Genomic DNA, 135,530 nt, shown 5'->3' on the forward strand with positions numbered 1-135,530 from the left:
TTTGGGTTCTCAGCCTTCTCCAGAAGGAGCTGCTGAGGTTAGCACCATAAACATAATTTTAAACCCCAACAAGATAATTCTCCGGAGTCCTCTCCCTCACTCCCAGCACACCTACTGGCATTGGCGCTGCTATCTGATGGTCCCAGCAGCAGGCTGGGCTGCTTCTGGGGTGTGGGGGTCTCTTCTGCAGTGGAAGTCTCGAGCCTCTCAGGCCAACCAAGCCCTGCTGGGGTCCCAGAGCCTCTTGCTGCGGAGACTCTGGAAGACCCCCCAAAGCCCATCTGACTTCAGAAGTCACAGGCAAGAGGAGTTCAGGCCCCCAGATTTTCAAAAGCAGGTAGTCAGATCCACATAGAGCTGAGCACCTCCTGTTTTTTTGGCTCCTTCTGCCTCCTTTCTGCATCCTTCTTCTAACGGTGAGTGGAAGTGTGAGGTTGGGGTGGCTCCCAGCTCCAAGGTGGGAGGATACCCAGCATTAACAATTCTCCCATAGTCTTTCCTAGAGGAGAGGACCCCAAGTGTCTCCCAAAATTCCTGAGGAGAAAGAGCTGAGGAAGAGGAGCAGAGCAGGGGCAGGGCTGGGAAAGACAGTGGCAGGGAAACCTGTCCTTATCCCCACTTCGCCTCTACTGTAAATAAACCCCGAGCCAAAGGGCTCATCCGTCTCCTTAAACAGCCAGTAAACTTTATATGACACAATATCTAATAGTAATTTATTGGGGAGATATTGTAAATTCCAACGGTTTTAGTTAATAAAGGAGCTAATTACAGAGGGATAGGCTGTGCTTGGCCAGCTGTTGGCGAGAAGATAATACATCTGGGGGGGTGTGCGTGGTGCAGAAGTGCGTAAGTGTGGGTATTTTTGGTGTGGCTTTTTCCCTCTTGCCCCGGGTCGGGCGATTGCCTCACTCTCTGCGTTAGGTTTTATATGATATTTTAAAAAACTAGAATCCAGCGAATAAATCTGCCCCCGCGTTTTGTTCCCCCCCCAACCCCGAGTGGGGAAGGGGGAAGTTGGAGTTGGTGCGGGGTGGGGGGGATTCGCTGTCCCCACCCATCCCCCTGGCGGCGGCGCCCACGTGAGCTGGGTGGCCAATGGGTGGCCGGTGCAGGTTTAACTATGTTTAATGTCAGATAGCAATAAAGTAGAAGCTGCCGGTCGGGCCCCGAGGAAATGGGCGAGCATAATCTCCTGAATCCCGGGTTTGTGGGGCCGCTGGTGAACATCCACACGGGAGACACGTTCTACTTCCCCAACTTCCGCGCGTCGGGGCGCAGCTGCCAGAGACCTGCCTTCCGCTATCCCTACCCGCGCCGACGACAAACGTGTGCATCGCTGCCTGGCCGTCAGGCGGAGCCATTTGCAATGGCTGCACCCGCAGCTACCTCGGCAGCCCGGTGTCGCTCAACCCGCCCTTCGGCCGCACGTGCGAGCTGGCGGAGTGGAGGACAGGCAATGGTTACTACCGCGAGCCGTGCGCCGAGGCGGCAGGGGGCCTGAGCGTGAGGGACGCGGCGCGCGACCCGGGGGCCGGGGTCGGGCCGAGGGCAAGCGCTGCTGCCTGGAGCATCGGGGCCGCCCGCGCTCGGTTTCAAGCGACTTACCGCGGCAAGGCGGCGGCGGGGAGGCGACGGAGGCGCGGGACCCCGACGACCCCGCCCTCGTGCCAGTACGGAATCCGACTCCAGTTCGTCCACTGCTCAACGAGGGCAACAAGGGGCGCCGGCGCGAGAGCGACCCGGTCAGCTTGGTATCGCCTTTAAACCCGGCAGGCGGGCTCTCGGCCAGCGGTAAGGACCCGGCCACTCTCGAGGGCATACTCAGGACCGGACCGCTCACCGGGGCGGGCAGTGTAGGACTGAGCTAGGGCCGCCCGGGGTGACAGAATGTGTGGCAAGGAAGCGCTTCTTTAAAAAAGAAGTATGGGGGGTGGGGGGCGCCTATAAACATGTAAATATCCCCATAAAAGAACTGCAGAGAGTCCCTTTTTCGCCGACCTGCGGCTGGAGGGGGCAGGGAGCTCTGGAGAAGGGGATCCTGACAGACACTTCCCCAGGCCTCGGGTGGGGGGTGGGGACCGAGAGCTTGGTCCCTGCTCTCTAGGGCTTCTCCCTGCACCTTCGCACAGTCTCCGTTTCCTACATTTTTCCTCTTAAGAAATGCCAGTGGACCCGATTTACTCTGGCCACTTGCTCCTGTGTCCATCCTGGAGGATGTGAGAGGAAGGGGCCAGGATATCCGGGAGAAGCAGCGGTTTGGGGAGATGTGAGGGGATCGGAACACAGAAGGGTCAGAGATACTACAGGGGAGGTAGGGTTGTGGAGGCAAGGAGGAGCGAAAGGGGGAAAAGAACGATGAAGGCGGGGGAGTGGATGGGGATGAGGATCTGTGTGGAAGAGAGGAGAAGAGACAGGAGAGCAAGGGCCTGGGATTGGGCGGCAGGCCAAGGTGAAAAGGGCTGGGGAAGGACCGAGGGCATTGGGCTTGTCACCTCTTGGTCCTCTGGCCAACGCTGCCTGTTCGTCTCCACCCAGGCGCGCCCTGGTACCCGATCCACAGCCGCTCCCGGAAGAAGCGCAAGCCCTATTCGAAGTTGCAGCTGGCGGAGCTGGAGGGGGAGTTTCTGGTGAACGAGTTCATCACACGGCAGCGCCGGAGGGAACTCTCAGACCGCTTGAATCTTAGTGACCAGCAGGTCAAGATCTGGTTTCAGAACCGGAGAATGAAAAAGAAAAGACTTCTGTTGAGGGAGCAAGCTCTCTCCTTCTTTTAGGGGGCAAGACACGGGCACCGGCCCCGGACTGAGCCTGTCTTTGGCAGAGAGCAAGAGGGGGCGCTGCCTGGGACACAGTCCCCGCTTAGAACGCCGGGCATCCCTGGAGGCACTCCCTGGACATCCTCTTGTCTGTTCTGTTTGTGGTTCCCTCCCACTCACCCCCCCCCAGGCCCTGCCAGGTCCCAGAGAGAGGGGAAGAACCCAGCCAGGGAGAGGAGAGCTGCAGGTAGGGGTAGGGACGGGGAGGGCTGAGGTGCTGGGGAGGGGCTGGTTTGCAGGGGGACTGGGGCCTTTGGCCTCGGGCTGAGGATCTGGAGGAAAGGTAACCCAGCCCCCCCCCCAACACTTTCCTTCCGTGGTCTTAAGTCAGCCTGCAGTAGGCAAAAGTGGGGACAGTGGAACCAAGGCTCCCAAAACTCCCAGTAGTTGGGGTTAGGAGACGGGGACGAGGAAGCAAGAGTGGAGGATCCGCGGAGAGATCGCAAGGGGTTAGGGTAGCTCTGGGAGGGCAGGGGGAAGGAAGTGCGGTTTGGGAGAACAGAGTGATCAGGAATGCTCAAGTCCACAGGGGTCTGGTCCTCCAGGCCTGGACACCAAACAGGGGGAGGTAGAACAGGGGGAGGTACAGGCGTTTGGCAGACCCGGCCGCGGACAGGGCGATCCTCAGCCTATGTCCCCTCTAGGGCAGGCTGCCCGAGAAGTCTCCTGGTCCCCTCTCCTGCCGGCGTTGCCCGCCCATTCGCCCACAGGTGTGCTGCCACCCACTCTTCCTGCCGCCTAGGCGGCTGCGGACCGGAAGCCGCAAGCGCGGGATCAGAGCTGAGCGGATGCAGCCTCGGGTTTAGTAGCCAGCCCAGGGACCCCCACCTGGCCCTCCAGGAAGCCCAAGAGGCTGTGACAGAGGCTGCGAAGCCCAGCATTGATTGGCCGGGAGAGTTTCTGGCAGCCGAGGCTACCGCCACTGATTCTCCCTTCCCCGCTGGCGTTCACGGTCACGGCCGGCCAGAGGCTGGACCGGCATAATTTACGAGGCAGGAGGAGAATCTGCCCCTAAAGGGGCTACCGGCCGCGGAGGCCCCTGCTCAGCCCGGGTTTCCGAGGCTGGTGACAATGAAGGAGGGGGGCGCTGCTGCCCCCCACACAACTCCTTTCTCTCTTTTACCCAGCCCCACTCCACCCGCCCCCCAACGTCGCCCTTTGTCTCAGGATCTGCTGCCTCCGCCTCCCCCTGGCCGGCGAGCTGCAGAGCCACCAAGTACAAGGACCAGAGCAGAAGGAGGGGCACATCCCCAGAAGTGGTTGGGAGCCAGAGTGGCTTCTTGAGCCCAGGGCCTTTTATTCATAGTCACCTCAGGCCCCAGCCCCAGCCCAATAGATCAAGGCTGGCTTAGGAGAGAGAGGCAGTGAAGAAGCCCCAGGGCACCTTCCTGCCCTCCCTTTTTATCCCTCTTGGTGAGAGTCCCTGGACCTCCCTGTCTGCTGACCCACCCTTGCCAGGAGTAAGAAGGTGAGAAGAGGGGACTGATGGGAGTTAAGCCCAGCATGCACAGTGTGAACTGGCCTGCTAGCTTGGAATTCTCCCTGCCTCTGAAGTCTCCCCTAACCCACCCTCGAATGGCAATCTACAGAGCCGCCCACTCTCCCACCAGCACACAGCTTCAGGTCCCTGTACGGGATTGAGCAGAGGCACGGGCAAACGCAGCCACAGCTGAGCCCAGCATCCCCACTGAGCCTAGGCCACTTTCCCGACTGAACTTGTAAGCAGGCAGGCTCAGGTCCCCAAATACAGCCCTGCAGAGTGGCCGTACAATCACTTGCCCTCATCCCTCACCGGGCACCTGGCGCACTTCCCCACTGACACAAACTTGTTTCACCTATGGACAAGTTCGCAGAAATCAGCACCCTTCCAGCTGTCTGCACAATCCCTGATGGGCTGGCCCTGGGTATGAGGCATTCTCCCCTTTGCCTGGTCACCCATGTCCCCCTTTATGCAGCCCCTCCTGTGACCTTTGGGCTCTGGGGTACTGGATTCAAGCTTCACCACTCCAGCCTGACTCCCACAGCCTAGTAGAGAAAGGAGACCAGAACATTCCAAAAGGGGTGGGGGTACAAAGATATGCAATATTCTCTTCCTGTCGCTTTAAACTTGACTTCTGTGAGCTTTTCTGTCAATCTGTGTCCTGTTCTCTGTGTCCCTTGCTAGTACCTCGTGTAGTCTCTGTGGGTAGATGCCCTTCCCAAGTTTCTGTAAGTGTGCCCTCCTAGTCAAACGTCTGTCTTTAGCACGTTTTCCCTTTATATAGTCCTTGTACAGAGTTGCTTCATCATATTAATATTAATAATAATAATTAAAACATGACTGAATGATGATGTGATTTTTTTTTTGAGAAAGAATTTTAAAACTGAGTCCCCACACATGGTCCCCTCTGCCCAGAAAGAATGGGATCCCCATTCCTAGCAGCTCCCCCACTTGATTGTCTCCAGCTCAGGTGAATAATAAAAATAATAAATGTATAATGATAAAAGCAGAATCTGGTGCAGGGACAACAAAAATATACTAGCAACCAAGATCTGTTGATGAGCTGCTGTCTCTAGTCCCAAGCAATTACTAGCAGAGAGAAAATTGGGGAATAGAAGATTGGGGGGGTGTAGAGGGATATCTGAGGAGTCATGGGGCCATAAAAATAATGTAGACAGCCCAGAGGAGGCCGAAACCACCTTCAGGGCCAGGAAGAGGAAGTCTAAGCTGCAGGATCTCCAAGAAGTGAAACCAGGGTAGGGGCTCAAATAGGTTGAAGCAGGGATGGCAAGAGTGCCCTGGGATATGGGGCAGGGGCTGGTGGAACCACACGTCAACCCCAGGGTCTAACCCCATGGCTTCACTCTGAGAGCACATTTCGAGCACTGCAGAATGAGCTTGTAAGGAACTAAAGACCCCTTGGAGCTGAAATAGGCTTCATCTCTCTCAGTCAGCAACCCCCTCTGGGCCTTGCCAGAGAGAGGCCCAGGTGGAAGCCAGTGTCTGGGTTCTGGCTGGCGAGCCCATGAGCCCTCTGCACCTCCATTTCACCCCTTCCTTCTGGGTGGGACATCCTCCCTCTGTCTCCACCCTTGTGCCTCTGGTCCCTGAGTTTTCTGTTCTCACAGCCTGGCTCCACTCATGGAGTCTCCTCCAGATTCTCCCTCCACCCTCTTGGGCCTGCTTTGGAATAGCAGGGGCCCTCACCGAGCCCAACGTCCAAGCCACACCTCCTGCCTTGAAATCTTTCTTTCTCTCTCTCTCCTTTTCTTTCCTTACTCCTGCAACTAGAAAAACTAACCAATTTAAATTGAATCCCATTCTCATTTTGCTCCTAACACACAGCTTGTCTTTTGCAGCTGAGGGGTTTGGGCAGGAAGGAAGATCCCAAGCTTTGGGGGTCTCTCATCCAAAGGCCCCCACAGAGTAGAGGCAAAGCTGGGGACAGGTTAGCTTCTGGCAGCCATGACCTGGGAGAGGGGCTGGGTGGTGACTGTGCCTGGGTCTGAATTAAGGTGGCAGGGGGGCAGGAGTTGAATTTCAGTGAACCCAGGCCAGAGACTACCCTCTTCTTAGGACACATCTATACAGGAAGAATTAACAGTGAAGGCGTTTCTGGCTAAAAAGAAAGGAGGGGATTTAAGGAGGTCAGGAATAACTGGCCTTTAATTTACTCCCTTGATTTATTCCCAGAGACACTGCAGACCTGAGAAAGGAGACACCTTGTTGGGTGGTGTCTACACAGGTCCCAAAACTCAATAACTGGGGAGACTGTCAGAGAAGGAAAGACACTATAACCTCCTCCTAATGGTTGAAAAACTTATTCTTTGGGTCTCTGGGTCAAAGAGAATGTCATGCTCGGAGCCTCAACCCAAATCCTCAGGCCCAGGCTGAACTCTGCATCCGGGCAAGGATTGCGTCTATTTTGCAGCTATTTGGTTTAAACCCTCAAACTACAATTTACTCCATGGACTTTAAGACAGAGAAACCCGTGTCTCTAACTGGGTCTGGAGGAGCAAGAAGTGGAGAGAGTTATCTGGATAATTCAGGTAGAAAATATTTCTGCTGTTGTGTATTTGTAAGCGTATACCATCGCTGGCCCCGGTATCCACCCAGTTCTACTTCACTCTGACCTGCATAGACACAGCTAGGGTAGTTAAAGCCTCTACCGAGCGGGCTGGAGAGGGGCCGGCAGCGCGGGGCGTGCGGATGCTAATGCAGCCGGAAACCCGGCGCGCGATCGATGGCTCAGACCCAGAGCGGAGCAGGGACCGCCAGCCCCATCTACGGACAAAGCAAACCCCCGGGACCCTGGGTTCCGGACAGGCCGGAGCCCCTGCCCATCCTCCCCGCCATTACCAGGAAAGTAGGAGCGGTTTTTAGGCCCCGGAGCCCCCAACCCTCTCTGCGCGGCGGGCCCATGGAGGCGCCGCAGAGTCCGGTGTCATTCCGCGCGCGGTGGGCTGCAGGCGCCGGCTCCCGCAGCCGCGTGGCCGCCGAGCCTTAGGCCCCCGTGGCCGCCTTCCGGCATCTGCCTCCGTCGAGACAGAGCTGCGGGTTTTCCGTGGACAAGCGTGCGACCGGCGCCCGCCGCCCCGAACGCCCCGCACCGCCGCGGCCCGTGCTCGTGGTCGCCGCTCCAGGGCAGGCCCCGAGACAAAGGCGCGGCGGCCGCTGGTGGATGACGCGGGCGCCTGGAGCCCTCCGTGGCCTGGCCCGGTCGAGAGGGCTCTGGGAGGTCGGTGCGCGTCCTCGGCCGGCCCGGCCCCGGCTCCGGCCCCCGCCCCGGCTCCGGCTCGCCGCAGGGCCCCCGGGAGGGGAGACCCGGCGCGCCTCTCAGCCCCTGCTGCCCCGCTCGGCTCCCCCGCCCAACAGCCGCCTGCAGCTCCGGCCGCCGCCCGAGGGCCGCCGGCCCCCGCGAAGGACGGGATGACCCCTGCTGGCCGGAGCAGTGGAGGCTGCCGAGCCCCGCCCCGCCCCGCCGCTCAGCCGTGTGCCCCCCGGGCCTGGGCGCGCCCCGCGAGTTTGTGGGAGACCTGGAAGAACAGCCCGAGTGTGAGGCGCTGCCGGGCTGCGGGAACCAGGCCTCTGCGCTAAGTGCCCTCCCTCTGCTGGGCACGCGGCGTCCCCACAGCGGCCGGCCGCCCTCCCGCGGGGCTTCTCGCTGCCCGCGGCCGAGGCTCCTAAAGCCTGTGCCGCCTGAAGGCGCCTGGCACCAGAGAGGAGCGACTGGGCTCAGATGAGACCAAACACGGCCGGACCTTCAGCCGGTGTGACCACCCGGCTGCCGGTGGGCGATCCCCTCCTCTCTGCGCCAGAGCCACTTCCTGGAGACTAGGAGGCAAGCCTTCCGTTTGTCAGTTTCCAGGTCCCAGAGTGGAGAACTTCCTTCAGGACAGGTCTGCGCGGACGGAACTCGCCGGCAGCTCCTGCTAGGAAAGTTCCCCGTGAAAGATGCATGGTCCGTATGCGGGGCCGGGGAAAGGTGTTTCAGAAAATGCACACTTGGCGGTACTGCCAACAGAACCGATGTACTGAAACAGTCTGCAGTGCACAGATATCTATATTACATGGACATACCGGGCATGGAAAATATATTTCTCTAGGAAACATACATACCGAGGCACTTTTATTTGTTTGAGAAAGCAGCCTTCGGCGGAAAGGTTACACATAGCATGGGTAAACACCACAGGTAAAGATTCATTTACATAAACGGTACACTTGCATATCTATCCTACACAGGGAATACACAGTCCTCATCTGTGTGTGTACATATATATATATATATATATATATATATATATATATTCCATAGGGTGTATAAAATCATGCACGGAAAATGCATCCAGATATTAATGTGTCCACATAAAAAGTACATGGAAAATACATCATATTATTCTGTATACACAAACTGAATATCTACCCAATGTATGAAAGTATGTTCTGTGAATTAGTTTGTTTACGTGGTATGTGCCTACCAAATACATTTTAGTATATTCTTGGAGCTCACATATTATTGTATTTGTAATACGCATTTATTTGGCAGGAGGAAGCCCAGACATTGGCAACGACAATCTCCATCAACTGAGTCTCTTTTCTGTCCTGTTTTTCTATTATTTCCGTCTCTTCAAACCCCCTTCCATGTCTATATGGATTATTTATATAAGTGGTCGCCTATCTCGATTTCCCTAGTACATCTCTTGCTGGAGTCAGGGTCTATATTTAGAATCCCAAGTGCTGTTTGCATCAGGGTCTGACTGCATAATCACAGCCTGTATGGAATGAGCACTATATAATTAGGTTACCCCTGTGTCTCAGGACTTGTTCTACTAGACCTAAGATAAATATGTTAGAGAGTTACCCTGGGCTGCCAGTCAAGAAACGGGGGGAGGGAAGAGGGAAGTGCAGTGACCTGGCAAGTTGTGTAACAGGCAGTTGGGGTAAAGGCAAGTTCCAGGGTTCCTGAAAGCCGAAGTTTGTTTACATTTTTTAAAATTTATTTTTAAAATCTCCAATAGAGAAAGAGGGCATGAAGTAAAGGCTGGACCTGGTCTCCTAAGTCCCTCTCAACCCCCAGAGCAGCCCCACTCCCTCTCAGCCAACCAGGGAGAGGATTCTGGCCCACCCTCAGCAGCCCTTAGCATCCTTAATGCTGGCCAGGTCTACACAGGCAGCGGGGAAAGTTTACCCCCGTAACCCACGTTTTTCTCAACAAGATCCACTCCTAACACTTTCACAGAGGCCGTAATAGCTTAAAGCATCTTCTGACACTGAGCTGACTCTGTTTCGGCCCGGGAAAAATGAGTCCCACTTGGGTCTTTCTTTAGTAGCTAAAAATCCGAGACCACCTGACACATGCTTATGGAAAAAATTCTTTGAAAGACAATGCACTCACACCCCGCAGGGATATTGCTTATGGGTTCCGTGTAGACACTGCCATATTTTACTGTCCAAAGGAATCAATTAATTAGTGCCTCGCCAGTCCTCGCGCCGGCCGCTGCTTGGCTGAGCGTGAGCGCAGAGATAGATGTGCGTGGCCCGCTCGCTGGTCTTGTTAACAAGCCTCGTCATAAAGATGGAGATGATAAGGAGACCAAGGAAGCCCTGGCGGCCGCGAGGGGGGGCTTCGAGGGCCAGCCCGCCGCGTGTGGGGCAGCGGCGCCCCGAGGAGCCAGAGCCCCAGCCGGCCGCCGCAACCGCTCCCCGCTCGCTCGCGGGTATCAGCCTTCTCCCCTCCTGGGCCGTTCACGCTGGGGCTCCGATAATCCCCTCTCCTCTCCGCTCCTCGGAATTTTCCTTTTTCTTCATCCAGCCCCACATTAAGAAAAAAAAATTTTTTTAATAAAAATATGTAAACCTCTGTCTGTGAGTGCCCGTCTTGCTCTCCGCCACGTTTGTTCCCAGACCTGCTGCCTCCTCCTTTCCCTGCATGACTCCGCTTCGTTCCTTTTCATCTCTGTCTGGAGCTCTCTTCCTTCTCTGGCTTCCTGGTTGCTTTTCCTACCAGGTTGGTGCTGGCTCAGGCCCCAGTGAGCTTGTAAAAAAATAATAATAATACAAATAACCCCTGGTTATCTTACAGCAGAGTTAACACCCCCTGATAAGCCAGAACCCATGGAAAAAAAAAAACAAAAACCAACCTTGGATGTAATTGCTGGTTTGGGTTGCAACACTTAATTCTGTTTATTCTCACCAATGTGCATACTTAACGAAGAGATATTGATATTAAAGGGCAGGGGGGAATTAATTTTACTTTTATAGTCATCTATTAAGAGCATGAGATGATCTGAGTCTCCTTTAAAGGGACCAAAAAAGGGGGGAGGGAGAGGGAAAGCAAGGGAGGGGAAAGGGAGAAATATGACTGAAGGCGAACAAAGATCTTTGCCTGAAGAAACAATGTAACACTAGACAGAACTATAAAGTCTGGGAATGTAACAACGCAGGACCCTCTCAACTTCCCCCATTTGGAATCCTGTCCCCTGCACTTCCTGCTGAAATCCCAATCCTGACTACACAGCAGTATTCAAGGAAGAATTCGTGCAATTATCCGGATAATTGTAGGGGGAGAAAGAGAGAGAGAGAGAGAAAGCATTTCCCTTTTATTGTCTGATCTTCTCTTGTCAGTACAGAGGAGGAGGGGGCGCTATATGGGATATGGAGGAAAAAGAGGTGGTAGGGTCTCCCAATATCACACTATGACCTACAAGATGGCTTCTCCTGAGCCAAGAAAGTCCCAGGCAGGATCTCATAGATTCTTAAGAAATTTTGAAGGCCTCAGCGATCCAGTTTCATTTTCCAAAATATTTGTTTGGTTTTACTTTGTCTGTATAGACCTGCCTCATCTAGTATTGTAATTATCACAAGTAAGCGAATAATAGATAATTATAGGGGTGTCGATAATTTTATTTATTTTATAGCCGCACAAGATATGATTAGAGTTAATGTCGGAGGCTCTGTTGGATCCTGGAAGGCAGCAAGAAGCAAGGTAGAGAGAGAGGCCTGATTGTCTTTCTTTCCTATTTTTATGTGTGTGTGAATCTCCAGAAATCCCCCAATTCTCTAAATTCCCTCCCCAGATGTCTTAAGGGAAATCTCTACAATTTTAGGCATTGGGAGCTCAGAGAAGAGCAAACAACAGTTTGGTGCTTAAATCACCCCCTTAGGCTCAGGGCCAGTAGTCTCTGCTCTCCCATGTTCCCCCACAATGAAGGACTTCCCCCTCACTTCAAGATTACTACTGTCACAGAGACTTGGCAATTTAAGCCAGTAAGAGGAAGACAGGGTCTTACCAAAACCAAGTTCATTGTCATCCCCAAGTGGGCACTGGGTCCAGAGTGAAGTCCCCTTTGATCCCAATTTGGCCTTCTTTCCTGGACCTCTTCCCCAGGGACACCTGGATGGGGGCAGAAGTCAGGCTAGGGCTGTGGAGGTTGGTTGGGATGGGGATGAGGAAAAAACTGAAAATATGGTTTCTTGTTTCTGGGATTCAGAAGACCAGAAGCCAGAAGCCTGGGGGGGTGGAGGGAGGGAGGCAAAGAGAGAGAGAGGGAGAGATTGATTGATTGATTGATTGATTGTGGTAAAGAGCCAGGCAAGAGAGAGTCAAGGGAAACCATGAAACAGGAAGACAAGAATGAAAGGAATGAGTGAAAGAAATGGGGCAGGAGGAGAAACCGCAGGGAATAAAGGGAGGAAATCAAAAGGAAAAGGTAGAAGAGGAAATAAAAAGACAGAAGGAAAAAGGAGGGACATTTAAAAAGGAAAGAAAGATTTGAAAGCAAAAGAGGGGCAGGAGGGAGCCAGAGGCCAGGGTCTGCCGGCCTCCCACTCTGCCGGGCAGCCTGCAGCAGTCTGGGTGGGCGGGGGGCGCCGTGACAAAGTGAAGGTCAAGTTAGCATCGTACCTTATAAGGAAGGCGGCGGTCCTCTATTTCAGCCTTTCTTTGTGCCGGGACAAGGCCGTAGCGTTTCTAGTCTTGTAAACACTGCACTCTTTGGGGTCTTAGAAAAAAATAAAGACCCCCTTCCTTCCTTGATTGGGGGTGAGCTCCGCCGGCTGGGGGAAACAGCATACAGAGAAGTCAACTAATGAAGACTCCAGGAAACTTTTCTCTCCTTTTCTCTCTCTCTCTGGCTCCACTCCCGCCAGCTGGGGCTCCCTCCCTCCCTCCCCTTCTCCCTCCTTCCCTCCCTCCCTCTCTCTCTCCCCCCTCTTCCCAACCCAACGCCTCTTTTGCTCTCTGTATCTCGGTCTTCAGCGTCTCTTGCCAGTCTGTAACTCTGGGCTCCGTCTCTCCACACCCCCCTCCCCTACTGCAGACTTCTAAATCCGTTCCGTTCCACCAGGAAAAGGAGCAGGACGTAAGAATTGGAAAGAAAATTAGCCATCACAAAGAAAAGCTCATTTACAGCCTAAATGTCTATTAAGATTTCCTTCTGAAAACAAGGCGGTCCAGTCGGTAAGGAGGAGGAGAAGTGAGGTGGCGCCAGTGGGGAGGGCTGATGAGGTAGGAGGCTTGGATTTATTTATTTCTCAGATCCAGAGGCTGAGAGAAAGGGGGAGACGCAGGAAAGCAAGAGAGGAGCGTTCTAACCCGGCAACTAGCAAAGGAGACTGCAGCAGGCGGGACTGGGAGCAAAGCGCGGGGCCGAGGACCCGGACCTGCGGCCGCGATCCTGGAGCACGGAGCGGGCTCAGCCTAGGCCTGGGGTGCGGAGAAAGGAGCAGATCCAAAATCTTCTGGCCTGAGAAGTGGGGGAGAGGCAAGGACGGAGGGAGGCAGGGAGAGACAGAGGAAGGCGGCGCCGCAGCCCGCCAGCCGGAGGGAAAGTGAGTTCCGAGTTCTGGACCCTCGGGGGCAGTGAGGACAGGGCTGGCTGCGGGTTGGGGGCCTCGGGCGGCTCAGCTGAAGGCCAAGGCACCAGAGGAAGGAAGCTGAAGTCGAATCCTTGATCCTTTCCCTGCAGGGTAGCACTGGGGGAGAGAGGGAGGGAGAGAAAGAGAGAGAGAGAGAATATAGCCTAGGGGTGTCTGTGAAGGGCTCCCCTCGTTTTTCCTGGCCCTGATGGCCTGTTTTCTCCTGCTCCTCTCCACATAGCCCCCTTTCGGCCCAATCGTTGCTGTTTAAATGGGAACTCTAATGGCGAGGGAAGGGAGGAATGCTCAGAAAGCAATTCTGGGGACTTCTGGTTCAATCTGATACTCCACAAAGCCCCAGTTTTGTCACCTCTGTCCTTCTCAGCTGGAAACCAGCCTCTCGGATCAGTGCGCTCCCAGTTTCCCTCCTGGCTGAGGTGCCTTAGGGCTACTAGGGACCTGAAGTGGGTCCTGACCCCCAGGTAGGAGCCCCTCCCAGCACAAGGGGTGGTCAGTGGCACACCCAGGCCTCAGGGCCGAGAGCCCCCCCACCCCGCATCCTGATAATGAAAAACAAAGGGGGAGGACTTGATTATTTCTGATGGTGTTAAAGGATCCAGGCTTAGAAAAACAGCATCTGACCCTGAGATCTAAGGTGATAGGCGTCTCTCCCACAGACATTTAATCTGGGCAAATGTCCTACTGCCTGTGTTCCAGGGGCTGAGGAGGTGGCCAGGGTGAGGACCTTGGCTGCCAGAAAGCCCCAGGGAGGGAGCGGCAGGCCGGCTTTGGTATTATGGAGAGTTGTGCGGAGAGTATTTTAAAAAGGTCAGAATGAAGTGGGGAGGCCCTTTCTGATGTCCCCCTCAGCTCTGGGAAGGGGAGCCCCCGGAAGTGAGGGAGTTTATGAGCTGGGACATTTCCCCCTAATGTGGGAAAGACAGAGATAGCCAGACCTCATCCTGCAAAAATGTGTTTCGTGCCTGTGACAGAAAATTGGTAGCTGTTTGGGAGATTTCCGGACCTTTAGGGGGTAGAGCAGGGCCAGACATTCTGGGGGAAGGCAGAGGCTGAGGTGTGATTTAGGGTAAGTGGAGGAAGCTGAGGGAGCAAGACTAGAAACGTATCACCCAAATCCATTTCCTCAGAGAAGCCAGACACACACACACACACACACACACACACACACACACACACACACAATGGGCTCCAATATTGAAAAACACCAGATGATCTCCTTCGAAGGGACATAAACAGGCCAAGCGGATGCAGGTTAATAAAACCTGCAAAAACCCAGACAGGAACACTTAAAATGCCCAGAAACAAAGCACACCGTGACAAATTCTTACCCAACACACAAGTCCATGCACCAGAATGTTCCCAGGCACAGAGAGACCCTCCCCGGCCTGGGCCTCCCCACTTGGATGCTCAGGTGTACCCGCCCAGCTCCAGGAGCACACAAATGCCTGCACTTCCCTAAACCTACCCACAGAAACCCCGGGGGGCAAGGGCAAGCGCTCAGCGGCCCCCACACACCCCAGAGCCAGACCCGTGTCTCCTGAGCCTCAATAATGCACGATCCATACCCGGAGATGAAAGTCTAGACAATAGATGGCTGTTTATGACAACGGGGCTCTCCAAGTTTGGAGCCAGGCGATAAATCTCTGGTGAATCTTCCTGTAACTCAACTTCTGGCTGTAGTGACGAGAGAACCACGGAGACCACAGAGAGAAAAGCAGCAAAATGGGAGAGACTTTTAAATCGTGAGCAGAAGGCGACTTCCCCGCTGGGGCAGGAGAGTGCAGGCGGCCACACTCGCCCCACATGGCGCGTCCACACTGTGGAAGCTTTCGGATCAAGCTTCAGCACACAGGCGAGTCAGGTTTCCCGGCCCCCCTGGAAATCGGGGCGAAGCGTAGAGGCAGATGGTGGGGCCTGGAGACTGGAACAGACCCACAAACCATTCTTGCTGCAGGCAAAGGGTCTTTTTTTCCTGGGTGACCAGAATCTTCCTGCTATGTGTCACCTGAATTTTTTCACCCCCGTCCCCCTCTTCTCCCTAGTGTTCTCTCTCTCTCTCTCTCTCTCTCTCTCTCTCTCTCTCCCCCTTCTCCTTTTCCTTTTTGGATTGATGGGCTGTTCCCTTTTGCATTTTCGAACCAGGCGTCTGATTACAAGTAAAGAGCCGCTGAAGTTCATCTCATAAAAATGCCGCGAGCTCCTTTGATCTGCGCGGACTGGGTCCGAGCCTAAGTAGGCGCTAAAGCCAGGGAATGGCGGCTCGGGCCAACTGGCCTCCACACGGCGGCGGGGAGACCAGAGATCCGGTGGCCCAACAGGGCGATCACGCCCAGAAAAGACGTTTCTGTGCGGCTGCAACTGGGTCTGGACACCAAAGTCCAATAGCAGCGGCTCCAATTCAGACTGCTTTAAGACATTTCCTTCATTTTAGAGCATTTGGTGAGGGGCCCAGTGAAACTGGCTCATAAAATGGGACTTTTATGGGGAGAAATGGGGTCGTGTTGCTAGCCTCCTGGGACAATCCCTCAGTGGAGGAAGGTGGGTGGGGCTGCGGGGGCGGAGAAGCTGCCCTTCTCCCTCCCCCTGTCACTTCCAGGGGCCGAGGAACCTCGGAGCAGCGTCCACCCGCTTGGGTGACCTGACTTGGGTCCTTGGGCTTGGGGTGACGGCCAGAGCTGAGGAGAGGCGGAGGCCGAGAACCAGCAGTCTGACCCTCCGACCCAGTTCTTTGGCTGGGGGTGGGATGTGTCCCGGGTGCGGGGTAAACCGCTGGCCTGAACGTCCCCAAGCACACTAGAGGGATTATTAAATGCCTCGGATTGCTCTAAGACGTGCAAGAAGGCACCAGCAATTTCTAGTGAGGGCTCATCCTTGCGGGCCAAGCCTTTGAGCGCCGAGGTTGTCCACACGCCCACTGCTCATCTTACTGACTCCACACGGGACTGAACTTAGAGTCCAAGCCCACCGGAGCTCTAAGAGTTCTTCTTTCTCCTGTCTGGCTTTCCCTCCCGGTGCACGGTCTGTGGGATGGGCCCCTTTCCCCGGTTACCCCAATCTGCTCTCTAGAATCGGGAGGTGGACAAGCTGCAAGGCCGGCCAGCGCTGCGTGTGGGGGCTCCCATGCGGGGATTCAGAATTCAGGAGATACTGCCCCCTTCTGAAGCCACCTCTGGTGTCCACGTGTGGCAGGGAGCGTCGCTCGAGTCTGTTTTGGTCCTGGACAGAGTACCACATCAGCGGCCGGGACCGCGGCTGCCTGGTAGCGGCCAGGCTGGCGGGTGGGCGGGAGGTGCTGACCGAGGCCACCAAGAACCAGTGAGCTAGGCTGGATGGCCCTGCCCTGGGGAGTTTCAGGTGAAAGATGGGACTCCAGGATTGTGGAAGGGCCACAGGCACTCATGAGATGGGGGAGGGGAAGCCACCTCCTGCCAGGGAGCGGGGCTTGCCAGGGCTCTTAGGAACCGATTTGGGACCACAGCTGAGTCTCATGTTGGGGGGATGCACTGATGCCCTGGGGCGGAGCCAGGGGCAAGGGCCACAATCTATGCTTTGGAGTGGTCCTGGACCGGGTTGGGCAGGGAAGTGGCCAGCCCACTCTGTGGGTATTTTTGCCCATCAATGCCTTGCTGACCTCAGTGTCCAGAGCCTTCTTTCCCTGACCCCAGCAGCAACCACCGGTTGCTGGGATTTTTAAAAAGTTGTTGAAAAATTAAAAGTCAGACCAAAACTAGGAAAAAAAAAAAAAGAACTTCATGCCTTTCTTTTAGGGGGAAGAATATTAATTCTCAGAAGCCTCTGTTAGGAGACCCTAGAGTTTCCTGGACATCAACTTCTTTGACATTGTTTCTTGCCTTCTTTTTTGTTTCAAGGAAATAAAGCCGCCAGTGGCTCCTTGCAGCCGCCTGGCTCACTTTTATGGTGGCCCTGGAATAAACTTTGGTGGTCAAATTCAAGTGCTCAGGCCCACAGCTGGCTCCTCACAGGAAGCATACCCCTCCCCACTGTCGGCTCAGCAGTACAGAATTTGCCTTGGGGGCTTAGGCCCCACAATGCCCTGGAGACCAGGATGGAGAAGGAAGCAGGGCCCTGGGGCAACTGGGAAAAGCCAAAGCCAAGACTCTGAGCCCTTATCCCCACCTCTGCAAGGGATCCCGGTACCTCTCACTCCCCTCTTGCTGGTTCCTATCACTGTTCGGGGAACATTTTGCCTCCAATAAACTTGAGTTTAACGAGGTCAGCACGAACCCCATAAAAGCTATAGTCCATAGTTCCCCATCATTATAATTAAAAACGCTAGCCCCAGGTCACCCTATAAAAAGAGGTAGAGGAAGGAGGAAAAGCAACAGAGTTTTCTTCTTGCAGTTTTCTTCTTCTCATTGATGGCAAAGCCCCACACTTTAGCAAAGCCCCAATCTAGTTCTCTTGCCGTCATTTAAGATCTGGCCAAGACTAAAGAAGGGCTCCGGGAGTATGGCCCAGCAAAGAGTGGGTAGAGGGGTGCTGAAGGTCTATCCTTGAGTATTCCAGAGCCACCCCCAGAATGGGGCTCATGGCCAATGTGGCTTCACTCCAGGTGAGCATCAAAAGACTGAGCAGATCTGGGGAGGCAGGAGGATTGAGAAGGAACGGATTTGGGGAGTTGTAGTTGGGGACGGGATACGATTTTTTGTGTCTTCTCCGTCTGGTTTTGGGGCCTCAGTACCTCCCAAGCTCAGCAAGAAAAAATCAAATCCAAGTAATATTTTTAAAGTAGAAATCAATTTTAGCCAAGAGTTAGGGATAAAAAGAGGGTTTGGGACATTTCTGGCTTTTCCTGAGTCCTTGTGGGCTTCAGTCCCCCCCTCCTACCTGAACAAATCATGCTCTAGCAGCCCCTCCTCGGTCCAAGGTTGCTTTCTGCTTACGACTGCTCCGGCCCCTTGGATCCATTCCAGAACCTCTCAATAAAGTGATTCTCAGCTGCCTAGATGTGTCCCACGGTGCCCAGAGGGAAGGGAGGCAAAGGAGGACAGAACCACTGAGTCCACCTCTTGGGCCACAGCTATGTAGGCAGCTAGTGGACATGGAAGAGGCCAGAGAAGGGCTGAGAAATGGGAAAGAGGCAACAAAGCCTGCCTACAGCCAGCCCCCTGGGAGCAGGGCTGGGGGGCCTCCATTAGGGAGTGGTCCTTGGCCCTGCCCTGCCCACCCAGGTTCCTCAGCTCCCTTCCACTCCCCCCCAGTCTGTCCAGCAGACACACCTGGCCCCACTGCCCGCCTCCCAGCCCCAAATCATTCAAGGATAGGAGCCCCCAACCCAGCTCCTCCCATATTCTCCCTGGACCCTGACTCCGGGCTTCTTTTCAGCCCCCAAGCTGAGGCTGAGCTCCCAACCCAAAGGACCCCCAGACAGAGAAAATAAATGGCTCTCATTCCGATCTTTATCTTTGGGGTTTGAGATTTCAAAATCCACAGTGGATGTAGCTTTCTGCACATTGATTGACAATAAAGGCAGGCATGAAATATTCACCCAGGGCCACTCTCTCATACTAAATATTTAACACAACATTAGAGAAGGTTTTTCCCAGACTTCGCCAGGCACCGGCTGGGCGGCTGGCGCACTGCTTACCACTCGTTTATGACTAATCTGAGTCCCTAGCCGCAGGCAGCACAGCAAGCCAGACAAAGTTGGGACACTGGCTTGCTGCTGGGCTGCCTCACCTTTGGAAAACTTCACATACTCTTCTGAGGAGTCTCTCCAAAGGGGAAAGAGAGTCTTGACATACAGCCCTGGCCAAGAAAAGAATGGACTTCTTCAAACTCTTGTAACCAGGCTCTGGCCCTCTGCGGGTTGGTGGGGTAAGAGTCCCTGAGAGTTGGGGGGAAGGATTCACATCTCTCGCGGAACCAGGCGGTGGGGAAAGAGGTCTTCATCCCCACCTCAGTCTTGGGCTCATCACGGGGAGGAGGGAAGACCCCCATACGTTGGAGCCCTCCTCCTTTCCCCAGTCGTGGTGGGGGGGAAGAGCAACAGCTAGAAAAATATACAATTACCCCCTCCCAGCCACCACCCCCCGCCCATCCCACCACCCACCCCACACTCCAACCCTCTCTCTCCTCCTTTGCTCGCTCTGTGGAATGGAGAGGAGGGGAGTGACGAGAGAAAAACGAATACAAATCTGCAATTGATTTTCATAATGTTTCTGCGGTGTTTGCAAACCAATCGCCTGAACGTCCCCATCTTACCTAAGAGAGAACCCCTCCTACGTCTGCGAAGTGCTCCGAACTGATATATGACAATATCTACTTTGGATCACGTGCTCGGGGAGAGAGACTAAGACGGATAACGCGTCATCTCGCCTTCCCAAATTTTCCCCCCTCGCTAGATCGGGTCCAAAACCTCCATCTGGAGCCGGCAGGAGAAGAGAACGATGTTTAACTCGGTCAACCTGGGCAACTTCTGCTCGCCGTCGCGCAAGGAGAGGGGCGCTGATTTCGGCGAGCGAGGGAGCTGCGCCTCCAACCTCTATCTGCCCAGTTGCACTTACTACGTGCCCGAGTTCTCCACGGTCTCCTCCTTCCTGCCCCAGGCCCCCTCTCGTCAGATCTCCTACCCCTACTCAGCCCAAGTGCCCCCGGTCCGGGAGGTCTCGTACGGCCTGGAGCCATCCGGCAAGTGGCACCACCGGAACAGCTACTCCTCCTGCTATGCGGCGGCCGACGAGCTCATGCACCGGGAGTGCCTGCCTCCGTCCACGGTCACCGAGATCCTCATGAAAAACGAAGGCTCCTACGGCGGCCACCACCACCCCAGCGCCCCGCACGCAGCCCCCGCCGGCTTCTACTCTTCGGTCAACAAGAACAGCGTCCTGCCTCAAGCCTTCGACCGTTTCTTCGACAACGCCTACTGCGGTGGCAGCGACGCGCCTGCCGAGCCCCCCTGCCCGGGCAAGGGCGAGGCCAAGGGGGAGCCTGAGGCGACCCCGGCCTCGGGACTGGCGTCCCGGGCTGAGGCGGGGGCCGAGGCCGAGGCCGAGGAGGAAAACACGAATCCCAGCTCGTCCGGTTCAGCCCACTCCGCGGCCAAGGAGCCGGCCAAGGGAGCCGCCCCCAGTAGGTAGCAGCGGCCGGGACGCAGGCGGGCAGCGAGGGAGGGAGCGCGAGAGGGAGGGCGAGAGCAGGGGGGAGGAGAGGGGAGCGGGGACGGCCTCGTGTTTTGGGTCAGTCCGATTTTATGTGGAGTTTTATAAGCATTCAAAGGATTTTATTATAACCTACAAAGCCCTCTCTCCCAACGACTCGACTTTTTACGATGGAGAAGGGGTGGGGAGGGAGGGAAAAGGGCTCTTTGGAAAAGCCGGGAGAACCCCCCTCCCCGTTATCTCCCTCGGTCTGTGAAATTTTTAAAAGCGCCGCCATCGCGAGCGATATTAACTTTGATCGTGAACTTAGAAGAGCATTTAAGGAAGGATGGGGAGCCGGGCTGCCGGGGGGTGGGACGGAGGGGAGGGGTGGAGGGGGAGAAAGGGGAGGGCGAGGGAAAGACAGGGAGAAACTCAGACAGGGGGAGTGGTGGGGGAGAGGCAACGGAGCAGAACCTGAGACCGGAGAGGCCAGCCAGGACTGCTCTGCTGCTTTTCAAAACTATTTTTGAAATGTTCAAACTGTGTGTTCACGGGTCCTTGATCAGAACCCCAGCGAGCCGGGGTCACGGCGACAGGGGGCGGGGAGAGGCGGCTCAGGGTTCTTCGCGGCTCCAGGCCGGGTCTGGGGTCTCCCTGCGGTCCGCGGCCTCGGCGCCGGCCTAGCCCCGCAGCGTGGAAGGCGCGGCCCGCCCGGCGTCCCGGGGCGCCAGGGCCCACGGAAGCGGCTCGGTGTCTCTGGGGCCTGCTCGCTCGCCTCCTCCCGGTCTCCCACGGCTCTCGCCGCTCTCGCTTCTTGGCGCCTGTTCCCCGCGGTCCCCCAGATGTCCGGGGAGGGGCGGGTGGGTGCTCACAGCCCCTGGGAGGGCCGCGCAGGAAGGGACCGAGGCCGAGGCCGCGGCCGAGCCGGCGGGTCCCCGGGACGCACTTGGCCCGGCCGGCTTCCCTCTCCCCCGGACCCCTCCAGCCCAGCCGGGGCTCTCGCCCGAGGGGAGGGGCGCCGACCCCGCGGCGGCCGGGGATCGGAAGAGCCGGACCTGGCAGGGGGTCCCGGGCTGGCCCCGGCACTGCGGCCCGAGCGCGGAAGGCGCGCCGGCCTGGCGGGAGGGCTGCCTGGCGGAGGGGCTGGGAGAAGGGCCGCGGAGCGCTCCGCGGGCTGGGGTCGCCCGGGTCTCACGTGTCTCTCTCCCCTCTCCTCGCACTTGCCCCCTCCCCTCCCCTCCCCTCCAGACGCCCCCCGCACCCGCAAGAAGCGCTGCCCTTATTCGAAATTCCAGATCCGGGAACTGGAGCGAGAGTTTTTCTTCAACGTGTATATCAACAAAGAGAAGCGGCTGCAGCTGTCCCGGATGCTGAACCTGACGGACCGACAAGTGAAAATCTGGTTTCAGAACAGAAGGATGAAAGAAAAAAAACTAAGCAGAGACCGGCTGCAGTATTTCTCGGGAAATCCTCTGCTGTAACCGCAGACCGGGCCCTTTTCGGGGAGGGGGGGAAAGGGGGAAATTATTTTATTTTATTTTTATCTTTTATTTGCTAACTCGCCTTCCTTCCGCGGGTGGAAAACTGGACCGTGGCCAGGGCTGGCCCCCACTGCCGTCGCCCGCGCTTCTTTCTGGAACCTCCTTCACCTTCCGTCTAACTCGCTGTGGGACAGGGACCGGGCCTGGAAAGAGGGTGAAGGGACGTGTCTAACCCACAGCGAGTGGACATCGTTGGCGCAGAGGCCAAGACTCTATTTAAAAGAAAACACACCTCGCGACAATGTCTTGCTGCTCGGATTGGGTGGGGGAGGGGCGAGAGTAGTGGGCGCCTGAGCCAACAACCCTTGAACTAAAAGCCTTCCCTTGCCCAAGTGATAAGATCTGCTAAGACACTGCGTCTGCGAGGGGAGACTTCTTGGGCTCCCCACCCCTACCCCACCTCGCCCCACTGCTAGGGGGCAGCTAAATGTGATCCAGCCTTGCTGTGAAATTTCTGTACCTTCGACCTGGTGTTAGGTGTGCAAAGTCCGTGTCCTACCTCCGTCTGCGCCCAGGCCCCGGCCTGAGCCTAGTTGTTCTCCCTGTGAACGTGTAGAGCCCTCCTTTGAAATTTCTTAACTGGTGCATTGAGGTTTCCTAACCTATTTCCAAGCCGTGCCCCACTCCATGGATTTATAGCTATAGTCTATACAGTTGTTACCTCCCTTTTTTTTTTTTAAGGAAAAAAAAAAAAAGATTAGGGTGGAGGAGGCAGGCGGGAGGTGGAATTGGGCGCCTCCCCCATGCTGGGGCCTGAATTTTTGTAAATAAATTTCACAAGCATTTCTTTCTACCCAGAGGGGATGGGGTGGGGGGGAGGACTCGCCTGGAATGAGATTCAAATCACCCATCTCTCTCCATGAGCGTGAGTGCGCGTGTACGGGGGCAATCCCCCATCCTGCTCCCAGCCCAGAGGGATTGCTGTGAATTTTTTTTTGTGGCAAATAAAGATATTTCATTCTGTTCAATATTATGATTTTATTTGACCCTTTTATTAGCCCCTCTCCTCTTAAAATCCTCAGTGCTCCCAAGGCGGAGGAGGGGGATGGTGGGTAGAGCCCAGCTGGCAAGGACAGGCATGTGAAGGTGAGGTAGGCCCGAGCTGGTGGGCCTGCACCCTCTCTCCGCTCGCAGGCCAAGAGCGTGGCGGTAGCTGTCTCCTGCTCTCCAGCTGAGGACATTCCACGGCTCCTCTTAAAGCTCTCCTTTCTCACGTGCGGCTCGAGCTGCGTTCAAACGCCCAGCAACGCTTTCCATTTAAGTATACGTTTGTTGTGGAGTTAATTGTAACCATCATCGAATTTAAATTTATAGGAATTTTCTTGGCTCCACCGCCCTCCCGCCAGATGTCTCCGTCTGCCGCAGTTAAATGTGCAGGGTTGAGGGTAGGGCTTTCTTTCTTTCTTTTTTTTTTTTCTCTATGAGAAGACTGTATTGGAATTTTTATATACAGTTTCGAAGGAGGGAGGGGAGAGGAGGAGAAACCAGCCCCCTCCCTTTCCTCACCGAGGCTGGCCCCTGAGGGTGGGAAGGTGGGGCTGGGCCCCTTCCCCCTCAAGCACAAATGGCCAGGCTCCTCCAGACGCAAAAAGACGCTAGACTGGGGCCACCCTGATGTTTGTACCTTGGGTCTCCCAGAGTAGAAAGCCCCAGAGATTTGTTTTGGAAGGGGTTGGCATGTGGTGGGGCACTGCGTAAGGGGGCGACCCATGGGGACATCTGTCGTTGCTGCATGTTTTTTTTCTGTGAGAAGATAACCATAGTCCTTTCAAGCGTGTTCAGCAGGGCACTCCAAATTCGTTATTTACGGGCAAAGATCTGGAACCAGTTTCTCTCATCTTTTCCCTCTCCTTGGAACCGTTGTTATATAATTCAAAGAAAATGCTTTTGTCAATACGATTCTGTGGAATGACGGACGAAAGCACCCCGGTAGTGGACAATCACATCTCGGCTCCGTCGTTGTTAGTGGTGACAGGGGTCCGTACCGCTTAGCTAGCTGAATCTGTAATTTGTGAATGTGAGTCTTGAGACCCAGTCTGAAAGCTAAGGTGTACATACGGCCCCACGATTCCCTTATGTGCCCACACACCAGTGTTTTCAGTTGGTGCCCGTGTGCACATGAGAAGGAATCTTACATGTATGCTTTCTGTCTGTGCTATGGAGTAAACCTGACCCGTGCACATCTAGGGCTTGTGTCCTCTGTGGTGTGTAAGCACTGGCCGTGTTTATGAGTGTCAGCAAGAATGCAGCTGAGGGTGCCGTGTGTGCGCGCGCGCACACGCACAAGACCTCTCTCCTATGATATGTATCCCCTAGTCATATCAAAGAATATCGGCATGCTGGCCATGTTTCCTATAAAATAAGGTGGGGATAACTCTGGTGAGCAAACCTGTTTGTAGAGCAAAATGTTAATCTCCAAGTGGATTCCGATTTTGCAGAAAAATATCTAAACCCTACAGCTACCACTTGCCCTGCGATATGCAGCCCAGAAAAGATCTCCGGCCCCAGAAGGGATTTCGGAAGGCCGGGGGTCATAGTGAAAGAAAAACATAGGCTTCTGTGACCCAGGCCCAGGAACCTGCCCGTCCTCGGCCACCCTCTAAAAAGAGAAAAAAGGGGTCTCTGTCCCCCAAACAAACCCATCTTCTGGCCCCTGGGATGTCCAACCCCCCTTGCCGGTCAGGGGCACTCTGGGCTCAGCTCCCTGGGTAATCCCCTCCAGCCGAGGAGCTGCCCGGGAACAAAAGATCTTCGTCTAGACGCCGCCATAAAGCGCCCCCCGTGCCTCTAAACCCAGTTTCATTTCGGCCTTAACGACCCAGTCTGGCCTGTGTTAGAAAATGCTTCCGCTCTAAATAGTAAACAAACCCACAGTGGAAGGTCTTGCTCCCCCAACACACCCCAGACCCCACGCCATTACCCTCTTGCCCCGCATTTCCCCCCTCTTCTCCTCCAGCTTTTCTCAGCTTCCAGCTCCCCAACCCCCTCCTCCCCCCACCCCAGTAAATAAACCCGAGGCCGAGTTCAAAGTTTCTCGGAGCTAAGGAGGAATGTTGGTTGTAAAAATCCAAGTTTATAGTGCACGTGGGAGTTTACAAGGGTATTAAGTGGTGTGGGCTGAGAGAGAGCACTATGGGCCCCTCCTCCTCCCACTATGGGCTTTAGGGGTACAGGGAGAACCTTGGGGACTTGAAAGGAGAAATGGCTTGGAGCCAGTCTTGTGTTTGGGGTTTCTTTGTCCCTCAGACCCCTGGGTTGCCGAGGAATGGGGATGCAAGGGTCCCTTAGAAGACAGCTCAGGCAGGCGCCTCTGAGAGCAAGGCCACAGGTTTTAGACTTCCCAGGTGGAGAGGATGGGCAGCTCAGATTTGGGCAAGCAAGAAAGTTACAGACCAGGTGTCTGAAAGATGCACAGACATGTGGATCCTAGAGCCCGTCCTCAACCAGGGGGAGAAAAACTACCTGGGGCTAATTTCTCGAGTGGGCTGAAGGCAGAGGGGGATTTTCTCACCAGAGCAAAGAAGAACTTTGAACTTCAAGAAGTCAAGGGCGCCACCCCTTCCCTTTCCCCGCCCCCTCTCAGGAATCCGTAGGGCAATTCTGTCTGGGCCAATATTCCCTCAAGGGGGCAGTCCCTGGGGTTTCCTGGTGCCCCAGGGCTGGATAATACTGTTTGCTGAACCCTCCCTGATCAGAGCCCGCCAGAACCCCGTGCACGCGACTACACTCTTTATTATTCATATAAACCTTCGGAAAAGGCAACGCCCGGGAAGTTTTTATAACTTTGTTTGGCATAAAAGTTTTACAAGATTCCTCCTCCCTTTTTAAAAAACTTTAAGTTTTGGTCTTGCCCTGGAATGAAACCTCCAGATCTTTAGGAGGGTGTGGGGAGAGAGGTTCTGGGGCCCCGGTGGGGGAGATGGTGGCGTCTGAAGCTGCCTCTCTCTGCCTAAGGCAAAACAAGGCTGAAGATCATAGTCAATCTTTTCCTGAGGCCCACCTTGGACTGAGCTTTGGGGGCTGCCAGCTCACAGAAGTTACAGGCCTGCAAGAGAGTCCTGGCCGCTGGGCTCTTGAGACAGACCCTTGCAGACTCCCAAAGTTGGGCAATGTCAGCAGGACCAGACCTTCCCCATCACTCCCTCTTGTTCTCCTGCAGGCATCATTCTCTCTCTCTCTCTCTCTCTCTCTCTCTCTCTCTCTCTCTCTCTCCCCACACACACACACACAGCCCCAAACACTCCCTCAGCCCACTACACAAAGTAGAGACCCATCCCCTTGACTCAGACCGCTCATTTGGGAGAGTCTACACACACAGCCTTGCGTCCCCGTTTCTTGCCAAGTCCACGCTGGGTTTGAAGAAAGACAGAATTCAAAACGCCAAGAAATTCCTGCCCAGACGTTCCAGAGGTTGCAAGACCTAAGGAGGAGGGCCGGCAGGCTGCAGTCCGGAAGCTCAGAGAACAAAGGTGCCCATGTGGGGACATGGCTCTGGGTTGCTAAGCCCACGGCTGACCCCCTAGGATCTTGACCCCCATCTGGGACTGACAGAGCCCCACTCCTTCCTTTCCCCTGACTCCAGCCTTGGGGACGCCATTGCGGCTCAAACTGAGGCTATTTTAATGTTCAGCTCTGGAGGTCAGGACAAAGATGGAGCGACTTCTCCAAAGACAGGCCTGCTGGACGAGGCTTCTTGGGGGCAATGGAACCGAAGGTACCTGAGCCCTGGGACCGGGCGCTTCAGGGAGCCATCGGAGCCAGTAGGAAGGCGCCCCCGCGCCAGCTTTTCCTTCCCTCTAATGGCGACTGCTGAGGCCTGGCCGCCAGCCGCGGGCAACCATACACTTCGCCTTGTGAGGAGCCGAGTTATTAAGGCTGAAGGCCGGAGAAGGTCAACTCCAAGCCCGAGCAGTGAGGCCGGGGAGACAGGCCCCCGGGCCTGGGGCTTTGCCCTCCCCGAGCTCTGCACCACAGAGAAAAACAAGAAAGGCTGGGGGGGACCGAAAGTCAAGAGGGAAGGAAAGCATTGAGGAGGAAAGAAAGGAGCCAAGGATAAATTGTGTCCTAAAGAAAAAAGGAAGAAGGGAATGAAGAAAACGACTTAAGAAAGAGAGAAGAGCAGGAAGAAATGAAGGGGGAAATGAACTGCAGGAAAAAAGAGAAGGAAAGAAAAAGAGAAAGAAGCAAATAAAGAGAAGGATGAAGAAAAAGAAAGGAAGGAAGGCAGGAAGGAAGAAAGGAAGAAAGAGAGAAAGAGGGAAAAAAAGATGCAAAATGATTCTTCGAAAAGGAATGTAGCCGGTAAGGGAGGAGCGGGGGTTTTTCTCCGGAGCAAGCCGGCCCAACCACAGCCCTGACTCCCTACTGGAAATCCAGTCTACTGGGGCAGCTCGGGAGCAAATCACTAAAGTGGGGGGTCAGGCTTCCCCCCACCAAGACATCTTCCCATCTGTTTCCTTCTCTTAAAGCTTCTTTCCGAAGTGTTTGCTGTCTGGTTTCGATTCAGGAGGCAAAGTTAGGTAACTGGCTGCCTTCGGCAGGGCAAGAATGCAGCTGTGCTGGCTCAGGTTTATCAGACTTCAGGACGCGGGATCGTGGGGAGCACGTCTCTTAGGTAAAGGTGAATATTTGTGTCTGTGAGCACAATGAAGGGCAAGTTAGACAAGTGCATAACCGGTAAAGTCCACGGCATCTGGGTGCCAAGGCGTCCAGCGTCCAGATGTGAGAGGGACTCTGATGGCCGGGCTGCCAGGGTGGCTGCGAGATCCAGAGGAGACCAGAGGCCCTTCCAAGGGTCCTGGGTCTCCCATGTCTCTCTTGGACCTGTTTGAAAACCTCTCTCTTGGGCTTCTGAGCATTCTGCTGTTTGCCTGGTATTTCCCTGCTCCCAACTCAGTCTGGGCAGAGCCCGGTGTTAGCGAAGGAGAAAAGCAAAAATTTCCTTCAAGTTTTGGGATGAGAATGATTTATCTGGGCCTCCAAACAAGAGGAAAAAAGCCTGCAACTTTCCCCACTGGTGTGATTTTGTTTTCCATTTCACTTGGAGAGATTTCAATACATCAACTTTACTATTATTTTATTTTATTATTTTACCCCAAAGGGAGAGACGCTCTTCCTTTTTTTCACTCCACCTTTGGAATGTCCCAGATGATTTCTTTAACCTGTTGGGGAAACTTTCCTCATTTTCCTTGGAAAAATCGGGGTGTTTCTGGGGGCACGTTGAGGGCTGGAGCCAGGGAAGCAGCCGCAGTTCCTTTCTGTTCATTGAGTATACATTTTCCTTCTTCTGTTTTCACATGGGGACCCCTAGTACCCCAGCCCTCGGCCTGCCCTCTGGAACCACCGATCTTCCTGGAATAGTCAGGGAGCGAGCAAGGGGCACCCTCCTCCGCTCCCTGACTCACAGTCCAACAGGCAGCAGGAGGCCCAGTCCACCGTCCCTGCTGCCCTTTCAGGTTCTGGGTACCAGGAGGAAGCACGCAGAGTGCCAGGGCTCTTGGGGTGGGTGAGATTGGCCAAGATGTAGGCAGCCTGAGCCCCGCTCTGGCCTGCAGCCCCTGGATTTTCACCGCCCCAAGTTGAGGCAAGAAGGGGGAGCCCCGGAGTCAGGCATAGGCGCAGGTCTCTCAGCCTCCCAGAAAGTTGGGGAAATGGTTTAACAGGCTGAGTAGAGCCGCATAGACTTCTCTTGACCCCAATCCAGTTCCCGAGGGGCACAGGCCTGAGGGTCTGGGCTCTGTGGCGTAGGACCACTGGGTGTCTGGCAGCGGCAGCAGGCGGGATGGCTGTGGCAGCCCAAATGCCTTTGAACGCCAGGCCCGGACAATAGGACGGAAACGGCCTTTGCTCGTGGCCTCGGGAAAGACCGAGCCCAAGGGGGCAGGGCTGGGACCCACAGCCGACTGTAGTTTCCTGGACCCGCTCAAATGCTCCCCTCGCCCCGTCCTCACCCTCATGTCTTCCTCTCTTTCACCTCCACTGGGGCAGAATCCCAAAGTCTGCAAAAACCCAACAAGTTATTCAAATCTGCGTCCGCTCGGGGTCTTGTTTAACAGCTCCGGGTTTGCGTTTATCCTGCGTAATTAGAGGCAAACATTTGTCCCACCGGGGGTCCCACTTAGGCTGATGAATTTGATTTCTTTTTTCATTAATGGGCCGTGTTTATCATACTTCTAATTATTTCAACTTTAAACACTATTCGTTCTTGTGAGAAGGTGAGAGCCGTGGCTCCTACTCCCAGGGGGATTATTTCCATTAATAGTGGCAAGGATTCTGAAGCGGCTCCCACCCCTCTCAGGGCTGCAGTAAGGTGTGAGTTTGGGCTGGGGGTCGGGCTGGTAGGGAGAGACAGGTCCTGAGGCCGAGCGACTCTGCTCTTCTCCTGCTGGCTCCCCAGCTTAAGTCTTGGGGCTCGCTGTTTTTTGAGAGGTAATCTGGAGTTCGTCTTCTTCACCCTCCACCACCTTTCTCGCCCCCTCGGAGGCTGGGCTCAGATCCTTCCCCTTCGAGGTTCTTGGCAACCTTCCACCACCCCAGCCAGATCCCAGCCTGGCCCGGCAGAGGCTCCAGGAGCCCTGTCCCAGCTCCCAGCTGCTAACACCGAGAGAAAAGTCAGGAGAAGCTAGGGTTGGCCAAGCGGTACCTGAGTGTGGAGGAGAGGGGCCAGCAGACCCCTAAACTGGGGGCAAGGGCAGGGGACTGGGACGCCAAACTCCGCGGACAGGCACACCAGGCGGGAAAGTAAAGGAGACGTGAAAGAGGGGGAGGCAACCCCCCAAAGCCATATAATTCTCAATTGCTTTGGTCTTTAATTTCATCGCCCCATAAATGAGGAAATATCAGTTCCCATACTAAATTTTTATCCCCGGCTGATAAATATGACGGGGAATTTTCGTTGGGTCCTCGTAAAAGCGAACAGTTTCGATCAAACTGGTGGGGAAAGACTTATGCAGATAATACAAACAGAGTGGCCATAAAGTCTCCGCCGTTTCCCGCGGGGTGGGAGGTGGGACAAATGGCTCCCTGGATTGACTGCTGCCCGGGCTGTCCCAAGTCTCGTCTGGGGCCTAAACAGCCTAACCTTGCCCCGGCCAACCCCAGTGCCGAGCCCGCGGCGACCCCTGCAAATGAAAACACAAAACCATTTCTAATCTCCCCTGGCTGGCCCTGCAAGCAAGTCACACATTACACATTTCCTGCCAGTGTTCCCAGGGTCCACGGGCCCTGTGCCGCCTCTCTGGCCCCCGGATGAAGGAGTTCAGTGGATTTCTTTCCGAAGTCCTTTTCTAGCAGCCGCGGGTTTGGGCCTCTCTAGAAGCGATCCAACCTCCGCACTCCTCCACGCCAGGGTGCCGGAGCACCGGTCCTTTCCCGGCCAGGCTCGAGCCCTTTGGAAAATCGAAACCCGAGGCTTCGTCCAGAGGAAAATGCGGGGCGACCGGAAAGACAAGTTATTTTCCGGATTCCGTTTCCTGAGGAAGGGGTGGAGAGTTTAGTTCGCTTTGGGAGAAAGGCGATGGAGAAACGGAAAGAACTATTTAAAACATACCTTGTCCCTCATTTCTCGTTTTCCTTTATTAAAAAAATAAAAACCACGCAACACACCAATTCCTCTTCTCCATTCAAAAATGCCCCCAGCTCATTCGCTCTGTAAAGGACACTTCTCTGGGTCAGATTTTGTCGCATCTGGTGTCCTAGTTTCCCGTGTGATACGTGACTCCCACAACGCAGCAGAGGCCCTGCAGGTTCCCTCTTCCTCTCTGGGAATATTCCCTGTTTTAGTGGGGGCAAGGTCAATTGGAAATTGAGGGCTGCCAAGGCCTGGAGCAAAGCAGCCGAACCGACTCCAAGGCCAAAGCCTTCCAAGCCCCTGAGAGGGTGACCCAGGAGCCGCCCACTCTGCCAGGCCTGGACTGCATTCCCGGTCGGGGAGCCGGCGCCTCTGGTCTCAGGCTTCCTCCTCCCCCGACTCCTAGATCCACTGGAAGCCTCCTTTACCCTCTGGAGCAGCCCTGAAGTGATGGTGCCCCCCTCCCTGGTCCACTCCAGACCCTGGAGATTCCCCCGTCAACCCCCACAAGGAACTTGTAACTCAACCAGCTTCCATGAAGGGAGGTCCCCGAACTGAGCTCCCAGGCCAAGCCCGGCAAACCGGGACGCAGGAGAGCAGAAAGTTTAGTTCTGTTTGGGATTCCTTAACTTTTTTCTCCCTTTCTCTGCCCTCTGGAGTCCTCCCCCCAAACCTCATCCCACACCCATCCCAAGGGAAGCAGCGGGGGCGAGGGCCAAGGAGAGGAAAAGAAGAGGTTAAAGAGAAGGCAAGAAGTACCTGAATCGTGTCTTGACCTTTTAATTTGAATTTGACTGTTTTGAGCCCCAGTTGCCTGGCTCTCTCCCTCTCTCCTGCATGTCCCCCCTCTCCGCCCCACTTTCGCCAAGAGTTACAGGCTGGTTCCTGGGTAAACAAACCCCATTCTCCGTAGAACCACCCCCCCACCCTCCTCCACCCCTCTCCTGCCCCTGCCGCCCCGGGGGCGCTTCCTTTGTTCGCGGGGAAGGGCTCCGGCGCCCCTACCCCGAGGCGGCTGCTAGGTGGCGCTGTTACTCCACGCTGCGCGCTCCGCCTGCCGACAACTTGACCCCGCTGACGTCACGGCCGTCTGAATCATCAAGGCCATTTTCAAATCCCATTGGTCTAGCCGTCACATGGTGAGGACCGAATGCGCGGATAATTATGGAGCTGATATTTCCCCCCCTCCCCTTCTTTTCCCTCCCGCCCCTCCAACCGCCCCCCCTCCCGGATGGGGAAAAAAAAAGATGTCAGCTCCTCCGCTGTAGTATTGCTCCTTAAAAACCCCTCTCTCTGAAAATGACATGCCCTCGCAATGTAACTCCGAACTCGTACGCTGAGCCCTTGGCTGCGCCGGGCGGAGGAGAGCGCTATAGCCGGAGCGCAGGCATGTATATGCAATCTGGGAGTGACTTCAACTGCGGGGTGATGAGGGGCTGCGGGCTCGCGCCGTCGCTCTCCAAGAGGGACGAGGGCAGCAGTCCCAACCTCGCCCTCAACACCTACCCGTCCTACCTCTCGCAGCTGGACTCCTGGGGCGACCCCAAAGCCACCTACCGCCTGGAACAACCTGTTGGCAGGCCGCTGTCCTCCTGCTCCTACCCACCTAGTGTCAAGGAGGAGAATGTCTGCTGCATGTACAGCGCAGAGAAGCGGGCGAAAAGTGGCCCCGAGGCAGCTCTCTACTCCCACCCCCTGCAGGAGTCCTGCCTCGGGGAGCACGAGGTGCCCGTGCCCAGCTACTACCGCGCCAGCCCGAGCTACTCCGCGCTGGACAAGCCGCCCCACTGTGCCGGGGCCAACGACTTCGAAGCCCCTTTTGAGCAGCGGGCCAGTCTCAACCCGCGCGCCGAACATCTGGAGTCGCCCCAGCTCGGGGGCAAAGTGAGTTTCCCTGAGACCCCCAAGTCCGACAGCCAGACCCCTAGTCCCAATGAGATCAAGACCGAGCAGAGCCTGGCGGGCCCAAAAGGCAGCCCCTTGGAGAGCGAAAAGGAGCGGGCCAAAACCGCGGACTCCAGCCCAGACACCTCGGATAACGAAGCGAAAGGTAAGGCTGCCTGGGCCGCGGCGGCCCGGCTGGGACGCTCGGGCACTTGGTCTTCGTGGCCGGGGCGGGGGCAGGGGGAGGGTCGGGCCGAGGAGGCCTGGACAGTCCCGGGAATGCGATCCCGGCTTGCGATTCGTGTCTGCTGAGCGCCAGGCTGGTGGCGCGTCATTTGGCTAAGGAAGGTAAGCGGCAGAGTGGAGGGGCCGGGCCGGCAGCGGCCGTGGGCGCCGAGACCCCGGAGTGGTGCGCACCGCGGGCAGCCTGCGGGCGCCTTGTGCTGCCCAGGGCTGATGACGGCTCCCGGGCGCTTGCTGGCTTTGGTTTGCCTGCTCTACGGTGGTGACTTGGGGGGGGGGGGGTTGACGTCCCTCGTTCAGGTCAGAAGCTTGCAAAAAGCTTAAAATGGCGATCTTGGGCCAGGGACTAGGGAAGGCTTGGGAGAAGGGGGATTTCGCTTTACTGCGTTTTCCCAGTTGAAAATTGTTTCCTTCGAAGCGCGGTTTGTTGTTTGTGGGTCTGATTTGCCTGTGTGGTATGGGCTCCTGCGGTTTGGGCTCGGCCGGGGGCCTTGGGCAGCGGGGGCTGGGGCGGAAAGAGGTGGAGGTGAAGGGCTGACCGCCACGTCCCTTCCACCCCCAGGCGCCTGGCTTGGGGATGGCGTTGGAACAGGGCGTTTGGGATGGTGTAAGTTTCTTGTCTCCCCTGTTAAATTTCTTTGTCTTTTTCTTTTCCTGGTTAAATTTAAAAAAAAAAATTTCATTCTTTTCCAAAAGCAGCTTACAAATGAGTGGTTGGAAAATTTCTGTGTGCGTGGCAAGCGGTTTTCTCCTGAAAGGGAGTGTTGCTTTAGTTGGATTTCATTGTGATTTTGGTTGGAGAGAGAAAGCCTAGCCGGAGTTCAAGCTCAGGGTTCAAGATTCATTTCTGCTGCAGGAACTGGGGGCCTCCAGGACCTTTCTCTGACACCTGGAGAAAGAATGTGGAGGAAACGGGAGCAGTGGAGGGAGACTGAGGGGACCGACTTTCCCTGAAAAGTTGGAGCAAAAAGCATCCAGAAAGGCCCAACTGGGAGGAGAGGAATAAACCTGTTTCCCATGGCACTGACTACTGGAGGCTGTATATAAGTGGGGCTCATTGATGCAGAGGCAAACGAGACCCTGAGAGCGGAGCAGACTGGGGGCGGCCTGGATCCCGCGGTGCTTTGTATATGGATGCGGCGCACACGCACGCCTGGCAGCGACCTGTGTCACACTCACACACACACGCCTCTCGCATGCTTTGCGCACACTCACGCATGCCCGCTCACACATGCACGCACACACACACACAGGCACTGTTCTGGCGGGCAAGGGCAGAGCCTTGCCCTCTTGGGTCTCCTCTGCAAAGGTGGCCTTGGCAAATCAGCCCATAGACACGCCAGCCAGAAGGTGAGCAGGGGTGTGATCATGAGGCTGAGGGAGACAGCGAGGTGCCCACACCCAGGAAGGCTTCGCTGTGGCACATGTGCAGCAGGAAAGCTTCATTTTGTGCCCTCCCCCCAGACCCTGAGCTTTGTTGGGAAAGAATTGTAGGGTAGGAAAAGCTGCGTCCTAGCCCCACCAAAAGCAAAGTCAAGGTTAACAAGTCCACCTCCTAACTCAAACTACCCCATTCTGGCAGGCTCCCCTTTCTCTCCTGCCCTCCCCACAACAACCTAAGCCCTTTCACCCCAACTAATCCCTCTCAGTCTGCACTTCGCCTGTGCCCTTCTTGCCTCCACTCCCCCCCATATGGTGTCTCCACCAGGCCAGACGCAAGGGGCTTTTGGCCAGACTTCCCCATTTGTAATTTCTCCCTTCCCCCCAAACCCAACAACCCCAATAAGAAAACAAGTAGGTCAGAGGTAGATGTGGAGAACCTTCGAACAATTTAGCAAGAGGCTGCAGGTGCAGAGGTGGGAGCAGAAGTAAGGACATTCAGGTGTCTTAAACTACAGCCTCAAGTTTGCTCCCCTCCCCCGTTCCCCTAGGACCCCTGCCTCACTCCCCATCAAGATAAGATCCAGGAATCTGGCAGTTCCATTTGGCAAAGGGGGGAGATAGAGCACAAAGCCATCAGCAGTCACCTTTGCTGGGTGCCCTTCTTGGGTCTCTGGCTCTGGGTTTTTTCCTAGAAAGGATGGCCAAGGGTTCCTCTGCTGCTTGAGGAGCAGGGCTGGTCCATTTCAGCAAGAATGTGTACCAGGGAGAGAAGCTGACAATGAGATAATGGGAGATACACACTCTAGCTATAGCATGTCCTATAGATAGACACGTGTGCACACGTGTGTGCATTTGTGTAGGAGTGTGTCTCTCTACAGGAACACACATGTATTCCATACAGGCATTCATATCTCCAGAGACTAGATGGAGATTGCCAGGAGGCTGCATTTCCTCAGGGTATCTCTCTCCCTTGACCTTAGGTCCTATGGCCGGGGCAGTTGTCTGAGGACCCCTCAGCATGCCCCAGAGCTGTTGTCCCTGACCTCTGCCGCCTGCACAAGCAACCCTGCTCCAGCTACTCACACCTGGGGGAAATGGCCAGGAGAGGAAGAGCTGGCAACAGGAGATTGAAAGGGGCAGAGTTGCTCTGTGGCCCTTCAGGTGGGAACAAGGGCTGGGGGTCTGGAACAGGGACAACCGCAATGGCCTCTGGCCACAGGGACTAAGGCGACACCCCTCCGTCTCGCCACTGAGTTGAAAGGCGTCAAAGCTCTCTGGGAATGGCTCTAGGCAGCAGAGTAGACTCTGCAGCCCCGTCTGGGGCCTGGGAAGCGCTTTTCCTTCTGGTTGGATTTTTCCAGAACTGGAATGGAGCAGAGAGGAGGGAGGGCCTGGTGAGGTTGAGAGTGCCCGCCAGGGTCAGTAAGCTGAGGGAGAGTGGGAGTACTCAGAATCTACTAGGTCAGGGTGGGTTTGGGTCATTTAATTAATAAATGCTTTGGAGGCAAGAGCTTTCTGTCTTTCCCCATGGAAGTCTAGACCCCACAGAAATTCTAAGAGCCCTGAGCCCAAGAGGACCCCACCAGCCAGGCCTGTGGGGTGAGAGCAGCTCCCCTGTGCTCCCTCAGCCGCCCCCACAGCAGGCTGGCAAAGGCTGCAGTGTGCTGCGAGGGTTTGCCTCTTCCAGGGATACTTATGTAAATAATGTTATTTTTAACAGAGGAGATAAAGGCAGAAAACACCACAGGAAATTGGCTGACAGCAAAGAGCGGAAGGAAGAAGAGGTGCCCCTATACTAAACACCAGACGCTGGAATTGGAGAAAGAATTTCTGTTCAATATGTATTTGACGCGAGAGCGCCGCCTGGAGATTAGCAAGACCATTAACCTTACAGACAGACAAGTCAAAATCTGGTTTCAAAACCGCAGAATGAAACTCAAGAAAATGAACCGAGAGAATCGGATCCGGGAACTGACCTCCAGTTTTAATTTCACCTGAGCGCGCGGCCTCCCCTCCCCCCCCTGCCCACTCCTTCCTTTCCCCGCCCCTCCTCCCTTTGTGCCTGGTGGTATATTTTTTTTCCTCCCTGAGTATAAATGCAACGCGCCCGCAAAAAAGGCAAAGACCTCAGACTCTCCTTCCAAGGGACCTATGGTTTGTGCCGCGAAGATGCATCCGCCTAAAGCATGAGAAACGGGGTGCGGGGTGTGGGGTGGGGTGTGCCCGCATAGATGAGGGTGGGAGTGTGGCTGGTGTGTGTGTCAGCCCCTCACTCACCCACGCACTCACACACACCACCCTGTCCTCCATGCAAAGTTAAGGTCGAATCCACCCGATCATAGGGGGAAAAGAGGGAAAAAATCAACCAGAGAAGGTCTGTAATCTCGCAGAGCACAGTCAGAATCGCTCCTTCCTTGCTGCATTTCCTCCTTAGGATAATAGACGTTTTGGAAAGTTCGGCTAGTGTTTGTGTGTTTGTCGTAGCGCCCAGCGCCTCCACCAAACCCTCTCCGTGTCTTTACCTCCCAGTCGCTCTGAGAATCTGCTTGAAGTCTCGTATTTGTACTGCTTTCTGCTTTTCTCCCATCCTCCCAGCAGCCCCCACATTCCCCCGCCACTGACACCTCAGAAATTCCATCCAGAGGAATACAAAAAAAATTTAAAAATGAAAAATAGAACATAGTGAAGCCAAGACAGACTCCCCCCCCAAATACCGCCCCTGTCCCTGTCTGGGAGTTGTGTTATTTAAAGATATTCTGTATGTTGTATCTTTTGCATGTAGCTTCCTTAATGGAGAAGAAAATCCTAATAAATTTCCAGAATCGTAATCCTCAAACGGGTGGTTTTTTGTTTTTAAGTGTTTTTAGCAACACCCCCACCCCAAAAGAGGCTGAGTGTGTGCATGTGTGTGTTTTGTGTTTGACTCATCTCCTAGAGCCTTTCTAGAATGTCTCTTGGCGGGTTTAATGTAAGTGAGAGACCATAACGTTGATTTAAATATTATCCAGGTGACCACAATAAGTCAAGGTCATAAAACAGTAATGTCAGGACGGTCTTGGTGCGCGAGAGAGGTGGATTTTATGATCTGCAAATATAATGTGGTGCTGCAGTAAAAGATGCATTTAAAGGTGACTGGAGGAGGGAAAGAGGCAGAGAGCAAACTGCAATCTTGAGGAGCAGACGGATCTGATTGCCTGGGGTGCTGGGCCAGGCGCACCCCACCGCTGCTGGGGGAACCCCAAGAGCCCCCCACCTATCCAAAGAGAGGAATAAACTTAACCGCCGGAGGGGGACGAGGAGCTCAGCCACCCCACCCCCCCCCCCGCGACAGCAGCAGCAGAAGAAGCACGGGCAGAGGCAGCAGGAGGAGGAGGCGGCGACAAGGTAAGAGAAGCGGTTTCTTGTTCTTCTCTTGGCGGTGGAGTGGGGACTAGCGGCGTCCCCAGGTGCCCGGCGTGCGGCAGGCACAACAGAGAGGAAGGTGTTTCGGGCATCCGAGCTTGCTGAGAGCCCAGGCTTGCCTTGTGGCCGCTCGCAGCGGAGGGGCAGTGGCCGGGAGCTCCCTCTCCTCCCCTAACCGACCCGCTGCCATGGGGTTCGGCGGTTAAAGGGGTAAATTGGTGGTTTTTGGCTTCTTTCTCTACGCGGGCACTTAGGGTCGCCTCGAGGTCGACACATGGATCTAGATGTCGCTCAGTCTGGTCGTCTGCTGGGGGATGAAGAGGGAGGGTGGACTAGAGAGGGCTGGAGCTGGAAGCTTAGGTTTCCTGCTTTCTGCTGGTTTGGATACGAGCCTTATTCAGGCTCTCGGTCCCCCACGCTCCCTGGCCGTGGGGCTTTGCCAAGCGAGTGGCCTGATTGGAAGAGGCTCTGGAGCACAGGCGCCTTGGTTCGGCCACCCATAGAGGCGGGGAAGCAAAGCAGAGCTGAGAGAGGGAGAGGATCAGAGGGAATCCAGGAGGAGAGCACAGAAGAGCCAGATGGACAAGACAGGGGACCCAGCTCAAGAGTGGAAGGACACTCCAGCTTCCCCCAGGGCCAGGGCTAGAGGCAAGGGAATAGCTCCACTGCGGGGCTGGGGGCGGGGCGGGGGTTTGGCGGCTGGAGGTCCCGTTTCACTAGAGTTTCCCTGAGCAATTGGCTTAGACCAGAGGCTGTTGAGGCAGTCAGACCCCTACCCACCCAGCCACCCAAAGTCTACTCTCTAGTCCTTAGGGAGGTTGTGGGGGCGGAAAGGGGGACGGGGCTGAATTTCTTCCTTCCCCAACCCCCTTCCCTTCTCCTCCCGATAGATGCAAGCCGAATCTCCCGCCCTGCTCGCTCAGCTGATCTGTGGCTTAGGTAGTTTCATGTTGTTGGGATTGAGTTTTGAACTCGGCAACAAGAAACTGCCTGAGTTACATCAGTCGGTTTTCGTCGAGGGCCCCAACCCGCCTGCCCCGCTCCCTCCCTCCCCAGTGGGACTGCCCCACAGCCCCCTCCCAGACAGGGCAAAATGGGTACAGACCGAGGAGGGCAAGCTGGGACTGGGGCTGTAGGACAAGCCTGGGGAGCCCCCCTTTATACTTTCCACTCCTCAGCCTGTCCCAATCCCTGTGACCGAGGCAGAGGAGTCTTTCCTGCAGCTATTGTTTCCTGGGCCCAGCTGATGGAGACAGACAAAGAAAGTCTATCCAATTCCAAGGAAATTGAGGAATTTGAGGAAGAGATGGCCTGGTGGGCCAGCTCAGTTGGGCAGCAGGGTGGGGCAGGATCAGAAGGAGAGAGAAGGGAGTCTCTGGAAGGGCTAGCTTCTCTCACCTGCCAACCTCCAAGGACAAAAATCTGCCTCCAGTCCGCTGGGGCTGGAGCTTCCCCTTAGACAAGTGGGGTGCCTGGGGGGGTCCCCAAGAGTTGGGGAACTCTGAGCGCCAGCTCAGCCACCTCCCCTTCCCTTTCTATAGCTCCATCCCCATGAGAAGGGCATATTTAGGGTGTTAGTAGGTTAGAGGAAAGCCATCAAGTCCAAGTAGAACCCCCCCACACACACGCACATACCCTACTGGGAAACATCAGGGCAGGAACCTGGCTCTAGTCTCTGTCTAGCTGTCTGTGGCCCATAGGCCTTGGTCTGTTGTGTCTGAGGCTGTCAGGCAGCTGCTTGTCTTTGCGCTGTGTGGAAATGTCTGGGTGAACAGAGGCTTCCAGCGCCCACCATTACCATATTGTTGGGAAGGTTGTTGGCTGATGCCAGGGGGAGGAGGGGAGAATAATGGAGTAAAGGAGAATCTGAGCAATGTGAAACTTTGCAAAGCTTCTTCCCCTCCTGTCCCCACCTGGTTCCTCAATTCTGGCCCTGGTTGCTAGAGAGAAGGCTCTCAAAAGAGGCTTTTCTGCCTGCAGAGAAAAATGGGAGGGGGGTCAGGGAGAATGCGGGAGATACATCCCTGTTCTCAGAGGGACTGGGAAAGAGAGAGCCAGAAGGAGAAGGACAGACTCCTGGTTCTCTTCCTTTGAAATTGTGATTATTAAAGCATTATCAACTTTGAGACAGGGGAACAAAATTATGTCCCTGTAACAAAATATATACACGGAGTTCTATATTCTCACAGTGGTCTGCTGGGGGGATTTATCTAACCTTGTATATGCGTGTGGGTCTCTGTTTCTATATCTCTGTCTCCTCCAGACTCTCTCAAATCCCCAGCATATTTTTTTGTGCATACTTCATGTATTTTGCTCTCTCTCTCCTACAAAGAGATTTCTTTTGACCCCAAGGAGGCTAGAGAAGAAAATGGGAAGAGAGCCTTTCTTCTCCCTAGCTGAGTTTGTTAGTCTGTCTTTCTGTCTATCCCCCTGCCTTTTGTGGGGGGAAATAATCTCTTCCCTTGAAGGAAAGCGCTCAGATCTCTCTATGGCTCCCGGGGAAATAGGAAGGTTTTCAGAGAGGAAGGCCAGCTGGTGCGAGGCAGGCAGGGGCTCCCCTGGTTTGGGAGCCCCTAGCAGTCTCTGAGTTTTCAAGCTGTCAGAATCACAGGGCCAGTTGGACTGAAGGGAGTCCCAGGCAGGGGCGGGGTGCTCAGGAGTGCTTGGCTTGGAGAGAGTGTCCCTGATGGGCCGAAATTCACCAATGAACGACTTTTGCGCTTTGGGTCTCTCTCTGCCCCCCGTTTCCGTTTCAGAGTCGGTGGGCTTATGGGGGGGGGTGGCCACAGAGCCGTGAGTCTGGGGTGTCCCCCTTCCCAGATCCTGGGGACTGGGGTGAGTTCTCATCGGGCCAAGGTGAGGGCCAGTCTGATGGCCAGAGTCCATCCCCGGGGCCCTGGGACCGTAGATTATGGCTAAGGCAATGGTGATTATTTATTCGCTTCGCTGGAAGGGAGTCTTCAGAAGAAACAGCGTGAAGAGGAGGGAAAAAATTATCTCTCTCGTCTGCGGATATTAAGATGGATTTTTATTTCTTAAAGGACCCTCCCCGCCGAGAGCGCATAAGCGTAAACTTAATATATGCTCCGCAGCCCAACTCCAGAAATCGCAATAAAAGTTAAAACCTCCCCTACTGGTTTTTTTTAATTATGATATGGGAAAGAGGAGCAGGATTTATAGAGCTGAACTCCCGGCGTGTGAGTGTTTAAGATTTGCGGGAGACGGAGGAAAAGGCAAGAGCTCGCCAAGGAGAGCCTTGGTCTCTGAGATATCTCGCGGGCTGCGGGGGCTCCGGCTTAGCCCGGCTGATCCTCTGTGGCCTCCCTGGGACCTCGGCTCCCCGGCTCCCCGGCACCCTCCGCCCGGGCCCACGGCCTTGCCTCGGCTCCGAGATGCAGCCTTTCTTGGGAACAGGTGAAGGGCAGCAGCGGCTGGGGACTGGGGGCTGCGGGTGGGCACTGGGCTTTGTGTGGGTCCCGTGCAGGGGGAGGAGGTTTGCGGTCCGGGGCAGGGTCGCGGCCCGAGTGTGGCCCGGCGGGCGCCTTGGCTAGGAGGGGTGTCCGGCCCGGCGCGAGAGCTCGGACAAGGTGGATTGTGTGTGGACTTTGGCCGCAGACGGAGCAGAGCGGGCTCCGGGGCGGAGGCCAGCCGCGAGGCGGGCAACCGGATGTTGAGTCTGTAGGAAGGACCTTGAGGTCTGTTTGGTGTCTGGGCTGCCGGGGGGCGGCGGCCCAGAGTGTGGAGCGCGCAGCGCGCGGGGCGCGGCGGTCAGCGCGGGCGAGGCAGCAGGCCCCGCACACCCCTGCAGCTGCAGGGCCGCGTCCGGGGCGTCTGCGCGGAGGCCGGCCAGTGGTCAGAGCGTGGAAAATAAACGCGGTTAAGGGTCTTTCTTTCCCACATAAGAGGTCCTTCTCTCTCTCTCTCTCTTTCGGAGATACCTGGATTTGGTCCAGAACAGGTTGCCCGCGGGAGGGCCCGGCGAGCGGCAGCGCGCGAGGGAGGGAGAGAGGGAGGGAGGGCGAGCATGAGGGAGGGAGGGAAGGAGGGCGGGCAGCGGCGGCTGCGGTGGCCGGGGCTTCCCTCCCCCCGCGGGAGGCGGCTGCCCTGCATCTGTGGCCGTGGGGAGCCGAGGAGCAGGTAACGAAGGCGCTTCCGAGGCGGGATTGGACCGAGCCAGAGGGACCGAGTGTTCCGGGTCTCTGCCCAGCGCCCTGGAGGGGAAAGAAGGTAGGGAGCTCGGCGCCCGCCCGGCCTGGCAGGAAGGCCTCGGGAATGTTGAACCTGTATTTGATTTTAGGCTCACACTCATGTTGTGAGTCTGTCTGCCTCCGGAGGTGCGGTTTGCCTGCCTGTCTGTCTGTCTGTCTGTCTGAGACGTCCCGAACCCTAGGCTCTCCTTCCAAAGGCTGAAACAATCGGGAAATTTCGTCGGAATGTGCACTTTCATTCATTGGATTCTCTGCAACTCAGCGGGGCCGGCTGCTGAGCCCCCAAGTTGGAAGGGAGCTTCCCTCCAGCTTTCTGGCTGCTGGATCCTCCCGTTCCCTCCGCCGTGGGCTGAGTTTCCGGCTCCAGGTTCGCGGGTTGCCCTGAGGTTTGAGGCCAGACAGCTCCTAGTCTGGCAGGGAGGGCGGGGGAGAGACTAGCGGCTCTGGCCCCTTAATTGTACTTCGGACCCGTATTGTCTCTCCTTTCGCCACCTCGCCTTCCTCAGTCTGGGCTCCAAAGTCACTGCAAATTTCCTTGCGACACACACATCACACAAAGATCAGGTAACAGGGCGGCCAGAGCCGGGGGGCTTCAGGCAGAGAGCACCCCCGGTTCGGGGGCCGCTCCTCCCCCAGCCACTCCCCAGCCTGGGAAACCAGACCGGGTTGGGGGAGCCGGAAATAGCCCCGTTTGCTGCGGGGCGGCAGGGCTGGGGGCCGGCGGGAAGGCAGGCCGTGGCGTTGAGAGGGCCACGTTCACAGGCCCTAGGGGTTTCACTCCTGCTGGGCGCAGGGGCCTGACTCCTGGCGCGTAGGGATCCCGGATACCCACCTGGGGTGGGGGCAGGACGCGGGCTCCTCGCGGCGGGCCGGGAGAATTCAGTGTCTGCTTCCAGCGCAGGCCTTAGCTAGGACGAGTTGTGTGTGGGTGTGCTTTTCCCAACAAAGAGGGATCAGGAGCGAGAAGGGGGGAAAGTAGAGGGGAACCGAGGAGGGGGCGGGGAGGGGGAGAGGGCAGCCGAGAGGTGAAATGAGCCCATTTCAGGGGGAGAAGGAAAATGAAAGCAAATGGAGCACGGCCTCCTCCGCGCGGGCGGGTGCTGGCGAGCCGGGGAGCGGGCTCCCTGCCTGCGGGGCTGGGGACCGGGAAAAGCCTGCTTTAAATTTAATCCGAACTTGACGGTGTGGATTGAACCGGAGGGAATTTAAATCACTAAGAGGGAGGCGCAGGGCAAGGGGAGGAGATGACTCTAACCTGTCTGTCTTTCTGTCTGTCTGTCCTTCCCACCGTGGTGCTAGCTTGGTTGTGGTCGCAGCTGTGCAGGTCTGAGGTGATGGAGTAAGGGTGCCCCTCCCCCTTAGGGGGCTCGGCTGTGCCCAGTGAATTCTTTTGGGGTCGGAGGCGAGCTGTAAGAACCAGAGTGAATGCAGAGCTGCTGGCTAAAGCTGGGGTTTCCCCCCCTTTCCAACAGGGACTCCCAGTGTCCTCCAGTCCCTCGGGTTTGCCCCATCGGTGCTGAGGAAAATGGAAGGGAGTGGTGGGGGGGGGTGAGAGGGAGTCTGGGAATCTGGCAGNAGACGCAGCAGGAATAGGTGAACCTGGAAAGACAAGCCCCTCTTTATTGGTGCCCCCACATCCTTTGAGCCCCCACGTTCACAGGCCGGGATTTGGGGGGAGCCCGAAGTTCTGCTTCAGAGTCCTGACCTGCCATCCCACCTCCAAATGCAGAGACTAGGGGTACAGCCCACATGCAGTTGTGGAACCCGAGGGACCTCGGCCTGGTGAATTCAGGGACTCCCAGCCTCTTCCAGCCCCCCTCCTCGCGGCTGCTGCTCTCCGCAAGGCCTAGGCAAGCCGGGGCATTGGTGGGGAGGGGGCTGTGGGCGAGGCCTGCTTCCTGATCCACAGCTGTGTCTGTGCCTGAGTGGGGAGGGTCTGAGTTCACGCTCTCAAACGAGGCGACAATCTCCCCTCAGTTTCACAGGGAATTTGACGGCAGCGGGGAGCCTGGGCCGGGTGATCCGAGCTGCCCCGCTTCCGCCGCCTCTGCGGGGTGGGCAAGCAGGGTGCGCAGGCAGCTCGAGAGTTGAAAAGAAGGTAGTGGCCGAAGGGGGTAGGACAGAAAGGGGCATCTGTTTACAGACACTATGTCTGAGGGGCGCTCCCAAATAGTAGAGGCCCATAGGGAAGGGTCTTTAGGGGCGCCTTTCTTCTAGGAAAACTGAGATTGGGGCAGATGGGCCCTGTCGACTGGCGAAGACGCAAAAGGAGGAGCGGGGCGTGAGACCTTCTCCTTCCTCGTGGCTTGTTTGCTCCTTGACTAGAGTGTGGCTCAGCCCCCAGATGCCTGGGTGGCTGCCTGGGCTGAGATGGGGTTCTACATCCTCCGGAGGCCTAGTGTACCCACCCCAGCAGGTCGCCTGGGAGGGGCAGGAGAGGAGGCCTCTTCCTCCTTTGTGTCCGGACAGAAGTGGCCGCCGCGCCCGGAGCTGGTCCCGCGGCAAAGGCCCGGCAAGCAAGCGGACTGCACAATGCCACGGCTGCTCCCAGCTCGCGCCCTGCCCCGTCCTGCCTGCCTATCGCCGCCCTTCCTCCCTCTCGCTCTCTGCACGCCTTCCTCTCCCTGCTCTCCCATCTCTTTTCATCTTGCCCCCCCTTTCCTTTAATTCTCCCCTCTCCTCTTCTTTTTATCTCAGTCCTCCGTTTTCTTCTCTCTTTCCCTCCTTCCTTCCTCTCCATGGGCCTGGCGCCGTGTTTCAGTTGTTATGTCTCAGGCTCAGTCTCTCTCAGGCTCTGTCCCCTGATGTCCTCTAGGTCTCTGTCTGGCCCCGGGCCCGCTGAGGGCTACACGTCTCTGCTCAGTGCTGCCAGCAGCCGCCCAAGAGCCAGGCAGGGTCCCCAGCCGCCAGGGCTGGGGGAGGTGCTGACGGTGCTGGGGATTTGGAGAAAGCCTCGGCAGGGGGACGGGAGGGAAACTCCTGTCTTTTCCTTGAACTAGTGAGGGAGAATTTTTGATTGACAGCTAACCCGACTCCATCAAGGCCAAAGAGATATTCTGTTTCTTGCTGTAATTTGGATTTCCCACACCAGTCCAGTCCGGGGGAGGGGAAGACAATCAGAGCTGAGGGCGAGGAGGCTGAGGCCCCGGGTTGTCTCTCCCCAGCCAGGCACTTCACACACACCCCCCGTGCGTCGAAATCCCAGCCCCGCTAGACCGAAAAGGAAAGAACTGAGAGGGGGAGGAACAGGGACTAGGGAGGGGACCTGGAAAGCTGGGGTCAGTGCTGCAGGCTGCAGATATGCCCTCCCCCCTCAACTCCCCCCCCCAGAACACACAAGCTACACACTCTTGGACATCTCTCCCTAGCCCTTCTCCACCCCAGAGGAGACAGGTCGACAGAGATGCAGGAGAAAACCATCCTTCACCCCCACCCCTGGCGTTTGGTCCCCTCCTGGGGACAGGAATGGGAAAGAAGGGCAGGCGTCTCATGTCTGGGAATCCTTGTCCTTCCCTGCTGCCTCAGAACCTGTGTCTCAGCCTCAGCTCCTGCCCATTTCCCATAGCACAAACTGGGACTCCTCTCTTCTGACCCTGAAATTGCACCCCTCCTTCAAACTCACTCTGCCGAGCCTAGGGTGCATCATGTCTCTGGGGGACATCACCTGCCTTTCTCCCTACCCCCCAGCCAACCTCCCTGCCCCCTCTCTTGTACCCACACTGAGAAATGTCCTGCTTGCCAAAAGCCCACCTTTACTAAACCACCATGGGGCAGTCTGATGGAAAGCAGAGGGCTGGGCAACAAACCCCAAATTCAAGGAGGAGGGTAGCAACCAACTTATTGGGGGGAGGAATCCAAGTTGTCTGATCTTCCCTACAATCACATTGCCCCCTCCGGAATTCCTGCATCCGACCCCAAAGAAATTGCTTTCTCCCATTCCTCCGTTGCTTTTTTCCCGTTCCAAAAACAGCCTACAATTTTATTTAATGAAAGACACATTTATGAACAATCAAATGATCCTCATAAAAATTTTATTGAAGGACGTAAAAACAAGCTACTTGCCCACGACCGAGGTCGCTCTCTCTTGCCTTGCCCGCTCTCACCCTGGCTCTCTTCAGACAGAGCCCTGGAGTGACTTCTTTTGGGGGGGGGCAGGGTTGTCGCAGAGATGGAGTTGGGGGCAAAGGAGGGTGAGCAGGAAGACGGGATGGGGACGCCCCACTTAACTTGTGCTGATCTCTCCTCCACTTCTTCAAGCTGGCAAAGAAAGATAAATAGATATAGACAATAAATTTAAAATAAAGGAGCTTGCATATCTGTGCCAAAGCAAAGAGAGGACTTCTGATGATAAAGGTGTATGAGGTCCCACCCCTCCCACACGCAGACCACCTTCCCCAAGCTGCCCTACCCCAGATTTGGGGGGCTGAGTTGGCCAGTGGCAGAAGGACGCTCCCCTTTCCCTCCTTCCCTCCCTCCACCCCAGCTTCCCCAGTCCCCTCCCACCCTCCCTCCCTCGCTGCTGCTGCTCCAGAAAGAAATACATACATACACACTATTTAAAAACGCATTTTTAAAAGCCACGTTCCGAACTGACAATCGCTGATCTCGGCTCGCGCAGAGACTGCGGGAGCATCGGGGCCGACAGAGACGGATTACGTCAAGAAATAGTTCCTCCACCTACCTCGGCCGGCCTCTCCGCCCCTGCGGGGCTCCCGCGCCCAAGCTCGGCCCTGGGGGTCCGGCAACCCTGGCTTCGGGGACTGGCATTTTCACCCCATTAAGAAATCCTCCAGGGTGGGGGGGTGCGGGAGGCCATCTGCTTATGGGTGGACATGGGCAAGGGGGTGCTCTGATGAGATACGAGTTGTCCTGAGGGGGTGGCCGGTGCCTTGGGTCCAGAGTTCCGGACCCCCGGGAAAACGCAGGTCGCGGGGATCAGCAGAGAGAAGGGGGTGGGAGAAGGGGGGAAAAAAAAAAAGCAAGGAAAAAAAAGCCCCTGCGCATTGATCCGCGCCGTATTTTTGGGTAAATACGATCACGTGGGGGCCGGGGAGCCAATGAGCTGCGGGGAAAAGGCTGGAAAAATAATTACCTGCCTTGATTGTTCTGTGAGCAGATAAAAAGTACATATACAGTTCATACAATAATCTTATGTATGTAAAACCCTGTTACGATGTCGGCGACGGGGCCCATCAGTAACTATTACGTGGACTCGCTCATCTCTCACGACAATGAAGACCTCCTAGCGTCCAGGTTTCCGGCCACGGGGGCTCACCCCGCCGCCGCCAGACCCAGCGGTCTGGTGCCGGACTGTAGCGATTTTCCGTCCTGTAGCTTCGCGCCCAAGCCGGCAGTGTTCAGCACGTCGTGGGCGCCCGTGCCCTCGCAGTCGTCCGTGGTATACCACCCGTACGGCCCCCAGCCCCACCTCGGCGCCGACACGCGCTACATGCGGACTTGGCTCGAGCCGCTGTCCGGCGCCGTCTCCTTCCCCAGCTTCCCGGCCGGGGGCCGTCACTACGCCCTCAAGCCGGACGCCTACCCCGGGCGCCGCGCGGACTGCGGCCCGGGCGACGGCCGCAGCTACCCGGACTACATGTACGGCTCGCCCGGGGAGCTGCGCGACCGCGCCCCGCAGACACTGCCCTCGCCCGAGGCGGACGCACTCGCCGGCAGCAAGCACAAAGAGGAGAAGGCCGACCTGGACCCCAGTAAGTTGGGAGCAATTTTCCTTTACAACCGGCGCGGGAGGGGAGGGGAGGCCGGGCGGGGGGGAGCCAGATTACAGCCCCTCGCAGCAGCGCAGGGAGCGCGGGAGAGGGGCGAGGGCGAGGGGGCGAGGACTCAATAAAAGCGAATTACCTTGGGGAGCTTTCAGGGGCAGGAAGGTCTGAGAAGGGAGCCCCGGGAGCCAGGTTGGGAGAGGGCTGAGGGGGGCTTCTCTCCCTAGAGCTGGCTTTGATGAGAGACCCCCCCCCACCCCCCAGCCCAGGCTTTTTGGCTCAGTCGCTACTTTCCAAGAAATGCAGACAGGGCCAGGGGATGGTGTAGGGGGTGAGGTTCATTTTATGGTTTGAGGTGGGATTGGGGGAGAGATGAGGAGGACATTGGGGACAGAGAGGAAATACCCCAGGGAGAAAAATCACCCCTACCTCCCAGCCAGCATGGGGGTTCTCACCCCACCAGGGAGTCATTAAACAGAAGGTGCATGGACTTCTTCCCGCAGGAGCACTAGGTGAGGGGTCTGGGGGTTTTCACAGCCTGGGAACTTGGAGAAATCAGGACTTCCAGAGTTGGGGAAGAGAAGTGGGGTCCCAGTCTCCTTAAACTTGAGAGCCTTCTTCTGAGGCTCTGCAGGAAAGAGGGTTGAGAACTGGGCTCAGGGATGAGGAATGGGGGGGAGGCATCTCCGGATTAGAGAATTATACACACACATACACATACACACACACACACTCCCATCAAGGAGACTGGAGCCTTCTGAGTATTGCAAAGAAGGGCAGGGGTGGGGGGGGCAGGTGGGAGCTGCTGGGCCAGAGAAAGGGGAAAGAAGGGGAAACAGCAGGGGAGGGGGTGCAGCCCCTGGGTGTGAGGAAGTGTCTGGGGGAGTCCCAGGAGGGGGCTGTAGGAAATCCTTTCCTCCAGCCCCATAAGGGGCCAGGGCCTAATTATACCCCTCTGAAGGCTTCCCTCCTTGCCCTCAGCTACTCCCATAAACCTGAAATTGGAGGCTTGGCTCCTGCAGAGCCTGTCCTGGGGCTGGCAGGAGGGGGGCACTGGAAGCCTAACAGGGAAGCTAAGATATGGGGGAGCCTGTCCCAAGGCCAGCAGCTCTCTGGGGAGAGGAGAAAGGCTTTCCCCATTCTAGCATCACTCTGAGAATTCGCCTCAGCAGGGTTGAACTCCGAGAGCGGAGCTGGGCGCTGAAGAGGGTAGTGAGGGGCTTAGGGACTCTCAGGGTCAGGAAACAGAACTGCTGAAATTTCAGGACTCGGTCGTGGGCTGGGAGGGTGGGAGGGGGCAGAGGAGGAGGGAAGTGGGGAGGAGAGAGACCTCGCTATAAAAATAAAAAACAAGAGAGAGAAGCGTTTATGGGCCTATGAAACGGTTGGGAATTTGGACTTTTTATGAGCATATTCTCAAATTACTACTCTTGAAGCTGAGGACCGGACTGTAGGGGCTTTGATAGCTTTGATTTCCTATAGTTTTAGGTGCTAGAAATTGAAGAGGGGGCAAGATGGGGAGGAGGCAGAATGCACAAGGAGTCAGGGAGAAAATTCCCGAAGTAAAACGTGTCCAAATTCAGGTTCAATTGTTGCATTTGGGGAGCCTGGCTAAGCCTGTGGGGTAGGGCGGCAGGGGTCCTGGGCTAGAAAGGGGCTCCACTGACCCTTGCCTGTGTTTGGCCCTCCAGGCAACCCCGTGGCCAACTGGATCCACGCCCGCTCCACGAGGAAGAAGCGCTGCCCCTACACCAAGTACCAGACGCTGGAACTGGAGAAGGAGTTTCTCTTCAATATGTATTTAACCAGGGACCGTCGGTACGAGGTGGCCCGGGTTCTCAACCTCACCGAGCGGCAGGTCAAAATCTGGTTTCAGAACCGGAGGATGAAGATGAAAAAGATGAATAAAGAGAAAACCGACAAGGAGCAATCCTAAACCCTGCCCCAGCCTGCTGCCTCGGCACAGCCAAGGGAAAAACAAAAACCCCACAAAAATACCCCAACCCAGGCGGGAGAGAGCACGAAAAGAAAAGGAAAGAGCAAGATAGAGAAAAGCCAATCAGCTTAAAAAGAAAAAAAAAAAGGAAGGGGAAAGGAAAACTCTTGTGATTTGGGAGGGTTCAGTGTTGAGAAATTGGTGTTTTAGAGTTAGTTCTACCCAGCGAGGAGGAGGCGGGGAGAGAAACTGCGTTCTCTTCTCCCAGCGCAACTGAAATAAATAACACAAATGTGATTTTTCCCTCCTTTCTTCAGAGAAGCCAGTACTTGAATCGCTATATTTCTATTTTTTTTTCTGTATAGTATTTGGTCCGGGCCATCCCTCCCCAGGCCTGGGGTGTTCTGCGTGCAGATTTTGTACAAAAAAAGACACACACACCTACACAATAACGATCCCCAGCCCAGGAGCGGAGGGGCGAGGGCCCGGACCGGGCGGCAGGCTGGGTCCGGCGGCTGGGTCCGCGGCGCAGGCCCGCGCCTCGGGCGTGTACATAGCCGTGTGTCTCCTCGTCCCCAGCGTCCGTCCTGTTACGTGCTTCTGTTTGTTATGCTAGAACAGCTCTGTGTTAATATATCGAAGTCACTTAAAAACCCAGAAACCCAACCGTATCCAGTTCTCGTTATTTCTCCTCCCCGTGGCTCCCAGGCTGCTGTCGTGCAGGAGGCAAGCGCTCTGTTCCTTTGGGGCCAGCCGGAGCCAGGGAAGGGGCTCCCTCTACCTCGGAAGGGCAAGTGCCTGCCGCTGCTCTCCAGGCAGGGTGGGGTGGGCGCGAGGGCTCCAGGGATGGAGTGGAGGCTGCTGAGGCCCGGGCCCTGCTTGTGCCTGCCCCGCCGGCTGCCTGTGAGTTTCCTGGTAGCTCGAAGGAGTCCAGGGGGGTGGGGGCATGGCATGCATGGTTTTCCCTGGCTGTAATTAATTGTAATAATTTATGAGTACACGATCGGAGGGAGGAGATAGGTGAAGATGAAAGTTGGGTGCTGGGTGAGGGCCCAGGCTGGATTCTTGCCTGCCTGCATTGGCGCTTGGAGGGGTGGCTGGGAGGGAGGGAGGGTGTGCGGTGAGCGCTGAGAGAGAAGGCTGAGCAGGCCTCAGGGAGCAGAATAGGCACTGGGGACTGCATTGAGAGTAAAAAGGGAGAGAGAGAGAGGGGAGGGAGAGAAGGAAGGAGGGAGAGAGGAAGTAGGGAGGGAAGAAAGAAAGGGAAGGAGGGAAGGAGGAAGGAGAAAGATGGCAAAGGCAATACAATCAGAATTAGATTTAGTTTCAACTTCTCAATGCATTCTCAGCTTCTCCCTCTCGCTCTCCCTCTCCTGGTTCTCTTTTCTTCTCAGTCTCTCCCTCTCTTTCTCTGTCTAGTGGTTAGTTTGAATGTTGGTTTGGGGGTAACAGGGTTATGCTGAGTGGCTGCAGCGTTTCTGGGGCTGACACGGTCAAGGCCTAAGGAAGCTGGTCAGGGATTAGCCTGGAGTGGGGTGTTCCCTGATGGTGGTGGGACCCCAGGCACAAGGGTAGAGGCCTGTATGTGCAACAGCTCATTGGGGCTGGTCAGTTGCACTGCACCCCAGAGCGCCTTCCCCGGCAGTTTTCATCTGGTAATCAGAAGCAGACACGAGCTGCTGGGTATGCCTCAGCCCGTCGCCCCCTTTCTCGGAAATCCCCCAATCTGGAAACTATTAAACTCAGATGGCTTGAAATATAGCACTTTAATATCTCAGGCTGCCCATTCTGGCGAGGGTGCAGGGTGTTGTTCTGAGTACTTGGGGAATACCACCATAAAAGAAAATCATTGGGGATCCCAGTCCTTCTGCAGCTTCCTCCATCACATGGCCTTACAGGATTGGTGAGGCACTCGGAGGGACCAGCCCCTTCCCCATCATTTGAATCTCCTACCCCCTCCTTCCATTCAACACTCCCGATTTCGGGCACTGGAGGAGGTGGGAAGGGACAAACATTTTGTGTGGATGGTATTTTGAGGGGGACAATCAAAAGTCGCAAACACTGGTTTTTCCCAGTGGCTGAAGCACCTTCTCTTCTTTCCCACTGAAGAGACCTCCTCCCTAATTCTAGAAGCAGTTGTTTCCTTGGTCCTTTTGAATGGTGTTTTGCCTGTAGTTCATCCTCTTTTCTCAATCCTCACTCCCCCCTTTGGCCGTTTTGCTGTTCTGGAACACTGGCGTTGGTTTCACACCGGGCGGAGGCCAGGACACCCGTGTCCCTGGATCCTGACTGCCGGTTCTGACTGCGGGGACTCAGGCTTTTCTCCCAGCCCAGGCTCCGCGGCGTTTCCGGGCCTCCACCCCGCCCCTGCTCCAAGGCCCTGTCGCCTCCCCTCGACCCTCAGCGCGGCCTGCTTCCTGCAGCCCGCCCGAGCCGGCCTTACTCCGGACAGGAAGGAGGGCCGCAGGGCTCAGGGCTCCGAGGGCCCGGGCGAGAGCGTGGGATCCAGAGCAGGCCCACCCGGCCCAGCCCACTGTTCAGTTCCAGCTCAGCCTCCGGCCTGCGGGTCAGGATTGGATTCATTTTCTTAAATTTATTACAATTTGTGAATTAAAATCACAACACAACACACATCTAGGGAAAGAAGCGAAAGCTGGGGTGGGGGGAGCAGGAAGAGGGGCTAGCAAACGCCCTCCTGCCCTAATCTTCCCCTCCCACCTCTCCTCTGCTCCTTTGTCAGAATCACAAAACCCTAAAGGTTGTTCCACTTGGGAAGGCAGCGGATAGGTACATTCCCGCAGCCCCGAAATGCCAGTTTTATGGCGCTGTTTGTCTCCCTGCGCTGGATTCTGAATGGGGCCGAACAAAACAGCAGCGCGGAGCTGGCTAGACGTCTGGGCTTAATTGTTTTATGGTTTAAATAAGGTGGACACTCTTTCCTTTGAAATCGGATTATAGGAATGTTTTGTCTATGGCCCACGGAGAACAGGACCTCACTGGCTGGGAGGGAGAGGTGGAGAGAGAGAGAGGCGCGCGTGAGAGAGAGAGAGGGAGAGAGAGAGAGAGAGAGAGAGGTGGGCTACAAACCAGGGGGCAAACAGTCGGGAGAAGTCAGCGTCCCACCGCAAAGTCCTGCAGGAGGCGGCGGAATAGGCGGTGCGGAACCAGCGGCAGGGTAAGAGGAACGAGGAGTTTAGGGTGCGCGCCGCGGGAAGGAGGTCTCGGGAGCCTCGGAGCGTGCTTCTGCGTGAGCGGAGGTGTTCCGAGCCCAGAAATGCGCCTGAATGGGGGAGATCGCGGCAGGTCCTTTGCACAGTGTCTCTTAATGCGGGAAGGGAGGGTGACAAAAAGAAAATAGTGTGAAACCTTTGAGAAGGTTTATTTGGAGAACTTGGAAAACACAAGGACAGCGGTCCTGGGAGAACTCCCTTCCGGGGACCCCTCTCTCTCTCTCGCACCCGTTTGGGAACTCCTTCCTCTCTCTTCCCACCTTTGGGCCAAGGCTGGGACCTGCTTGCTCTATCTGTGGGCTTTTTCCCGGCCGGACTGCATTGGAGCAAGTGGACGCGAGGTGGCGCTGTTGCTCAATGTTAGACGCGGCGGCAGTGCCCCTGGCCGGCCTGGCCGCACTGACATTTGAGGCCCGGCCCGGAGGAGCAGCGGGGAGAAGGCCCCGCGCCCCGGCCCAGCCCGGCCCCACTGGCTCTGAGCAAATCAATCCTCTCACCTGCGAGGTGTAAATAAATCGCGAGTGCTCTGGCAGCAGGCTCGAGAGGCTCTGGAGCGCTGGCGTCGAGAATAATCGCTTTGCGAAGGAGATAAGCACCAGGCAGGCAGCGCGCAATTAACACAAAAAGGCAGAATGACCCGGACAAACGAACATAAATCCGTGGTACCTAGGAGGGCGGAGCAGGCCTTGGGGCGAGGGGCAGAGACGCCCCAGCGAGGATGGCTGCTTGCGGTTCCTTTATTTCCAAGCTCCGGGAGCGAAATCAACCAGATACGTGTAAAAGAAAAAAAGACAATCAAATGAAAAAAAAAAAGAAAGAAAAGACGAGGGACCCCCAAAAGGGGAAATCGAGTCCAGCCAGGGGTTTCAGGACTGGTGGGCTGTGAGAGCAGACGGTGGTGGCGGGACAGTCGCATTCCAAGACACAAAGGCCTGGAAGAATAGCTCTGTGGCAGGGTTTTCGCTGGACCATAAAATGTCGAGATATCCCCCCACCCTCTAAAAGATAAGGCTCAGGCCCCAGAGCGGATCTGGCCTGCCGAGCCTCCTCTTTCCAGGCAGGGAAGGGAAAATATTTATGACAGTCCCCAGTGCCCCAGATGCTGGGAACCCAGAGCCCATCTCGTTCAGCTTGGTACTCTGAGCACAGTGGCTCAGTGAAGGCAGGGCTGAAGCCAAGGCTGGAGCTTGCTCTGGTAGTGGAGGAGACCCCTGTCGTGCCCCGCATGTCCTGGACCCTAGGGAGGCCTGCAGCCCTGGCACAGCCCTCCTCTGATCCTCCCCTCCTGCTGCTCCAGGGCCAGAGTTCTGGACGTTTGCAGAGTCTGGGCAGTCCTTAATTCAGGCGCAGGTGGGCTCCTCCATATTCAAGGGATCCTGCAAGTGTCTTTTGCTGGGGCCCCAGTGACGACTCTTTGGGAATTGGGCTGACAGTGGCCATTTTCCCAGCAATGATTTAGATGATAGAGGGACTGGGGGTGTGTGTTATCTATACCATCCTTTCCTGCACTGCCATGCCTTCATCCATCCCTAGAGCTGGGCTCCGGATGGGGAAGAAAAAGATCTGGTTTTCTAACAGCCTCCTTCCTCATCCAACCCTGAAAGCCCAGGATGTGGAAGGAAAATCGGTAGCAAATTTTTTCAGGATGCAAACAGCTAAAGAGGCTCGTGTGTTTCTCAGGTATTCCTTCCCTACGTGCCTGGGTGCACAGGGTCTGTGAGGTGACAGGGGTGCTTCTGGGCATGCATGATAGTTGAGGGAGCATGCATTCGAGGTGTTTCAGGGTGGGAGGTGGCACATCCATGGTGTGTGTATCCCCAGTGTGCCCCACTACTGCCCTGTGTGCCACAACCTCACATACTGTGCAACGGGAGGACCGGAAAAATCCTTCTAATTCCTCTTCCTCATTCGTATGCACACAGCACACGTATTCACAGCTCTCTCACTTTCTGCCTTTTCTCTCTGTCTGTGTTAAACCCCACATAACTGTACACATTCATGGCCAGAGAAGGGTGCTGATGGACTAAGGTTCTTTTATCCATTAGAATTACCTTGAATTTACCTAGTCTTGGGGTTGGGGGAGGAACCCCCTAGAGAAACTGTGGGTAAATATTTAAAGAGTGTCCGTTGACAGTTCCCATCCACATCCTGGCCTGGGCAGCCTGCCTGGGGAAGTAGGGGCTGCAGTGAAGCCAGGGGGCTTCAGCTGGCATTTCCTATAGGGCTAGAGTATGTGGGGACAAGTAAGAGGCCTGCTCCAGTCCCCTCCAATCCAGATACAAATAGTCTCCTGAGAAGAAGCATCCTGGATCAGCCCAGCCCAAAACCAGGGATCCGCCAGCTGCCCTCTCCTCTGTCCCCATAAACTGCTTTGCTCTCAGAGCCCCCAGCCAAGCTTCAGGCAGGAGCTGGTGTCTGAAGGGGCACTGCAGCCCTGCCTGGGTATATGGAGTGCGCCCCACCTCCGGCCCTCTCCTCTACCCAGGCAAGCAAGAGAATCTTAGGGATGGGGGAAGGTAGGTGGTTTCCCACCCTGACGAGGGGCAGGAGACATGGAGGGTTGGGATGCCTGAAGTATTTGGGGATATGCTGTGCTGATGTGCTTGCCCCTTCTGAGTCCCCGGCTTAAGGACCCCCTGGGGAGCCCATCTTTTGGGTTAGGGGACCTTCTCTCTCTTGCTGGCATTCAACCCCCTGGGGGGAGGGTCTCGTACCTGTTGAGGTAACCTGAGTTGACCTGCTGGCTCAGGTATCTGTGTCTGAGAGGAAGGAAAGGGGAAGGGGGGAGAGGCACCTTCAAATCTGAATGCGCACCTTGGAGAAGCTGGCCCCAGCCCTTAGCAGGGGCTGGCTCACCACCCACCCCCCGCAACACACATATACCACACCCCCTCCCTCCCCCTCCCTCTCCTCCCCTTCCTCCAGGTCCCCCCAGCCCTGAACCCCTCAACCCCCGCCATCCCTCCTTCTCTCTCCCTCTCTCTCCCTCTCTCTCTCTCTCTCTCTCTCTCTCTCTCTCTCTCTCGCCTGTCTTCATGTCGTGGATTGATGAACGCGAATCGCGTGTAAGCGCCGCCACCGCCGGGAGTCTGAGGAATTCGCCTGGGCTGTTAAAGGAAAGAGCTAAGTGCGAGAGCGCGAGCTCTACCTACCGACAGTGAAGAGAGCCGCCGCCGCCGCCGCCGCCGCGCCCGCCGCCGCCCGCGCCCAGCCCCGGGAGCCGCGCCGAGCCGGCCGGGCCCGGCACCCAGGCGCCCCCACCTGCCCAGCCCAGCCCCGGGGAGCCGGCCGGCCCGGGGTTCGCTCCCGGGGGAGGGGACTTTCGGGGGTACGGGGCGGGGGAGTCGCGAGCCAGAGGGGAGGGGGCGGCGGGTTTTCATGTGCCCAGCATGAGCTCCTACTTCGTCAACCCCCTGTTCTCCAAATACAAAGGCGGCGAGTCCCTGGAACCGGCCTATTACGACTGCCGGTTCCCGCAGAGCGTGGGCAGGAGCCATGCGCTGGTGTACGGGCCCGGCGGCTCGGCGCCCGGCTTCCAGCACGCCTCGCACCACGTCCAAGACTTCTTCCACCACGGCACCTCGGGCATCTCCAACTCGGGCTACCAGCAGAACCCGTGCTCGCTGAGCTGCCACGGAGACGCCTCCAAATTCTATGGCTACGAGGCGCTCCCCAGACAGTCCCTTTATGGGGCTCAGCAAGAGGCGAGCGTGGTGCAGTATCCCGACTGTAAATCCTCCGCCAACACTAACAGTAGCGAAGGACAAGGCCACTTAAATCAAAACTCGTCTCCCAGCCTCATGTTTCCATGGATGAGACCCCACGGTGAGAAGCCTTTTCTCTTTCCCCCTTGGTCTCCCGCGCTCCGGGGTCTTCCCCCCCTCCCTTGCCTCCTTTTTGTCTGCCCTCGCGTTCCCTCCTGGCTTTCGGGTCTCTCCGGCCCCACCCCCGTGCCGGAGTGGGTTTCTTGAGGTTGGGAGGTTCAGCTGGGGGTGGGGCGCGGGGCTCGCCTGGGATATTTGGGGGACTGGGGTGAAGGTGGTGTCTGGGTGCAAAGGGTTAAAAATCGCTTTCTCCACCACTGTCTGTCTGTCTGCCTGTCTCCCTCTCTGTCTCTCCCTCTTGCCATCTCTAAAGTCAAAGTTGGGGAGGCGGCTGGGCAGGGGCCCCCAAGGACCCTGAGGTTATCAGCCTTTGAAACAAACCAGTCTTTCCAAAAGGCAGAAAGCCTCAGTCCAGAACAGTGGCCAGGCCGTCTTGGGGCAAAGGGAGACCCCTGTTTCCCTCCCCTACCTGGACCAGAGGGTGACAAGACCCCAAGGACAGGTGCTCTGGCTCTCTGGGGTACCCACTGCCTCCTCTCAGAGAACTAGCCTTAAGGCCACCACCCCAACTTTGCTTTAGTTCCCTCAGTTGGAGAGAAGAGAGGGAGCCAGAGAGGAGAGAAAAGAGTGCAGGGAAGGAGAGGGGCCATGCAGATTAGAGGGCTCTGGGGTCCAGAGGACCCAAGCGGAGCTGCCCCCAATCAAAGGTTTGTGGGCTTTCCCTGAGAGCTTCAGAGTGGCTCAGGCCATGTGCCCCTCCAAGGGTGGCCCCTCATGGCCCAATTTCGAAGTAAAAGGGGAAGCGAGAAAGCGACAAGTTCCAGCGGGGATGGCCCGTGATTTATTTGCTGGTCTCCAGTTAGCAATCAGGCCAAGCAGTGATACATTCCAGGAGATCAATTATTTTTCTTCCTGGCAAGGCATTAGGCAGAGGGATTCAAGGAGGGGGCAGTGAGCAGAGCCCCTCTTCTTTAACCCCAGACCTTTTTTCCTTTCTTTTGGAAACAGAATCTGTCCCCAGCTCTGCTCACCAAATGCCACTCTGCACTTGTAAACAAAGCTGCAAGGTCCAGTTCCCTGAGACTGCAGGCCTGGGGGGGAGGCGGGGACTCTGCTGTGCTCCCCCCAGGCCCCTGCCATCCCCCAGTTTCCTGAGAGACCCCAGTCCCTGCCCCCACCCCCACCCCATCTCCCAAGGTGAAGCCAAACCAAAACAAGCCCCCAAACTTTCCTGCCCTTGCCTGCTCCCTGCTCTCGCCTGGTCTTCAGGAGGGAGGGGAACTGGGGAGATCACAGGGGGAACTTTAGGGGAGGAAGAGTGACAGGAGAAAGCCGAGCCCCCACCCAAACATAACCAGATTGGGGTTCTATTCTGTCCAGCTCCGGGGCGGCGCAGCGGAAGGCAAACTTACAGCCGGTATCAGACCTTGGAACTAGAAAAGGAGTTTCTCTTTAATCCTTATTTGACACGAAAGCGCCGGATTGAAGTCTCTCACGCCCTGGGACTGACTGAGAGACAAGTGAAGATCTGGTTCCAGAACCGAAGGATGAAGTGGAAAAAGGAGAACAACAAGGATAAACTGCCTGGAGCCCGAGATGAAGAGAAGGTGGAGGAAGAAGGAAACGAGGAAGAGGAGAAAGAAGAGGAGGAAAAGGAAGAAAACAAGGACTAAGCAAAAAAGAGAGACCCCCCTCCCTTAGCAACTCCCTTGAAGTTTCGTTTTATGGTAGCGGATAAATTGGGAAGTTTACGACTGTCATTTGCTTTTATAGAGAATAGAATGACACTCACAACTCTAACTACCTGTCAGATACTTGCAGCTCTGGTTTTATTACGTTTGGACTCCCCCGATCTTTATTTGTTTGGGGGCTGAAGGGGGGAGACCGAGACACCACGGAAAGTTCGGACTCTGTCTCAGTCCTTGCCCCAACACACACACTTGTCCCCTACCCCCACCCTTCGGAGTCCTGCTTGGAGTTTTAAGGTCTGAGACCTGGCCTCTTCGCCCCCCTCCCACCCCTTCTTGCCACACTCCCACCTCCCTGCCTCTCTGGTATTTATTTTAGAGGGGAGCCCTCTCCAAATGTGGAAGAAGACTTGTGGCTTTGTTTTTATGCTAGGATTAGTGCATTAGATTTACTTCTTTTCAAAAGAAAGGAAAGAAAAGTGAAGGAAGGAAGGAAGGGAAGGAAAGGGAGATGTTTAAAGAAATTTTTTAAATGATAGCAAGGAATATCCCTTCTCCCTCTCTGGAGCTCCCCCACTTAGAAAGACCCCCTTGACTTTCTCTAGAAACCTGATGGAAACCTGAAGGAGATGCGGGTCTCTCCCCTCCCCCCTCCCCACGGGGTAGACAAGAGCCTGCAGTCGCCGCTAAAATCCTACCTAGCCATCCCATGGTCACTCGGGCCCATGCCTTCCTCCCCTTCGCTGTCTGATTTCTGTTGTTGGGCCCAGCTTCCTCTGAGCCGCACTAGTACTAGCGCTCAGAAATCACCATAATCATGAAAATAATAAGAATGATAATAATAATAATACTGATAATAAATCTTTAACATACTACCTAAAGGGAACCTGCAATAATCTTGAAAAAATAAAAAAGAAATTTTTAAAAATCCTAATATGCAAGAAAAAAAGAGAAAAAGACTAAAATTTAAAAAAAAGAAAGAAACCTCCAACGTATTTTATCACTACCTATAGAAGGAAATCCTGCTTTGAGAGTATTTGTAATGCGGTTTTGTTGTCGTTTGTTGCTGCTTATTTCACTAAGAAAAACCCAACAACTGAGACTGCCTAGCCCGCCGGTCCTGTGCGCTTTCATTGTGCTTCTAACCCCAGTAGAGTAGAACTAAATTGCACTGAATGTATAGTTAACTCTGTCTTGAATTCTCTGTTTATGCAATGTGCTCGAAAGAAAAAAAAAACGTTAAAATATATCTATAATAATAATTTTTGGTCATTTGTCTTTATGTCCAGCTATGAATGTAGATTTTGTGTCCCGGCAGCCCTGTTCCTGGTCCAAGTACTTTGTATTGTATACGTGAGTCATAATAAAAAAAAAAGGAGAAAAAATATTGGAAGCTGGAATGACTTGCTTTTTCTCCAACGCCCCCCTCCCCCCCCAATTGTCTACTCCTCCTTCCCTCCTTATCCTTCTTTCCCAGCACTGTGGAAAAGGTCTCCATCACTGATCTGACTTTGGGGTGGTCACTGATCTGACTTTGGGGTGGGGTAACTCACGTGGAGAAGCGCCTAGGAGTTGAGAGGGCAGGCTGGGCAGGGAGGGCAGGTGAAAGGTGGGGGAGGTGTCGAGGGGGAGGAAGAAGAACATTGTGTTTCAAGTATGCTCTTGGGAGAACCTTGGCTCCGAACAAAATGGGTTTCTAGATGCCAGGATCCCAGTGGGAAGAAAGCGTCTCCCCACTTACTCACCTTCCTCCTCCTCAGCCCTGGGCTGGGCCCAGACAAAGAATCTGCCCCCCATGCCCCTCCCACAGCTAGGCCTTTTACTACCAGGGACTGAGGATGAGACAGTGGGGTTCTCTCTGAACCACACGCCCCTCGTGGTCAACCCTGGGCACCCAGCACCCAGCACTAGAACAGTGAACAGGGGGGAGGAATGTGAGGCTCAAGGCAGCCTGGAGGACTTGGCAGGGGGGGGGCGGAGATGGTTAGGGGTGGGGGATGGGGAAGCTTCAGCCTGGGGGAAAGGAAAGGAAAAGGGGAAGGTGAGTGAGTTGGTCCACCAAGCAGCCTGGGTCCATGTTCTGAAATTCAAATTCCGTCAGCACAGAGCCATCACTGTCACCCAGGCCGCCAGCATCTACACCAGCCACTCTTCTGGCTGTTTCAAGCCGGCTCCGGGCTTCACCTTGGCAATTGGGCAGTCTGCCCTGCTCTCATAGTGTGGGCCCTTGGCCTGGGGGTGAGGAGGATGGGCCTGCTGAGTGGACAGTCCTCCATCCCAGCCACAGCAGGGTAAAGAGAGTCTTCACTGGACTCCCCATTCCCCAAAATAAGGGGTTGAAGGCTCAGGGAGTCAGGGGGCAAAGGGGTCTCTCACTCCTCCCTGGTGGGTCCTAGGCAGAGCAATCTGTTTATGCCAGTAAGATTCTGGTCAAATAATACCAAATTCCAGAGATACAAGTCATCTGACTCATTCGGGAGAAGGAGGAAAGGGAAGGAGATGGGGTCTTCTGGTCCTTAAAACCAGATCCCCCAAAGACTGAAATATTTTTGAGGCCAGATCTCCCTCTTTCTCTCTCTCCTCCTGGTCAATGATTTTCCCAGACTTAGGCCCAGGCTGACTCTTATTTTGTGTAATTTCACCCACATCTGGGTCCCTGGCTCCCACGCAAAGTGGTCGTGAATACAGGATTGGGTCAGGCATCCTCGATATGGGACTCCTGCGACCCAAGAGAGGCTGCCGATTTGAAGCACAGGCTGCCGGCAGCCGGGAACAACTTTGAGCAGCTCTAGGGAAATCCTTGCAAACCTGGGGTCCCTGCTGTGCGCCGTTGCGCCAGCCAGGTAACCCCGTTTGCTGCCCCGAGGCACCGGCTTCCCGCTAGGGAAGCCCGAAGAGAGAGCATTTCGCTCCAACCTCAGGCCTTCCCACGGGCATCCCTTCCAGACTCCGAGGGCCGGCCGCGGGCCGTTTCATTTTTTTAATGTGGAATTATGATTGCTATTAATAAACATCGCCGGCCCCGTAGCCAAGTTGCTTGAACCCTACACTAAGTGGCTCCGAAAGACCTCGCCGAATTTCCCCCACACCCAATGCCCCATTCATCCCTGGCCCTGCTCAGCAATGCCCGTGGCCCCAAGCCGGGCGTCGGAGGGCGGGGTGAGTCTGGCGCCCGGCACTGCTTGAGATGCGAAGCCTCGGGTGGGCCAGACCAAGAGAGCTCCAGCCGCCCCTTCTTCTTGCAGCACCCGCTCCCCCACCCCTTCTGCCCACCGCCTCTTTTTTCTCGTTTGGAGAGAAAAGGAGGTAAAACCCGTTTTATGGGGGAACTTAATTGCGAGCGGGATGCGCTCTCTTTAGAAACGCGTCCTCCCAAATGCTCCCGCCGTCCCATTACCGGAATGGGGACCATTCGGCTGCAGCGGATAGGACTTTCTCCCATTCTTTACTTTTTTATTAGCCAATCAAAGTGGCTTCCGAAAGCTATTTGTGATTTGTGAAAAATAGTATCTTTCAAAATGCTGAGTTGAAGCATCTCGCTCATTTCGCCTTGAATTTATTATTCTAATCTCAACCGTAGAGACGGGATAATGCAGCTATTAAGTTGGGGGGCAAATTCGTTTCTCTGGATTTTTTTTTAATTCTCGGCATTTTCTCTCCCTCCCCACTTCATTGCAGAGGCCAAGGGAGGTGCGGGCCTGCAGGGGACCTGGGGGCTGAGGGAGGTAGCGAGTGCTCTAAAGGGCTTTGGGGGGGACCCTAGCATGGGAGAGTGGATTGGCCTCCCCCAGCCTCATCCTCCTCAAATGAGATGTCCCACTGGCTGCCTGCCGGCTGCAGAAAGTTACCTTGCCCCAATTAGACCGAACTCGGGACAGGTTGTGCCACAGACGAGAAGTAAAATTTCCGGTGAGCAGCCCGCAGCGCTGTCCCATTCTCCCATCAGCCCATTGTGAAAAGCTGGGCCAGAGCTTCCTTGTCGTAATTTTTAACTACCTGTTATAAAATTTATGGGTGGGTTTGTAAAAGAAACTAGGTCTCTGCATCCGGCCGAGGGAACTGCTTCCCGTACTGAGGGAGGAAGTTTGGGGAGGGGATGAGGGACCCCCTATTGGTTGGGGTGGGGGCACCCAGCCATGGAAGTCCCCACGCCAGCTCCGTGCGGAATCAAGGGGAGAGCTTGGGGCCTTCAAATCTCCAGCTGGTGGGGAGTGTTGAGCTATGACTCGGCTGGGCTGCGACTGGTTGGCAGTCTCTGTGGGGGGATTTATTCTGGGTTCCCCCACATTGGATTCATCGCCAAAATCAGGAGTCTGGAGAAAGGTGGGGGACACCTCAGGTGCTCGGAATTTAGCACAGAAGGTGGACTTTGGGGAAGGATAAGTTTCTTTTTGGAGGGAGGGCCTCCAAGGTGTATCCCAGCTGCTTGGACGCCACATTTGCTGAAAAAGGCAGGTGGGTGCGGGTCACCCGACAAGATAGAAAAGCTTCAAACCGCCTTGCACCCAAAGAGGGGGGAAAAAGTAGGAACCAAGGTCTTGGGCCTTAATTTTATTTCTAATTCTAAAAAGATTGGGAGTAATCTGCCATCTAAACCTAGGAATTGAGGAGACCTGACACTAGAGATGGTCTTGGAGAAGAAAAAAAAAATGTCATTTTCTCAGAGAAAGGAGCCTGGGGATGATGGGCACTTTGGGGGTTCTGGTGGCTACCCCCAACTCTCACCCCTCCTGCTGCCACCGCAGGGCTACCCAATACGGATCTAAGCCCTCTCCGTTCTTCAGACCAGGCCAGGTCAGGATTGGTTATGAGGCTTCCAGCCGCGTATCCCTCCTGTTCCTGTCTAGGGCTGAGTGGGGGGCTGCCAGGGCTCCCCACTGGGAAAGATGTAGTTCTCTTCCTAGAAAAAAAGGTAGGAGTAGGGAGCGCATCCCTTCTCAGTCCCTTCATCCCTCCAGCCGTCACTGCACCACCAGGGCCACAAACCTTTGCAAAGCCTCACTTCCCCCAGATCCAACCTTAATACCCCATTTATTAAGAAAAATATTTAAAATTCGGTATGGGAAAGGGAGGCGGCGGACTCAGCGTCAGAATCCTTCCTTTCCTCCTCTTGCGTCCCCCCTTTGCCCTTTCTGCGCTAGCCTGGAGCAGCCTGGCCCGTGGGGAGTGGGCGGTGGGTGAGGGTGGGGTGGGGGTCGGGGGGTGCTCCCTCTCCGAGAGAATTGGGTAAACATGGCGACCGCGGCGCCCATTTGCACACGCTACACAAATGCATCGCATTCCCGGTTGTTTGCAGAAAATTTACAGCTGAGTAATAAAAGTTTACGATCGACTCACAAGTTGGATTGGCCACAAGAAGTCATGTGGATTCCATCCATGAACGTGAACTTTTTATTGTGGTTTGTCCGTTCGGAGCGCTCCGCAGAACAGTCCTCCCTGTAAGAGCCTAACCATTGCCAGGGAAACCTGCGCTGGGCGCTCCCTTCATTACCAGTATTTTTTTTTTATTAATCTGATTAATAATTATTTTCTACCCCCCCTCTCCCTTCCCGATCCTCTAGCCCCCCAAGGGGCAGGAGGAATGCGGGAGCAGGAGTTGAGATAGGGAGCTGCAGATGCCTCCGCCCCTCCCCTCTCCCAGCCTCTCCCTCCTGCCCCCTTCTTGCAACTCTCCTTAATTTTATTTGGCTTTTTGATCATTGGGACTATTCTTTTTTTATTTTTAAATTTATATAAAGTATGTGTGTGGAGCTGAGACAGGCTCCGCAGCGGCACAGAATAAGGGAAGACGAGAAAGAGAGAGTGGGAGAGAGAGAGAGGCAGAGAGAGAGAGGGAGAGGGAGAGTGACAGCAGCGCCCGGTAAGTGTTTCCTTATTGGTTCAAATATGTAACTAATGGTCCGTAGCTGGGTGGCGGTTTCAAGATAAGGACAGCAGCGGCTTGTCTTGGTTAGAGAGGAGAGGGGGGCTGGCGAGAGGGTGGGCGTGCGGGCAATTAAGGGGAGGAAAAGTGGGGGGGAGGATTGGGTTAAGCTGTAATACGGTAGTGTGGGAAGTGTGTTGTCCTGATGTCACTGTGCGCCGAAGCTGGGGGTCGGGGGGCAAGAGGACTGCGCCTGTGGGGCTCAAGGCCGGGGTCTAGTGCGCTGACCCGCTGCCCGATGCCCACCCTGCCCTTACCTATTATAGATCTGCGGCCTCTTGGCTAATGGGACTGGGACGGAGGGGGCCCGGAAGCTCAAACTCCAGGGCAGGAGAGAGAACTGTAGGCTGTATCCATTGCCCCCTGAGCAAAGTCAGCCCCCCAACCCCCAAACAAACTTTCCAAGGCCCCCTCCTTGCCCGCAGCCCCCTCCCTCCCGGAGAGCGCCACCGCTAGAGCTCACACATGCGCAGTGCGGGCCCAGAGCCGGGCGGCGGAGCAGGAAGAGAGCGCAGCTAGGCGGGCGGCGGGGCCTGTTAATTGGCAATTAGGGGGGAGGCTGTTGGCTGGTGCGCGTCAGCGGAGGAGAGTGCGTCTGCCCACCCCCAGCTCCCGCCCCCACTCGAGCGGACGGAAAGATGGGAGGTGCCCTGCACTGCGGGTGGATGGGTGGGGGTGGGGGACGCGGGACTCAAAAGCCATCTTGTGCTAGGAGAAAAGGGGCCAATCTGCCTTCTCTCACCCGGCCCAGCGTCCCCCACCCCCAACCGCGGCCACCGTACCCGGGATGCCCACTGGGCTGCTTCACCCGCCTCGCCGGGCTGCTCCGAGCTAGGATCTGCCTTGTCTGGGGCGGAGGTGGGAATTGGGGAGGCCCCAGGCTGGCTGGGGACAGGCCCAGGCCTCGCTGGCGGGGCCTCTTGGGTGAGTGGAGGCAGTGAGGACTCAAAGCGCGGCTGGCTCCTGGGGTAGGGACGTCAGAATCGGGCGGCCCGGAGGGTCCTAGGCGCTCGGGATCTTCCTAATAATTGGTGCTAATGGCGTGTTGTATGGTCTTAACCCGACACATATGGTTTCATAACACAGTGGCTTAATTTCTTCCAAATGTACGTGGCCCTGAATGTGTTGCAGTTTGATATATGACCCCGCCCTGCTCCCTGGCCTGGGTCCGAGGCGGCCCCTATATGTGTGAGCTTCTGTTTATAAAGGGCGATGCACACACAAACGCTTACACACCCAGGCAGACACACCCCAGGGCTGGGGGAGGGGAGCGCATATTCCTGGAGAGGTCTGAGAGTCTGGGGGCCAGACTCACCTTCAGTCCGAGCTAAGAGCTGCCCCCCACCTCCAATCCTTTCTAGAGGCTGCGACTGGGCTTCTCCGCCAAGCCCGAGTGGGGGAGGGGAACGCTCCTCGATTTCCTGTTTAAACCCTGACCCGTCGCCTGGGGGTCGGGGGGTGGAGGGAGAACCTGTTTTTATCAAATTCTTAAAAACATAATTCGACTGCATTCAAATCAAACCCCTTGGGTCCGAGTTGATGGTGAATCTTCTCTCCCCTCCCCCCACAATCCCCTTTCCTTCCTCTCCTGCCCCCCCAAAATTCCCGTTTCATATCCGACATAAAGGCCTGTGAGGTATTCTCCCGGGGGAAGAAATGGCATTTTCTCCCCCCCTTCCCTTCCCCCCCCAATAGGACTTGTGTGTCGGCAGAGGCGTCTGCCGAGGGGCTAATTTCGCGTTCCTTGTTTACGATCGAGAAAAGCGCTCGGCTCTCCCCAAATGGGCCCAGCCCGCCGCCTGCTCAGGCTGCCGCGCGCTCTCCCGCCGCTCCAGCGCGGCCCAGGGCCTGACGCCCCGGGTAGCCGCGCCGCGGCCACCGAGACCCCGAGTCGGTGGGACCTGAGAAGGGCCAGGGGAGTGCAATGGGCCGGTGGAGGGGCCCGCGGGGGCCTGAAAATGGGAGCCTTTCTCCTGGCGTAATGTGGGAACCGCCGACCGGTGAGGCCTCTATTTCGCTCTTTCGCCTGTATTTTGTCTGCCCCCCCTCCGCCCCTGCAGATGGCTGCACTGACTTGGGGGGGCACAAGTCTCCTTTGTTCGTCCCCCACCCTGGAAAACAGTTTCCGGAGAAGGCCACTCAGGACAGTGGGGATTCACCTGGGGTATTAGAGGGGCCCCCCCTCCCGTCCGAGGGGTGGGCCTGGGTAAGGCTCGGGTATTTATCTGGGCCTATGGAGATCTAAACAGTTGTGCTGCTGGCGGGGAGATTTCAGGGTGCTGGGGTTCAGGGGTGACGGGTTAACGGCACTATCCTGAGGTGTCCTTATATAGTACTTTTATCAATTGATTTTCTGCCCCTTCCTGGCTAGGGTCCTGCAGCCCCCCCCACCCCATCCTTCATCCCCTAGACCCTCCATGAGAGAGAGGGATACAGAGAAAAGTGGAGCAGCAGTGACTGACCCTGGTTGTCCAGTTTTCTCGTCTGGCCAGGGGATAAACCCAGCCCCAAACGCCAGCCCCTTCCTTCCCTCCTTACTTTTGATTTTCTTTCCCTTCTTCCTCTCCCACTCTGGTGCTCAAACAGAAGCACAGGAGGGGCCACCGTTGGCAACCCTCAGCCTCCGTGCAGGCCACATTCCCTGTAAACGTGGTCCTTAGCGCAGGAAAGCACTGGTGTGTATATCTAATAATAGCCAGGGCGGCTGAGAATAGAATGTGGCTGCAGGACTCTGCATGCCCAGGACTAAGTCTGGGCAGAGGCAGCGAATCTGTGGGCAGGTCCTGGCAACACTCCCTGGAGCCCAGGGCCCCCAGCGTTCCCCTCTGAGTCTACTCTTGTTCGGGCACTCAGGCCTGACCCTTACAGGCTTCGTTAGCCCCTGCCACGGACTGTATTCCATGCGCCAGTTTCTAGCTAAGGAGAAATGGACAGAGCAAACCCTTTCCCTGGTCTGACAGTTGTCATCCCTACGAAGAATGCACCCTTGTTTGGAGGAGGCGGCCTTGTTGGGTTGGCTGTTGTGTTCCAAAACCAGGCTTCGTAGCTTTATACACTTATTATATACGGTGTCAAATGTACAGACCGGGACTTATGCATGAATATATACAGACTCATATTTCCTCGGTGGTTACTTGTATATTACCATGCTTATACTCGCTCAAACACCGTTTTATGTGCATGCAAAATTTTGTTAGATGGAATTGGGCTCAAGGAGGCACTGGGTGCACCGAGAAGCCCTCTGTGCCTGCTCTCCTGGAAACGTGTGTGTGTGCCGGAATCGGAGTATGCGGGTTCCAGTAACGGATGGGCGCCACAAAGGCTTTCCCAGACCTTATTGCTTTCACTGACCAAGCAGCTGGGCTGGGGAAGTATTGACTCTCTTCTGCGTTCTCTCCACACCTCCCCCCAAACTTGCCCAACTCAGAGGCTGTTTACCAGGGAAACACTGTGGTGTTGAAAGTGAGTTTTGTGGGAAACTCTTTTTGTGGGTAAGGTGGACCTTTGAGCAGTTCTGAGCAGTTGGCTAGGCCCTGGTGCTTGCAGCCTCGCCGGGACTCTGAAGGAGATCTAAGCGGTTAATAAGGTGGCCTCTGGGCAGTGGTCTGAGGCAGCTGTGTGAAGAGGCTGGTGGAGAAGGCGAGACAGAATGCGTAGGGCTGCGGTGAACATCTAACCCCCCTGCTCTCGCCCCTGCTCACTGGACCCCAGATTTGCTTGCGTTGTCTGTGGGGCAGATTAGGGGCTCTCTAAGCGCCCCAAATACCCAGATCTGGCTCCTGGTGGGACTTCGTTTTAATTCTCTCTGCTGCCGAAGACGCTGGGGAGAAGGCTGACAGGGCAGTGCCGGAGAAGAAGCTGGGTCGAGCTGCCTGTGGGCCTGGAGCACTGAATGTGGGCCGCGCTGGGAATGACCAGCCTCCCTTCCTAGCCTGTCTCCCTTCCGGGGCCACGAAAAGGCAGAGGAGGGGAGAATATAAATGTCCGTGAAACGCTCCTGAAGGAAAGTAAGGACAGGACAGGGGCTAGTGGGGTTTTGCTCCACTCCCTAGGCAATCAGGTTCCTCCCAAGACTTTTCCTGTCCAGACAGGCTGGCCGAGAGGTACAGCTTCCTTCCAGCTTCTCCCGCCAGCACGGGGGTGGCCTCGGGCTTTTGGACCTCGGCCATGCCTGGGTGCTGGGGTGACATTACCCCCAAATTGTGCCCCTCACCCGGCCCACGGCCTCTGCCACGGCGGCTGCGGCCGCCCCTGTTTATTGTGTCTGTGACTTGTTTACTTGTTTTGTCTGCTGCCACCCTGCGTCAGAAACCCGCCAAACCAGCAAACTCACCCAGGAGAACAAAGTGCGGCGCTATCCTGTGCTCCCTCCCCTTTCCGGCACCCTGCTCCCGCCATTACCTCCTCCCTCACGCTCCCTTTCCCAGGGGAGGAAGCAGAAATCGTCCTAAAATAGGGCAGCTGTTTATAGGGTTGGGGGAATTATGGGGACACCATAAAGCTCCGGGTGTCCTGGTGGTAGAGAGACTTAGAGCTGCCCTCCCCTTGCCTCGGGCTTTTCTTCCTTCCCTCTGGCAACTGCTTGGTTAAGGGGGCCACAGTCATTGAGAAAGCTGAGTCCCCCTCACCCCACTCTTCCACCCCTTTCTGCAGGAGTTTTCCCTGAGACACAGGTTGTTGGGTTTTAAATCAGGGTCATGTTGGCAGATTCATAAAACTAGATAAAGCATGTCGTTCTCCCCTCACCCTCCCTTCTCCTCAGCCCCCCAAAATAGCAGTGAATTTGAGCAAATCCTACAAAATTAAATTGCCCCTTCGCTAAAGATCCTATAAATCTCCAATCCCGCCAGGTGTAGAGTCGGAGAGGCCGCTGTTCGCCTCTAATTTTGCTCCTGGCTATCAAATCTAAAGGAGTATCATCGAAGTAAGTAATATTCTCGTTTCTGAAATTAATTCCCCTCCCCGTCTCTCTCTCTCTCTTCGCCAGTGCAGACTAAATGGTTCTCTCAGATCCGCAAACAATACAGGATAAAATTATTTATAGGGAAATGAGGACGATGTTTCATTGTTGGCTTATTGTTCCAGAACATAATAAAATTTTATTTTCAAGGGGGAGAACTTAGGCCTGAAAAAAAGGGGAAAAGGAAAAAAAGTGAGGAGAGGCAGGGCACCCCCACACAAAACTCCTACTGTATATAACTTAACGTGACATTTACAATTTCCTCATGACAACTCACTGTGACGTCATGAATGCCGTGCTCCTGAATTTTACAGTTCTCATAAACCTGCAAAGTGGGTTCGAGCAGTGCTTAGTGGGGAGGGGTTTCAGAAAAGCCAGGAAGTTGGGGGTCCTTTGGCCCCATTCTGGGGGCCAAAAATATTCTAAATATTCTAGATTTTCAGTTTTCCTCCTGGGCCAGCCAGGGCCACTTGCTTTTCCTCCCTGAAATGTCAGTCAGCATCTGAGTTCCCTCCCCATTCCCAGTGGGGATGAGATACTCTGTCCGAAGGCTCTCTCGCATGCTGTCTCCTCAGCTGATATCCAGCTGCTTGGGACAGAGGTGGGACGCTTAGCCAGAAATGATTTCTTCCAAAGATGAGCCCAAAGGGGCTCAGGACTGAGTGGGGTGGGACAGAGATGCTGGGGATCTATTTTACTTTTTAACCTTCAGTTAGTGAAGTGAATTGAGAAGCTAAACAAACGCCATTGTGGGAATTTGTGTCTGCTGATGGTAGCAGCAGGAACTGGAGTGCTGGTAAAGAAAGGGCAGGCAGATTTCTGGAAAGAGAGACGGAGGAGAGAAAATAGGATGGGCTTTAGCAGAGCCTCTCAGGGTACCTTTATTCTCTGTTTAATTGCAAATAAAGCAAAAGCAGCTTGGGCAGCCTCTCAACCTCTTAGCTCCAAAGAGAATTTGCCAGCCCAGGCCTCAGAGGCGTTTGGGGGCAGTTCTCAGGCGCTTGACATACCCCATCTGGCCTCATCCTCCTTCCCCCCCTCCCTGCTGACCCCCAACTCCATTCAGCTGGCCAGCCTGGGCCCTGTCCCCAGAATATAAGCACCCCCAAATGGGCTCCATTTCCGGGCTGGATGTGTCAGATTTCACCTTTCTCCAAGTGTCTCCATGCCTTAACTTTGAAAGGAGGAGGAACATTCTGTTTTGGAATGCAGTGTGTATGAGGAGGTGTGTGCTCAGACTACTCCCCCCCCCCATCTCTGAGAAAGTGGAGGCTCCTTGGGTGAGCTGTGCTGTGGTGTCCCCAGGCAGACCCCGCTCCCCGCATTCAGGTTCTCTGGTGGACCTGGAGACTCTCTTTGCAACCCTTTTACTCCGGATTCTATGGAGATCAAAGGAACTCCTACACAAAACCCTGGGCATTTGGAGTAGGATTTAGTTTCTGATTTGTAAGTTAAAAAATGCTGATCATAAGCCAGTCGGGCCAACCGAGCAGTCGCTCTTGAACAGCAAAGCCTTAACCAAACAGTGCGATTGTAAGGTGAGCTCAACAATTATTGAAACTGGGCTTTCTCCGCAAGAGGAATTTCAGCCCTTGCCCAGTGGCACAAAAGGGGTTGGTGGGGCCACCGCTCCTCCCCTGCTCGCAAAATTGAGAACTGGCAGGGGTGAGTGGGGCAGCTGCAGTGGCTTCCAGGCAGCCCAGCGCCCAGGCCGAGTGCTGAGTCCTGCCGCTCCGGGTGTCCAGGTCCTTGAGCAGCCTCCGGAGGCGCCGAGCTGGAGTTGGTGGCGCCGGCAGCCAGGAATGGAGTGTGTGTATCTGTGTGCAAGGCTGGGTGAGTCACAGACATCCGCGCAGAGTTGGGGGATCTAGGAAAAGAGAGAAGACTGGCAGAACACAAACTAGCCAGGACCTCTGGAAAAGATTGCCCCCCAATAAATATTCCAGATCGCATCCCTCTCACTTCAGATACCCTTCCCCAAGAAATTAATATATTTCCCATAGCTGAGTGGAAAGCAAAGGCAGGCAAGGTGAGGCCTGCCCAGAACCCCTTCCCAGTCAGAGTCCAGTCACACCCACCCTCTCCCCAGTTCAGAGCTACACAGGCCCCCAGCCCCTGGCCTGGAGCAGGTGAAGGCTGGGGTAGGAGCGCTTGACTCATTCTGAGAAACCTTCAAGTGCCCAGCCTCCCAAGTACCCCTTAGCCTTGGGGACTCCGGGCCAGTGACTGCCCCCCACGCAGGCCCATGGCGCCTGGAGTAAGTTCCTCTCCTATAATTAGAGCTCATGAGAAGCATGTGTTTTTTGACTGGGTAGATGGGGGGACTGGAGCAGCAAGCGGCAACTTTCCCCCTTTATTCCTTTTCTGTGTTTTTTGAATTCTGTTTTCGAATCCACTAATTACAGCTACGAAAGCGAAAATCTGCTCTCGCCGCCAAACCCCTCGGAATGCCTGATTCCAGAGGCCCAAGGGGCAGAGCTACTCGGAGACCTGCGGGCCTGATGGGGGTGTTCTCTGATTGCTCTAGGCTTGTTTTATAGAAACAAAGAACAAGTCCCCCCCCTTCCCAGGACTTGTGCATATTTACAGAGCTCAACTGCAGTTTTAATAAAACATCTGTTCTTGCTTCTGCTGATGAGTTTCCATAATTGTTTTCAGACAAATTTAACAGGAAAATATAAATATATATAGAAAAACCCAAGTCCCAGCTATCCCCCCATAGACACTCGTTTTTGCGCCAAAAAAATAAAATTAACATAAAATGAGAAAAGGAAAATATAATCCAATGGAGGGAAGATCGGGCTTATCTGACCTGCGCTCCCCCCTTGGAGCGAATCCTTCCAGCAAATTTCAGCTGCATAATTAAAGATCGACTGAAAGAAGGAGGCTTCTTTTTTTCAGGGATGAAAGGTGATGGGGGAGAGTATGTTGGAAATTAATTTTGCCAAAAATCTTTAAGCAGTGGGGGGAATTTATTTGTATTTCTGCTTCCCCTCCTCTCCCCCTTCCAGCATTTCTGCCTTTTTCCCCCAGCAGCTGGTTTCTGTTCATTATAAATCGGCGAGACCTTTCAGTCTCTGCCCTCTGTTTAGGGACGTAATAAAACACTTAACTTTCCGGGGCTGAGACTTACATTCTGCTCCTCAGGTCGCCCACCCCCGCGCCCACTACTTTCAGGCCCCAAAGCTGACTATCCCCAACTTTGGGGCCCCTTTCCCCTCCAGACTTTGTTGAGGAGGGGCTCAAGGAAATCCAGGCATCCTTGCTGGGGGGCTGCAGCACATGCTTCCCCAGAAGCCCCTTCTTTCTCCCAAGGTCCTTCCTTCCCCCACCCCCCATAAAAGAGATTCAAAAATACACAGAAAATCAACACTCATTGAAAGTGAAACCTCATTAAGACATCCTATCTTCCATCATTCAATTTGTTGTACATTGCAACAATTTAATATCTTGAAGGAAATATCACTGACATGATTTATCCCTCTAGCAATCTCTCTGAAATGGGGGGGGGATGGAGGGAATTTACCCTCTCCTCTAGCCTGTTGTACGTGTTACACGGCTACCCTTAGGGCAGAAATGAGGCTGGGAACTCTAAGAGCGGCTACTTGTGTCCAAGGGTGCGCTGACTTGTTTCTTAGCTCAGCCCCCTGGGTCTTCCCCCTCCCCTAGTTCTTTCTCGCTCTACATCTTGCCCTCCAGGGGGCCTGGAGCCCCAGCCAGCTGTTGAAAACCTCTGTCCAGGCACGCCATGAATTGGAGGACAGCTGGATTCTAGAGCAAAAAGCAAGTCGCCCTGGTGTCTGTGTTTATGTACCTGCCATGTCACCCCCAAACAAGACAACTCATTTCCAAATTTCTTTCTTAATTTGGAACCCTCCTCTACCCTTACACTTTCATCTCCTTGAGCAGAAGCAAGTATGGTCCAAGAGGGGGAACCTTTATAATGATAGGGGTCTTTCCCCCACCCTTTTAAATACCAACAAATTTCCCTCCTTTCTGAAGGATTAGGGCTGTATTTTTAAAAGCCAACACAAATTGTCCGGCAGGAAGACTCTTCAATCCCCTAACGAGGTTCATGTATTAGCTAACATGTTGTCTCCACCAGCTCCTACACACTGTCTGCTTTGGGGTTCGAAACTTTATTTTTCCCCCCTAGCGACACTCCAGGGAAACCTTAACGTTACAGAAGATGAATAAACGAGTTTTTTCCCAGCGTAGTCCCGTTTATGGCTTTATTGCTACCCATTGATTACTCCGCTTTGTTACACAGAAGGAAAAGATCATAAAATCCGGCGACATCCGGGTTCTTGTTATAGCCAGCCCCCCCCCCCAAAAATGGTGAAGAGAAAATATGAGCTTCCACTGCTCCCTTTGCTAGCCCCACCGCCCCCTCTTTGTCAGCTCAAAGCATTTTCAGCCTATGTCACGATATCAAATTAAGTTTGGATTAATCAGGAGAAAACCCATCTGCACACCTTCCGCTGTTTCGGTTCGCCCATTGCGGCTCCCTCAGAAGCTTCGAAGTCAGCTGCCTTTTCCTAACCTTCTCTTCCTTTTTCTCAGCCCCAAGGTGGAGAGAAAACGGGGGTAGGGGCTGCTGAGAGGCTGGGCTCTGCCAGGTGTGGCTGGCCCTTGAGTGAGAGTTCCCCAGGAGCCCTTTGCTGGAATCTCCCAAGCCCCAGCGCTCAGGTCCAGGGGTGCCTCCCTGGCGGGGCGGTGTTCGGAGGGGGCTGGGGGCTTCTGACTTGTGCAGGGGCTTCAGCCTGCAAGACGCTAACTGGCCTTCAGAGCCCCACCAGCCTTCTCTTTCTGCCTGGATCCTATGTGAATTACCCCACCGGCCCTTGCTGGCTCCAAATCATAAATTCTCACCAACATAAACAGGAGTTGATGTGTCTAGAAAGACTCTCAGAGTTCTTTCTTCCTTTCTTTCTTCCTTTCTCTCTCTCTCTCCCACCTTTTACTTCTTCCTCTCTCTTTTCTATTGTGTTTTTACACATTTTCCCTTTTAGGCAAAAATGCTGCAAGAGTTTCCCCCCAAAAGGGTGTTCTGAGAGGCAGAGGGGGGCTAAGGGGAAGAGGAAGCAAATGCATGGCCCCTTTGGTACTTCAGCTCTGCCACTCTATCCTGAAATCTCTCCCTGAGCCCTTAGAGCCCCTTGCTCCCTCCATCCCCCTTCCACCTAAGCCTATCAGCCACACTCTCCTTGCTCTGAGCACCATGTTTTACGCAGTTCGTTCTACTTTTGATTTTTTTAATTATTGGGGGGAAAATACTGGTTTAGTGATGAGGACTCACTCCATGGAGGGTCAAACTAGGATTTCCTGTAGGATTTCTGGGGATTCCCCCCTGAGCTGGGAAGGGGCTCTTTCCATAAAGAAATCAGGATGTAATTTTAGAAGGGGAAAGGTATAAAAGATGAAATCAGATTGAAAATAGAGGGATTTCTCCAGATCTGGCTCTGGCCACAGCACAGCAAAGTTAGCTGGGGCTGAGATTTCCTAGCAGTGCGGCTCTTCTCCCTGGGCCCCAAGGCCCTGCTAATGCGTATGCACCCTTCTTCACCTCCAAATCAGTTCCCTAACATATATATTTTTAAAAGAAATCCAAGTCTTACTTTCAAAGCACACACTTAGTCTCAACTAGGGAATCAACAGAAGCAGAAGCGATTTTTTTCCCCCTTCTTGACATCTGGCTTGCGATTGGCTGGAAGGGGGTCAGCTGACTTTGTCATTTTGTCTGTCCTGGATTGGAGCCGTCCCTATAACCATCTAGTTCCGAGTACAAACTGGAGACAGAAATAAATATTAAAGAAATCATAGCCCGACCAGGTAAAGGCAAAGGGATGAATTCCTACTTCACTAACCCTTCCTTATCCTGCCACCTCGCCGGGGGCCAGGACGTCCTCCCCAACGTCGCCCTCAATTCCACCGCCTATGATCCAGTGAGGCATTTCTCGACCTATGGAGCGGCCGTTGCCCAGAACCGGATCTACTCGACTCCCTTTTATTCGCCACAGGAGAATGTCGTGTTCAGTTCCAGCCGGGGGCCGTATGACTATGGATCTAATTCCTTTTACCAGGAGAAAGACATGCTCTCAAACTGCAGACAAAACACCTTAGGACATAACACACAGACCTCAATCGCTCAGGATTTTAGTTCTGAGCAGGGCAGGACTGCGCCCCAGGACCAGAAAGCCAGCATCCAGATTTACCCTTGGATGCAGCGAATGAATTCGCACAGTGGTGAGTTTTACAGCTCCGAGATATAAATTAAATAAACTGAACTGGCTTTATGACCGGCTTCCCTAGAAGAACGGGCGGAGAGAGTTTTTTATGGCCCCATAAAAACAATCACGCTCGTCTCCTCGCCGACGCCGAGACAGGGCCCCCTCTTCTGCCCCCTCTGCTCGCCTCCCGCTTGCTCGCAGGGGCCTGGCCCCCTCGGCCCCTGACGGATTGGAGGGCTCCAAGGCTAGCTGAGGGGGCAGGAACAGGGCAGGGTATGATGGGAGGGGGCAGGGGGTAGGGAGCCCCCCAAAGTCGAGTCAGGCCGAGAAAAAGGGAGGGGGGAGAGGAGGGGGCAGAGAAGTGGGGAGAAGTTTCCAAGGAGCTAGGGTGCTTGGGGAGGTGGGGGAGCCCAGTTGTTGAGAAATGGGGCCCTCCTCCCCAGTGTTTGGGATTTTTCAAAAACCAGTTTTTAGACTTACAGCTTTCTGCCTGGTTCTTGCCCCCCCCTTCTTTGGGACACTCACCTACCAACATATGGTGGGCGACTGAATGAAGTTGGGATCCTGGCTGTACCCCCAGTGGGGGTGGGGCAGAGCAAAAGGGAGAAGGCTGGAGTCCGAGGGGGCCCGTGAGCTGCTGGCCAAGTTGGGAGGGTCAGGACTTTGCTAGGCTATATCATCTACGGAGGATGCCTCGCTGATTGTTTTTAGTGTGTTTTGTGCCCGGATCTCTAGGGGTCGGCTACGGAGCGGACCGGAGGCGCGGTCGCCAGATCTACTCGCGGTACCAGACCCTGGAACTGGAGAAGGAATTTCACTTCAACCGCTATCTAACGCGGCGCCGGCGCATCGAGATCGCCAACGCGCTCTGCCTGACCGAGCGACAGATCAAAATCTGGTTCCAGAACCGCCGGATGAAGTGGAAAAAAGAATCTAATCTCACGTCCACGCTCTCAGGGGGCGGCGGAGGGGCCGCGGCCGACAGCCTGGGCGGAAAAGAGGAAAAGCGGGAAGAGACAGAAGAGGAGAAGCAGAAAGAGTGACCAGGACTGTCCCTGCCACCCCTCGCTCTCCTTCTCCCTTGCTACCCCCCCAATTCCCTCCTGATCACACACTCTATATTTATCACTGGCACAATTGATGCGTTTTGACTCCCTAAAACAAAATTAGGGAGTCAAATATGGACCTGCAAGTCAACTCTGGACCCCCTCCCTCACCGCACAAACTCTCTCCCACACGCGCCTCCTCCTCCTCGCTCCCTCGCTAGCTCATTCTCGGCTCGTCTGCAGGCCCCTTCCCCCGCCCAGGCCTTGGGGCTCCGTCCCTGAACCTCGCTTCAGACTCTACAGATCTCCCTCCAAATGAGGACTGGGCCTGCCACCCCCTCGGCGCCTCCACCCCCGCCCTGCGCAGAGAGCCGGCTCCCGGGCCGGGGCCTCGCTCCGGGGCCTCGCTCCGGGGCCTCAGGGCCCGGCCTGGCAGCCGCGGAGGGCGGGAGGCCCAAGGAGGGCGCGTCGTGGCCCCAGAGCAACCCCCAGGGCCTCCCCGCAGCCCCTGCCCGGCCCCTCTAACCCAGCAAATGCCCAGCCCAGGCAAATTGTATTTAGAGAATCCTGGGGGTCATTATGGCATATTACAAACTGTGACCGTTTCTGTGTGAATATTTTTAGCTGTATTTGTGGTCTCTGTATTTATATTTATGTTTAGCACCGTCCGTGTTCCACTCCCGTCTTAAAAGGGGAAAAAAAAGAGGGAAAATTACAAAAAGAGAGAAAAAAAGTGAATGACGTTTGTTTAGCCAGTAGGAGAAAAAAATAAATTTAAAAAAATCCCCTCGTGTTACCCTCCTGTATAAATCCGACCTCTGGATCCGTTCTCGAATATTTAATAAAACTGATATTATTTTTAAAAGTTTATATGGGGATTTCTGTTCATTCGCTCGTCCGCCGGCCTGGGGTGAAAGTTGGAGCAGGCTCCGAGCGCTCCCGCGTCTGCCCGCCGCCTGCAAGCCCCCAGCCCCCTGCGCTCGCCTTTCCCGGGAGCCGGGCGCAGAGCCGGGCCTCCCGTCCTCCTGGTGAACGCGCTAGGGGGCTGGGGGGCCTCTCTGGGCTTCCCAGCCGAGCAACACACTCACCCCGCAAAAAAGGCCGCATAGGATCTCGTTGTGGGGTGGGAGGGGGCCTGGGTTGCTCGGATTGGTCTCCAGCCCCACACAGGCCTTTCTTCCAGCCTGTGGTAGTCTGGGGTCCTCGGCTTCTGAACCCCGAGCCCCCAAGAGCCAGAAAAGAAGCATTCTCCAGGCACCCGGGTCTCCCCCGTCCACTCCCCGGAGTGAGGAGGGGGCGCCGCGTGAGCAGCCCCCAGCCCGCGCCAGGCCGACTGTTGCGAAACGTGGCGGAGGCGGAGAGCAGAGGGGAAAGAGAAGACCGCGGGATTTGAGCCCTTCCGCAGGGACTGAGCGATTCAAGGACATCTCGAAAAAGAAAGCCTGGAAACTGAGCCTGCTCTGGGACTCCTGACAGGGCTGGGACAAAATTCCTTCTTCCTTACAGCCCCAGTCTGGTTCCGCACTCCACCTCTCAAACTCGGCGGGTGAGGAGCGCAGCCAGACCCTCACCCTTCCCCAGCTCGGGCCTTCTCTCCTTAAGCCCAGCCAGAGAAACCTGAGTGGACCTAGGGAGTGAGGTAGTGAGGGGGTCTCCCGGAGGGAAAAAATCCGCCAGAGTTTTCCAGACCTTCCAGATCCCCGCCAGCGCCCCCTCCAGCGCCTCCGCCAGCGGGGGGGCCGGAGGGAGGCTTCTCCTGGCAGGGGCGGGGATTTCCTGGGGAGAGGCAGGCAGGAAAGAATAAGACTTGGGGCTAGGGGAGGGGGGTCGGAAAGGGGCCGAATGGCTGCGGAGCCCCTGGCCACAGGCTGTGAAGGTTGCCCAGGCGCCTGCCCTGCCCAACTCCTCCATCCCCCACCCCCAGCCAGGTCCTTTCCACGCCTCCAAATAGCTCAGAAATTGCTCTCCTGTGGACCTTCTGTATCTAGGTCCCTGAAAACCTGTTCCAGAGGCCTTTTTTCAAAAAGGGCACAACACAGGCCTTTTCCTCTGCCCTGCTCATATAATATTTGTGGAGGCTTTAATCTTGCGTCTCTATGCCCTCAATTAACATCTATTTTCTATCCCAAATATCTGGCATAGAATACCCCATAAGGTCATACACAGGGATGCAGAGCAGTCCTCCAAGCCCATTGTGTCTGGTTCTACACACACACACACACACACACACACACAGAAAATTGCCTAGTTACCACTCTGGGGTCCCAGCATGGTGAGGTGTACTCAAGTCCCCCTGGATCCTCACCTCCAGGCTCATCCCAGGGTTCCCAGCACTTTCAGCTTCCTGACCCTCCCTCTATCTAGGTCTGCCCACCCAGGACCCCTCCTCCTCTGGGCATCCTATCTACTTCTCCAGGGGCTGGGTTCACTTCCCCATGCTGACAGTCACCTCCTCAGCAGTAGCAGGGCCTTGGGGCCTGCAAGGAGAGGGACCTTACCCCTTGGTTTAGAGAACCTGAGATAAATCTCTTGGGATCTCCAACTTGACCAGGGACCCCCTACCTAAATCTCCTTTCCTCAGTCATTTTTGAAGATTGAAAGGCTCTGGGGGTGGGGAGGCAGGGCTATGCTTTAGTTTTTGTATCCTAAACAAGACCTCATCTTTCCTTAAAATTAAATACAGTTTAAAAGGCCATTTCAAGGGTTTGTTGCAGCAACAACCAGCTTCTCTACAGGGTAGAAAATCCAGCGGTCTGAAGGCGAGCCAACAAGCCAGACTGCAATTCCTCCGAGTAGGCACCAGGTGTCGCTGTGGGCTCGTTGTCCCGGCTACCCCCCAATTCCAAGAACCATTTTTTTTCTCCCCCTTCTCTCTCTCTTTCTCTCTCACTCCCTCTCCCCCTTGGTTGGGCTTTGCCAACATATCAAGATGCGTTTCGCCGGCTTCCATCACTAACCTCCCGGAGGTCATCAAGCCAAATTTATGAGTGGCCGCTGGAGTCACGTGACTCTATTTAAGGCTCCCTTATTTGGGAAGAGCGCATAGGATAAAGAAAGAGATATCTCCACCTATAAATTGTGCACTTTGGAGAACAAAAAACCCCTCAACTTCAAAGAGTCACAAATCACCCTTAATCAAAAAGGGTGCAGAAATTTTTTTTTGGGCCCTCCCCGCCATGAGCTCCTACGTAGCCAATTCATTCTATAAGCAGAGCCCCAATATCCCTGCCTATAACATGCAAACTTGTGGGAACTATGGATCGGCCTCAGAGGTGCAGGCATCCAGGTACTGCTACGGTGGATTGGACTTAAGCATCACTTTCCCACCGCCTGCGCCTTCCAACTCTCTCCACGGGGTAGACATGGCTGCCAACCCCCGGGCTCACCCCGACCGCCCCGCCTGCAGCGCCGCGGCCGCTCCGGGACACGCTCTGGGCAGAGATGAAGCGGCTCCTCTGAACCCCGGGATGTACAGTCAGAAGGCGGCTCGCCCAGCGCTGGAGGAGCGAGCTAAGAGCGGTGGGGAGATCAAAGAGGAACAGGCGCAGACAGGGCAGCCCGCCGGACTGAGCCAGCCACCGGCCCCGCCACAGATTTACCCGTGGATGACCAAACTGCACATGAGCCACGGTAAACTTTAGGACTTCATTTTGCGCGCTCGGGTCCGCCTGGGTTTTATAGGCCATGCGGGGCAAATAAAGAAAAAAAACCTGCGGCCATAAATTTTACGATCCAGGCATCAATGGCTCGTAAAACTGTCCACTAAAAGGCTTAGAGGCTGTGTGCGCCCAAATTTACGACGACATAATTGGATCATAGGAACAAAACGTGTATAAAAGGCAATATTCAATTTTTGGGGGAGAGGGAGGGAGTTAAAAAAATAGAGGGATCTGAAGGGTGAGGAGCGCGGGGCTCCAGAGCGGGGATCCCCCCGCGGCTCCCTCCCTCCCTCCCCTGCGGAGCCCGCTCGGCCGGCGCCGGCCGCTCCGGAGGATTCCAGCGACTCGGGAGGGGCGGGAGGGGGGTCCCCGGTGCTCGGATCTCGAGGGTGCTTATTGTTCGGTCCGAGCCCGGGTCTCCCTCTCCCCCCACCCCCCTCAGCCCCTCCGGCTGCTGAGTGAAGGCTGCGGCGGAAAGTTTCTGCCAGGGCAGAGGCGCCTGTCCCGGGGCTGGGCTGGGCTGGGCCGGGCCGGGCCCGCCTGCGGCCCGCTGGGCCTGTCCTGCCCTGCTCGCCTCCTCTCCCTCCGGCGGCGGGTGGGGGCCTGGGCTGGGGTCGGGACGCTGGGGCGCTGCACGCTATTCACCCCTTCCTGGCTTGGGGGGTTTATATTCCAGAGACGGACGGCAAGCGGTCCCGAACCAGTTACACGCGCTACCAGACTCTGGAACTGGAAAAAGAATTCCACTTTAACCGCTACCTCACTCGCCGCAGGCGCATAGAGATCGCCAACAACTTGTGTCTCAACGAGAGACAGATCAAGATCTGGTTCCAGAACCGCAGGATGAAGTGGAAGAAAGATTCCAAAATGAAAAGCAAAGAGGCTCTTTAGAGGCAGCGGGGAGGCCCGCAGATAGCGCCCCGAGCCCGCTTGGGTCCCCGCGCCTTTCCTTTTCCGTTTTCCTCTCTCTATATTTTGGGGCAAGGGCGGGGGCTGCAGCACCGGCTGCGGGGCCTCACAGACAAAAGCGCTTTCCCTTGGCATTCCGCATCCCCACCGACCCCAGGTTCCCGCGGGGCTGTCCGCGCTGCCCGGACTCCCCTCAGTTCTGCTCAGCACCCGGGGGCCAGGGCGAGCTCCGTGGGGCTCCCCAGAGGGCTGCGGGAGACGGGCTGGCGCTGAACGACCCCGGGCCTGGGCCGCCTCTCAGGCTTCCAGCCCCAGCGCGGCCCGCCGGAATTAAGGTGGGCCCTGCGGGCGCTCCAGGCCCAGCGTCCCGACCCTCCGGCCTCCCCCGTCCTTTGTTCCCGGCTTAGGCTGGCCAGGCGGCTGCGGGCTGGCGAGAGCGGTTGTGCTTGGCGGAGTCCGGCGCCAGACTCGGGGTGCTTGGTTGTAGCGACTAAAGTCCATGTTCGGTTTTTAAATGATTTGCATATGAAAGGGGGAGATGACTGGAGAGTCCGCCTAGGGCCCCCTCGGTTGCCCTAGGCTCTCCAAACCTTCTCACCCATCCCTAAGCCCGGTAACTTTTCCAGCCTGCGCCCTCTGCATGCCGCCTCAGGCCCCTCCGCCTCAGACCACTAGATAGCTCAACTATGGGGGTTCCCTGTCACTGGACCCCAGCAAGCAGTTCTTGAGGTTCCTGGCTGCCCACTAGTCCCTGCCACGACTCTCTGTGCCCTCCTGCCCCATCGCTGTTGTCCAACTATTTATTGACTCCAGGTCTTCCCTGAAACTATATTTTGTCATATCAAATAAAGACAAAGAGAGAACAGGACTAAAGATGCAGCGGTGCCTCTCTTTGGGGCATGCATTGGGTGAAAGGGTCTAAATGGGCTGTGGGGTATAGGGGAGACCCACAGCCTCTCAGCCCTCTTTTTAAAAAGAATTTTTAGGAGCTTCTAGAGGTATTGAGAAGAGGGAGGTGAAATTGAGCTCCTTTCCAGATCCCTGGTTCTCAGAAGGGCCTTTGGGGAAAGGGGAGAGCACGTAGGCAGTCTGTACTGGCTTTCCCTGTGCTGTGGCTCTCCAAGGCTTTCAGGCCTCTGCATCCCACTCCCACCTTGGCTAGGTGGGTCTGAGGCCTCTAGACTGGCAAGCAGCCCCCACTGCATGCCAGAGCTAATCTGCAGGGCCTGGGGGCTCCGTGGTGCTCAGACTCAGACTCTCGGGCCCTTCTGGGCCTCTGAAGATCTCTCCCAGGACTAGGTGTTCCCTGAGGGGGCCTCGCTGGACATGGAGGGCTGAGCCCTCAGCCTAGGGGCCCCTTTGGTCCCAAGAAGCCTCCTCAGATAGAGTTGGTACTGCTTGGTGAAGGGGTCTGGGGGAGTTGGAGGAAGTGTGTCTCAGCTTTTTAAGATACTGGGGGAGATGGGAGCAAGGAGGGCAGCCTACAGTGTACCTGCCTGGCAGGAAACGTGCAGACTGTTTCCCCCACTTCTAGGGCCTGAGGCTATGCAGGACAATTAGCTGGGAGAGGAGCTGCGTAGACTGGTGCCGGAGTCCTTCTGTTTGCCCTCATTTGTCTCAGTCTCTGGGATTTTGTGTGGAGGGGGAGGGCGGGCTAAAGGGAAGGGGAAAATGCAGATAATTCAGGTGGTGCCGAGGCTGGCTGAGGCCCACACTCTGCTCTGCTCCAGGTTCCTGGGATGGGATGGGGGAGGAAGTACTTTATAGGAGAAACAAATGTGGGAAGGGTCCATAAAACTTTACAGCATTTCCTCTCCCGCCTCCCACAACGGGGGTGATTTCCTGGAGCCAAGCCTAGGCCCCCCACACTGGGGGAGGGCGCGGCTCAGGAGCTGGGCTGGAAGGCTGCTCTTACAGCCAAGAGGGAAAGGGAGCAGAGAGACTCTGGGGAGGGGCAAGGGGAATATTTATGATTATTAATGCTGATGCTCCTTGGATTTATTAGAAGGACTGACTTCTCTGCATCCCACTGCCTAAGCTATCCGTCATTTTTTTTAAACCCAGGAGTCTTTCCTCACCCTGTGCCCGGCACGTAGGAGGTCTCAACAAATGTTTATTGATCTGTGCCCATTGCTACACCCTTCCCTTCGCACTGCTCTCAGTCCAGGTTAGGGCGCCAGTTGCGTCTCTCCCTGACTAGCACACAGCAGTCGGCCCAGCTGAGCACCAACTCGGCTCCCCTCTCAGTCCCTCACTCTCTCTCCCTCTCTCTCTCAAATAAAATGTGTAATTTTCTTCAGGGAGTTATTTTAATTTTTTCTCCATGCTGAGTAAAACTATTGGGCGGGCGGTGAAGCGTGGAGAAGCACTGGCGTCTCCAATGGGTAACAGTTAACTAAGAAAGAGGCCGTGGCGCCCGCCATCACGCACTCCAGCATCCCTGGCTGCCGAGGCCCTGAGCTTCCTCCCCAGGGGACACACCGCCCCAGGGGTAGAACCAAGGGCTGGGCCAGGGCCAGGGGCGAAGTTGCTCAGACCCGCGTTGCAGGGCACACCAGCCCCACCTTGCACAGAATGCCTCCCTGCAGCGTTAAGGCCTCTTTCCCTGGAGGAGCTGGAGGGTTGACTCAAGTTGGCCAGACTTGGGTCGACGCAGCCAGCGCCCGCCTGCCCCCGCCCCTCCTGTCCGTGTGCAGGCCTGCCCCAGGCCCCAGCCTCTGCCTCAGCCGCAGCAGCTGCCACAACCCAGCCAGAGGCCTCGGCCGTACTCCCCTACGCTGGGACTAGGTACGGCCCAGACCCTTGCTTTCTCTCTGAGCAGAGCCTTCTGCTTTGAAGCCTGGGGTGGTTCTCCCACCAGCCAGCCTCCGGACCGATCTCCAAGCACCAGGATTTGGCATTGCTCTGGGAAAGTTAGTGGAGGGGCTTCTGGGTCCCAAGCAGGGACCATGGAGCCTTCCTCCCCACTTTGCCCTGAAGCCCACCCCCTCTGGCAGCCAGCAAAAAAAAGGGGAAGAAGCATGACTTACCTTCCCGGGGGAGTGGGAAGAGGGGGACACGACCCACTCTGAGCAATTAGAGGAGAGAGGAGGAAAAAAATAGGAGGAAAAAATATCAACACGACCTCGAGGCGACAGGTCCTTATGGAAATAAGTAAGTAAGTAAGTAAATAAATAAATAAATAAGGATCCACCCTCTCCCCCCTCCCCACCCTGCAAGGGGGGTGTGGGGGTGGGGCAAAGGAGCAGCACAAGGGCTTTTTAGTGTAACTGAGCATTAGAGAAATACGCACGGCTTCTATGTGAATTTAGGAGTTTGAAACTTTTGGAGGTTATTTATGTGAATGGCCCGAAGGCAAGCCCGTGAGTGGCTCTTGGGGGACCACGTGATGTCATTAAACCAAGTTTTATGGTGTAGGGAGAGCTGACAAACCCACAATATATTTACATCATATATAATCTTAACTGTCCAGCCACGCAGCTGCTGGTGGGGTTTAATGCTAGGACAGAGGGCCTGGCAGTTAGAGGGGATTACGGCGCTGGGGATGACGGTGAGAGGTTACATCTTCGCAAATGAATCCCAGGCGAACGCTGTAAGTTAATTTTCTCTCTCTCTGACCCTTTCTCCCGTTTACCTAATCCCCCCTCCCCATGATAGAAGGCAGTTCCCACTCATTAAGGGGAGGGGAAGAAGGCCTCCCCGGGCATTCCCAGGCTTTGGTGGAAGAAGAGTAGAAGCCGCTGGGAGGTAGGAGGATGGGGGAGCTTGTCTCCTCTGACCAGCCCTCCCCTCCCTGCCCTTTATTCCCTCCAGCTGCAAGTCGACTGCGGTAAAGAGAGGCCTGGGTTCTCTAGAGCTTTGCCAGGTCTCCCTGACCCCCTCTCCCTCCTCATTTGGGGAGCAAGACTGGGCAGACACATGGGTGTTTGGCGTTTGTAAGAACGTGCAAACTCTAGGCGCAAGCGCAAAGTGCCTCTGGGGCCCCCCCAGCCCAGGGAGGGGCCAGGCCAGCCCTTGGGCCAGTGGCTCAGAGTCCAGGCAGGTCAGGCAGCTGGAGAGGGAGGCCAGGAAGGAAGGCTTCAGGACTGGGACTGCTGAGCCCACAGGCTGTGACCTGAAATGGTAGAAGCATCTTAAAGGTAGCGGGTTGAGCCCAGAGTCCCAGAGCATTTTCTCTTTCCTTACCACCAGGCGGGGGCGGGGGGGGGGGCAGCTGTTCCAGCGTCTGTAGTCTGGGGTCTTAGTCTGCCTGGGGCCAGTGTGGTTTCATGCTTCCCTCTAGCTGTTGGGGTCTCCCCTGGCATTCCCTAGCGCTTGCGTGAGGGTAAAGTAGGCCGGGCAGGCCTAGAGGTTCCCGCCGGTCCGGAGAGTGGAGGCAATGTCTTTCCTCGGCTGTCCAGGAAAGCCCTCCAGTCCTGGCGAGAGAGTGGCCTGGGGCTGGTGGTGGAGCCATCAGGGCCCAATATGGGCATAGAGTTCTTTGGCCAGTCTCAGGCTGGGGCTCCCTAAAGGTTTCTAGAAAGGAGTAGTGAGGCCTCGGGCAAGGGAGGCACGTGTCCTCCACACCTGCGAGTGCACCCCCCTCCCGTGCGTCAGCCGGAGCTAAGCCAGGACAGCGACTACGGAGAAACCCAGGCTCCTTGAAGGGGCCGGCCCAATCGACCGAATCTGGAGGGATTCTGAATCAGGGCGGAAGGCGGGCCCATGGAGGGCGACTGGTCCAGGCCAAGGGAAAGGGGAGGAGAGTGGCGGAGGAGAGCCAGGTCTGTGCCTTTCCAGAAGGGAGGACTGCCCTGGGGCGCGAGGGGGTCTGGACACCTGCTTTTGTGGAGAAGTGCGGTTGGGGGACGGGGAGAGGACGCAGTGAGTGTGCCCCTGCCGCCCAGGGGGCTGAGGAAAGCAGGACTCAAGCAGAGACGGAGAGCCCAGGCCGACTCTGGGAGCGTGAAGGGGAACAGAGACCCAAAGACACGCGGCGGGTGCCTGAGCTGATCTCCAAGCCGGCTCTAGCGGGCTCTTGCCTTCGTGAGGAGTGCTGGCGCGGGACCTGGGGCACTCCCCAACGCCTTCCCTCTGGGGACCCCTGTCCCGCACCAAGATTGGGCCTCCCCACCGGCACCAAGATTGGGCCTTCCCACTGTCGTCCTCTCCACTCCTTTATTGCATGAGGATCCCTGAAGATCTCCCCAGGAGCCCATTCAAAAAGTTAACTCTCAGGTTCTCCCTTTCTCATAATCGGCCCTCTCCACTCTCCCCTCCCCACCAGTCTGTGATTTTGGGGGTTTCTGGAAACTTTCCATTCAAGCCTCAGGGAGATGGGAGTTTTCCTTGCTCTCTAACTTGACTCTTCCCCTCTTGCCAGCTCCCCAGGGCTTTACGGAGTGAGAGTCTAATGGTCTTCAACCAAGAATTTAGCCAGGGCCAAAGTCCCACACCCAGGCAAACTCGGCCTTCCCGTACTCCTGGCCAAAGCGCAGTCCCATTCCCTTCCTGTCCATGGAGAGGGGTGTGTTTCTGTTTTACAGATTTACACAGCGTCTCTTGGGGGTTCTATGACTTCCTCATCTCCCTTTCTGTTTCTTAGGCTCAAAAGTTCCATTTAAATATCACCCCCTCTTCCTGCTCCAGTAATAATAGATTGTCCTTCCTCTCAAATAATCTGTCTGGGCCAGTTTTTTTTACAGTTTTGTAGAACAAATACATAAATGGAAGAAAGACAAATATCATTTGAGCCTGAGACTCTTGGTTTTCCACCCCGCCCCCCCACTCAATTTTGGGGTCTTCCTGGAGTGGGAGATAGGCCATCAATCAAGTGCCAAGGTGCCCCAGTCAACCCGGGAAGCTTTTAATTTTGTTCCTAGGTCCTTAACCCTGGAAAAGGTCAAACAACCAATCAGAAAGGCTCTAAGCAAGGTCACATGGCCCCCACCGACCAATCAGCCAAAAAGTACTTGGATCTCTGTCTCGCCCATCCCCTCAACTCCCCTTCCTCCATCCCTCCCTTACCACCCCCTTTAGCTCCTGGGTCCACCCTATCTCAGATATGAATGGGAAAAGCCATGCTGAAAATATTCTAGCCCCTCCCTTTGTCTCTGAACTAGTTCTGGGGAGTCTTTGGCTTGCGTCCTCCAGTTCTAACAATGTGCCCTGAGGTCCCTCTCGGTTTACAGGGATCTGAAGTTGTGGGGGTGTCCCCTGGATCATTCCCAATTCACTGGGCTTTAGAGATGTGGACTCTAGATCAGGGCGTGCAAGTAGGTGTGGACATGAACTCCAGCCCCGAATTCAAATTCTGACGGCGATTATTCTCTAAACACTCACCTTGTACCAGTTCTCATTCTCTTCTGATCCTCCTGGGGGCAGGTGGGGGCGATTAGAGGAGACCTGTTCTGATTTATCTTTCTGGAAGTGCCCAGGAGCCATTGGTTTTATCAGACGACCTCTGATGGGGTGGGGGAAGGGAGCAGAAGTGGAGACTGTTTGGAAGTTGTGTTTGGTACCTTTAGTTTCTTGAATAACTCTGAGCCGGTCGAAAAAGGGGTTTGGAAAAAGGAGTGAGCACAGAAAACCAGGACCCTCCGCCAATATATTATAAACAGTTGATGAATGTAAGTCCCTTTCTTTTCATAATAATAATAATAATAATAATAATAATAATAAAACAACTAAGTGATGATCCTGTGCCTGTGCTCAGCGGGTAGCTATTAAAGGATACAGCCCAGGAAGGTGTGGATTTCTGTGTTCGTGTTTACATGGGTCAAGTCAGAACAAGCAGTGGGTGAGAAACTATTTCTGAGCAAGAGCATCTGATGGCACAGAAGCTGTGCGCGTCGGACAGAAGTGCCTGTGTTTCCTGAACACCTGGGCTGGGCCCTGAGCCAATCCACTTGTTTGTGGGTCCAGACCCAGACATTTCGCCCTCCAGTCTCCAGGGTTTTGTTCCATGGTGAATTTTATGGTTGAGTTCCCCTTCACTCCCCTTCTCCTCTTGAACTTCTGCCTCCCCAAGCTGACTGAGGGGCGGGAGGTCTGATGGCCTGTGCCACCCAGACCTCTAATCTCTCTTCGGGGGCATCAAGGGTGCAGGGGTGGAAGGAATAAGCCAGTATGAGCTGGGCTTTGTCAGCACCCCTCTGCTCCTTGGTCTTCTGGGTGGGCCTGATTTGGGGACAATGCCACAGGACAGATGGGAAGGACTGGGATGAGAAGTCAGAGGAAGGGCAGCTCTTCTTAGAAACCAGGAGCCCCCACGTCCCAAGTCAACTTCAACCACACTGCACCATTGACCTCTTTCATGAGTTAGAATTAAAGCACCAACATTTATTTTTCCCTGGTAAATGGTGTGGTAATCTTTGAGACCAACCTTCACCTAGAGTGTGGATTTCTCACATTGGAGTTTCCAGGTCTCATGAAGGGTAGAAAAAGAAAGATGGAAGCTTGCTTCTGTCCAAACAGGCACTGGAAAGAGAGATTGTATTGCCTCAATCCCTCCTAATACCCGTGTGAACTTTATCTGTCTCTTTGACTCTCCCTTTCTGTGTACAAATGCTTTGGGCTGAGTTTTTGAGCTGAACCATCATGATCCTAGGCTTCAATTCTCTGTTTTCTTTTGCCGGGGATGCGTGAATTACTCTGAGTCTCCTGCTCATGGGACTGGAGACCCTGGAGCTCTTTGAGATGGAGAAGAGAGACAATCCAGATTTAAGACCCCCAAGCTAAGGCTTTCTGGATTAGAGATTCAATTTAAGGAAGGAACTAGATTGCCGGAGGGCCAAGAAAATCACATTCCCTTTTATTGGGTCCTTGTAACCCAGAATAGTGTGTCTGTATATATCCCTTGGCTACTTTGATGGGGCTCCAGAAGCTCAAGGTGTCTCGACTGAGGAACTGGGGTGAGAGAGATCTCTTCATCCTTGAGTCCTACACAACCCTGGGATCCAACTTCTGGCATTCCTAAGGATCACTGAGGGGCAAAAGGAAAACAGAGATACCCAGAAGGATTCAGGGTGTGTGTGTGTGTGTGTGAGAGAGAGAGAGAGAGAGAGAGAGAGAGAGAGAGAGAGAGATGGGGTGGATGGGTGGGGTGCAATTTGGGACTTGGGAAAGTTGGGCAAGTTAACCCAGGACTTTGTTTAGCCTCTGATGACCAGGCCTTAAGATCCACAATGAGAAGTTGACTAGGAGACTTATGAAGGAAGGCAGCTTTTTCTCTACACCTAACACACATACAGAGAAAGTTCTACCATGATCTGCAGCCCCACACGGGCTGGGTGCAATGTGTGGGCTCAGCTACCTGGTGTTCCTTCAGGACTGCAGATGTCACAGCTCTCAGAGAGGTAGGGCAGGCTGGGTTCTGCCCTTGAAAGATCCCTACATCTCCCAGCCCCCTGGACCCGAACACCACACCGGAACACTCCGAAGTGTACATATGTATGTGTCCAAGTAGGGTGTGAAAGAGCAACCCAGGCAGAGGACAGTAAACCAGCTGACCTGAACCAACTTCCCACTCATTGTCCTGCCCTGTTCGTCCCGTCCGTTCAGCCTGGAGACCATTTGTCCTCCCCAGCCCACCCCTGCCCCCTGAAGCCCTGGGTAACTGTTAAGTTTCCTCTCTTCTGCCTCCCTGGAAAACCAAGACCCTGGAGCAGCCCCCACAGATGGTGGCAGTCAGGCTCTTGATGACCTTTAGTGTCCTGTTGGCCTGTTCGGTTGTGGGGGGTTGGAAGGCAATGTGGGACTGTAAGACCAGACCCCTTATCTGATCAAATCCTCCTTTTACTTGCTATTCTAGGCTCAAGCTCAAACTCAGGGCTGCTTCTTTACTCAGTGAGGGAAATTTTCATCTAGTAAATACTTCTTTAAAAAGTCAACTTTCTGGAAAATCCAGTGTGTGTGAGTGTGTGTGTGTGGTGTGTGAATGAAGGGAGAAAGGGTCAGGTCTCTCATTTTAGATTGTGTCTCTCCCCCTCCTCTGGATGGAGGATGGGGGCATGGGCTGAGGTTTTATTGACGGTGCTTTTCCTGTTGGGAATAGAGACGGGGTCATAAAAGCCTAGAGGAGCTGTTTTGATCTGGTGACTTCTCAGGAAGTGGCATCTGAGGTTTTGCTTTGTAAATCACTCTCCCCCAAGCTGGCCAGCTAGATTGGATTGCACTTCTCCAAGCCCACCTGGGGCCCCTCCTTACCTCCCTTTTCCCCGTAAACCAAAAGAGAAGAATAAAAGAAGTCCAGAGCTTTCCAAATCCTATGCCTCCAATAAGAAAAGGGCTCAACAGCGATTTTCCCCCCTCAAAGTTCCAGATTTAAAAACGATGCAATCTTTCTTTTTTTCTTTTTCCCCCACACAGACCTTGGTCCCCCCCAACCCCGCAATTAAAAAAGAACTAACATAAAAGGCAATCAGCTTCTGCACCTGGTGGCTAATACTATGACTCCTGGGGACTCTACCATGACTTCTGGGTCTGCTATTCCCTGTGACCCCTTTCCTGAGCCCCAAACCCTTTCTTGGGAAGATGGGACTTCAGGTGTATAGAGAGCTCTTGAGAAGAGGCAGTGGGAGTGAGGCATATAGAAGAAGCCAGAATGGAGGAAACTCTCTACAGCCTGTGACCGGGTTTTATGTGATTAAGACGGGTGCAGGTGTGTGTGTGAAAGCCCACAGCCTGCTCACATCTCGCTGTAACGCTGTAACTGAGCTGTCTCCAAACAAAACCATATTTTACCTGAATAGCTCCATTTTGTAATGTTAATGAGCCTTCCCCTAAAGACACCCCAACCTCCCACGGGTCCCTCCACCCCAGCCTTGGGCTAGGGAGCTGAAGGGAAAGGAAGTAAAGAGCTCTCTCCCTCCATCTCAGTTAGGGACGCTTTGGGGCCCAGGGATGAGGACTCCTATCCATTGCCCGGAGAAATGCCCCCATATGCTGGAAATGAGGCCGTAGATTATGAGTTCCTGGGCCTCTTAGCACATGCACAGGCTCTCGTTTACCCTCATTTGTTTCCCAGAGAGGTCTGGGCTGGGACATCCCAAGCCCACAAGCACTAGAGAATCTCCCTCATTCCTAGGACTCAATGCAAATACACATGTCGTTATAGAGAGCTGAGCAGTCCGATAGCTACCCCCGTGAAGATGTATTTATAGATCGATCTATGTCTATATAACAGGATGTATGTTTTATATCACTCTCTACTCCACATTTAAATGCAGGTGTATAGAGCTTCAGATTTATAGATCCACAGTGAACATCCAGTCCTCTGTCGAATTCCTGTGTGCGCATTACCAATCTTCCTGCAGTGGTTGGATGCATACGCTGGGATGTATTGGTATAGCTCTCTAAACATCTAGACGAATATTTGGGGGTTTTTTCCTCGATTGGAAAGAACTATGTGTGTGTTGCTCAATCTCTATTTTGAAAATTTTATCTAGATTTATGCAAGGGCCTCAACCCATAAAGTAGCTACATATCGAAGCTACATATGTGGAGATCTTTATGGTCTTTGTAGTTTTGCTGCAAACGTAAACATTTGAGCATATGTTTAGAGATGGTTCCATAATACACATATCTATATGTAGGGGCATAGATCTCCCTCTGGAAGGATTTAAACTTCCTGCATCTCTCTGTCTCTGTGATCAATAGAGACATCAGGCAAGTGGGGATGGAGAACAAATATCTTTGGGATGTTTTGCTTATTAAAGTGAGCAATTCTGCTGCTATCTCTAAAGCTATCTCCAAATCTAGTCCAACTGAGTCATCTACCCCCTTGAAACCTACTGTAGGGACCACAGTCTCTCTCTCCAGGCTGTCCCTGTGCCCTGAAGTCCCAGCCAGGCTCCCCATCCTGCAGTACCTCTCAACACAGCCACTGAGAAGAAGGGGAGAGCCCTTCAGTCCGGCTCCTCTTGGCTGTCAGGGTGGAGAGGCTGACAGGGACATGAGAGTCCTCCCCAACCCTAACTGGGCCTCTGGATTTGGGGGGAAAGGGTGTGTAAGCCCCGGATCGTTTTTTGTAGGGTGCCCACATGGTGCCAGGGTCACTGCCCAACCCCTAGGTGCCTCTTCCCCGATTGTTCTTGGTGCCCAGGGCCCAATTAAGCGGCGGCGCGCTCCCTGCAGCCGCGCTCTTATCGGCCGGGATTGATGCCTTCGCGGCTCCTGTATATCATTTCCAAGATTTCTTCTGTCCAACTCCTCGGCTCCTTTGGCTTCCGCGGCTTTGACTAATGATTGCTACAGATGCCAACGTCTCCAGAATCCTAATAGCCAGGCAGGCGGACTCTGTTTGTTGGGGTGTTGTAGGTCGGAGGACAGGGAGAAGGTTGTCACCAACTCAAGTTTCCCTGAACTTCTTCCCCAGTGAGAAAGACATTCCCAAGTCCCTCCTCTCCCCGAGTGGGAAAAACACAATCAGAAAATACTGCTAATAGTAACTCAGGGCTTGCCTCGTTGGGAGGGATCAAAGAATGAACAGGACGTGGGAGAATCATCAGAGAAGTGTTTATTAGTTGTAAACAGATGCATGAGTAAGCGGAAAACCAGCGGTTTGGGGAGGAAAGAGAGTGTTTTCTTCCGGAGAGAGCCGGGGAAAGAGGTCAGCCACGGTGGGCGCAGGGGCTCCTTTTCTTTATTCCATGGCTCCCCCTTCCACTCCCCACCCCAAAGCCACACTGATCCGAAATCAAAGTTCCTTCCCTCTTTCCCAAAGATCCGTCCTTCGCCTCACCTTCAGTCCCTCCGGCGCCGGGGCCGCCGCCCCGCGTGTTGCTGGACGCAGGTGCCCGCAGCCGGGCCTCTGTCTGGGGCCGGGAGGCAGAAGCGGAGTCCGCGGCCCGCTGCGGGCTGGGGGCCGCCCCCTGCGGTCCCGCCGGCGCTCCGTGGCGGAACGTGGCGGCCGAATTTGCTCGTCCGGGCGCTTCGGGGCCTCCGGCGCGGGCGGCTGCGTGGGGGAAGCGGCTGGAGCTCCGCCGAGCCTGGAGCCAGGCGCGGTGCTGCCTCGGTCCCGATCCAGACCTCCTCCTGCAAGCCACACTCGGGGGAAGAGAAAACACGAAAACGCGGAGCAGCGCAGCTCCGGGCCCAGGCACGGAGTGATAACTCCCATGGAACATTTCTCTATCAGAGGATAATGGAGCACAAAATAATTCAGGAAGGCGAATGGGCAGGGCCCGCGGAGCAGAGCCCGGCGGCGGGGGGCGGCTGCAGCCCGGGCGGCTCCGAGAACCGTGGGAGGACCATTTCGTTGGAGTGTAGGGCGAGGCGGCAGCCCGGACCGGACCCAGGCCACCCGAGGGGCAGCCTCTAAATTACAGCCCGTCAGGAGGACTCGGAAACACAAAAAGAGAGCCGAAAGATTTAAACAGTCGGAGGCAGAGGCGTCCCGACGCGACCAAAGCGAAAAGCAATCACGTAATTAAACCGGGGAGAGGGCGAGGCCCGAGGCTGGGGGTCCAGGGTTCGGAGGAGGCGGCCAAGGTGTGGGCCGAGGCGGGCGAGCGGCCCGGGGATGGGGGCTCGCCCGCTGGGGCCAGAGCGCGGAGGGGCTGCGGGCAAGTTGAGAGCAGATCGCAATTGATTCCCGCTGGGCTGGGGAGAACAGGCTGCGTGTCCTCTCCCAGGCCCGACCCAGAAGCCACCCGATGGCCCCTTCTCGGCCCCCCATTTTTATGGAGCTGCGGTGCGGGGTTAAACTCTGCTCCCCATAGTCTAGTGGTGTCAGGGATGCGTCTGGGGGAAGTTTGTCGAGAGCCCAGGGGGCACCAAGATGCAGCCTCTAGGTTTGAGGGGATGGAGGGAGGTGGCACCCCGGTTTCAGGCCCTTACATAGTGGCCAGGACCTTGATTCCCCCAACCCAGGAGTCCAGGCAAGCCTTTGGAATGACTCCCATCTATGGGCCAAGGCTGGGAAAGGGAGTAGGAGGCAGGTGGGCTTTATTAAAGGAGAAACTTGGGGTTGAGCAAACTGGGCCTCTTTGGGCAGGGAAGGAGAAGGGACAGTTCCTGGAAGAAGAAAATGAGGCACACTGGGAGCTCTGTTTCGTGAGGGAATGATGCTCTTGTTATTACAGAGGTTAATAATGGTAATGATCTTGTACGGCTGGGTCAGCCGGAGAGACCAAACTCCCCACAGTCCTTTCTCGCAGAGGGTTTTCTGGACAAGTCAAGGGGGCCCCAACTTGGTTGTGGTTGGGGAGAATAAAATAAAGACCTTCCCTCCCTCCCCCTGCCCTTTCCTCTCTGACTCCTTGAGAACTCCAGAAAACAAGGGAATCTTATAAAAAATCTCCACCCCCCCACCCCCATTATTTTCCTCTGTTCTTTCCAGCTCACTAAAATGCACTGTCTTCAGGTGGTGGGCTTTCCTGGAGCGCCCTTCTCCTGAAGCAAGCAGTTACCGATCCAAGTCTCCAGGAATTCTGTCTCGGACCCTGGAGGAGAGAGACCCAGGATTCTCTTGCCTGCTCCATGGAATTCTCCCTCCCAGTCTCTGCCTTCCTTGGTCCTGGGTGCCTGAGCCCATGGGTCTGTGGCAGCTCAGAGGCCAAGAACAGATTGGGCCATTTTGAGATGCCCTCGTCAAGCCCTCAAAGGGTTCCCAGCCTCCTACCATTTCCTTAATTCTGGAAGCACCAGGTCAAGGAGCCCACCATAAGCTACCCTAAAGCCAGCCTAATTCCTAGAACTTTCAAAACTGCATTTCACCTCCTTTAAAAGTAAAAGTCCTTTCCCCCCTCTAACAGGAAAGTTTAGGTTACAAATCTCCAGCAGCGCAAGCTTCCTGCAACCTTAAGTCAGAATTTCCAGCAGCAGCAGCAACAATATTAATAATAAAAAGAATTAAAGCTTGCATCAAAGGCAGAAAGGGACACCCCAGCTCAAGTTTTAAAGGGGATATAATCCAGCAGCCTTGGATGAGAGTGGGGGTCAGTGAGGCCAGGATGAGCAAGGAAGGGGGTGGGGAACCCAACCTCTAACTAACAATTTCTCCAGCATAAAAATGAAACATCAAATTCGTTAGCCCAGGGCCTTCATTTTTCCCCTTCCACATTATAACTAGTTATTGAACTCGCTGGAAGATCTAAAGGCCATTTGCGAAGAGACAAATTTCAATGGAGTTTCCCCATCAATAACCCCATGGCAGTGACCTATTGGAACAAGTCAAACACCCGAGGTGAAATGCAGGTCACTCTGTCTAACCAATATTAAAATGCGGCCACTTTTTAAAAAGCCACTTTAAACGAGATTTGAGGAAAATTGAATTCCAAGGAAGGCAAGGCAAGGAGGGGGAAATCCACGAGAGGACCTTGCCTATGGTCTCCGAACAAACAAGAGAAATTCATCTTTAATATTTTAAAGGGGGGCAAATTAACATTCCATGATTGCTTTTTTTTTTTTTTGAGACTATAAGCGATTCCAGGAGGAAAAAAAAAAGGTTTAGTATTTTCTGGTGACACGTCTGGGTTATTAAAATCATTTTAGACCAATTCATTACTTTTACTGACAAGAGATTTAAGAAAAAATCAATTAAGCATTTGCATATTCTTTTGCATACATTACCTCTGCCTGCTGGCATTAGAAAGGGACAAAAACACACAAATATACGGACGCAACGGCAAAAATGAGATAAGAGTCTTGCTTTAGTTTGGGGTTTTCAAGCTGTTTGGAGAAAAAATAAAAATGAAGTGAATTCCTTGATTGCATAGCATCTGAAAGTCCATTTATTTGAGGAAGAGGAAAGAGAGGTGCTGCGTTTTTAATCTCTAAAACAACAATCACAGAACCACATCGTACACACAAAATCCTGCACTTCTGAGGGTGGGAAAAGGAGTGACCCTCGTTTTCCTTCTCTTGGCCCTCCAAATCCTGAGTTGGTTCTCCCATTGATTTCTCTCCCTGGAAAATCCAGGGAGTCTGAGAGGTGAGATTTTAATGCAGCACAGAATGAGTGGAGCGGCCGAGGTCCCTCAGCCGGCAGCTTGTTACTGGGGAGGGGAGGAATATGGGTTATCCAACGGTCAGTATGGTAATCCGGGCACAATAAGGCCTCGCACACAATGGACACATATTTTTCTTCAGCGGTGTCAGAAGGGAAGCGCTTTGTACTGAAACATGTTTCCGAAAGAGAAACCAGATCGAGATTTAGAAAGGAGGTGGGGAGGGTGGCCTGCAGAGAGCATTTGGACGCTGGCAAAGGGTGGTCAGAAAAAATAAAAAATAAATAAAATTGGGGCAGAGAGAGGTGGAGGGCAGAGCGGGGAGGAGATCCTTGGGCTGGCAAGACAGGGGCAGGAGGGCAAAGCACAAAAGGAGAGAGGACCAGATACAAGGACTCATCACAGGCAAGAGCTGCTTGAGTCCCCCCCCCCCTTAAGCCAATGCTAAGTGCACGAGCTCTCCAGAGGGATTTGATTTCTGTGCTTGTAATAATATCCAGGTGAAAATGTTTGCATGTATGTGTGCGGTAGAGTCTGGCTGGCTTGCTCTTCCCCCTTGTGATAAGCAACTTCCTTGCTGTTAAGGTGTTAAGGTACGGGCACCCAGAAAGAGTTTTTTGGCCAATGATGTAGATGAATGTGGGCAAATTTGGGAGAACCTCCCAGATTTCACTTTCTGGAGGTGCATTGAATTAGCTGTGCAAACCTGGGATGCGAACCCCACGTTTTTACGGCTGCATAAGGAGGCATTTAATGTGTTAATAAGTATTACCAGCACGTATGCATATACACTTGTTAGCTATAATAACCAAAGACAGACTTGACATTCAGCTGGAGGCACCCGAACTCTGTATCTACTTACACTTACTGTCCCAAAGTGGGTTTCCTGCTCCGGCTCCCTTGACCCACCTGCAGGAGCTCAGAATCCTGGGGAATGGGGGCTAGGATGGGCAACGCCTTGGGAAGAATTTCCTAACAAGCCCAAGAAGGTGAAAAGATGGAAAAGAAAAGGGTTGTGGGGGGTGGGGTGGGCAGGGCTGATAGAAGATGAGTGTGAGGGCTGGGAGCGGAGGAGCCAGGCCAAGACCTCACCTTGGAAAGGTGAGGAAGAGAATATTCTCGGCCAGGATTGGGTGGGGCAGCCTGATCCAGGTGCTGGCCTGAAGGGAGGCTGGGGGTGGGGCTGGAAGGCTTCCTCCTCCTTCAGCAACCCTCCCCCACCCTACCTGAGCTCTCTGGAGCTTTGGCTCTCCCCGGGGGGGCAGTCTGGGGCTGCGGTTCAGACTTTTATGTAGGGCAGCATTCAGCATTGGTTTCCCTTTGCCCTCTTCCAGCAACTTATAATTAACCCACCCCTGCCCCCAATAATTAGAACAAATAAAACCTCCCAGGCTCCAAACCACTGTCAACCGAGCAGCAGCCTTCTCCTCCCCACAGTTTCACGTTCCTCTTCCACCCAAACTGGCCAGTCCTCACACGCAGACGGTCCCAGACAGGAATGGGCAGGGACCCACTGGGAAATTTGGGACTCTTCTCTGAGGGAATTCCTGTTCCCTCACTCTCCTGGTGGTAGGGGCACAGGGCATTGTCCGCCTGGGGAGAGGGCATCCAGGGACCCCCAAGCCCTGGCTCCTGGAGAGCCTGGGCGAGGAGAGACTCAGCCCTGGAGGATAGAGAGTGGCCAGCGGGCCCAGGCGGTTCTCGTTCCTGCCCTCAGGGTGAGCCCTAATTTGGACGTGGGGACCCCCTCTCCCACATCCCTAAGGTGGTGAAAGACAGGTGGGGAATCTCCCGCCTTCAGTCTCCCTCTCACGAGGGCTTTCTTTTTTTTCCCTTTCCCTCCTCATTCCCTTAATTGCAGATGTTCTAATTAAACCCTCAAATAGTTGTTATGCCGTTTTAAAAGGTACTTATTCAAGTGTCAACCAGGCTGGGCTGGGAGGAGGCAGCGTAGGGCGGCGAATTAGAGGTAGATTGACTAATCACGGCGGCGATCATAATAATAAAATCAGAGGGAAAAAATCACATTACGACTTTTCGTGGAAAGGAGGGAGCAGGCAGCCAGCGGCCGCCAGCCCTGCGCCGCCGACACAAAGAGTGCGGGCGATTCCGCGAGACTGATTTATGACGTTTTACAGGCCTATAAAAGCTGTAGCGAGGAGGCAAGCGCTCCTACCACCGCTGGCAGATTTAGTCTAATAAATAAAACATAAACAGTTAACTTTATGTGTCACTTTTATTGTTATCAAGTAAAATATAGCCGAGCCCCGGCAAGCTATGATTTTAAACTATAATTGTTATCAAGTACAACAAGGGGACCCAGCTCCCTCCCTGGGCTCCCCCTTCCGCCACCCCCAACTCTGAGTTATGGGATCAGCTCATTGGAATTGGTGGCACGACGTGGCCACCCCTGGCAGGGGGGGGGGTCAGAAAAAGCAGCCCTTTCTTGCCCCCTCCTTTCTCCATGGCCCTGCCACCCCGCCATCAGGGTATTCCTGTGGGTGGGTGGCAGAGAAAGGGGAGCGGGTAGGAATGGACTGGAGACCCCCAAGGCCTGCCCAGCCTCCCCAGCTTGGTGAGCTCACCCCTCAGCTTTTGGAAGGCAGCCTGGAGCTGGCCCTTGGGAATGTGTGTTTACATGTAAACACATGTGTTACATGGATACAATCCCTGGCCGGAAGCAGGCTCTACCCACACAGGCCTCCCTCTTAGCTTGGTCGGCTAAGCTCATCCCTCTGTAGGGATGAAGAAAGAAGAGCTCTCAGGGCCTTGGCTGGGCACCATCGCAGGGCACCGGCTCCTGGCAGATCCCTCTCCTGCTCGCCCCAGGTCCTTAGGAGCCAGCCCTGGAGGTAGTTGTCAGAAAGCAGCAGGCCAGATGGAATGAGAGTGGAAACAGCAGCCAGCGGAAGAAGAGATCCTCTGCTCTGGGGCCGGGGCAGGGAGGGTCAGTGGGTACTAGGGGAGGAGGGCAAGGCTTCTGAACTCTGCTTTTGCCAACCACTTCCTGTCTCTCTTCAGCGGGGGCTCAACCCCCAGACCTCCAGAAATGACATCAGAATCATTTGCGTCCCGCTGCCTCTACCTGCCCGGTCCAGCTGGGACCCTGCCTCGCCGGCCCCATGGCCAGAGGGTTGGGTGAGTGTGTATGGGGAAGGGGGCTGGACTCTGGTATCCTTGGATGGGGGGCACCCCAGGCTCTCCAGCCTCCTGGGCTCAGCCTGGGCCCCTCCCCATCCAACCTCCACTCCAGTCCTCCTCATTCAACTTCCTCTTCCTGCAAAAGAGGGGCGCTGCCCGGTGACCTACACAGACTGAGACAGGATCGCCATGAATGGAGACCTCTGGAAAAGCTCAGGAGCCGAGGCCCAGGGGCCCACCGGAGGCCCATGGGGAGACTCTGGGAGCGGGCTGAACCACAGCCTCCCGACAGCCCCCCAAAGCCCAGGCTCTGGAAGGGAGCTGGGGGCTTCCCATCTCCTTTTGCAGGGGAGGGCTGTCAGTTGGCGGGGTGCGCACTGGGGGCACCTCAGCCCCCGCCGGCTAGCCCCACATCACCACCACCACCACCCCCAGCACCACCACCACCACCACCACACAAAAAAAAATTGGATACATTTTGAATAAAGCGATTCGGTTCCTTATCCGGGGACTGGGTTGCTCCGTGTGATTGGCCGGCGGAGTCACATGGTGAAAGTAACTTTACAGGGTCGCTAGCTAGTAGGAGGGCTTTATGGAGCAGAAAAACGACAAAGCGAGAAAAATTATTTTCCACTCCAGAAATTAATGATCATGAGCTCGTATTTGATGGACTCTAACTACATCGATCCGAAATTTCCTCCATGCGAAGAATATTCGCAAAATAGCTACATCCCTGAGCACAGTCCGGAATATTACGGCCGGACCAGGGAATCGGGATTCCAGCATCACCACCAGGAGCTGTACCCACCACCGCCTCCGCGCCCTAGCTACCCCGAGCGCCAGTATAGCTGCACCAGTCTCCAGGGGCCGGGCAATTCGCGAGGCCACGGGCCGGCCCAGGCGGGCCACCACCACCCCGAGAAATCACAGCCGCTCTGCGAGCCGGCGCCTCTCTCAGGCGCCTCCGCCTCCCCGTCCCCAGCCCCGCCAGCCTGCAGCCAGCCAGCCCCTGACCATCCCTCCAGCGCCGCCAGCAAGCAACCCATAGTCTACCCATGGATGAAAAAAATCCACGTTAGCACGGGTAGGCAACTTTGCTTTTTGCTCTCCCCCTCCCTCCCCTCTTCCCCGGCGCTCCCCACCCTCCCCGGCCCCCTCCGGCCCCCGTCCTCCTTTCTCTCCTTCCCCCTCTCTCTCCAGGAGCGACTCTGGGTTAGCACAATTGAACTGGATTTACGAGCGAGAATGGGTAATTACATCCCCCATAAATTTTATGGCTTAGCTACTCTGGGCAGTCCGAGCCATGTGCTACGATCTGTTATGTATGTGTGAAAACTGTGCTCGCTTTCTAAGGGCGCATAAATAATTCAGTGTCGTTACAATGAGGATTCCCCTCTTCTTACACTACAAAGTCTCCAGCTTCCTTCAACTTCCTTATAACCCATTTAGCTTGATGACTTTATTTCCACCAACCCTCCTCCTGTTCCACAGAGCCGAGGATGGGGTGAGGGTGGGGGGCGGGAGCCTGCTGCCTCTGAACCCCACTATTTGCTCTTCCCCTCCTCCTCCCCCCAGTGAACCCCAATTATAACGGAGGGGAACCCAAGCGCTCGAGGACAGCCTACACCCGGCAGCAAGTCCTGGAATTAGAGAAAGAGTTTCATTACAATCGCTACCTGACCCGAAGGAGAAGGATCGAGATCGCCCACTCGCTGTGCCTCTCTGAGAGGCAGATCAAAATCTGGTTCCAAAACCGTCGCATGAAATGGAAGAAGGACCACCGGCTCCCCAACACCAAAGTCAGGTCAGCGCCCCCGGCCGGCGCTGCGCCCAGCACCCTCTCGGCAGCCACCCCGGGCACTTCTGAAGACCACTCCCAGAGCGCCACGCCGCCGGAGCAGCAACGGGCAGAGGACATTACCAGGTTATAAAACATAACTCACCCCCTGCCCCCACCCCTGCCCCCATCCTCCCCTCACACACAAATTGACTCTTATTTATAGAATTTAATATATATATATTTTTTGGTTCTTTTCTCTCTTCCTCCCACCTTATCCCTTGTCAATTCCAAACTGACAAAACAGATAAACAAGCCTTCTGCCCTTCTCTCCTTTCCACTGTTAAGGACCCTTTTAAGCATGTGATGTTGTCTTAGCATGGTACCTGCTGGGGTTTGTTTGTTTGTTTTTTTTTTTAAGGCCATTTTGGGGGGTTATTTATTTTTTAAGGAAAAAGCTGCAAAAATTATATATTGCAAGGTGCGATGGTCTGGTTTGGGTGAATTTCAGGGGAAATGAGGAAAAGAAAAAAGGAAAGAGAGATTTTAAAGCCAATTCTCCTCCTTCTCCTCCTCCTCCTTCCCCCCTCTTTCCTTAGGCCTTTTGCATTGAAAATGCACCAGGGGGAGGTTAGTGAGAGGGAAGTCATTTTAAGGAGAACAAAGCTATGAAGTTCTTTTGTATTATTGTTGGGGGGGGCTGGGAGGAGAGGGGGGACGACAGCAGACAAAGCTAAATGCATCTGAAGAGCCTCTCAGAGCTGTTCAGTTTGAGAAGCCAAAAGAAAATAAAAATGAACTTTCAGTTCAGAGAGGCAGTCTATAGGTAGAACCCCCCCCCCCACCCCGCCATCGTGGTTATTGTGTTTTTGGACTGAATTTACTTGATTATTGTAAAACTTGCAATAAAGAATTTTAGTGTCGATGTGAAATGCCCCGTGATCAATAATAAACCAGTGGATGTGAATTAGTTTTACGTCAATGTCTGATGGTTTCTTTTTATCCCCCTCCTCCTTCTGGCCTGGTAACATCCCACCTTCTCTGTAGTTGCCTAAGTTGACTGTAAGCAAACACACAAATCTTAACTCTCAGCTCGGTTTCCAATGTCCTTAGACCAACCGGCAAGGGGGTTGGGGCAGGGGGTTCTCAAAAGAGGGGATGTGGAAGGTTAGTGCCGATTTCTCCTGCCCCTTGCCTGAGTCTGCAGGGAGGCCAGACTCTCCTGGGGGTACTTATAGAGGAGCTGGGAGGGTCTCACTTTTCTCTAGTTAGGCTCAGTGTCTCCTTTTTGTTGATTTCCCTCTCCCCTCTTCTCTTTCCTCTCTGCTGAGTAGGCCTGCCTGATTTGCAGACAAGAAGGCAAGTTTGGGGAGTGGGAGGGAGAGAAGAGTTTTCATCATTTAGGACTCTTTGGGGATGAGGGATTAAGGAAGATGGCCTCTCGACAGTGCCTGTGCTTCTTAAAAGAAGGAAGATTTTGAGCTGGTGATTCTGGAACAGCAAAGTGACCTGTCAGGATGGCTTCTCTGTTTGTTTAGACTTGGGAAGAAGGGTGAAGTGGAGGCCAGAGGCCTGGGAGGCCCCCTTGCATGGGTAGGCCTCAAAGCCTGATGCCTGGAGATAATGAAGAACTTTTATTTTTTTCCCTAACTTTTATCATGGACCTGCCAGGTGTTGAGAAAAGACACAGGGAGAGGCAGGGACCACCCCTCTTCCTATAAGCTCCCAGATCCTGGCAGGGCTTGGGGATAGCTGGAAAAAGCTCTCCCTGCTGTTTAAAAAAAAAAAAAAAAATTCCAATTGTTTCCTTGGGGATAAAAAAGAGAGAGAGAGAGAAACAAACAACAACAAAAACTGGCCTGGATTACCTGAATAATTAATTTAAGCCAAAGGCTCCCAAATAATCCTGATCCTGAAGACCAGGCCCTAAACAGGCCTGCTCAAGTGTTTGCTTGTTTGTTGGGAGAAGGTGGGGTGGGTACTTGGTGAGCTTCTCAATTTATCCAAATTTCAGAAGGGAGGGCTACCAGAAATAGAAGAGAGGGCGAAGAGATCTGGGATTTGTAGAGGAGCCAGGGATACCCCTATCCCCTCTCCCCAAATTCTGGAGTGAGAGGTAGCAATGGGACAGTTGTGCAAATCTGTTGTTGGGAGTGCTTCGGATTTATTTCTTCTTGAACCACTTGCTGGCTGGTAACTTGGAGTGGAGTACGTGTGGGCACGTCCATCTGTGTGTGTGTGTGTGTGTGTGTGTGTGTGTGTGTGTTGGGGGGAATCACTTGGTCCTGCAGGTCTACTTTCTCCTCCCTCAATGGTGCCCTGGAGACAGCAAAACACGCTGCCTCCAGTGTGAGGAAGCAGGGCCAACAATTATCTGGAGTTATTTGGTGTAATCCAGTGAATTAGGGGCCAAATCTGACTGTGGCTCCTAGCATCTTGAGGTAATTGACTTTGGGGCAGGAAGAGGGGCTCGAACTGTGCTTGGGGAAAGGGAAGGAAGGTCTGAGGGGTGGACTGGGGTGTCTTTTCAACCCTGTAAGGAAGTTTAAATGGAAAAAGAGGGGCAAAAGAGAAAGAAAAGGAACTTGAGATCCATAGTCTTTTCTAACTTTGCTCCTTTGGTTTTAGAGGAATTGATTCCCCTCTCTTCCCCAAAGTGGAAGACATGAAAGTGAGGAGGAGAAAAATTACTATCTTTTCATTCTTAAGCTTCTCCCTGAACTTGCCGAAGGGACCCTCCCGCTCAGGAAAGGATTGGGACGGTTCTTTCATTTGCCTTCTTTCGGGGGCTTCAGTTCTCCCTCCCTCTCACATGTACACACGCAGTTGTTCTCTGTTCCTCTTGGTGTGACAAGGGGACACATCAGAAATCCCTAATTCTTGACAAATGAAATGAAACTGAACCCCCCTACATTTGAGTTTTTAGAGATTTTGGCCTCTGGCCTTCCCTCCAGTGGGCTCCATTCTCTCTTCTTTCCCCAAGCTCTCCTTTTCTTGGGCCTGACCACCCCGGAATGGGATCAGGGTGCCAGGGAAGGATGGGGTGGGGTGGAGTGAGGGGTGTGGAGGGCCGACCTGGGCCGGAGCCCCTAGCTCTAACAGTCCGGGTCCCGCTGAGGCGGCTGCTCCATGCGATGCTGCCAGAGGGCTGGAGCTTTTATGGAAGTTGGGTTGAGCAGAGGGGAAAGGCTGGGGGTGGGGGGGGAGGACGCAGCCCAGGTTCACGGGAAGGACACAGCATTTTCTCTCCCATCGCCTTTATATTCGGCAGCGCCTCTGACCTCTCCCCCACCCCCATCTCCGACCCTCCCAAGCCAGCCCTGGCTCAGCCCCTGGTCTCCAGATAGGATGCCACTGCTTTTGTAGGGCTGGGGATTTCTTGCCCAGAGTAATGGGAGAGGCAAGGCGCATGAATGCCTGCTAGCGTATTGTATCTCTCTCTCCAATGGCTAAGTTAAAAGAAGACGGGGTGAAAGCGGCAAGGCCAATCTTCCAAGGTCCTTCTCTCCAAGCACCAGGAGATCCCCACAGGTCACAAATCCTCTTGCCATGTAAGTAGTTAGCACTCGATCTGCTCAGGGCGAGGAGCACAGCAGTTTCAACTCTGTCTCTGTTGGCCATTCCATTTTTAGCTCAACTCCCGATCTTGGGGAGGGAAGGTGGGAAAACCAATCATGAACAGAGGGCTTCTGCTTGGGGAAAATGGAGTTTCTGTGCTGCCTCGTGTACCTGGGGAGTGAAGAAACTTGGCTCAGAAAGGAGAAGGTGGGGGGCAGTGAGCCTGGGGTGGGGGAAGGACTGGGGAACTTTATTTTTCTGAGGGCGTCTTGCTGCTGCTTGTATGAAGTTTCCTACAAAGTTTTCTCTGCAATCTGGGCATCAGCCCCCCCTTTTTTTTTTCCATGCGTGGACTTAGCGGATTGCAGTTCACAGCTGCCTTCCCGCTGTTAGATGGACGTGTATGTGTGCGTTTGGGGGAGTGGAACGGAAGATAAAACAAGGGGTTCTCCAGAGCTTGGGACCAGGGTACCCTCTGCTGGGCACCATTTGTCTGCTTGTCCAAGATTAGGGAAGACAGACTCCGAAGGGGGCCCTCGAGATTGAGGGTGCTATGACGGGAAGGAGGGAGGAGCAGTGGCCTGGGGCAATTCCACCATCTTTTCCTCTGCCTTTTGCCCAGTCCTGGGGGAGCATGCTATTGCCCTCCCAGAGCCACTTCTTATAGTTTTCCACAGCTTCTACCTGGTACCCCACTTTCGGAGAGCTAATTCTGAGAACCTTCCCAGGCTTGGAAAAAGAGACCGAGGGAGGATTCCCCAACTCCAGCGGCCACCAGAGCAGAGGGAATATTTATTACCTCTCTGGATATCATTATCTAAGAATACAATTTTATGCACTTCCTAATCTGTTAGCTTGATTTATCTGGATGGGCAGGAGCCCAAAATAAATATTTGGGGGATTTGGTAGGGAAAAAAGTCTTTGCCTCTGACCAATCTTTCTGATTGAACTGACCCCCCCCCCCAACTTGGCCTGCTTTTTCTACACCCCATACAGCTAGCCCCATTTAAATTTTTTCTCGCAGCTTGTGGCTGTTTGGGGTATCAGAGTTTTAGTCGCCTCTTGAGAATTAAAAGTGGCCCGGTACACTGAACCGGAGACCTGAAGGGGTCCCTCAGCCACCTTGAAACTCTCCAGCTCCAGACGTGCGGACCCCTTTTGGATTTGGGCAGCAGAGAGAAACCAAGGTCTGCCCAGCTGCCCTCCAGGTACGGAGCCCCTTCTCAGACCCGGCACTGTCTCCACGCCTCAGGGTCTGTCTTCTCTTCTCTCTGGGGTCCGCTCAGGAGCTTCTTCAGCCACAGGGCCCACCCAGAAGCGCAGCCCACACCCCTGCAGACACAGGCAAGGGCCTGAGCAGCTCCCTCTTGCTGCGCCCTGTTCCTGCAGTCGCGCCTAGCTGACCCGTTCGGAGGCGTGGAAGACAAGGATGGGTGGGGGGTGCTCTCCCATGTTTGAGGGTGAAAACAGAGTGAAGGAGTCTAATAAATGGAAAGGACTATTTTAAATTTCCAGCCCCCATCAGAGTTGCCAGATTTCCTAAGGCGTAGGGTCCTCCCGGGTGTCTCCTGCCAGTCGTGATGGGGTAGGGGTGTCCCCTCTACTCACTCCCCCTTCCTGACCTGCCCAGCCTCGGGGACTGGGAGAGGGAAGCGTATTTGAACTTCCGGGGGGCGAGCCTTAGGACGGAGAGTCCGACCCGAGGTTCCCGCGCCGGCCCCCGGCTGCCCAGGCGGCGGGTGCCCGAGAATGGGGCACGACGCGGCCGCCGCCTGGGGGGTCCCCGCTCCCTCCTGGAGCGACCAGGGTCCCGAGGATGGCGGAGTGGGGCCAGCCCGGGCAAAGGGGCCGCGCGAGAGGCCGCCGGCGGCCCGGCGCCCCCTCCGGGTTCCACGCCACGGCCGCTCCGGGCGCCGTGTCGCCTCCAGCTGGGTCACGACCCCGGCTCGGCCCGCGGACAATAGGGCTGTGGGCGGGGGCCGCGGGCTGCGCGACCGGCCGAGCGGGTTCACTGCGCGGTGAACTCCGCGCCACCCCCGGGGCTCGCCCTTTAACAGCCAGGCTCCCTTCTCTTTGCCCTATCCCGCCTTCAGTTGTTTCGTGGGAAATGGAGCACGCTCTCCGTTGCTCCTCGACCCAGCAGGACCCCACCGCGACCACCACCAGCTCGGATTCCATTTTCTTGAGAAATGAAAGCGTAGTTACTCCGAGTTACAAGAGCGGGGAAAGGGACCCTCTCAAGATTTTTGTGGGCACGCAGAGAGGAGAAGAATCCCAGGCCATCAAACCAACAAATGGTCCCCTCCATCCCAGGAATTCCAGGCCCGGAAGGGGTCCTCCCTGCACCTCCACCCCAAACCGGAGGAAGAATTTCTTCCCTCTTCCCCTGGCCTTTGTCTCAGGGTGCCAGATGAGGGTCAGGGTTCTTACGAAAGGGGAGACCTGCTCCCAAATCTGACGGGCAGGGGCAGGACTGGGTTATCCATGGGCGGCAGCGGGCGGGGGTGGGTGGGGTGTGAGTGGGGAGTGAGTAACTTGGGAGATGTCCCCCAACCAGTTTGTTTTTGTTCTTGTTCCTCCATCCCTCTCCCCAACCCAGTGATTGCTGGCCTCTGGTCCCTTGGGCAGTAGTGCAATGTTCGTAACTTTGGACATGTGGAGTCTTTCCACTCGGCTAGAATACACTTTGGAAAATAAGGTTGCAGAATACGGTTGGTTCTAGCTGGAGGCAAAAAAGGCAGGCAGTTTGGGGAGAAGAGAAAATGGGGGAGGTATGGAATATTCTCCATGGACATTTGCTTCCTGCCTTTCCCCAGCTCCCCACCTCAGCCCTATCTTGCCCAACCAAGCTCAAAGGTGAGATGGAGAGATGCCCCCCGCCCCACTTGGGAACCTTTCTTCTTGGACTCTGTCTAACCATTTTGACCCATTTTAGAATGTGACTGCCTATAGCCCTGCCTGTCTTTGCTTGGCTGTTTCGAGGTCTCTGCCTGGCATTTCTACTGCTTTCTGTGCTCCGTGTTTCCTCACATCCTTGCTCCTCTGCCCCTCTCATCCTGCAGCAAACCTCTGGGATGATCCCCAGCCCCAGTGCTCCTCCTAGAACTCCCCTCCAACTGAGAAAGCAGAGAAAAGGAACCAAAAGGCGGGGGCAGCAATCTGGGAGGGACAGCTGAGGTTCAAAGGTTCCTGGCTGAGCCTCCAGTGCAGGCCACCTCAGGGGCGGAGTGGACGGACCGCTCCAGAGCCAGCAGCAAATAGAACAAGATTTTACAGCTTGGGCAGATGTCGGTTTGGCCAGCTCACCCGGATTCCCCTTTATCTCCTCCACCAAAGAGGCTCCAATCCCCACCATACCTTTGTTCTCTTTCCTTTCCCCCCACCTCCCCCTCCTCTTCCTCCGTTTGATCCTGCCTTTCCCCCTCAAATTATTTCTTTAGATCTGGAAGCATCTGTTCCTGCCTGCCCCTCCCCCTACACCCTCCTTTTCTCCTTTTCTGCCTCCCTCCACTTCTGGGAGTCAAAGAAGCCCCAAATGGAGGGCCTCTGGCGTCTAGCCTGCTCTGTTACCCCAGTGCTCAGAGACCTTTGAGGCCAACCCTTGAGAACCCTCCCCCCCCACCCCCCCACTTGCATTTCATTCTCCCAGCTGGAGAGGGCCCTGGAATTGCAGAGTTTGAGTCTTGGCCCCCAGGGACCAGTCTCTTGTCTCACTGGGACAGTTACCCATTAAATTCAGGTGAAGGCAAGGAATCTGAGGTCGATGGGTTTGGTGAAGAATGACTTAGGTAATTGCCCCAGTTCTCCGGGGGCTGTTTTGGGCTCCAGAGTTTGAACATATCTTCATATCCTGACCATAGAGGGGAGATGGCCTTGGCAGGGGAGCCTGCCCCTTCCCTTGATGGCAAAGTCGTTTTCTGAGCAATTAGAACTCTTCCCCAACCCCACCCAGAAGTCCATGATCCTAGCTGAGGGGACCAAGACAGTGTCCACACTGTGCTCATTAGAGGGCTTCTTTTCTCTCTTCCAAAAAATAAATAAGAAACATATCCAAGAATACATGGTCTTCAAAGCTTAAGGAGAGGGTGGTAAACCCAGTCTGGGTAAACAATAGAATGTCTTTTCCTCTCTTAGTCAATCCAGTTCGGTCTGAGTCCAGATAATTCAGGTCAAGACTCTAGAACTCCGCCTGCTAGACCTATCTTTAGCAAGAACGCACTTTCTATCCCAGAGCACCAGATCAGAATAAAGCTGAGGTCCCTGCCCTACTGCCCACAACTGAAAACCGGTAGATACGAATAAGTCCTCTCCTCCCTCCCTTTTCTCCAGCTCCATCCTGAGATTTAGCCTGCCTGGCATCCTGCTCCCTCTTCTGTCCTTGAAGACCAGTGGTTGGCCAAGAGCCCCAGATTCATGCTCCCTGTGGCTCTGCCACTTAGTTTCCATGGCAATGAGAGGCAACTGAACTATTCCCCCCTGCCCTTCAACTGGTTGGATAGGCCGCTATCCACCAGGATGTTCTCTGGGGGAACCTGACCAAAGAAAGATACGGGAGACAGGAGTCTATATTGTGTTGTGGCATCTTTGCTAATTAGTCAGGATGGAAGAGGGAAGACTGGGGAGAGAGTCCCTCCCTCCAGCCTATAATTTCAGTCTTTTCTCTCTGCACACATGTTTACCTAGGAACACACCCTCAAAACACGCATGACAGATTTATGCCAGGACCTCAATACATTTGCTTCTTCTGTTCATATCTGCATGGGGAGGTGACTTTGCTGAAGGCACACGCGCGTCTGTATGCGTGCGTGCGTGCACGTGCGTGTGAGTAGACGTAATGTGTGACAGAAAATAACATCCCAGCTCGAGCTCCTGTGAAGTAGGCTCTTCGACTTACCACTAATGTCCCTGTTAACAGAGGCTTCTGCTGTCCCCTCTCTCCCACACGCTGCTCTCCCAGGCTCACCCCTTCACCAAAGGCTATGTGCCCTGAGGTCGCACCCTTGATCCTGCAACTTGGCTCCTTAGGCCTGGGCTGGCTATAGAGGAAGGAGGCAGAGTCAGAGGCTTCTGGAAGATCAGATTCCTCACGTAATACATTCACTTTTTCAAAGTGAAATCAAAACCACAAACATTTCTCTAACCCTCCAGTCTGCATGACTCTGCCCTGCAGGCAGGACCTAGGAAACCACCACCGCCACCACGCCAGCGCCAGCGGCAGGGACAGCAGGACCTCAATACTATCTCCTGGGGTCGGTAACTGCCTTACAGCAGTGTTGGAGGAGTCAGGGTGTTAATGTAGGAAAAGCACTTCGATGAGTGCCCGGCACAGGGTAAGCTTTCAGTAAGTGCTATTCCTCCTCCTCCTCTTCCTCCTCCTTCTTCCTATTACTATGAACGATAACAGGCATTTTCTTAAGCGCGTACCGTGGACCAGGCGCTGGCTAAGTTCGCCCTCTCCTTCGAGCTACTGCGATCTGCACTTTACACAGCAGCAAGCTGAGGGAGCCCAGGCCACTGGCAGAGCCAGGATTCCAGTCCACTGCCTGACTCCAGAGAGGGTGCTCTGAACCCTTCAATCCTTTGCTCGTGATGGACAGCGGCCCTGGCTGTCAGGATGGGCTGAGTTTAGCAGGGAGCACCGGTGAGGCGCGGGGCCACACCAGCCTGAGCGCCTACAGTAACCTCGCTCCCTGGCTGGCCTTCGCGGGTTCTTGTCCTCGTCAACACCAGGCTGTAACCCAGTGGTTCTCAGACTTTTGGTCTCAGGATCCCTTCACACTCTTGACAATCATTAAAATCTCAAAGAACTTTTAAAATATGGGTTATATCTACCCATATTTACCTTCTTAGAAATTAAAATGGAAACCTAAAAATCTTTTAAAATAATAATAACGAATCCATTACATGTTAATGTAACTAACTTTTCAGGAAAAATAACTATATTTTCCAAAAAATTAAGTGAGAAGAATGTCACTGTTTTAGCATGGAGGCAAATTCCTTTCATGTCCAGCTTCACAGGAGACCGAATGGATTCTTGTACCTGTTTCTGCATTCAATTTGTTGCAGTACGTTGTTTTGGTTGAACTGTATGAAGTACGTAGCCTCATGCAGAGAAGTAGCTGGGAGAGGAAGGACCTCTCGCAGAGCTCCCGAAAGTGTCCTCAAGAACCCCCAGGGATCCTTGGACCACAGTTTAAGAACCACTGATCTAGTCGGCTGAGCTAACCAGCAGAAGCCACTCCATAACATTTATATTGGATACTGTTTTAGCTCATTAGTGGTGCTTCTGATTCCAAAACCTCATTCCACTGTTCCGTGCTGTACTAGAATGCGTCATCTTAGGCAACTTACTCAGTTTTTCTATCCCATAGATAGGTTAACAGAAAGCTAGACATACATACATATATGCTATGTTTGTCATAGATATATATTCATCATTTTTAGTATGAAAATGTAGAATAAGATACAAATTTATAGGTAAAATGGCCTTCCTGTGTTTAGCACTGTTTGAGACGGGCGGCTTAGCTATTACTATCAGTCTCATGTTTCAGGAGGGGAAACTGAGCCAAAGAGGGTGATGTGACTTGCTGAAGATGACATGCTCTGCAAGTGGTGGACAGGAGACTCGAACTCCTGTCCTCTGACTCCTAGACCTGTGTGTGCCCACTCAGAACCCCTCTCTCTAGAGACATGGCTGTATAGCATGTGTATGGAAGGTGGCTATGAGCCATGCACAGGCTCTTTCTGGAAGTGTATGTGGTGGTTGTATTTATCTGAACATATCTATGTTTTAGAGGAGAAGACGCTCTTGTACCTGCCTGCAAAGTTATGGTTTTGTTAAGACGTACAAGGCACCTGCCTGACAGTGTTTCCGTCCTCACCAAACTCTCCATGTGTCTGTGGTCCTGGGCCTGATCTGTCCATTGTCAGCACATTTCTTCCTTCCAGGTCTCCTGTTGGTACATCCTCACTGAGGGTGCGTAAATTGCTCAGATCTGCTCATGAGCACACAGAACGGGTGGAACAATCTAATATGCCCTTCTTTTTCTTTCCCCAAACATCATGTCTAACACATCTTTTCAAAATAAGTGACCTACAAGGGTCCAACCAAGGACAGCATAGCTGTGTGAATTGAGGGGTGTATCTGCTGTGTAGACGCAGAGGTGGAGCCCTTGGGTGTCCCTACACCTGTCAGGGTGAGCCCCATGCAAATGTATGCGCAACTGGAGTCTCCGTTCTTTCATTAATCCGATAAGTATTTATTCACAAATTCTATGTTTTATGGCTGTGCGAGGCTCATGTTTATGCAGGATCCAATGAGAAGAACCTTCGCTTGGAAGTCAGGCTGCCTGAATTCAGGCTTTCTGCTTCCACTTGCTTTCCCTTACCCAGTGAGAGTCTCCACTTCCTCATCCACATAATGGGGGGAAATAATTAAAGTCTCAGCTACATTTCTGGATGGAGAGTGTAGTGGGGAAATAGTAGGAGATGCCTGAGTGAACATGATTCCTTTTTTACTATCGAAAAGTCCAAACACAATAGTAGAGAAAATGATATAAGCAAACACTCCTTTACCCATCACCTCCCTTTAACAATGATCAACCCATGACCTATCTAGTTTTATCTACATTGAACCCAATACTACCTCATATATTTTGAAACAAATCTCAGACGTCATGTCACCTCTCCTATGAACAATTCAATGAATACCTCTAAAAGATAAAGACTTTTTTTTATAACATAACCACAATACTGTTATCATACCCACCTAAAAATTTTTCAGTAAAATTTGTTAGCTTTTAAAGAATGGAGAAAGGTCTTTAACAATGCAGAGCTGCTGACTCCTTTGTGCCTCGTGCTCAGAGTTGATGAATGTCAGTAAGGGAAAATGAGTAGAGTGGGGAGGCAAGGATGAAGTTTCCTTTTTTATTTCCATCTTAAAATCCCAGTTCACCTCTAGACACTCCCCTCAACTCATTAGGTCCATTAAAAATGGGCTGACAGGGGACCCTGGAGGTCTAGAACTGGTGGGAGCAGCCAGAAGGGGCCCTTGGAAGACACTGAAGACCTCATTTTGGAAGAAAATAGTTGTTGAGCCCGAAGGAGTCTGAGCAAAAGGCCTGCCTAACCATTCTCTAGCATCAGATTGCATCCTTGGCTTGCCAGGCAGACTTCACAATGTCTGAAGTCTCACTGGACTTACTGATCTCCAAAGACATGCAGATACGTACACGGAATAGCTTCCTCCTGCAGAAACCCAAGAGGAGAGATGCACAGAGGCACAGGCAGATCCAGCCGCTCACACAGGCCATGCACAAACCATGCAAACGCTCAGACAGGTGCAAGCGTACCAGTACGCACCAGCAAACAGCCATGTGGGAAACCCAGAGACACCAGTCCGAACCCTCAGACATACGTGAATACGCAGGGACACAAACGAAGCTCTGGAATAAAATTACAACAAGCCTAATATAAAAGCCTGGACGCATGCAAATATACACTTTTACTCATGACCAGTTAACATGGCCAAGGTCCATTCTAGCTGGCTTTTCCCCTCTCATCTCATCAAACAGGTCAAATATCAGCCAAAGCTGCATTCTGTGTCACATCCGTGCAGATATGCACCAGAGACAAGTCATCCCAAGGTCTTCCCATTGCCCCCGACAGCACAAGTTCTCTGTTCCCCCTGGTCCTCTCTTCCCAAAAGACAAGGCTAGGAGTCCCGCGGCATGCTATGTATGCGTGTGCGGAACCATATGGACACTCATTTCTTTGTCCTAAGAAGTCTGCTCAGTAAGAAGAGGGAAAGACACTGGCCACGTACAGACTTTAGGTCAGCTCAGACTGACAGGGGATGTTGCTTTGCCTACGGGGTCCTACGGGTATAGGTGGACTGATTTTTCTCTCAATTGGCTAACCCAAGTGGGTGCTTTGGCATCTTACAGACCTGGCCCGAGAGTGCTTTCTGTGGGCCTGAGGGAGGCTGCGTCAGTCGTCTGGGTTTGACGACTTACCAACCCCTTCAAAGAATAAAGGCGATGCTGCTGAGAGGGTCAGACAGTGGTTGGCGAGGCCTTGCATGGCCGCAGAGTGATTCTGATTCAAAAAGGGTGGCCAGAATCTGGCAATTTAAAAATAAAATCCATAAGTTAAGTAGAGATAAAGCAGTGGGGCTATTTGGCACTATGTTCACCAGAACCAGTCAACTGACTCAAATGTCCTCATTTCAAGCAATTTTTGTGAGATGCAACATAGCCACAGCCACAGCGTCGGAGTCAGGGGACCCGAATACATCCGCATTGAGAGCTGAGTCGGCGCTGGCATTTAGGGACTATGCAGTTTTGGAAAGCCAGGGCCGTGGTGCAGGGCTGTGTGTGTGATTAGATGAGGACATGTACCTAGAACTGTGCCCATTTACATCCAACATCACTGACAAGAAAGTAAAAATCGTGTAGCATAACCAGGGCTTTCCCTTTACATGGGATCACAGGATGTTAGGTATCGAAGGGACCTTTGAGCTCACGTGGAAACTGAGGCTTGGACAGTTTTAAATGTCCAAGATCACCCAGCAAATAAATGGCCAAGACATACTTAGATACTATATGAGTTTGCTAGGGACGCCAGAATAAAGTGCCGCAGACCAGGTAGCTTACACAATAGAAATTTATTTTTTCAAAGTTCAGCAGGTCTAGGAGTCCAAGATCAAGGTGTTGACAGGGTTGGTTTCTTTCTCTTTTTTTTATTTTTAATTTTATTTACTTATTTGAGAGAGCAAGCGAGAGAGACAGAGCACGTGCGCGCAAGCCAGGGGAGAGGCGGAGGCAGAGGGAGGGCAGACTCCCCGCTGAGCAGGGAGCCCGATGTGGGGCTCGATCCCAGGACTCTGGGATCATGACCTGAGCTGAAGGTAGACACTTAACAGACTGAGCCACGCGGGCGCGCAGGCTTGGTTTCTTTGGGGGTCTCTCTCCCTCCGCTTGTAGATGGTCTGCTTCATATGGTCTTGGCTTCACGTAGTCTTTCCTGTCTGTGTCCTAATCTCCTCTTCTTACAAGTAGACCAGTCAGACTGGATTAGGGCCAACCCGTATGACCGCACGTTACCTCAGTTACCTCTTCAAAGGCCCTCTCTCTAAATAGGGTCACCTTCTGTGGTACTGGGGGTTAGGATGTCAACATATGAATTTGGGGAGGAACATAATCCAGCCCATAACGGACACCAAGACTCTGGACTCCCAGTCCAGTGCTGTTGTGGCCACATCAGACAAGAGATCTGGTAGATTTTGTTCCTGAATTGGTTCAATTTTGTTTCTTAGGGATGGGGAAATTTTTTAGGGCCAACAGGAGATTTAAACATGCTTCCCAGGGCCAAGGCCCATGGGAACGTGCGTGAGCACTGCCTGAAGAATCTAGGATTACACAGACCACGAAATACTGGGAAAAGTAGCTAGAATCTTTGGCCTGGAAGGAAACCTGTGAGGTTAACTTGACCATATCGGGGGGTGGGGGGGATGAGAATCTACCTGGTGCATTCAGAGTTGACAGTTGTCTGAAGACTCTCAGGACAGGCAAGTTCTTTCTTACGTATAATCAGCATTCCTCAGGCTGATTCAGCTCATCTCCCTTCCCTGACCTTCAGTCCTCAGAATTAGACAGTAAGACAGGAGTTTTTCCTTTGAAGCTTGGGGAAGGCTTGACAGCATATTAAGGAAACTTCTCTCTCCAGGACAGCCTCTTTCCTCATAGCAGGCTGGAAGGGAGGGAAACCAGAGGTAAGAAAGTTGTGCTTACCCCTTTTCTCTCCGCCTGAGACCTTCAGCCCCTCTCCAGGCCCCCGGCCAGCTCTAGGGAGTCGTGCAGGAACAGGGAGAACAGAGAGGCCCTCTGACTTCACAGAAATCACAGGGGGGCTCTAGTGGGATTATGGAGCACGGTGTGGGTATGACGTAGCCTGTGGCCCAAAGCGGCCGCGACCGGACAGGAGGGCCTGCATCATCATGATGGTCCTTGGTGCCTGTGCTCTCTGCCCGGGAAAGCCAGCTTGGACCCTGGGAATTAGAGGGAGCAAGCTAAGAAGTGTCCAGCTGAAGTGCAAAGAGAGCCAGATGCCGCGTGGCCTGGGGGTCAAAATACCTGGATCCTGGCCTCTGTCTGAGCCTCAATTTCCCTTCCTTCACACTAAAGTGGTTCGATTAGGTCATCACTAAGATCCTTCCAGCTCTGAGCAAAAACTAGAGGATGCTGGGGGGCAGGGAAGGAATACTCTTTGTAGAAAATCAAATGATGGACTATGTGTCTCCGTGAACCAAACCAGGCACAGAAAACTCTCCATCTTCATTCCAGAGTTGGTGGGGGGTGGGGGAGAGGGGGTGTTAGCTGTGGTGTCTCCTCATTTGACAACTCAACCTTTTCCACAGGGCCCCTGCAGGCACACTGTGGGGAGCTGTTTCCCTGAGGGACCTGCCCCTGAGGGGAGGGAGGCCAAGACTAGACGGGGCAGGACCACGGGAGGGTATCTGCCTGATGCCAGCAGTCAGGTAAAAGCAGAGAAATTAGCCCCCTATCTGCTTAGTTTCAAATATCAGAATAAAGGGATCCAATGTTATAGCTTTCATCTGAAGTTAATGGATAATGAGATGCAGGATCAGTGATGCAGTTTAAAGCCCCTGGGAAGACTCTAAGTCCCCCTCCCCAATTATCTTGCCACTGAAATGCTGCAAGTCCCACCATTAGAGCACTCGGTGTTAAGAGCAGTCCTCCGCAGATCACATCCTTTCAAATACAAAAGCACCGCTGGGATACTTTATCAAGCAGGGATAGAACCGGAAAGGCGGCGCTTGGTGGGGGATGCTCCGGGAGTGAGGGGTTCTGAAGATTAATCTCGAGATACTCCTCAGTTTCCTGTTGGCTGACCCTTGTGAGAAAGCGAGACTCTGCCTGAAGCACTCCCCTAGAACCCAGAGGCGTGAACTATGGAAGTATTTCGTCTCGGGGAAGGGGTGGATTCCAAGTCATTATGGGAGAGACCACAGGGGCTGCCAGGAAAACTGAATCCAGACCCCGCTTTGTGACCTTGGGCGGGTGAATTCACCTTTCTGAGATTACATTTCCTCATCAAATTTAGAATAAAGCACCTGGCGTATAGTCATCTTCTAGAAACAGAAGCTATTATAGTTATGAGTATTGAGGGGGCTTCAAGACACTATCCCTAAATTGGAACTAAGTCATGGAATGAATGACCACCACGTTCAGAACAAATCAGAAGCCCACATCTAAACAATTTGTGCATAATGTTCTTTTTACCTGGATGACTCTAGTTTCTTTCCAACTTAATTTTATCTCTCAAGATCTGGTCATAAAAGGTGCACAACATGCTCTGGACTCCTCTAAGCAGCCTGGAAACCTTAGTTGGGGGTGAGGATAGCCTTATCCACAGACAGGTTGGATGGCTGCCTCCATGATAGGGATTAAGAAAAATCATAAACTCCCCTCACATAAATTTATATCATGCTGCCCGAAATTCCATCATCATGGCTCTTTCCTTCCATCTGGGCAGTGGCTCCCGAAGACCTACCCCAAAAAGCGCAGTCTCCCAGGAGAAGGTCCATGTCCACACACTGGTGGTTCCCTAATCTGGCAATCTGGCTGTTACCCAGTAGAGACCGGAGTGGCACTCCAGACAAATACATTTTGATAGGCCTGGGGACGTGAAAGGGCCAGAGGCAGACAGCGGAGAGTGTGGGCAACAGAAAAGCATGAGGATTATAGAAAGAGGAAAAGACACCAAATGGTTTATGGGACCCACCAAAAATGTCAACTAGGCCAACTACGGTTTAGAGAGCTAAGAAGCAGATGCAACGCTCACACTTTATACTGACTCTTTATATTCAGTTCATCTTTAGATTGACTCTACCTGGCTCTTCTGTTCTCCGGCCTAGATTGGCTTCTTCCCAGGAGGGACGGTGTACTTGGGCAGAGGGGTGGAGAGCGACCTCAGGGTGTGGGTCCTCTGAGCAGCAACATCCCGATCTCCAGGACAGGCCGGCTCGTCTGTGAGCAAACCTGTCACGACATCGGCTGCAGTTCTCTGCCCTGGGTGGGGCTGAGGAAATGAGCAACTACGAGCAGGCTCAGCAGATCACTGGGACTCCAGGGGCCTCTTTCGGTGGTCCAAGCGACCACTTAGAATCTGTCATCCGAAAACATGCGTCTGGTTTGTGTTTTCATTATCATCTCTGAGAAGATACGGATTTTTCTTTAAAAGTGGAAAGAAATGACTATTTTAAAAAGTATAACCATCATCATGATTATTCATTCAGGAAAAAAATGTGTGTGAATATCTATGCATCTGTAAATTTCTATATATACATATACACACACAGGCACACGTCTGCCTTCCTTCTTTTCTTCTCTTTTTTCATTGCCGAAAGAGGCCAAGGGGATCTCCAAGGCCTGGCATCTCTAAGGTCTGGCCTGAGCAACGTAAGAGCCCCCGGTATGGATGTTACATTGGCAGGACCCGCCACACTCCTGCCCTTGACTCCGATGTGGCGGCATCATGGCGGCACCTGTCCCCTCTCTAACCCGTCTGCCTCTAAACCCTCTTGCAGGCAATTTCTGCCCCCAAAAGAGCAATCAGAGAAGTAAGAGTTTGGTTCCTCCCGAATCATCCTCATCATTGTTGTAATGTCAGGGAAACAGTATTAATACCCAGAACTCTCTGGGGCTCAGCTACTCTCCTCCCCAACCTTTCCTCCTCCAAATGATGGGGAAACTTCCTTAACAGGGATGGAAAAAAACTGTGAATGGGAGAGGAGAAATGGGGAAGGGGGGACTGTGCTAAACAGGTGTAAACACAGGGAGGGGCTGTGTCAATGCTCCGAGAGGGCGACTCTGTGGATGGGAGGAGGAGGGGGAGCCGAAGGGTAGTAATTAGCTTATTATTGTTTCCCCCGGGTGTTGTGAGAATTCCTTAGGAGACACTTGTAAAAAAGCAGAGGGAAGACAGTAAATACACATCTAATGATATGCTAAATAAATTATTATTGTTATTATTATGACTATTATTATAGCAATTGCAACTTGCTCCTTGCATCCAAGTTTGCACTAGAGATGGGAATTGGTCCCCCTACAGCCAGGCCTACACGCTGCCAATATGCCCCCAGTCTCCTCCCCCACCCCCAGAGATGGGTGGAGTAGCAGGGCAACGTAGACCAGGCCTCAGGGAACAGCCACTCTCCCGGTTTCTGCAGGAGAGCAGATCAGGACCTCAGTCCAAGCAAGGCCTCTGCCTGGTGTCTGCTCTAGCAGAGGAAAGAAGGAGAAGGGCAGAGAAGAACTGCCCGACTCCTCAGCAAAGGCCCTCAGGGACGGCCAAAGCAAAGGGAGACAATCGGAGATGGGTCACAGAGAAAAGGGGGAAATACCCAAACTAGGGATACTCAACCCAGGGGTCTCGGGCTTCCTGGGCTCCGCATCATCCCAGCACCCATCAACAACACCGTGTGTATGTACGTTTTGCTGGGGAGAGGGCAGATTGTTTTTGTCTGCTTCTCAAAGGGGGTTTGGGACCCAGAAACAGCTAAGAGCCATTACAGTCCACATAAAGGGACCCAGGTCTCTTTAGGATCAATGATGTATGGTCAGGGTTTCTCCATTTCCTGTCTTTTGGCCAAGGACAATCATTACCTGAACCCACAGGTTCTGGGGTTTATAGCAGTTACCCCCACCCCACCCCCATCCTGGCCAGAGCCCAGACACCTGCCCAGAGTCCTGCTTAGGCAAATACATGTAAATGCTGGCCCCCCCCCCCGTTCTCCCTCTCAGCATTTCTTTAGGGAAAGCACCCACCATCTCTGTGGACATTAGATATTCTGGGGACGGATGGGTGGGGGTGTCTTCGGAGGAAACTGTCAGAGTTTGGGGGACTAGAAATGAGGCTCCAGGTTTAACTTAGCCCCCTCTCTGGACCTTGGATCCTCACCCAGACACAGAGCAGATTGCCCCTAAAGACTCTTATGGAAAAAAGGAATCAAATCTGGGAGAGTCTTCCCCGCTCCAAGCCTGGTGGGAGAGGGAAGGCCAAGCCTTCCCCGCAGACCAAGACCCTCACCGGATAGAGAAACTGCCTGTCTCACCCCGTTCACTGCTAGTGACCTGCCTGTCCCCAAACTCTGGGACCTACTCTACAGGGACCAGATCTACAGGGAATGATGACAATTTTAAAAAGACCTATGTGACTCAACCTGATTAGGAGATATTACTGAATCAGAAAATGTGTAAGCTTTTTAAAGTTAAAAAATTTTCTTATTAAACTCAGTCATTCTGATGCATTTGGTAATATCCCTGGAGCCCGGCTGAGGCATAACAAGGCCTTTCCTTCCGCCAGGGTGGCCGTCTCATGCTGATTTATTTTTGTTTTATTTATGTATTTCTTAATGGACCAAGCGGTGGTTCCTCTTTGGGCCCCTCAGGCTGACAGGCAGCTCCTTCCCAGCCCAGGGCCTGGCTCTGGTTTAGTTTTCATATACTCGGGGGGTCTGGGGAGCCAGGAGGCTGGGGTGGGGGGCCGAGGCCCTCTGGGGAGGCAGAGCCTGGCTCTGTGCCTCATTCCACCCCTCACTCCCCCATCTCAACTCGGGCCGCTCTCCGCTGGGCACTAACCACTGGCCCCGCCAGAGCCCGCGGCCTCCAGCCACTGTGGGTCCTGGGCCTGGCTCCTGCCAGGGCGCCCAGGTGCCGGCTAGCCCGCAGCGGTGGCCGCAGAAGGGGAGGCCGCCTTTGCTAGAAGCTGTTGCTCTGATCGCCATTCAGCTCACCTCCACAAGCGTGTATCAGGCTAGACCTCTGTGCCAGGCAGCAGCGTCCCTGTCCTGGAGAAGCTCCAAGCCCGTGGGCAGGCATGTGTGCAGGGTGGCACTTGGCATTTAACCCCAGCCCAGGGGTCTTCACTCCCTTCCCAGCATCCTAGAGATCTTGGAAGCCTGACCGGCCGGTGACACAGAGTGCAGGGAAACCCCCGCAAAATAAGCATTGAGCAAAGAGGTCTGTGCTTCCCTGGTTGAAAGAAAAAAAAGAAAGAAGAAAGAAAGAAAGAAAGAAAGAAAGAAAGAAAGAAAGAAAGAAAGAAAGAAAGAAAGAAAGAAAGAAAAGAACTAGGGCCAGGAAAAAAATGTCTTTTCCTCTGGGATGGTTGGTGGCGGGGGAAGAATTGTGGAGCCTGGGCCCAGTGATGCCTGGAAGGAGGCTGGTGGGAGAGCCAGGTAGGTGTGTGTGTGGGGGGGCGTGATGAGATCTAGAGGTGCCGATCCATGTTCCCCACTTATTAAAGTCAAATTCTCCCATAAAGGCCCAGGGCGGTGCTGTTAGGGAGCTGGAAGGTATAGCCTTCTGTACCCAGAGGGGAGAGAACCCCAAGTTGGGGAGCAACAGGGAAGGAATGGCCCGGTGGAGCAGAATTAGGCTCATGAGACCCCGGCCTCTGAGAAGGGGGGCTGAGGAAGGCCTCCTGAAGCTCCCATCAGAATAAGCCCAACACTTGAGAATTCACCCCTCAATCCACCAGGCTCCTACCACACAGCTCCCCAGGGGCACAGGACGCCCAGGTGAAAGCAAGTTTTATTTGGCCACATTACCTGGCTTTCCTGGCCCTATTGCCAGAGAGCAGCGGCGGTGAGAGTGCACCCCCCTCCCGGCCCTGTCCCCAAACTTCCTCACCTCTGTAGCCTACTCTTTGAGACCCTGAAACTAGGTTCAAGAGCAACGCACCAAGAATGCGGAAGGGGCTAGGTGGCAGCTGACCTTTGGTGCACTAAAGCCCAACTGAGGCTCCGCTCCCTCAGTGGAGAGCTGGAGCAGATCCCCACGTGGTAGCACTGTTCACCACCTCCCCTTCCATGAGACCCAGTGACCATCTGCACCTGCCCCTCACAAAACCAGTCCCCCATCTTCCCATCTTCCTGCGGGTGCCCCGTGTTTACCCCTTTCCGGCCTGTCTGTTCCAGCCACGCCCCAAGCACCTTCCATTCGCCTCCTCTCCTTGAGGCTTCTTATGTCCTGCTTACCCTTTGGTAACTCCGTCCCTCCACAAGTAAAGAACTGTGCTAGCGGATTTCCTAGATGGCCAGATCCCGCTTTTCAGCCGGTTCTCTGGAAATATTTCCGTGAACAAGTCTCTCTCAGCTCCTACATATAAATACGTCTGCACAGAGATAGACTGGCCTAAGCCCCAATACACACACATCACAAGGTAATTACCCCCTTATATGCATACAGATACCTCTGCAGAGTTACATTCACAAGTGTCTATAACTCTAGAGAGATAGCAGCACGTACATATAGGACTATAAGTACTCATGTCTATTTTTATAACTATGTAGTTATAAATAGATATGCCTATATAGAGTGATAATAACATAGAAATATCTCCCTAGCCATATACGGCTCTAAGCGAATGCTCTAAGTACCCTATATCACAATCAATAAGTATATATCTCCCGGTACATAATTCCAGCGATATACATTATCTATATAGCTGCTCGGAGACATAAATCTGTCAGGATATCAAATGTCCATAAAACTCCATGGCGATAAGAGAGTCGTATATTTCCTCATATATAAACCTGCTTCTATAACTATTGTATACGCACAAATACAATGGAAATAATTGTACTTTTCTCAAGCATCAATCTGTAAATACAAGCACAGCACATTGAGGTGTGGTTAGAGATAGAGCAATATTTTCTAGACATCAGTCTGTCAATAGAGCCACCAGTGCCTCCAAACAGAGAGAGTTATAGTGGGGGTCATAAATAAAGTCTCCAGATGTGAACAGAGCAGGAGAACTAGACGTAAACACAGCTCTCAGCCGGCCTGCCTTCTTCTCTTTCTTCAAGATACTCCCGCAGTGAGCACGCTCGCCTATGACAGGGGGCAGAGCGGTCTGGGCACGGATATGCCCCCCTCCAAGGAGGGCTGGAGGCCGTGAGCCTTTGGGAAACCACACAGGAGTGGATGGGGGGCAGTCCAGAAGCCCCCACCGGGTCGGTCTCCGGGTGGCTGAGAGCTGGGGCAAGTGGAGAGGCCTAGGGGAGAGAAACGGAGAGTCCGGCTTGAGTCATTTTGCCTCTTCTTAGGCCCCAAATCCTCGCACAAGGGAAGCCCGACCAGGCATCAGAGCGCGGCGAGGGCAGCAGGGGCACGGACGCTGGGGAGAAGGGGGCTGCGGGCGGGGACCGGCTGGGGAGTTGAGGCCGAGGCCGAGGCCGGCCCGCCCGGCACCCCATCGCCCGGGGCAGCTGCCTCGCTCGCCAGCCGCCTGGAACCCGAGATCTGGGCTCTGGGCGCTCGCCCTGCGCCCCGCGCTCGGGCCGGTTGTATCTTATGTTATGTACTTCGTCCGACCGCTTATCACAGGCCCCCTCGCGTGTGGTTCACAGGCAGGCCGCCCGGGTTCCCTTTGAATCTTTGTGTGTGCACCGGCCTTAAAGTGACTCGTGCGAAGTGTAGTTCTCCGTCCCTTTCCGCCCAGATGGGGCAGCGGCTGCTGAAAAAGAATCAAAACCTCTGAAAAGGTTTGTGGCTTAAATCTTTTAAAAGTTCTCACGCTTGTTTGCTATGGTCATTTTCTTTCCTTTTCTTTCTCTTTTAAAAAGTTGGTCAATTTGTGTTTTTATATTTACTCTTTGATTTCTTTCTTTCTTTTCTTTCTGTCTTTTTTCCTCTTCCTTTTCCTTTTGGTACAGTTGTTTTAAAGGGGGCTATTTCGTTCGACCCGAAACCGTGGGGCGGCTTTCTCCTCGGCGAGTGTCCTGTCCCCACGCGTCTGGCTCTCCCCCCGCCCGCGCCGCAGTAAATACATTAACACGATTATCAGAAAATTGTACCTGGAGAGAACGAGGTGGACGTGGAAGGATCCGGGATCGCGGTCTTCTCTTCCTTTATGCAATCCGCTCGCTCTAAGCCCGCGAAGGAATATTCAGCGCGCCTCCACCCCTCCTTCTCCTCCTTTTTTTTTTTTTTTTTTTTTTTTGGTTGTTGTTGTTTTGTTTGTTTGTGTATTTGAAAAGCCCCTAGAAAGGGAACTTTCCCTGGGCCTACCGGAAACCCCGGCCTTGCTCTCCCCTCTCTCGGGCGGCCATAAACGTTTCTCTGCTTCCGTCTATACCCAGCGGCGCGTTTTCCTGGGCACCTCTGTTGCCCGGGTGGCCAGGACCCCGGCTCTGGCCATCACCTCATCCATCTCTGGCCCCCCACCCCGCCTGACCCTGTTTGCTTGCCCTCCTCTTCAAAACAGGGGCTCCAGAGACTCCCCAAAGCCCCTAATCACCCCCATATGTGGGATCCCTCCCCTGATCGCACAAAGCAAAAGCCAGAGAAAAAGAAGCAGGAAAGAGCGGCCTCCGGGCTCTCCCTCTCCTCCTCTGGCCGGAGGACCTTGTCTGGAGAGGGGGTTCCCAAACCCAGCCCCCCAAGGGCATAGGAAGAAGCTAACTTCCTCCCGTCCTCCCTTGTCTTCCCCTCGGTTGCTGTGATCCCGACTCCTTCCCCCTGGCCCCTCCTCAAACTAATCTCCTCTTGCATTTTATTGTTATCCTGCTAGGGAGGGACTGTTAACTACTGTTTTATTGTTATTTATTATTTATTGTTACTATGATTGTTGTTAGAGATTTGTTCGCCGGGTTCAGGGGACAGCAGCCAGGCCCAGAGGGAGGCCTGCTTGTCACACATGCACGCACGTACACACACACACCTAGCACACGCATAGGTATATGCCCACAGACGCCTGCCAGATCCAGACCCCTGCACAGCAATTCCTGGGGTCCGCTCCAGCACGCACACAGCACACTGCCCGCTCACACCAGCATCCAGGCCCAACCAGCGCCCCAGCCCCAGCCCCAGCCTCACGCCAAAACCCACACACACCGAGCCTGCAACGAAAGCAAAATACATAAGAACCCACTTGCAGAGATCCCTTCTCTCCCACAATCTGGAGGGGTGAGCCAGGCCTCTGTCTCTTTCCCCCAGTCTCTCTCTCTCCTTCTCTTTTTTTTCTCCTTGTTTACAGCTTCAGAGAGCTCAAGGCCCATAAATCTTGAGGGGCCTACAGAGCGCAGAGCACATTTGTATGCATCGTTAGGACTCGCTAATACCTAAGCCCATTAACGAGCGTGTATGCGCGTGGTTTCCGGTGTGTATTAACTTATAGTTAAATTCTGGAGGAAAGGGCATTGCGAATTAACATATACCAAATCCATCACCGGCTTTTGTCATATCATATTAGTCAGCCATGGGTTTGGGGGAGCGCGTTGCCTGAGTCGGGGTGTACCCACCCCACAAACTTTCTGGAGCAAGTCTGGGGGTGGGTTTAGGGGACGACGAGACACCTCTACCGCAGCCCGGGCCGCTCAGGTCCCCCGGGCCAGCGGCCCGCACACCTGCCGGATGGTGGAGGGGCTGGGGACCAGTCCGGGAGGCCGGCGGCGGCGGGCGAGGGAGGCGGGCGAGGGGGAGGCCCTGCCGGCGGCGGGCAGGGACTGTGCTGCGGCCGCCTGGGCCGCCTGGTTTCCGCTTTCGAAGAGAAAGGAGAGAAAAGGCAAGCGAAGTCGCTAAACTTTAATTAAACCGAAGAGGAGACGGTGGGGGGAGGGAAAAACAAAACCAAACCGATCCGAGGACGAGGAGGAGGCCGAAGGCCAGGGAGAGGAAGCGAGGCCGGCGGGCGCGGGAAGCTGGAGATTTCTGCAAGGGGCCGAAAGCTGGGCCTTTTCCCCACCCCAGCTACCCCACCGCCGTGGAGGAGGCTGATTCTAGCCCTCTGATCAATAGACAAATACATAAACTCTAAAGCAAAATATTTTTTAAGAGAAGGGGGGAGAAAAGGAAAAGAAAAGGTTAAAAAGAAAGAGCAAGAGGAAGAAAGCCCTAATTGCATGGCATCTTTCAGCCAGGTGTTCCTGGTTCCAGCGACTCCGATCCCATTGGAACCCCGAGGATCTGTAGAATCGGGCCCGCATAGACAGAGATGAAAGATGCGGGTTCTAGAGAGAAAAGGGAGAGTGGAGGGTCCATCTCTTGGGGTTCTGTAGAAAATGCCAAAGACAAGCTAAATTGCTGTGTCCGTGTGGACCCCGTTGCCTATTTAAATACAGCGAGGGGCGGGCGGGGGCGCCGGGCTGCAGCGGCGAGCGGGCGGCGGGACAGAGCACGCCCCCCGCCCCCCTGCGCGGGAGCAGCTCGGGGCCTCCGGGCTCGGCGAGCGCGGGCCGGGCCGGGCCGGGCGGGGGCGGGGGCGGGGGCGGGGCGGGCTCCCCGGGCGCTGTGAACTTTCGCGGGGCCGCCGCCTGTCAGCCCCAGAAAGCGTTAAAGGTGCAGCAGCCCGCGCCGGCCTCCGCAGCCGCCTTTGTACGCGTGATTTATGACTTCAATCTTGGTTCACCGAGAGTTCACACGGCTTTCGCTGCTGTTGAAGGTTAAAAGATGGTCTTCGCTTGACAAGTGGGACTATTGAAAATTCCTTCTTCTTCGGTTTTTTTTTTTTGAAGCGAAGAGCGGAGACTCAGAAGAGAGAGAATTTGGGGGGAGGGTCAGGAGTTGCAGGTGGGGGAGAGCGGTAGATCAGGGAAGTGTGTCCCCTACTTTAGGGTCTGTTCCTAGCTAGATTCGGGAGTATGTTGGGGAGGCGAGTACAGAATAGGAGGCGCTCGGGAAGGGCTTTGAGGATCTCCGGAGGCCAAAGGAGCTGCATTCTAAAACACACAAGTCGTGCTTCCACAATTAATTATCTGGGTAATTTGGATCACACCTAACTGGTCCTCCTCGTGAGACCGAAAGAGCGTTCGGGGAAGGAGCCTGGAGGGCAGGGCGGCTGTGCGGCCCCCACGGCAGTAGGTGCCCAGCCGCTGCCTGGTCCAGGCTTCCAACTGCACCCTCGTGCCCACAGGTTGGGAAGAGAGCTTAGGTCCCAATTGTTCCAACTCCCTTCATCCTGAGATGTCGCCAGACAGGCCGATTTGACGCAACTGCTGAGGCTGATGGGAAAACCACAGAACTGGGACCGGAAGTTCTTTCTAATGCCACATCCCCCTAGCCACTGGCCACTCGCTCCTTCTTCCTTCCAGCATTTTGAAGAAAGTGGCTCCACAGCAGAGATGGTGGTCAAAGATCTCTCAATGGCCAGAAGATAAGGCCCCTTTGTGGTCTACGATAGTGAGTATTTGGAGGAACAAGAATCTCTCCTCCTTTTCAGATTCCCTAAGAGAGAAAAGGAGATCACCTGGAGCTGTGAGGATGCGACTGGCTCTTTGAGGTTCCTTTAAGATATTTAAAAATCCACTGAGGTGGGAATTTGGGGTTATGGGTGGTGGGGAGGAGAACAGCAGAGAGCTGGGTCTGGTGTTGGGCATGCCTGCTTAGCCCTGTATAGACCCCATCACCAAGACCGATGCCATGTAGAGGATTTCTCAGGAAGTCAGAGTCAGCCCCTCAAATCCAGATTCTGGAACCAACGGCATCCACACTAGGATGGGTGCTCCCTGTGTCTCTTCCGCCATACGTTGGAAGGCCTTCCACCACTACGAGAGCTCCTAGGCAATCCCTTGGAGGGTGGAGGAGGGAGAGGGAGAAGAACCAGAAAAATGGGACACTCAGTGCCAGCTCCTCCCTCAGGGCACCCCGCAGACTAGGCGGCAGGGAACAGAGAGACCCCAGAAATCCAGAGTCCAGGTTCTGAGTTCTCTTTGGCAGGGATGACCCTCTGGCCTCAGGAAGAACAGAGAAGAAGCCTGGCCCTGTGTTTAGAACCCCCTGTGGGGGAGAGCTGTTAGGAGGAATCAGCCAAGGAAGCTAATGAATCTCCTCCATGTTCTGGTTGGGAAGCAGAAGAATGAACTTAAGGGCCTCTAGAAGTAATGGCTGCAATGAAGTCCCCTTCCCACCCCCTCTAACTGAATTCCTCCCTGGGAAATAATTTCAGGGGGCTTGTGCCTATCTGCAAGTCTGGAATAATTATGAATTATTAATTCATAATTAAGACTGTTGATTGTGACCATGGCTCTCCAGTGGGTTCATTTATTTCCTTCTCCTCTGTGAAGCACAGGGCAGCCTCTGTTAGCCCCTGCCCTCGGAATAAGCAAACTGAGGCCTGATCCTCCGGAAAGCAGCCCTGGAACTCAGCCTCTGTGTGGACCGGTTGCCTCACTACCAGTCAGTCATGTTGCACCCCCACAGAATATTTGCAATCAGTAAACCACCTCCCAGTAACTGCAGATTTCAAAGTGCTTTGCTGGTTTGGCTCCTAGAAAGGTAGAGTGAGGACTGCTAGTGAGACTCCAGTGAGGGAAGCAGCTTGGCCAAGCTCTGGGTGGAGACAGGAGTGCAGGCCTCTTAGCAGGACTTCCAGGAGCAAGAACCCAAGTGATCTGGCATCAGGGGTGGGCCCTCTGCCTTTCCCTGCCCTAGAAGATGCTGGTGTCCCTCAGCCCTCTGGGGACCCCCCAGTACACACCTGGCTCCTTTTCCTGACCTCCCTTTCCCCCCACCCCATTCCCTTGAGGAGGCAAAGGCTTCAAGATACTCCAGACTCTGCGATGTTTGGGGGCGGGGAAGGGGGATCTGTCAGTTGTTTCACATCTGTAAGGGCCTAGAGAGGGAGAAAATTGTATCCTGTGAGATAATTTCCATCTGAATCCCTGCCTGCAGCTCACCTCCCCCTGCGCTGAGACATTCTCTTCATCCCCTCTTCCCTCCTTCCCTGCCCTCTGAAAATGCTGACCCGCAGAGGCAGCTCCCACAGCTGCATCCCGAGAGAGGCAGACAGAGGTAGAAAATGAGGGAGGGGGTTCAAACCTCCTACTTCCCCTAGTATTCCTCAAACCCAGATCAACACCCCAGTCCGGGGGCCCTCCCTCCTCCTTCCCCCAACTCCGCCTCAGGGAAATGAAGCCCCTCCCCCCCTTCCTGAGGCGGTGTCTACTCTAAGAATTTTGCTCTAAGAACACCGCCACCTTTCATAGGACGCTTGGGGACCCAACCCCCATGCCTCTCTCAGTGCATGTCTGGTCCAGAGGGAACCAGCGGCCCAGCCAGCACATGGCCACTTCATGCCCCAGTGGAGCAGTCCATGGAGACATCTCTACCCCAAACCTCTCTTGCTCTCCCCCGAATCGTTCCAGCACCCTTGTTCTCCCCCAAGCCAGAAGGCAGGCAGGAAGCCCATCTAGAGAGTCCTCTGGAGTTGGCGAGCATATTTTAATTTACTGTTTGATGACAAATAAAGAGACCTTGGGAAAAAGGGAAGGAGCAACTGTGCCTGGCGACCTCCCCACCCGGCCCTCCTCTGGACATTGGCTTTCTCGATGAAACAGTGCTCTGTTGTTCTTGGACAACCATTCCCCACCATCTCCGTTCGAAGGGTTTGAGTTTCACCCTCCGTTCACCCCCATTAATCACCCCAGCAGCTAAACATCACCCAGCCCCCTCTGGCCCTTTCTCTTCTTCTTGCCCTTAGTATTCATGGCGGGCATTCCTCACTGCTGCGTGCTACACAAAGACTCCTCCTCCGACACAAGGTCCCTCCCCCTCTCCAGCTACCCAGTCCTTGGTGGGCACTCCTCACCTTTCTGGACCTTCTGACTGCCAGCTCCCACTCCTGAACCCCATTCCCCAGTTTCGCCACTGCCTGTTCCCTCTCCACACCCTCCTCCAGGTACCTCATGTCCTCCCCACACCCCTCTGCCATCTCTCCCACCCACCACCCTCTTCCCTCCATGGTCCATCCACATGTATCCTTCTCCTTATTTCTCTTGTCCTTCCCCTCCCCAAGATGTCCCTGAGGCCCTTCCCACCCTAGCTCTGAAGCACTTCCCTTCCAGCCTGGAGAAGCTGAGAGGCAGTGTAGCCCAGTGGTTAAAACCACGGGCTTGGAATTCAAATCCAGATCTGTCACTTGCTAGTTTGTACAACCTTGGGCAGATTACTTAGCCTCTCTGAGCCATCCGTAAAATGGACATCCCCACTGACCTTATAGAGTTGTTGTGTAGATCAGATTAAATTTTATTTGCATAGATCCGAGCATTCAGCAGGGGCTTGATAAATGGTAGTTATTAATAGTAGAAGCTTCTCGTAAGGAGAATAAAGGATGCTCTTCAGATTCCAATAAAAGCGAAGGGATTGCCCCCTCCACCACCTGAAAGGGAGGGATAAAAGTTACATAGCCTTGCAGATAAGCAGGGCCCCTTTACCAGGCAGCCTACTCTTCTGTTAGCCCTGGGGGGCGTGGGGGGGCTTGGGGGAGTCTCATCTTTTGCTGCACGTTGGAACCCCCTGGAGAACTTTAAAAAACACTGATGTCTGGATCCCACCTCCAGAGGTTCTAACTTGGTTGGTCTGGAGGAGTGGTGCCCAGGCATCTGGAGGTGTCAAAACTCGCAGGTGATGCTAATGTGCGGCCTGGGGGTGAAGTATGGGCCCGAGGAGGTGAGCTGGGGGTGGGAGGCGGCCGCAGGGCCGTTCTCTTGTGCAGGAAGGAAGGGTGTTCAGCAGGGAGCTGCTTCGCAGTGTGGATGCTCCCTCAGCCGCAGCCCGCCTGGCTTCAGTGGGGGGACTGTCACTTAGGATTGGCTTCTCTGGACACCTCCAAATTTGAGAGACTCATCTTTTCCATTTCTTGCCATTGCTAGGATTTTGAAAGGGGCCACCCCAAGAGGAAAGAGGGGCACGGACAAACTGACGTCTCAGAGGCCCCTCTCTCCTCAGAACAGCCTATGGTCCCAGACCACCAGTGACAGTGGCAGAGGCAGCTAGTGGGAAAATTTGTAGTTACATAGTAAATGGAATTTCTACCTGGTTGCTACAATAATAGGCCAAGCAATTAGGATACAAGTTTCCAGGATCTTTTCCTATATTTCCAAAAAGATAAATCACCCCCAGGAACAGAATCTGCATATTGTAATTAACTGATAAATATTTCATGCCTGGTTCAAACTTTCTCCTCTTCTATTTAATGACCACAAACTTGAGCACGGAGGAAACAGGGGAGTGAGGAGAGGGAGGGAAGGGAGGCTCCACATTGGCTCTGGGGGAGGCAGAGACTGTCTCATCTGCTTCTTTATTTACTTTCCTCCTGTTCAATGTTTAAGGAAACATTGCTCACCTGGAGAAAATCAGGTCTCAGGTGGTAGAATGTGTGACGTGGGCTTGTTGGCCTCAGCCCCGACCTCGGCCAGGAGGGGCCAGTCTCTGGTGACCCCGGGGGCACTGGGAGCAGCAGGCTTTGGAGTCCAAGGGCCCACGGCTTGAATATAAGTGCTGCTTTGCTGTCTATTAACTGGTTGGCTTAAGGCAATTTACTTCACTTCTCGGAAACTCAGTTTCCTCATCTGCGAAACAGGCATAGCAGTCTTTCCCTTGGAGGATTGCCTGGGCCCAGCACGTTCCCCAGTGCATGCTAACTATTATTATCAGCGGGAACAATTTTTAATAAATAGTCACCCCATTGCCTTGCACCCCTTCCCTTGCTCTGCTCCACCCCAGTGTTTGGGGCACTAAAGCAATTCAGTGCTACTGTGAATATGATGAATGCCTATCTCATTTAATCACCAGAACGGCCCTCTGAAAGGAGTGTACTATCATCCCTATTTATGGTTTGTGTTGTGCAGACCAGGGGGCTGGGGCCTGTGGAAGCTCAGAATCTTGCCGGGTTCCCCAGCTACGTGGTGAAGAGCACTGACCGTAGTTCGGCTCCGCCATTTCCTCTCTAGCTGTGGTCGCAGCGTCAGCTACTTAAATTGCCCGAAGGCTCAGTTTCTACATCTGTAAATTGGATATATGCAGGGTACCTGCCTGCAAGGTCACTGTGAGAAATGCATGTCCAGAGCCCAGCTCAAGACTGGCGCCCACTAAATACCAGTCGGCATCCCCATCACCATCACCGTTACACCACCAGGGACTCTCAGGCCGGGGTGGCTCCTGCCCTTGGGTGGTGTGGGGAGGTTAAGTGTGTGTCAGGGTTCTCCACAGGCCACAGAGCAACTCTCTCATTAACTCCCCCTCCCCCCACATACACTTCAGTACCCAGGACTTGGGAAAAAGGACACTAAACAGATTATGACTCCATTTGGGGAATTAAATCAAAACTCAAGACTAACTCAATTTGGCTTCTGACGAGAGAGAAAGGTTAAAAGGGAGTGAGGAGGCGTCTGGGTGTGCTCTCAGAATTGTAATTGGCTCTGGATCCTTGCCCGTGGCCCCTTTGCAGGGCCAGCGCCCCAACGGGATCCCTTGGGGCGGAGGAGTGGAGAAGCCTTAGAACTCTGTGTCCCCCGGAAGTGGGTGAGGGGCTTGGGAAATTGTCCGAGAATACTTCCCCAAGAAGGAGCCGCTCCTCGCAGCCCTGAGCCAGCCTAGCGCTGGGCTGAGGGGGATCCCAAGATGGGATGGGGAATGAGGCTTAGGCGGGTAGGCGGGCCTCAGCAGAGCGGAGGAGGAGTGCTGCTGGAGGCGGTCAGCTCCCTGGAGAAATACCCGGCCGGCTGCCCTGGGCCTCTTTTTAAAGACGCCTAAGCCACGCTGACATTGCCATCTCCCAAAGCACTATGACACGCGTCCGTGCATAAACATATATTCTGGTCTGGATATCCACCCAGCTGTCCCTCAGCTTGGTACCTTAGCCCGGGTTATTCTGAGCACTGTGAAGAAGTGAAAATCGATTTCAGTTTAAGGGAGAGGGTAATCAAACCTCGGTATTTTCGCCTTGGCTGCGAACACTCTCCATCCGGGCTTAGACCATTGTTTCCCATTATACGGAAGGGGAAACTGAGGCCCGAGGAGACGAGCGACTAGCTTGCTCGGAATCGCAGTTGCCGTGGGGGATCCAAGGATGATTGCAGAACAGAAACCGAGGTGTCCGAGGGAGAGAGGGCACGGGAAGCCCCCGCCTCAGTCCTGACCCCGAGGCCTCAGGCCTCCCCAAAGCCGGCTGGGTTGGGGCAGCGCTGTGGAGGGAGGGGACTCCCGGGCTCGCCGACCAAAGGGGCCTCGGGCGAGAGCGTCGCCAGCGCGTCCTCATTCCGCGATTACTGTCAGGGGACCATCCATCAGCGCCGCCCGGGACGCTCGGCCCAGACTGCCCGCCGCCCGCCGGGGTCTCTCCAGATCGCATTAGCGAGCGGCGAGGGCGCGCTGCGGCACCACCGCGGGGCGGGGACCTGCGGAGGCCCGGGGCTGCTCTGGGACGCTCCCCCCTCCCAGCCCCCGCCCTGGCGTCCAAGGGCGCCGAGGGGGGCGCCGCGTCCGGTGAGGGGCGGGGCCGGAAACCCCACCCGCGAGGCCCCGGGCAGGGGGCCGGAGGCGTGCGGGGCGGACCGGCCAGAAGCAGAAAGAGAAACACCTGTGAAGGGGGAAACAGGAGCAAGTGGGCTGGCGTGAGGTGGGGGGCGCTGAACAGGGGTTGCGGAGAACCGGGGTGCTTGGGAGAGAAGGGTTCGGGGGCGGAAGAAAAGAGAGATGCAAGAGGAGAGAATTTGGCAGATACAGAGGAGAGCAACCAAACGGGTTGGAGGGAACCTTAGAGATAAGCTAGTGCAGCCCCCTCACTTTACACTGGGAGAAACTGAGGCCCAGACAGGGGAAGCCATCATCCAAGAGCCATTTCAGCTGCCAGCTGGCTTAGTGTTTGGCTTCCGGGCTCATTTATTCAGTCAACTTGGGCGTTGAGTGTCTGCTCTGTGCTGGCCCCCGGGGCACCCAGCCCTCTGGAAGCCGCAGTCTTTCCTGGACTGGGGGAGGGGGTCTGAGCCTCCAGAGGAGTTCAGGGGGGCTTCGGGGAACCCCACTTCTTCTGGCCACTCAACTCCCCTTGCCCTCTGCTGTGCTGCCCCCACCCTGGGCCACGGGGCAGCTCCATGGAAGAAACCCCTCCTTCACTTTCCACGGGACTCCCCAAGAGCGGAGACAGGTGCCTTCAAGTTTGGCCAACTTGTTCTGCCTCCCATGGCCCACAAGCTAGACCTGAAAGCCAGGCCCGTATTGCCTCCTCAGTCAGTCTTCTGGGGATGGGCAACCCCCCCCCCCCCACTACAGTGTGATCAGAGCAAGCTGGCGGCGGGACTGAGGTTTGTACATGAAGCGTCCCTGCTCCACAGCCTGGAATCATTCTTTTGCTGGCACTCTAAAGCCGCGGCCCACCTGAGGACACCAGGAGGGTGGAGCTGGCACCATCTTCCAGGGAAGGACTTGTCCTCTTCAGCCAGATTCTCCAGTGCCCTGTGTGAGGCTTTGTGCCGCATGTCAGCAGTTCCAGAGAACCTTGTCCCTGTCCAGGGGGTTCGCGCTCTGGACACAGATGAACTGACACCTCTCTGGCTGCCCCCAGTCCCTGCCAGCATCATGGAATCCCCAAGTCCTTTGCCACCAGATCATCTCCTTCCTCCTGCCTCTGGGAGAGCTGAGTGGTACCCTCTAATCCCCTACAACCTCTCTCCTTAAGCCTGTTCCCCAACACACAGGGAGTGCCTCCTTATGTCTAAACTCGGTGCCTCCTTATGTCTAAACTCGGTCCCTCCTTCCCCATTGCCCATCATCATCGCTTGGACTTGACTTGGGATTTTGTCATGACCAAGGCCGAAGCCGTGCATCTTTTCTACAAACACCCCTCCCACCCAGTGGTACTCGCCCAGCCCTTGGTCCCAGGCAGGGAGTGGGACAGCCTCCCTCCCAGGGCTCCGGAAACTTCTCTTTCCTCTAGATGAAACAGGCTCCTATATGCTCTGAGGTTGTGGCGGTGGTTTTAAAGAAGGGAGCAGGAGCGCCTGGGGGGTGCAGTTGGTGAAGCGTCCGTCTCCTGGTTTTGGCTCAGGGTGTGATCTCAGGGTCATGAGATAGAGCCCCACCTCGGGCTCCGCGCTCAGCATGGAGTCAGCTTGAGATTCTTTCTCCCTCTCTCTCTGCCCCTCCCACTCGTTCTCTCTCTCAAATAAATAAATCAATCTTAAAAAAAAGAAGAAGAAGAAGAAGAAAAAGGGACCAGCTTTCTTTTTTTTAAAAAAAGATTTTATTTATTTATGTGACAGAGAGACAGCCAGCGAGAGAGGGAACACAGCAGGGGAGTGGGAGAAGAAGCAGGCTCCCAGCGGAGGAGCCCGATGTGGGACTCGATCTGGGAACGCCGGGATCACGCCCTGAGCCAAAGTCAGACTCTTTTTTTTTTTTTTAAAGATTTTATTTATTTATTTGACAGAGATAGAGACAGCCAGCGAGAGAGGGAACACAAGCAGGGGGAGTGGGAGAGGAAGAAGCAGGCTCATAGCGGAGGAGCCTGATGTGGGGCTCGATCCCGGAACGCCAGGATCACGCCCTGAGCCGAAGGCAGGCGCTTAACCGCTGTGCCACCCAGGCGCCCCCAAAGTCAGACTCTTAACTACTGTGCTACCCAGGCGCCCCCAGGACCAGCTTTCATACACAGCCAAGGTTCTATTTAGAGGGAGGAAAATATGAGTTTCCAATCCCAGAATCTTAGCCTCTGTGCCAGTCCCCAGAATGGTGTGGGGCTCAGGGAGGGAGAGACATGAGCAGAGCAGGACATGAACAGATTCTCAGGGATCTGAGGGCAAGACACTCGTGAAGTTCCAGATCAGAGACCCACAGACAAATTTCGGCATTTATTCCTTCTTGCAGGCAAAGTGATGGCCTTAGGATCTAGTCTAGTGGAAAAGCCTGGCTCTCTGCAGCCCCTGACACTGTATCCAGAGGAAGATGTCAGGAGCGGTGCTGGAAACTGAGAGGTTGCGAGTAGACAAGAAATTCTTCCAAGGGCATGTGGATGAGGGGGTGGAGCGCCCAGCCTAGCAGAGTATCCAGGGGAGGAGGCCTTGGCAATAACTCTCCGTGTCTCTGTACTAACTCCATGTACATCGTCCCATGTGATCTCCGTGCTGGGTTTGGCACTTGGCACAGCATACATGCTTGTTGTACAAATGGATGAATGAAGAGCCATGGGAGGAAGGTCACGATCCTCGATTATAGATGAAGAAACAGAGGCACTGAAAGGTTAAATGACTTGCTCAAGGTCACATGTCTTGTCAGGGGCAGGGCCAAATTGCAGTGGAGAGCCTCTTTGGTGCTCGATGGAGGTGGAGAGGAGGGAGGCAGGAAGGGAGGAAATAACCTATCAGATATACATGGGGGCAGGTGGGGTGGACAGAGAACTCCGTAAAGATGAGACTCTCTGAGAAAGACGACATTTAAGACGATGCACCTTTTAAGATGCCTCTTTGAAGGGTGATTTGAGCATCTACCCAGGCCTGCAAATAACACGGGCAGGTCAAGGGGAGCAGAGCACTGAGGACCAGGAGAGAAGGCCGACGCTGTGAGTCTGGACACTTGGCCTCAGACCTTTGCTAGCCTCTAAATGCTGCCACACCCCTCTCTGAACCGAATGAAGATCCCAGATAAGGAGGAGGATGCATACGGGCCAGAAGGGCCAGGTCATTGTCCTCA

The 135,530-nt window shown here is 54.4% G+C and overlaps 9 protein-coding genes and 6 long non-coding RNA genes across 22 annotated transcripts in view; 9 read left to right on the top strand and 6 right to left on the bottom strand.

The window, feature by feature from the left end:
• HOXC12 (homeobox C12) overlaps nucleotides 1–5,136 on the top strand; it is an 11,576-nt gene extending 6,440 nt beyond the window's left edge. Inside the window, exon 2 of one of the 2 annotated variants that reach the window (XR_005837965.1) lies at nucleotides 2,536–2,621. Coding sequence is in view for 1 of the 2 variants with exons in the window: in XM_040642561.1 (XP_040498495.1) it covers nucleotides 2,536–2,774 (239 nt within the window). In the remaining variant the exon portion in view is untranslated. Of the gene's footprint in view, nucleotides 1–2,535 lie in introns of both variants that reach the window. The other variant, XM_040642561.1, reaches the window with a different exon arrangement.
• A 3,276-nt stretch (nucleotides 5,137–8,412) lies between these two features.
• On the bottom strand, nucleotides 8,413–14,860 carry LOC103675545. Of its 4 annotated transcripts, none has more exons than XR_005837968.1 (4): nucleotides 12,958–14,860; nucleotides 12,200–12,351; nucleotides 11,586–11,689; nucleotides 8,413–10,330 (listed from the first exon to the last, which is right to left on the bottom strand). It is a non-coding gene; the product is annotated as an uncharacterized LOC103675545 (long non-coding RNA). The 4 variants fall into 4 exon arrangements; XR_005837967.1 differs by lacking the exon at nucleotides 12,958–14,860 and adding an exon at nucleotides 12,705–12,729; XR_571878.2 differs by lacking the exon at nucleotides 12,958–14,860 and having other exon boundaries at nucleotides 8,413–10,098; nucleotides 10,203–10,330; nucleotides 12,200–12,422.
• A 4,374-nt stretch (nucleotides 14,861–19,234) lies between these two features.
• On the top strand, nucleotides 19,235–22,785 carry HOXC11 (homeobox C11). The gene is made up of 2 exons (XM_040642560.1): nucleotides 19,235–20,265; nucleotides 21,525–22,785. The coding sequence occupies exons 1-2, from the start codon at nucleotides 19,584–19,586 to the stop codon at nucleotides 21,755–21,757; spliced, it is 915 nt and encodes a 304-aa protein (XP_040498494.1). The 5' UTR covers nucleotides 19,235–19,583; the 3' UTR covers nucleotides 21,758–22,785.
• Nucleotides 22,786–29,602: 6,817 nt separating this feature from the next.
• Nucleotides 29,603–31,279, bottom strand: LOC103675547. 2 transcript variants are annotated; one of them, XR_571881.2, is made up of 3 exons: nucleotides 31,146–31,279; nucleotides 30,366–30,589; nucleotides 29,603–30,288 (listed from the first exon to the last, which is right to left on the bottom strand). It is a non-coding gene; the product is annotated as an uncharacterized LOC103675547 (long non-coding RNA). The 2 variants fall into 2 exon arrangements; XR_571880.2 differs by lacking the exon at nucleotides 30,366–30,589.
• A 306-nt stretch (nucleotides 31,280–31,585) lies between these two features.
• HOXC10 (homeobox C10) lies at nucleotides 31,586–36,353 on the top strand. Its single transcript, XM_008704671.1, has 2 exons — nucleotides 31,586–32,436; nucleotides 35,617–36,353. The coding sequence occupies exons 1-2, from the start codon at nucleotides 31,686–31,688 to the stop codon at nucleotides 35,892–35,894; spliced, it is 1,029 nt and encodes a 342-aa protein (XP_008702893.1). The 5' UTR covers nucleotides 31,586–31,685; the 3' UTR covers nucleotides 35,895–36,353.
• Nucleotides 36,354–40,305: 3,952 nt separating this feature from the next.
• On the bottom strand, nucleotides 40,306–43,218 carry LOC121105380 (basic proline-rich protein-like). Its single transcript, XM_040641961.1, has 3 exons — nucleotides 43,212–43,218; nucleotides 42,339–42,409; nucleotides 40,306–41,509 (listed from the first exon to the last, which is right to left on the bottom strand). The coding sequence occupies exons 1-3, from the start codon at nucleotides 43,216–43,218 to the stop codon at nucleotides 40,595–40,597; spliced, it is 993 nt and encodes a 330-aa protein (XP_040497895.1). The 3' UTR covers nucleotides 40,306–40,594.
• Nucleotides 43,219–45,520: 2,302 nt separating this feature from the next.
• On the bottom strand, nucleotides 45,521–46,276 carry LOC103675551. The gene is made up of 2 exons (XR_005837969.1): nucleotides 46,188–46,276; nucleotides 45,521–45,763 (listed from the first exon to the last, which is right to left on the bottom strand). It is a non-coding gene; the product is annotated as an uncharacterized LOC103675551 (long non-coding RNA).
• A 403-nt stretch (nucleotides 46,277–46,679) lies between these two features.
• HOXC9 (homeobox C9) lies at nucleotides 46,680–49,836 on the top strand. Its single transcript, XM_040642563.1, has 2 exons — nucleotides 46,680–47,217; nucleotides 48,921–49,836. The coding sequence occupies exons 1-2, from the start codon at nucleotides 46,680–46,682 to the stop codon at nucleotides 49,163–49,165; spliced, it is 783 nt and encodes a 260-aa protein (XP_040498497.1). The 3' UTR covers nucleotides 49,166–49,836.
• Nucleotides 49,837–55,779: 5,943 nt separating this feature from the next.
• Nucleotides 55,780–59,334, top strand: HOXC8 (homeobox C8). The gene is made up of 2 exons (XM_008704791.2): nucleotides 55,780–56,220; nucleotides 57,600–59,334. The coding sequence occupies exons 1-2, from the start codon at nucleotides 55,785–55,787 to the stop codon at nucleotides 57,890–57,892; spliced, it is 729 nt and encodes a 242-aa protein (XP_008703013.2). The 5' UTR covers nucleotides 55,780–55,784; the 3' UTR covers nucleotides 57,893–59,334.
• A 9,340-nt stretch (nucleotides 59,335–68,674) lies between these two features.
• Nucleotides 68,675–71,423, top strand: LOC103675550. Its single transcript, XR_571884.1, has 2 exons — nucleotides 68,675–68,754; nucleotides 71,196–71,423. It is a non-coding gene; the product is annotated as an uncharacterized LOC103675550 (long non-coding RNA).
• Nucleotides 70,329–77,373, bottom strand: LOC103675549. Its single transcript, XR_571882.2, has 2 exons — nucleotides 77,155–77,373; nucleotides 70,329–70,657 (listed from the first exon to the last, which is right to left on the bottom strand). It is a non-coding gene; the product is annotated as an uncharacterized LOC103675549 (long non-coding RNA).
• On the top strand, nucleotides 73,584–76,934 carry HOXC6 (homeobox C6). 2 transcript variants are annotated; one of them, XM_008704672.2, is made up of 2 exons: nucleotides 73,584–75,036; nucleotides 75,732–76,934. In XM_008704672.2, the coding sequence occupies exons 1-2, from the start codon at nucleotides 74,637–74,639 to the stop codon at nucleotides 76,061–76,063; spliced, it is 732 nt and encodes a 243-aa protein (XP_008702894.1). In that variant the 5' UTR covers nucleotides 73,584–74,636; the 3' UTR covers nucleotides 76,064–76,934. The 2 variants fall into 2 exon arrangements, with proteins under 2 accessions (XP_008702894.1, XP_008702895.1); XM_008704673.2 differs by having other exon boundaries at nucleotides 73,593–75,036; nucleotides 75,756–76,934.
• Nucleotides 77,374–79,242: 1,869 nt separating the features above from the next.
• HOXC5 (homeobox C5) lies at nucleotides 79,243–82,239 on the top strand. The gene is made up of 2 exons (XM_008704674.2): nucleotides 79,243–79,696; nucleotides 80,402–82,239. The coding sequence occupies exons 1-2, from the start codon at nucleotides 79,243–79,245 to the stop codon at nucleotides 80,614–80,616; spliced, it is 669 nt and encodes a 222-aa protein (XP_008702896.2). The 3' UTR covers nucleotides 80,617–82,239.
• Nucleotides 82,240–98,220: 15,981 nt separating this feature from the next.
• On the top strand, nucleotides 98,221–100,660 carry HOXC4 (homeobox C4). Of its 2 annotated transcripts, XM_040642565.1 has the most exons (4): nucleotides 98,221–98,416; nucleotides 98,586–98,702; nucleotides 98,851–99,789; nucleotides 100,281–100,660. In XM_040642565.1, the coding sequence occupies exons 3-4, from the start codon at nucleotides 99,351–99,353 to the stop codon at nucleotides 100,634–100,636; spliced, it is 795 nt and encodes a 264-aa protein (XP_040498499.1). In that variant the 5' UTR covers nucleotides 98,221–98,416; nucleotides 98,586–98,702; nucleotides 98,851–99,350; the 3' UTR covers nucleotides 100,637–100,660. The 2 variants fall into 2 exon arrangements, with proteins under 2 accessions (XP_040498499.1, XP_040498498.1); XM_040642564.1 differs by having other exon boundaries at nucleotides 98,586–99,789.
• A 13,236-nt stretch (nucleotides 100,661–113,896) lies between these two features.
• LOC103675553 lies at nucleotides 113,897–124,374 on the bottom strand. Its single transcript, XR_005837970.1, has 4 exons — nucleotides 122,924–124,374; nucleotides 119,858–122,583; nucleotides 116,953–117,294; nucleotides 113,897–114,789 (listed from the first exon to the last, which is right to left on the bottom strand). It is a non-coding gene; the product is annotated as an uncharacterized LOC103675553 (long non-coding RNA).
• Between the last annotated feature and the right edge of the window lie 11,156 nt (nucleotides 124,375–135,530).

Source organism: Ursus maritimus, unplaced genomic scaffold (genome assembly GCF_017311325.1).
Source record: "Ursus maritimus isolate PB19 unplaced genomic scaffold, ASM1731132v1 scaffold_26, whole genome shotgun sequence".
Classification (NCBI taxonomy): domain Eukaryota; kingdom Metazoa; phylum Chordata; class Mammalia; order Carnivora; family Ursidae; genus Ursus; species Ursus maritimus.

Coding starts and splice junctions, on each gene's coding strand:
- HOXC11 (XM_040642560.1), top strand. CDS start 19,584: ATGTTTAACTCGGTCAACCTGGGCAACTTCTGCTCGCCGTCGCGCAAG. Junction 20,266..21,524: donor GGCCAAGGGAGCCGCCCCCA/GTAGGTAGCAGC, acceptor CCTCCCCTCCAG/ACGCCCCCCGCACCCGCAAG.
- HOXC10 (XM_008704671.1), top strand. CDS start 31,686: ATGACATGCCCTCGCAATGTAACTCCGAACTCGTACGCTGAGCCCTTG. Junction 32,437..35,616: donor CTCGGATAACGAAGCGAAAG/GTAAGGCTGCCT, acceptor TATTTTTAACAG/AGGAGATAAAGGCAGAAAAC.
- LOC121105380 (XM_040641961.1), bottom strand. Junction 41,510..42,338: donor GCGTCCTGCCCCCACCCCAG/GTGGGTATCCGG, acceptor TTTCCCCTCCAG/GGCGCTGGGCAGAGACCCGG.
- HOXC9 (XM_040642563.1), top strand. CDS start 46,680: ATGTCGGCGACGGGGCCCATCAGTAACTATTACGTGGACTCGCTCATC. Junction 47,218..48,920: donor GAAGGCCGACCTGGACCCCA/GTAAGTTGGGAG, acceptor TTGGCCCTCCAG/GCAACCCCGTGGCCAACTGG.
- HOXC8 (XM_008704791.2), top strand. CDS start 55,785: ATGAGCTCCTACTTCGTCAACCCCCTGTTCTCCAAATACAAAGGCGGC. Junction 56,221..57,599: donor TCCATGGATGAGACCCCACG/GTGAGAAGCCTT, acceptor TATTCTGTCCAG/CTCCGGGGCGGCGCAGCGGA.
- HOXC6 (XM_008704672.2), top strand. CDS start 74,637: ATGAATTCCTACTTCACTAACCCTTCCTTATCCTGCCACCTCGCCGGG. Junction 75,037..75,731: donor GCGAATGAATTCGCACAGTG/GTGAGTTTTACA, acceptor GATTGTTTTTAG/TGTGTTTTGTGCCCGGATCT.
- HOXC5 (XM_008704674.2), top strand. CDS start 79,243: ATGAGCTCCTACGTAGCCAATTCATTCTATAAGCAGAGCCCCAATATC. Junction 79,697..80,401: donor CAAACTGCACATGAGCCACG/GTAAACTTTAGG, acceptor TTTATATTCCAG/AGACGGACGGCAAGCGGTCC.
- HOXC4 (XM_040642564.1), top strand. CDS start 99,351: ATGATCATGAGCTCGTATTTGATGGACTCTAACTACATCGATCCGAAA. Junction 99,790..100,280: donor AAAAATCCACGTTAGCACGG/GTAGGCAACTTT, acceptor TCCTCCCCCCAG/TGAACCCCAATTATAACGGA.